Source organism: Morchella importuna (genome assembly GCF_003444635.1).
Source record: "Morchella importuna strain M04M26 chromosome Unknown Morimp01GS012, whole genome shotgun sequence".
Taxonomy (NCBI): Eukaryota; Fungi; Ascomycota; class Pezizomycetes; order Pezizales; family Morchellaceae; genus Morchella; species Morchella importuna.
In genome coordinates this window covers 274,922-392,636 of record NW_025763409.1, presented here as the reverse complement: position 1 = coordinate 392,636, position 117,715 = coordinate 274,922, and the positions used below count along the sequence as shown (strand labels likewise).

Here is a 117,715-nt window from a genome sequence, read left to right as displayed (position 1 = left end):
ATCGCACATGTACCTTAGGCCGAGTAAGCTGCTGGGGAATCGTAAATGCTCTTCACCTTCCTTCTCCTATTCTCTTCATCATTTGATTGTCAGACGAGTATCCACAGTTCGGTCTAAAGAAACACGGTCCCAGTCATTTCAATTCCCTACTGGCTAACATTCCGTCCAATCATACGGTCCGTGCACCCGTCTAAAGCACCCTGGTGGGGAGTTACCCTCTTGTGCGCCTTGGATAGGACGTCGTTATCTGATCAAACCCTTTCCTCCAGTCTGACTTTATCTGATCCATCCATCGAAATATCCTGCATATCCTCATCGTTAACTACACATTTTCTTTGATCTCTTCTATTAGTTTAAGAAGCTCAGATCGGTCAGAAAGGCAATTGTATTTTTTTTTATTTAAAAAAAATGACGGTGACAGGCGCACGCAGTAAGTACAACGACGTGGCCTGTTTCAAGCCCGTTTCCCTCCCCCCCAAAAAATTGCTTGTTTAATTTATTATTTTTCTAATATTATGTCTCTAGATAGTGACCTCGAAAGTCAACTTCCAGATATCCGCCCAGTATCCAACAGCACCGAAAACAACACGGAGAAGAAAAGTGATGACGGCCTCACTTTGGTCACAGGGGTACAACATAGTATTTACTCATTCTCACCACATGATCGAAGACATAATAAAAGCTGATTTTTGTTATCAGATTCTTTGAAAGTTCCCTCTTCAAGATTCTCGTCGACAACAGCCTTGTACAAAGAAAGTAACGCTGTAGAAGACCTCCAACAACAGTTGCATGACCTCATTGTCGATGTGGGAACCGCCTTTATCTCCCACGGCGGTCCCTCTCATCGTGTCCAGCCTGTCATTGAAGCCCTCGGCCAAGTTTTTGACGTCCCGACAAATGTGCACACCATGAACAGTCAAACCGTGATTTCTTTCCCACCGAAAAACAAAAGAGGTCCGCCAGCAATGTACCCCATCATCAAAAGGGGGTCAATGAACTTTACAAAACTCCCTTGTGTTTTCGATTTGGTTAAGAGAATCGTCAGGGACCCCGCGGGATTGACTATGCCAAATATCTATGCTGAGTTGGAGAGGATAGAGGGTTTGGAAAGTGCATGGAACCAATATACGATTGCGGCATCTTATGTGCCAGCGGCAGCGACGAGTGCAATTATGTTCTTTGGTGGAGATTGGAAAGATGCAGCAATGTCAGGGGCGCTGGCATTGATTCCGGCGGCGTTACTTTTGGTTGCAAATAGATGGGAGAGGCTATGGGTATGTGTTGGCTCTTCTCACATGGCACTTTTGCTTGAAGTTAATGGGTTGGGAATAGTGGACATATGAATGCATTGCGTGCTTTTTTGTCTCGCTGGTTGCTACTATCCTTTCGAAGCATTTCTGCTACTCGACATTGATTCTCTCTGCCCCCGTCACGCTTCTTCCAGGATACACGGTTTCTATCTCTGTCGTTGAGATAATGACTAAGAATACAATTGCTGGATGTATTCGGCTAGTGTATACGGTTGTATACCTGTGCTGCATGGTGCTAGGTTTCACGCTTGCGCCCATTCTATACAACGCCCCGGGGAACATGAGTGGAGATGGGTTTCAGAGACTGCCGGTGGATCTGTTGTCCACTTGTAACACAAGCCAGGGAATTGTTGTCAATAAGTTTTGGTTGTTTCTTTGTGTGCCGGTTTATATTTGTGCATATAATATTTACCTGAAGGTACTGCATTGTTTATCTCTTTTAATTCCGACAGGATGTGATACTAACATATGGCTTCCTAGACACCATGGCGTCAGTGGCCTTCCATGATTGTTATCGGTAGTCTAGGCTACGGAGCTGGGTTCGCTTCGAAATATCGTATGCCTTCTGTACAAAGTTTTTTTTCGAGCAAAGTATTGACTCCCCGATCTAGTTTGGCACGCTCCTCCAGAATTCAATGCCTTCGCAGCTTCATTCACCCTAGGGGTTTTCTCAAACATGTATGCAAGAGTCACCGACGAATTTGCTTTCAATGCCATTGTGGCGGGTGTATTCATTCAGGTTCCTGGTAGTTGGGGAATCAGGGGATTGCTTTCTTTTGCCTACGGGGTATGTAATACAGTTCATATCCGTGTGCATAAATACTTACTGATATAATTGATTGGGTAGGATTACGAGAAGGGCATCTACTGGAACTATAGCATGCTCGCTATATGTGTTTCTATATCACTGGCACTGTTGGTCTTCCCTCTCTCTCCTGCCTCTGTCGTAATATAGTTTCTAATCGATGCGGTTAACAGTATAATTTCAAACCACATCTTCTTTGGATTCAAACTTTTGAACCGGGGAGCGCCTCACCTCGATTTTTGAAGTGTATTTCATAATGTCCACGTTAACGAGCGGCCACCTGCCCTTTTCATTTTTTTTTTCATTTGTCGGCGTCTATTCATATTCGGGTCTTTAGAACAATTTTTGTAATCTCTTCGCCTGCTAACCTGGGTTGGGTTTGGGTCGGATTAATTCCTAGCGATGCTGGGAATCTTATAGATCGTGGGGCCCGCCGTTTTGACGATTTTCACCATGTTCTCAGGTTTCATACCAATAAGATGGCCACATGATTCATAAACTTATCGGCATCGCTGGTAGGGGGGGTGATTGGAAGGTTTCAAAAGGTAAAGAAATATAGAGGATAAAAAAGTACAAGTAGCTAGATCATCAGTCTAGAAATACAAGAGCCGTCTTGTTCGTGTTAATAGAGGGTTCCGGAGTCAAATGAAATAGAAGGGCGATGGCCTGACACCACGGGTTTCTCTTAATGGTTAACTTCTTATTTCATACTTGTAAGTTCCAGTTTTAAAAGGAATGGATGGTTGAGAGACTCAAGAACAGCGAGAGTTTTGATTTTTTTGTAATGAGTCGGTTCATGATTTATCACTCGTTTTTCGTTTTTTTCTTTTTTTCTTTCCTGGTTGGCTAGTGAACTTACTTACTTCCTAACCGTACTAGTACGGAGAGCATTGTTCTGTAAAATTAACATGTTACAGGACAGTGAGATCTAGATATAACGCTCATCAATCTCGAACTCGAACAAGCCCCCGAGCTAGAATATCCCATGATAATCAGTGCACGGGAAACACCCGCCATAGTCTGGCAGGGCACACCAGCGCGCAGTGTACTATACGTATACTGTACCATCCTTATTACAGCGAACTCGAATCGATAATCCCAAAAGATATATACCGTAAACCTACATGTAGCTAAATGTAGCTAGCTACTAATCCACGGCCCCACGGGTTCGAAGCGGGCAAGAGTCTCGGGATCGGGAGCGTGAACGTGGGGCGTAGAAGTGGCATTGTACCATGGACACCAGCCCAGCTACTCCCGGCCCGGTAGGTATAAATACGGGTACAGCCCTCTCCTCTCCTCTCCCCTCCTCTCCCCATGCCCACCCTCAAGAAGATGGATTCATAGTTATAATTATAACTACACGTACTCTAGCTCTTCCATCTCAAACTTCAGGCAGGACCCGGGCTATAGTAGCTAGGCGGATTGCTAACCACCAAACCACAGCCAGAGTCTCATCCCACTATCGCTAGGTTTTGGACCACGCACATATTAGGCTAATACCCCCCCATCCCCCATCCCCCAAACCCCCGCGCTGAAGGGCAGCGACAGTCTTGGCAACCAAGCGAGCGAGTGATTCACCATGACCAAAACCCACCCTCCGTGCCTCCAAGGCCAACCTTTTTTTTCCACAAAACCACAGCGCTGATTGGGTTATGGTGGCGGTACGTTATGGAAGCTACAGGTTAAGAACCGAAAAGAAAGAAGAAAAAAAGAATCTCCGAGATCGAGACCTACCTACCCCAGGATAGCGTTTAGGCGTTGTGGTGTGTGGTGTGTGCTGGTCGCATTCATAGAGGCACATCAAAAATAAAACAGCAGGAGACTTCACCTTCACCGGAACTTTTTCGACCGATGTATTTAACCCAAAGAAAAAAAAATTCTGAATTCTGCGCATACAGTCGCAGTTGAACGCTATCATCATCATCGAGTAGCTACAGCAAAACCACCCTCCCCCCCCCGTCGCATCCATACCACATACCCAAGAACCCCACGTACCCATAAACCCATTCATTCCATTCGTAAACAAATTGACCATGACCCCCGTTTTACGCCATACAAAAAAACTCATCTCATTCCGACACAAAAGCCACACAACCAACTCTGTACACGCATTCATCATCAATACAAAATCGCCGTTCTTAAACCCTCACACCCTTAATCTCCCTCCTCGCCCACCACCGGTCCAGCCCGCCAGCCACCAACACGCCCAGCAACAACACCCTCATAACCATCGTAACCGCAGCACCGACATCATCCCCCGCCAAATCCCCCACCGTCCCGGCAGCTTCACCACCAAAATACCACATCGGGCACACTTCCACTACCCCACACCCCCACTGCCCTCCTGCCAGCCCCAACTTCGCGCGGAGCCCCTCCTCCCCCCACGCCCGCAACCCCTCGCCGGCATGTAGCAACAGTGCGTCTGGCCCTAACACGGGGCTCAGAGACGCGGTGAGGAGGTGCACAACCATGTACGCCACAAAGCCGGGCCTAAACAGCTGCGAGAACAGCGGGCTGTCGGCAAGGTGCTCGTGCAGCATAAGGTCCTCGTGCCGCAGGTAGCGGGCAAAGAGGAGTGCGTACGCGGAGAGCAGGACGTAGTAGAACTGGTGCGAGACGGGCCCGATGCTCGTCATGGGGAAGAGCAAGGCCGTCAGGAACTGGGTTGTGTCGATGCGGGTGAGCAGTGTTACGGCCGCGAGGATTGCTTTTGGGCCTGCGATGATGGCATGGATGATGGCGGCGAAGAAGCTGGCTACCGCGCGGAGAGGGTCAAGGAAGGTGTCGGCGTCGATGTCTTCGACGTAATCCACCACATCGTCGATAGCATCACCGACGCTCTCCACCACCGCCCCGGCAAAGAAATACACCACCACCGCCACCGCCAGACCCCAAACCGCCCATCTCCGATTCTCCACGCCCAACACATACCCGCCCCCAAACCCGCTCGCGATATTCTCACCCACATTCCTCTTCCTTCTACTGATCGCCGCGCCCTCAAATCTCCTCCTACTCCCCCCAACCTCCCCACCACTCTCCCACTCCGACGATGACAGCGCCGAATCCCCCGCCGCCAGCACCACCGCCGCGCCAGAGTCCCGCGCAACCTGCCGGTTATGTGCATCCACCTTCCACTTGACAAACTTCTTGATCTCGCCCATCGACGCGCCCAGGTCCGCCGCCTTCGCGATCTTCCACCCCAGGTGCACCTGCACGTCGCCGTACTTTACTGCGGCCGCCGGCGTGGCAGAGAGGTAGTTTGTGATGTCCTGGTGGATGGACGCCATTGCGCTCGTCGCTGCCGACATGGATGTCGGCAGCGGGTTGAGCGGTGGGAGCTCCTCCTCCTCGGAGGGGGGAGGCCGTCGTGCGGTTTTTCGGCGTCGGCGGCGGCGTCGGAGGCGACGAGCTGCAGGCAGTAGTTGACGAGGCGCCCTTGCGCGTCGAGGTCGTATTGGGGGCCCATGGAGAGCTGTTCTTCTTCGAGGTTGGAGAAGGTTTCTTGTTGGGTGGCCATTGGGGAGGAGCTGGCTGGCTGGCTGGGTGCGGGGTGGTCTGGTGGAGCTTCTGTAGTGGAGAGGACGAGTTAGCGTGTCTGTATATTTATTGTGGGGGAGCGAGGGGGAGAATTGGGGTTGGAATTGGAATTGGGGGTGGAATTTGCAAATACCTTTTTTTCTTCTTTGGCGGTAAGAATTGCTTTTATCACTGTCCCATTTAAGCTTTCTTCTTCAACAGCAGCCGGGATTGATTGATGAAGGGCTGCTCTGTAACGGTTGAAAGAAACAGAAGGTGAGTGAGTTGAGTAGAGTAGAGCGGGGGGGGGGGGGAGGAGGAAGAAGAACGGTTATCTATCTCTGTAGCTGCTGTCTCTCCGCAGCAGGCTTTTAGCCACGGGTCGCTAGCTACATGGAGAAGAAGAGCTTGCCACATCACCCTTGATCTGCATGCAACTGCAACAACATGCGAGGGTTAGGTGTGTGTGTGGTTCTGCCGCGGGGTAATGGGGGGACGTTTTGTGCGAGACGGGGGTTTTGTTTGACTGAAGTGTTATTTTTTGACGTGGAAGGGGCAGAAAGGAGTGCAGTTCAGCGCTTGGTTGTGGGACTGAACGTTTGCACGCGGCAACCGATGGGGAAGGGTATTTTTGTTTCATCAGACAGAATGGGGCATTGTTTCGTTTCGCGAGTTTGGGCTGGGAGTGATCGGCGATGGGATTGATTGAGCACGGGTCGGGATGCAGATTTTATTTAGATTCGCTATTTACAGTACAGTAGCTAACGGGGCAAATCTTGATTTTGTTCGTTTGGTAACTTGATTGCTGTTTTTGTCCGTTGACAATGTCGGGGGTGTTGATAATTGTGTTGCTAAAGGTACAATCCCTCTCCAGATGGATACAGATAGATACCGCAGTCTTGCCATAAGCTCTTCCACGTAGAATGCTCAGATCATCATACTAGCGTTGGTAACGAATGTAGCGCCGTCTTCGCCCCCACTTGAGAGTGGTCCTTTTTGAAAGCTCGAACCGCCAAAGAGGGGTAAAATGTTCTGAAAGCGACGAGAAAATATCGAATGAAGCTGAGGTTGGATAAAATGCCATCATATGATGTCTAGTTTCTGAGGTATTTTGAGGCCTCAATCTCCAACCAGCGACTCGTTGATACAGTACCTACATGTAGTTTATGTCACTGTGCCTCTAGCATTGCATGTTGTGCTGCGGTCTAATAATGCAACTCGCCATAAAAGGTTCTGTGCTTTCTCGTGATTCTAATCACAATTGGAAATATCGAAGTTTTAGTATTCCGGTAGGATTACCAGTAGAGTAGGCTATGAGTGCTTTCAACAGTATTTCTATCAGCCGCATGTTTGTATCTTTTGTAGGCATTGATAGAGAGACCTCGGGGATTTATTGGCTCTACATCTAGCTCTTCCTCATGGACCCTGCGATATATTCTCCGCACATGTTGGCGTCATCGTACATGAACATATTTTTTAATAAAGCGGGGACTTTCAGCGGTCAACCCCACATAAAAGATCTAGAAAATTAAAATAGAGTAGTTAAGGTATAGAGTGAACACTTCAAAACTAATTGATTGGGTTTTCAACCTCCTGGTGAGTCGCGGAAGCCAAATAATAAAGTGTTGAAAAGTCAAAAAACGGAGGACTTGGGAGGTCGGAACACTAGTTTTGTTCAAGTGGAATGAAGGAGGGAGGCACTTCAGAAGTGTTCTCATATAGCCTTAGAATGAAATCGACTAGGTGTGTTAGTTGTTAGTATGTAAGAGTATTCAAAAGTATTTATGATGGGGAGGGCGCTCTCAGTCGTGCTTTACCTTCCAGAATTGCATTGTAGTAAGCTACCAATAATTGGTCAGGATAGTCTAGTAGAGACCTCCGACATGTAGCTATTTGTAGATGGGAAGATGTTTTGGGAGGAGCGGGATAGTGATGCCATTGGGTAACTATATATGTACAATAATTAGTGTTAAGAGTAGAGTATAGGCTTGCCTTATCGTATCTCATAGGGGTGCTTTGGATATCCCGTCTCATAGGAAGTCTAGGCTTATGGAAGTGTCCATAAATACAGCCACAATTCTTAGATCCCGATATATATTCGTAGTTTGAAGAATGTTTGGAGAGGAGCGGCCGCGGGCCATTGATGGCTTGGTAACTGTATATTAAATGGTGATTAGTATGTCCTAGACGCAAGAGCGCAGGTTAGACATCTCATCGCATCTCATTGGGGTACTTCGCCTGTGTCGCTCCATGGGAGTCCGGCCCTGTGAAAGATGACTACATCTTCACCGAAGGTTCCGTCTTGTGGGTTCGAGCCTGTTATTTCGAGACGGGACTACCAGTCAGCTTATCAGCTCAGGTAGAAATCAATGCCGATGCCTAGGCTTTTATGCTGTGATGTACGTCCAGGGAGATGTGATAGGAATCGTAGTTACATTTAAAGTTCAAGGCCAGTCACCATAGCCCAAAAGACCGGTAAAGGCTGCTGAGATTCATTTTAGTCACTCAGCGCGGGGGTCTATGCCAATTCTTGATTTCGGGGTTGTTATTTAGATAGTTCAAAAGTAGAGGGATAGAGTTGTGCCTCCCCCGGGTTTGGGCCGATAAATGGAATAGAGTTCCCAATGTAGCAATGTGTCGTTGTTCATCCCAAGCAAGGTACCGCAGTCACTGACCAATGCTTCATTCCTGCTGAAAAACGGCAATGGTGTCATAATATATCATGGTAGAGACCTCCTATACCTAGTGAGAGAAATCGTTATAAAAGCTTTCACTAGAGGCAATCCATGTTACGGAAAACTCCAAACTGGATTTAGAGTTCTTGCCTTGGGAGGAGACCTTGGGGAAAACACCAAAAGGTGTCACATAGGTACAATTCGAGAGGCGGATCTGTACCAATGTAGAACTATTAGAAAGGTGCTTGACTGATATAGTACAGGGCTTTTTTAAATTAGGTATTTCAAACTTACCTACTACTACATGTAGAATTCGGGCTTTAATGTCGAGAGGTTGGATGTATGTCCAGTTCTCTTTGAAATTGGAAACAGGAAAAGTGCGTTTTCTCCTGTAGTCTGGGCGGGGGATAATACTTTGCCGTGCTGTTTATGTACTACTTCTACACAAGTTTTTTTTAGCTCCCCCAGATCATACAGTTCTGTGCTTGTGATAGGAGCGGGGGAAAAAAAACCATTTGCCTAGCCACGCATATCTTTATCTTTGTCATTCTTGATTAAAGAATAAGGAACACACTTTATCATCTTGGGGCTCAATTAGTCAAATTGGAAACGAGTAAGTAAATTCATAGCTCCTCCTTACCTCTGCTTTGCGAGAAATATTGTCAACTTAGATGCAATTGTTTCGTGCCTAGATCCGGAATAGGCCTGGGTTCACCAGGTGAACGTCTTGATATATTTGATTAAGAGCACGTTGTTTCCATGGTAAACCCGGAGCGCTGCTTATTTCTTTGACTTTTCTCCTTTCAACGGGAACCGTTGATGTCCCAGGCGGCGACTGTATAAGAAGTCGGGGACGGGAGAGCCGGAATCCCCTTCTCGAATGTTGTGTGAGGCTGCAGAGATTTTTGACTTCTCTAGTCCATGGATACATGAGGTAGTAGGTTTCTCGGAGACTGGATGGCAGCGGCGGTTGGTAAGTAAGAGGAAAGGTTTCTATTGTTATATTCGCACTGGCTCCTGGATGGGCTCCGACATTCCCATTCGGGGTGGGCAATAAGCACCTGAAAGTGCAAGCTATGGGCAGGGCTTAATTTGATGTATCTTTTCGCTAGCCGCAATTCGGACGTCGTTACCACCAAAAGACATTTTCAGGTTCTTCGCACCCGCCCTGAGTAAGATTGGATTACTTTGTCATTCGGAAAATCTATTTTCTCACGTCAGTATGTACTTATCTGCATCATAGAGCGCAAATACCAAAGGGGTACCTGTTTACATTTGAAAAGAATGAGACCCAGAAGCCGGCATTAGGGCGTTCTAAGATTTGGGCTCAACCAATTTTTATTCCAATCCAGTCCCTATAAGCGATAGGCCCCTCCTCTGCAGCTAGAGCTACTTGGTGATTACTATTGTAACGAGCAGTGAGGAATACATGTGTAGGGTGTTGGAGTTTGGGGGAGGTGGAGGGGAATTTTTCGAACGTGATATAGATAAATTGTTTATTCTCCTCCACCAGGAAGTCTTCTCTTCCAGTGCTGATCGCGCTCCATCAGAAACCTCTCATACCTGAATTGAGAATTGAAATTCCGAAATAGTCTGGATCCTGTTCTAGAAATCTTCGACTATGGTATCTGGTGAAGAGCCTTCTCAAGATTTGCAGCTTTACAGCGAGAGGTAGTAGGTGGTGGAACGCCTTGCGACACAGTCTTATCTGCAAACACTATATGTTGGTGGTGCACTGTTTTGCCCAAAACAGGTATGACCGTGCCTCACCAGCATTTATTACCTGTCGCTGTACTTTGCTAACATCCTTATCTTTGGAGCTCTGTGCCGGGAGAGGAAGTGACTATATATCTAGTATAAAGAAATCGGGGGTTTTTAGCTTGCTGTTCACCAGTGACGGAGGAACATACTCACTCTTGAATGTGTAGAGAATAATAGGTGAAATATAAGTTTAAAAGGCCCCTTCGATCTGAATGAATGAGTTGAGCCCGAAGAAACACAAGAACCGTGAGAGCAGCGATCTAGATTGGTGTAATCATAGACTTGTCCAATTGATACCCCAGCGTGAAACCTGGGAGGTTTTGAGCAATATTAAGTGTTTTTATATTATTCTCGGCCGGGAGTAAAGAATAGATCGATATTTCCATCTCTGGCTAAAACAGCAAGGGACTTGCTCGGCCATATGCCTTTTCCACTCTTTTTATTTTGAATTTTGGACCATCTCTTTCCTAATGTACACTTTTTGAAGTTAGACAGGTGCTATAGAGATTTTCATGTTATCAGACTTGCCCTGCAAGGCTTAATTCATTACCAAGGATGGAAGTGTTGAGACTCTGGTTAACGTACCGGTTGACGCAGTTATTTCACTCGACCTTTCAATTCTCAAATCGGGAGAGAAAACTAATCATGGCTTCCTGCTCAATCCACCCAGTGGCTGTAATCAATGCTGCTCTATGGCTAGTAGATTAGCGTGTCGATAGAGGAGGGGGGAAGAAGAGTCTGGCCGAGTAGAGGAACAGTCGCAGTAGATAGAGTAGTTGCTTGAGGCGGTGAAGATGATGGGACGGGGTGGGATGGGGGGCGGAGGCGGGAATGGCGGTGGTGGAGCTAATGAAGGTGACGGCGGACGAAGTGGTACACTAAAGGGCGAGCGAGCTGAATGAGGCTGAGAATGGTGAAAAAGGCTGAGAGGTTTGAGCGGAACAAGATGAAGAAAGACTAGCAGAAGTATATGGCTGATGATGGAACGGAACATTACTTCTTCTTTTTCATCTCGTAGCTTAACCTGGTGATGCTTCCGGTTTTTTGATGAATTAAAGGAGGGATTTGTCTAAAATTACTGATCCTTGGGAGAGGATAGATGGTGCTGTAAAGTTGTCGTCCCACGTTGCCACTGCCCCTCCATGGGGAAGGTTTCTGCAACTACCTCTCAACCTCGCCAAATGTCAACGAATGGAATCCCTCTCAAAGTAATAGCGACGATATTGGTATTACCACCCTCTATCCATTCCAAATATACGCGCGTGCAATTGCTAATACGATAAAACAGTAGATGACTCAGTGGCTGTCTGTCTCATGCATGCCTACACTCTCGGTGGTTCGCAGAGGTTACTTCGGAAAAGAAAGATAGGCACCAGCTGTAAAAGCTTCACCACAGCATTCGGTCGGAAACATACATGTTCATGACCAAGTCAAAGAATGAAATGGGCCGACCTAGGCTGGGAAATAGGCTCGACATCTCCCGCCCACTGTTAGGATTCTGTTTTCGGCTCCAGGAAAAAAGGCCTTGTTCATGCCTGGGCCACATAACATGCCGCGCCAGGGCCTTGTAGACGAAAGCTCGTTTTCGTTTCTTTTCACAACTGGAACAGGGATGCGAGGTCAACATCCCCGAGTAAATACAGGTACTGTAAGATCAATTACTCTTTGTGGTTTGTAACCCTCTTTACATGCGCTCTTTACCCTCATTCCTAACAAGTACTTGCAGGTACATATGAGAGCCCAACCAGGCTCACACTTTGAGCTGGACCTCGCCCGCCTCAACTTATGGCCCATTGTGACCCTTACTCAGAGCGCAAGAAAGAGTAGATATCGACGATTCTCGTACTCGAATCCCATCAATTCCAAGCCAATCAAGCGAAAATGCGGCAGGGTGATAAAACCCGAATGGCTTTCGGGCACCAAGTGGAACGAGGCGCGGTTTAGGCTGGCGACCGAACAAATACGAATCAAAACACCTTGGAGAAGATACTGTACAAAGTTTCTACGTGCAGAATATTTTTTGTTTAGCAAAGGTGGATTGCGGCAAACTTGAACAGAGTCGGACCTCTTATTTCCTTGGCCAGACTGGACTTCTTGGAGGATTCAACGTTTTGCATTCACCAAAAACTGATATCCAGAATTGTCCTGTATTCTTTTTCTTCCCGTTCTCATATGGGTGTCGCTTTAAGCTTTTAAAATATCGCAAAAAGGAGCTAGCCGATGGTCGTCATGGATAATCTAGTTTCAACGTCACTGACCATCCCCGTCTTCTTGGCGCGGCGACATTTAGCGCGGTGACGGGGTGCGGTCGACGTTGTAATGCACCTAGCCGACGTCGCTACGCTAATCATCTTATGGAAAATCAATGATCGCCGCGACAGGAAATATCTAGGTGGAGCATTCCGATGTAGATAATGAGGAAACTGTCGAGGCGTGTATCAGAGACTTTAAACGTAATGAAAGATCCTGTTTGCCACCCAGAAAAATAGTACCCGCAACTAGTAGTTTTGAGCGCATTTTGTATTGACAGATAATTGTAATCATTAGTTTTCCTACCCGAAAAAGCGATCTGTTTTGCGATTAATGGTTGACCGAGAGTATTCGTTGATACCCGATATCGTGGTGGAAGAGGTTGTGGGAATGGAGATGTTTTATTTCTAAGGCCAGCGCTCTGTGGATACAGAGACATGTAGCTCGGAAACGTAACTGGGTCTCCCTCGATAGAAGAAATGTGGAATATAGACCCGAACATATGGATATAGCAGATTCGCTCAACTGGTTTTTTCTGTAGTATAGGCATTAAGATAGCCCTCAATGATTGATCCACATATGTAGCCCAGACTGACATCTGCCCTGCCACTAGTAAAAATCCTCGGGTATCCTTCCAACTACTATCTGCCTCGAACAGTAAAAGAAAAAAAGAAAAAAGGAAAAAAAAAGAAAACGTAACAATACCAACGCAACCACGCTCACGTGTCTCCCCTCGCCTTCTTTTCTTTCGCTATGTATACTTCCATCGTAGCCTCTATTTACTACCTGTGGCCGTCTATAATTTCTAAGTTTTATACCCTTATTTCCCACTCGATGCCCCCACTTCGGGTCTCGCTCTGACTTTCTTTATAATTCACAATTCCCATTACCCAACTCTATATGGGAATGTCGTGTGCACCAATTATATATATTGTTCTCTGGAGTTTTTCACTTAATAAATTACTTCGGCTTTTAGTTGCCATAGGATGACACTTTGGTACTACAATAGCCGATATATTGAGGTGTTTGGTCTTGTAGCGTGAGCCGGAGGTGAGTCGGCTGTATTCACACGCCTCGTAAGGGGAGTTTGGTGGGAAGATGTTGAGGTTTATGTTCTGGTGACAAAGAAAGATGTCCTGATAGGGTTCGACATCGACATTTGGGGTAAAGTGATATTAAGGGAGGGAGATAAAAGTTAAGAGCGCATATTCAGTTTCACTGTTCAGCGAGTTCTTGATGAGCGAGATTAAGACGGTATCTACAAATGTTCCTTCTCTGCGATTTTCACGGCCGGTTTATACGTGGCCGTGATATAAAATCAGGTGGCTTGGTTAGTGGGTGTGTGGGTGGTGGGGCTGTAGCTGGGTGGGATGGAGTGCAGGGACGGATGAGGTGGGGGGAATTTCTCTGCAAGATGCTATGCGGTCGGTCTGGTGCCGGACACAGGATGTAATCACGTCAAGTTTTTTCTGATGCGCATGCAGACACTAGTGGCCTGGAGACCAAGTGATGGAGTTATCTGCAACATTTATGCTGATTGTCTTCGAATTACGTAAGGTGCTAGCCAAGGCTGTTGTCCAGTCACGAATTATGGCTCGATTTTCTTACAAATGTGGTCTCTACTGTTGGGAGCGTGTTTTGATTCATTTGGTCGTGGACCAACGTTACAACCTGGGCTAGAGAGGAGAGAAAAGAAAAAAACAGGAAAGAAAAAAAAAACGGGAAAAAAAAAACGGAAAAAAAAAAACGGAAAAAAAAAACCGGAAAAAAAAAAACGACCAAAATCTCGGGGCGCCTAAATGAGGGTACAGCTCTCCACAACACAACCACCAACCACCAACGGTCAGAGATCAGCGACAATCAGATGTAAACACACTCTCTGAGTTCTTGAATGTCTTAAGATTATAGTCGTAATACAAATTCCAAGCAAGGATGCGCGCTGGCACAAGGCATTGTCGGTCTTCTCCGTGTCTCACAGAAAAGTTTCAGTGATACCCCGTTATAGGAACAAACCGTCACACAAATCTAATCTTCCTGCCCATGCCCAAGCTGTAGAACTGACGAGGAGATTTACCCAATTCCAATTGCGTGGATCAGAACACCTCACAGGGCCTATCCATTGTTGTGGTGTGAGGTAGACTACATGTAGTCTCGTTCCTAGACTGTTTTGTTGCCGCACTGCTGCGCACTGGACTAAAGCAAACACAGGTGGGCACGAGACTAGACTACATGGATCACTACAGCTACATGGCTTTGTATTTTTTGGAGTTTGCGCAGACAGCTAGCTGACAATGAGGTTGAGACTCGAAGGGTCACGTGTGGGTTGCAGGGTTGGAGGGACAACTGTAGATGGAGTAGCAAGAACACAAATATCGTTGACTTCTTGGTGGGCTTTCAGCTTAGTGCTGAACTTGCTTTTGTGGAGACTGGGGTTTGTCTTTGTCATTTGAGGTAGGCGAGGTGTCAAGGGCTTCCCACTTTGAAAGCTGCATACATATATGAAGATGCGAATCTGTTTATACATTGTGTATACGTAGCTAGAGTAATTGTGGATCGATGCTTTTTTGAGAATGTTTATTTACGAGTGATAGCGGGGCACGCTATAGCAAAGAAAGGTATTGAACATGACAGAAGCAAGCCCTGCAGCTGCTGATCTCACACGCATAGGTTCCTGGCCACGTTTGAGCGCATTCTCTCAGAGATCTAGATATAAGTGGTTCTTAATCCTTATCTTAGTAGTCATGGCTATTAGAGTGTAAACCTGGTGAGACTAGATGTACACAATTCATTCTGCTCACCAGGGGACTTGGGTTTGGACGATTTTTACTTTCAGAGGTACATGGAGTCACTCTAGGTTTACTTTAAATCAATAGTTCACCATGTACCCCAACACCCCGCCCAGCGGTGCTCTCCCTAGTAAAACCTGGAGAGTCAAAATGCTTTGAACCACTATCAATCTCTACACGTAAAATCTCTTTTTTCCGCTAGTGCAAACAGAATGGAGAGCCATCGCTCTTCACTTTCTAAACTTGAAAGTGGGGATTATAAGTGGTACGATTAATTTGGCCTCCTCCCCCTCGAAGCGACGCACTACGTACATACAAGAGTCCTACTTTGCAATTGCACAAAATGAGGATTGACCGTTGTCATGCTGAGCTCCTGAATATCCATGATTCAACATACGTGTGAGACTAAGCCCTTACCCCTTAGCAGCCCCCTTGGAGAAGCTTTTCGTAAGTGATACTTGCGAAAAACAACATCTAGCTCCGTAGAATAGAGGGATGTGATCTACACCTAATGCGTACAATATAGCACAGCGATCGCATAACGCCAAGCCTATAGCTAGTCAAGTACGGGAATATTGCTTTCCTACCCACCAACGCAAAATCGTCGAAAACGCCCCCAAAAACCGTTAAACATATCTATAGATGCACCCAGAAACCGAACCCATAATTTAAAATCTCTCAAGACGTTGCCAATCCTTCTCCCTAGAATCTTGTGAATCTATCATTTCTCCGGCGGGCATGTTACCCTGCCGGCGGCGGTATCGCCGACCTCATCTCTACAGCGAACTTTGGTCGTTTGGGGCTGGTGTTGATAACAAGAATGGTTTCCAGAAATAAAGAGTGGTGGAGTGGGGTAGAGTGGGAGTCGAAGTGGGTCCCGCAAATTTTTTTTCGTTGTGTTCGCGCGTTTAGGAGTGTAGGATAGAATGGAGAGTGACCTCAGACCGACCACCAAAATCAAAGTACCTGGTTACGAAAGACCCACCAAGAATAGCAATGTATAACTGTAGAGCGTACTGTGAAGAGCTATCTCCCCATGATCTTCTCTCTCGTTTACAGTTTCAGCAAGGGAAGTAGTTGGTACCATGCCTATTGTACTTTAACCAGTACACGACGTCAAATTTACTTTAGTGCTTCATGTGTGCCCTGGGAGGAAAGAATCATGTAATTTAAATTAACACAGTGATGCACGTAGCCGCGGCCTTGCATAGACGCTTACTCGCGCATTTTATCGGGGTTGAGAATGGAGGTAAAAAGGTGGTACTCCATTTTGTACTGGTGGTTGCATCCAGCTTTAGTTGCAACACAGGTCCTCACTCGTTTTAGCAACCCTATTGCCAACGCTTTGTAGAGAGCCAACAGGCAAAATGAAAATGGAATGGAGACACAACGCTCAATTCTTGTAAATTAGAAGATTTTATTCGAGCTACATGAAGCCACAAGTCTATAGAACATGATGCCATATACCTTGATCTTGTAGACCCTGGATCTGGTCGATCATCGTCAATTTGTCGTGATTGTTGCCTCGTTGCAGCCCAGAGTCCACAAAATCTCGTAGTGGCCCAAGTCGAAGCAGTCGAAGAGGGGCAACAGGAAACGCAAAATGGAGAGAGAACACTCAATGCTTGCAAGTTGTGGACTTTTATTCGAGCTACAGGAAGCCGTCAGTCTATAGAACACAATCCCATAGACTCTCATCTCTCAGACATCGTCCCTGGTGAAATATGGTCGATTCATTGCGATTAAAGCCTTGTTGCAGCACAAAGTCCCCCAAAACCTCGTAGCAGCCCAAGTCCCCACCACGTGAAGAGAGGCAACAGGCAAAAAGAAAACGGGGACATAATGCTCAATTCTTGCAGATTAGACACTTTTATTAGACAATTAGAAAGCTACAAGTCTATAGAACACAATCCCGTAGACGTCTATTTCATAGTCCCTGGTTCTATAGAGATATGGTCGATTCATCGTGATCGTTGCCTTGTTGCAGCCCAATGTCCCGAAAACTTCATAGCAGCCTAAGTCCCCACTCTTCGAAGAGGGGCAACACAGAAAACGAAAATGCACATAGAACGCTCAATTGTTGTAAACTAGAGACTTTTAATAGATAATCAGATACCCACAGGCCTGTAGAACATGATGCCATGCCCTCTAATCCTCTAGGCCTTGATTATCGTGCTGTATCGTGGGGGAACCAATCTGCAGAGAGGGGCATTTTGCCCGTTGTAGTCACAGAACTGCACACACAACGCTCAATTCTTGGAAGTTAGAGAATTTTAATCTCTGTACAGAAGCCCACAAGTCTGGAGAACACAATCATCTATATCACTATCTTCTAGGCCCTGTTGTTGATGGACTATCGTGATAAAACCCATCGTGGGTGGCATTCTGCACGGCCTCCATTTTCCCCGTCGTAGCCCAATCCCCCCCCACAATTCCGCCCCACACTGCAAAAAGTGGGAAAAAGTGAGCAGAATCGGTGGTAGTTACCACCAAGTCACGGGGTTTGCTCGCCCATTTGCCATGAAATGTGTCACATACATATCTCCCCAAATCACCAATTCCCACCACGAGAATCGACGCCCTAGCACTTAATTCTTCGAAATCCGTGAATCCAAATGTATGAAAAGAAAGCTCTGAATCTCTAGAACCTGTTCCCTCTTGGATATACCCTGTAGGCCCTTTAGTGACAGACTTAAAGCCCAAATATAACATGCACCAGGCCTCTCTCGAGACTACAAGTTAACCCTAACTCTCGCCTTCGGCCCCTTAGGTACCGACGAATTCTACCCCCAACCCTGGCTCCCATAAGTACCCACCCATCCCCACCTCTTTCTCCCTTTCTTCCTTCTCTTCTCCATACCATCGATCGACTAGACGCGACTGCCAGCAACAAAATTTTGATATTTATATCAAAATTTTGACCCCAGCAATCCCGCCCTACTCCATCGATTCTCTCCCCCCCCTCTCTCTCTCCTCTCTCTCTCTCTCTCTCCCACAGGGCAAGGACCATGACAACGTAAGTTTTCTGTATCTTTTTCTTATGTTTTTTTGTCATTTTTGTCATTTTTGTCATTTTTGTCATTTTTGTCATTTTTTTCAGTTTTTTATTTTTTCATTTTTTTCCATTTTTCATTTTCGTTTCCCCCAATAAACCAATGAAAAGAAAAATAAAAGATTTTTTGTCTTTGATTTCCCTTTTTGGTCATGTTTTCGTTGTTGTTGTAGCTGCTGTAAAATTTCTTATTCCTTTAAGATCTTTTTTTTGCTGGCAACACAATAAAAACAATTGCATGTGTCGTCCCAACGCAACCGCAGGGGTGATAGAAAAGGACAAAAAAGCACATGAAACTCTTCCCCAAAAAGTCAAAAGTGTAATAATTAATAAGGTCTTCGTCTGTAAGACCTTATTATTATTATTAACCATGAAACTCAAACATGACTGTCTCTGCGAGATTGTAATATATTGGGAGTATTTAAAAACCTCTCGATATGTTATAAAAATATCAACGGACAAGATTTGCCAAACCCCCCAAAAAACATCAAACCTCTAAATTCTTGACACCCAAGATCGCAATTAACAAGATTCACAAACCCACACAAATATAACCCAACCCCACGCTAATATCCACACACACTCCCAATATCAAAAACTCCAAACCACAATCCCAACTCCACGATAACTGCGATTGCTTAATAAAAACTGCCAAACAAACCATAAATATGTATTCTAACATCCTCTCTAGGCCTAGCGTACCGCCGGTGCGCTCCGTGTCGCCATCCTCAGACTCAGAGGACTTCTACTCCGCCGAGGACCCGGCGTACCTTCCTGCCCCTGCCATCGTGGCACAGGAAGCGTCGACACGCTGTCGGTCCAACGCTCTGTCTCTGGGTCTGGGGTCGGTCCCCAACCTTCCTCCCGGCTTGGCTCCCCGACAACCCTCCGGTTCCCCCCCCGGACTCTCCCTCCTTGGGCCCCCCGCCCCTCCTGCTGCGGCGATAGTGCCGTCAGAGCGTGTCCGTGCGCTCACCGAGAAGGCCGCCTTCGCCTGTGCTGCGATCAGTCGGGGCAGAATGGCAGCCGCTGCCGGGCGTAGGCTCGCAGCGGTTTCAGCCGCTGCTGCCGTTGAGGCCAGGCGAATGGCGGCCGAAATCGCCGATAGCATGGACACCCCGCTCGCCGTAGCAGCAAGGGCCTCGCGGGAAAGGAAGCGCCGTGCCGTGTCTCCCCCGTCCGACTCGGACCCAACGATCCGCCAACGGGCGATCGCAAGGGCCAGGCGGACGACCCAGATCGCGGGCTTTAGTGCCGTCCTCGCCGCCGCCAATGCTCCTCCCTCCCCCTCCCCAGTGTTGCTCCGGCCAAGAGCTGGAACTCCCGTACGTCTGCCTTACCGGCCAACCGCCCAGCAAGTGGGTTTCGAGACGCCTGTGCCGCGCACGGTCTTGACTCCCCCGGTTGTGCCAAGGGGGGCCATATACGCGGAGAGCCAGCCGCACGCTGAGGAGGTCTCACGCCTGTTAGGGCTGCTCCCCGGGGGTGGTTCGACAGTGCGATGGGAATGGAGGTCGATGAGGAGCCGAGGGCGGCACTGCGCCCGGCGACGCTCCTGGAGCAAATGCAGACACGGCACGGTGTCATCAATGTCGTGCGGCCAGTAGAGATGGAGTGGAGCCCGGCTCCCCCAGCGTCTACAACAGCACCACAGCCCGCGCAAGGGGCTGTGGCTATGGAGATCGACCGAGAAGGTCTCTCCCAGGGGGCAGTCGGCCTGACGGAGGTCGAGATGGCTGAGTCAAGGGACGACAGCGATACGGAGTCGGAAATCTCCAGCATCATGGATGTTGAAATCCTGGAGGCCCGAACCTCTATGGATGGAGACATCCAGATGTCTGCCCCGTCCGTTGTCGCTGCGTCCGCCGATGCCGCTTCCCCTCCGTCTGTCCCTGCTGTTGTGGCGCCAATGGCCACACTCATCTCTGCTGTGCCGCCCACGACGCAGCTTCTGGCTCCTCGTGCTCGCCCGTTGGTGGTTCTGGCCCCACGGGTCCTGGTGGTCCCTGCGCCTCGTGCTGCGCCTGCTGCTGGCCAGCGGTCCCTCTTTGAGCCCTCCGTGGCTCCTAGAGTGGCACCGGCTGCAATCGTGCCTGCTCTGTTTGCGGCTCGTGACCGCAATGCCCCTGTCCCTGCTGCTGCTGCTCCCGTGCGTTCCTTTGGGGGGTCGGCCGCTGTCTCGCCGCTCTTCAGAAGAGTAGACAACGTTTCGGCGTTGTTCCAGCGCCCAGCCTCCCCGCCGTTCTTCTTCGGGCAGAAGAAGGACGGTCCCGCACCCGCAGCAGTAGCAGCTGCAACAGGAACAGAAGCAGGTGCGCTTCCAGTAGCAGCTACTGGGACTGCCCTGAGCACTCCTCGCCGCCCTGCCGCCTCTGCCTCTGCCACACCCAAGCCCTCTTTCCTGAGGACCTTGGGTGCTGGCGAAGAGTTCAACTTCGGTGTCGCCGCGGCCGCGGCAGCCCAGTCAACACCGACCCTGTCGGTCCTGACCGCTGCCCGGCCAGCACCGGTTTGGACTCTGTCTGCCCCCGCCGCTGCCCCTGCCGCACCACCTCCAGCACCTGTGGAGGTCAGAAGGCCGTTGGTTGTGTCCTCCGGTGTGTGTTTCGCGACACCGCCGCCTGTGGACTCCAGCGCGCTGTTCTTTGTGCCTGCGGTGCCTGCCCCCGTCGTCCCCTCTGTTGTCGTGCCCCCAGCTGTCCCGTCGCTCACGGAGGAGCTGGTCGGTCAGGAGAGAGTGCCCGTGGCTGTACAGCCAGCACCGCCTGCACCGGTCAGCTCTGAAGTACCAGAGCAGGCAGCAGCAGCACCTGCAACAGAGGCCGTCGCAGCAGCAGCAGCACCAGCAGTGGTAGTGGCTGCAGAGGCAGAAGCAGCAGAGGCGCCATCAGAGGAGCCAGAAGCTGTAGCAACAGCAACAGCAACACCAGAGGTCGCCGTGGTCCCCGTAGAGGCCGCGACCTCACCAGCCGTCCGAGCAGCATCGCCTGCCCGCATCAACACCCCGGTCCCCGTCAAGGCCACCGTGCAGGAGCTTCTGCCGGTCGAGGTCAAGGTCCCGGAGAGGAAGGCAAAGGCCAGAAAGGTGTCCAGCCCCTTCGCTTGGGAGGACAACCTTGGTCTGCCAGACTCTCCAGAGCCTCGCACCGAGAAGAAGCTGCCTGCCGTGGCAAAGACCGGTGGAAGGAAGGCGATGCAGCAGAAGGCTGCGCAAAAGGGACGTCGGGAGGAGCACCTCCGGCTGGCTGGTCCCTACGTTGTCTCTGACAGCGTAGTGGCCGGTCAGATGGCCATCAGGGCTGCCGGAGAGGAAGGGAGGTTGGCCATGGCCGCAGCTGTACGTCAGCGGGCCCAGGCAGATGCAACCCAGCGTGAGAACGCGGTCCGGCTCCGTGCCGCCCGTCAAAACCGCCGTGTTCTCGCGCTGGCACCAGCGCAGGTTTCCGTGGCCGTCGAGGCCCCTATCCCGATCCTGTGGAGTGCTCGAAAGGCTCCCAGGTCTGGACGGGCCCACACGTGGAACCCGCGCACGCTCGTGCGAATGCTGTCGGCATTCGCGGTGGCAATGGTTGCTGGCCTGTGGGTGTTTGGCATCAGTGGGCAGGCAACTGCTCTGGTGTCGGACTTGGTCCCAGAGTCCCTATCGGCCGTCATGGGCACGACCGTCTCCGCCACGCTGTACAGCGTGTGCGAAAAGGTGTCTGTGTGCGGTCGTGGGGGCGATGGTGATCTTGGACGTGCCAGCCACGCCATCCCCAATGGTCTTTCCTCCCCCTCCTCAGTTTGCTTCTCCTGCGTCCAGGAGCTGTTGCTGTTCCCTGCCTCCGCAGGGGAGATCACTGGAGATGACGTTCCCAGTGAAGAGTTCAGATCGGAGCCTAGCTCCGCACTCTTCCAGGATGTCTTCGGTGATCTCTCCTGTGGCTTGGCTGTCGAGGAGGTTCCCGTGCTGGTGGTGCCCAAGTTGGTTCCTCAGGAAGTCTGCTGGCTGTACGAGGCCGGCATGACGATTGGAACTGGCGAGGGCATCCCGGTCTGCGAGCTTCCAGCGGCGCTGGCCTGGGGATTTCCTGACTACCTCTTGGGACTTTTGTTCCATGGGGTTAGGATGGTATAAATCCTCAGTGTCGTTATATTGGAGCACGGGTGGGCTCCAATCAAAATATTAAAGCTACCCATGTAATTGATAATAGGTTGAGGGTATGTATTCTCCGCTTTCCATTTGACTCTATATCTTTTACCAATTCCAATACTAACTCAATTGTCTATTAGGTTGTCAATTCCACCATCAGCATCTGTCGTTGCGTGGCTGTCCTTTTTTTCCGGGCTCTCCTCGCGGAGGGTCTGTTAGAGAATTAGCATAGCTTCCGCACGCCCAGATGTCTGTTGGCCGGAATGGCCTCCCAAGAGGCCTGAGATATAAGTAACGAGGTGTTGGCAGTGGGTAAGTTTTTTCTTCTCTATTTCTTATCAACTTATTACTTTTCATCGAACAAAAAGACTAACTCATCTTCTTCTACTTAGGTTCGCCGATTCCACCCATCAGGACTGTTGTGCCCGGCCGCTACCCTTTTTTTCCGGGCTCTCCTCGCGGGGGGTCTGTAGAGAACTAGCATAGCTGGTCGGGCGAAGGAGTGGTCTCCCTCGCGGGGGGCCATGTCCAACAGCTTCAGTCCTGGATGGCAAGGAATGGCCAAGTCCTCCACCGATTCCAACCATCGGGACTGTTGTGCCCGGCCCTCTATCCTTTTTCTCCAGGCTCTCCTCGCGGGGGGTCTGTAGAGAACTAGCATAGCCGGTCGGGCAAAGGAGTGGTCTCCCTCGCGGGGGGCCATGTCCAACAACTTCAGTCCTTGATGGCACGGAAAGGTGGCTGGATTTGTCCCCAGTCCAGAAAACGAGAGGGCGACCGATCGGGATCGTGACGGGCTTGCTTCGCGGCAGCCTGGTCTCCTGGTCGGGCCGTGCCCCTCACCCCGCTTGGGGTCTGGATGAACACGTATTCGTACGTGTTATCCGCACGCCGAGTGGGGTGATGGAGTAGGGTCCGATTGCTCAAACTTGCTACTGCGAGGGCGATGCACGTTGTATCAGTCTATATACTTCGTCAGTGAACACACAATATCTAAAGATCTGGGTGCCTTAAGAGTCAAAGTCGAGTACATCGAGTACATCGAGTACAACATCGAACATCATCTTCATCATTCTCGATTTACGTCTACGAAATTCGAACATTATATCAATCACGGGTTTCAACTTTCAAACACACTTTACTTGACTCACATCATACCATCGATCACCGAACATCTATCAATTTCGACTATCGAACACAATCATGCATGCAGCATCTTCAATTGCATTGCAACTTCACCGTCAAATATCATCTACTTGACATCTCATACACCATACTATACCATGCTGATCATACATTTACACATCGATCACGCATCTGCCGCGAAAACCACCATCTACAAAACCAATTGCGATTACAACAATCGCCAGAAATCACCTGCTGAAACCATACCATCCAGCCATTTCGAAACCTGCATTCTCTTACCATTCCTTCAACGAGAATCAGGATCACCTTTTAGACAACAACCAATGCATCCAAGAGCACACCGCTTTGGACTGCCAGACAGCATCGCGACTTCGATACACTTCTTTCAATGAATTCATCATGAAGCATCGAGTCCAGCTGTCGCCTCAAAACGTACATCTATCTCAATACCTACACTTACTATCACGCAACATCGAGTCGGATGTACATCACCAGTCAACTTGACTAAAACACGAGCACGCATTCATATTCTACGAATTTTGCTCTACCGCGAACTTTACTACTAGACCATCTCTAGTATGTAACAAAACCAAAACCAACTATCTCGACTCGACTGCCGCAATCTCAATCATGCAACATCGAGTCGAACATGTATCTCGTACATACATGTATCATCCAGTCAACTTGACTACCCACTACACGAGCAAGCATTCACATCCTATGAATCTTGCTTTAAAGCGAACTTTACTACTAGACTATCCCTAGTATGTAACAAACCAAACCAACTATGTCGTCTGGAACACCGCTTCACCAAAGCAAACCAGATGACAAAAATCTCGGCTCCACTACCTCAATCTCAATCACGCAACGTCGAGTCGATCATGTATCTCGTACATACATGTATACATCATCCAGTAAACCCAAAACCAAACGAACTACACGATTACAATAAACATCGAAATAAAAATATGCCATCTGGAGCACCGCTTCACGCAATCCAGATAGCAACAATCTCGACTTGACTCTTGCAATCATGCAACATAGGTCACAACTTCTGCAGAAAAGATCTTTGCAACCACTCTGCCTCGATAACTACGCTGCACTCAAACTCTTATGTGCTATGTATCGACAAAAAGAAAACCTATCACGTCAACGCTACTTACTTGGCTGATACACAAAAAAAATCATACGGACTTACTACCGTCAATACGTACCCACCTATACGATTAAAACCAAGAAACCCATCTCTCCAATCTAATAAATCATCGACACTTGCAACCAATTATGCATCAGTCACACACCATGTCTACTCGGCATGTGCTATGGAAATTACTTATCACATCAAGTCTACTCGACTGATGCACAATCCATATAAACTTACTACCATCATGCATACCAACTATACGATTACTCGAATAATCCACCTGGCATACCACTTCACAATGGCCAGATGAAAAAAATCCCGACAATGCAATCAATCCCGCAACGTCCTGTCACAACATGTCTACCCGTCATGCAACGTTCCACAGCGAACACTCGATACTGCATTGAAAACCATCATGCATTTCGACCAGCTCATCTCGCGGCAGTAGAACCCAGATGACGCTAACAATCAAGTAAAGAGGAGGAATTAAGATGCAATTCACCTATTTCAGAGATATCTAGGTGGAGGAATGAAAGAGGAGGAAGTGGAAGAAAACCGCCTGCAGCAGAGACATGTAGGTGGTGGAATGAAAGAGGAGGATGTTGAATGGAAGCAAGCCACCTATTTCAGAGTTATCTAGGTGGTGGAATGAAAGAGGTGGAAGAAGAAAGACTCTGAGGACGTGGTATGTCTAGAGATCGGTGGTGACGAAAGGTCGGAGCGGAGGTTGTTTTTGATTTTGATTCTGATTTGTTTTCTTTTGTTTTGTTTGCTTTGCTTTTTTCTGTTGTCAGAATTACTGTTGTCAGAATTGTTTTCGGGATTGTTGGAGTTGTTTCTTTGGTTACGTTTCTTTGGTTACTCTTCCTTGGTTACTTTTCTTTGGCTACTTTTCTTTGGTTACGTTTCTTTGGTTAATGTTTCTGTAATGTTTGGCTACATGTAGTGGTGCAATAATATATAAATTGTACCGCCTACTTGATCGAGTGGTTTCTGGGAACTTGATATAATATAATTTCTTAATCGCTCTGGCTATACTCATTAATATATTGTATGCCGTGCTTGACAAGTGACTATAATCTTATTGAAAAGAGTCTATCTGTGTCCACGCCTTTTCAATTGCATGTAACTCATCACTCTTCTTGTTCCATGTAGTCGTTATCGTTAATCTATATAATTCATGAACAAAGTACTAAACTTCCCTCTACGGTTGCAGTGCCTGGGTCTATAATGCCCTCGACGATTTAAAATACCCCCGACAACAACCACAGAACAAACTGCGAAGAAGAAAAGAAAGAAATCGATGCATTTCAGAGTGAAATATTACCAAAAATACGAGTAGTGCAGTTTCCGGCAGGTTTTCCACATCGTAAACATTTATTTATAATGGGGATTGAAAAGAGAGCTCGATGATTTTTTTGAACTGTATTTTGTGATTACATACAGTTCCCTCTGGTCATCGGATGTATATATTATGTAGTCAAGTTTGTACTGTCGTTGAACCTCTCATACCGATCCGCTTTTCATAGTTTATTTTATAACGACCAAAGAAAATAGAAAATTAGAGATAAGCCCTTTTCTCTCTCATATTTATAGTTCGTTGCGTTACTATCGGAGGTACTACTATAACTCCTGAGGGTAGTACCCACAAATTCAGGCAAGCATAACGATAGAGGGTAGTTTCATTTATTTATTGTACTGAACCCGGGACTGTGGTGATTCGCCCTGCTCTCTTGCCTCGCATCATCCCCTCTAAATATCTGCGTCTACATAAAAATAATGAAATTAAAAAGAAAATAAGAAAAATACATGAATTTAGACCAGCTCTTCTACCTTAACATCAGAGATGGAGTGAAGCTATTCTGTCCCCTACATAGCTCAAGAGACTGTAAGATCACACAGATCTTAACAAACTTTGCTTCCCGAAAAGGCTTACTTACTTCCGGTCTTCATGATTCGGAGTTCGAGTTCAAGCTCTAGCTCATCTAACTGACAGGAAAGACATTGTAGTTTTCTACTCACTTCTTCTTACGGAAAACGTCAACCTGAGGCGAGATTTAGAGGTTTTTCACCATTTTCCTGCCCGACGTACTGCTGCAACATCCTCCTTCAATCTATACCAGCAATAGAGAAGTACCTCAAAAAACATTCAACCTTTATAACAATTCTTAACCAATCTACGATTAATTACAGCAGCTGGATACTCAGGAGCCCGCCCCCAATACCACAAGCTGAGGTCTTGAGTTGCGTAGTTGTAGTCTCTCTCCACTTACCACTTGCGATCACCTCCAGACGTTATATTTCACGACCTCTTCTACCTGGTCTTCTGGCCCCACCAACCGCACTAACCACCGCATCCTGCCTAGACACTCTCCACCTTCATCACAGAAGCTCACTTAAAAGCGCTCAAGGAGTGCCGTAATGCCAGGCAGCGCAGAGTGCGAAAGGAGGAACCACAAATCATTATTACCAACTCTCTTCCATACAAAATATACATCTACCTACAGAACATGCATCTACATACAGAACATAAATCTACCGATATAATATACCCCAACAACTCCCTCGTCTACACCTAGCCTCATAAGAAATACAGGCCCCAAACCCTCCCACCTCAACAGCCCCTCCCAGCGGCAAAGTTACCCCTCCCATTATGCCACGCGCCAGCAGAATTGAGAGGTGGCTTAGCTACCGGAAGAGACTACTGAGATACAAAGCTCTGGAATCTGTAAGCCATACAAAGCCATGTGGTACTGCCTCAACCACTAACAGGGGAGACAGGACTATGTAGGTGCCATGACGATATGAGTGATACCAAATCATCCATATCAGGTGTACGAATTTTAACTAGAGTCTTCCTCTTGCCGGGTTGCGGGGGTCTGCTGGGAGTGTGTGGTTAGTTGGCGGAGGATGATGAGAAAGAGGAGTACGAGAGTGAGAGAGCGACCGGGAGAGAAGGGAGATATAGACTTACATTGATTTCATGTCAATTGGAGTGACTGGGAGGGTTTTTGCCTCTGTAGAATCACCTGCATTACCTTCGTCATTGAGGCCGCGGGAGCAAAGAAGAGAGATTGTGTCTTCAGCACTGGGCAGTATCGCTCCGGCGGTGAGAGGTGGACAGACGTCTTTGACCCGGGGGGGTTCGTCCTTAGCAGCAAGTAGTTGAGAAGCCTCGCCACCGTGATGATGTTCTTCTCCATTTGCATGCTCAAATTCGGGAGCTATGCTTTGTAGCAGGAGCATTGATCTTTCGTTCTTTCCTTGAACCGCATGTTCATTGTCGATTTTGAGGTCATCGTCCTGGTGCTCAATGGTATCTTGAGGTACATCTTTCTCGCTTTCCAGTTCACACTTCTCCTTCTTTTCACTGACCGAAGGGACGCAACAGACGGCTGTGGGGCGATTTTCTTCGTCTGATATTGAGCTAGCAGTAGCGCTCTTGTCGCTCTCGGGAAGGTTTGGGGGTATTGGAGAAAGAAGGTGTTGATCCTTCGGCATTTCACGCTCCTCTTCGAACGAGATTTTGGGGCTATGCATGCAGCTTTCTATATTGACAGTGGAGCATGTCGATATGTCAATTCGCTCTCCACATACGTCTGGAGAACTAATCTCCCCGTCACTGATGTTGGAGAGTTGAGACCCTTCCGCAACTTGGCTTGTAACTAGGAAATCTTCTGTTATTGCGGAAAGAGGTTCATCCAGCTCGGGCGGGGGAATGGGATCTGTCCCCACCGCACCTACACTCTCGTTTGGTACCACAATCGCTCCAAAGTCAGCAGCATAGAGCTTCGCGGGCTTGAATTTCTCCTCTTCCATACCCCCATTCTCTCGGACCAATTTAGTGTGATACACAACTTGGACTCGTTGTGCGGCGTGAGGATTAAGCCGTCGAATCCATAACATCAACATCGCTATCAATTTCTGAAACGCCCGTATCACACTCCGTTGTTGGAGCATGTTTAGGAGAATAATAATAACAAGGATTATTCCAATAGTATAATTACTAGTAGCTTCGGGAGTGGTAGTTGGGTACTGCAGGGTGGCCTGATGTTGGGAATGGATTGATCGCTCCCATTGGTTTCGGGAAAGGATTGGCTCCTCCAAGTTATGGGGGTATTGGAGGTATATGTACTCTTGATAGCTTCAGGTTTGTGCGGATGTGGGGCGAATAGAACAGCGTCAATGGAGAAGTAGGTAATGAGTGCAGTGTTGCTGACTCTAGGTTTGGTTGCTAGTGGGGAGTCTATGCCGGGCTGCAGCGCTGGTGGTGCAGGGCATGTGACCATTAGAAAGAGAGATTGTGAGTTCGATTTGGTACATTTATCTTCCTCTGGGGCAGCCATAAACTTTGGAATAGATTTGCGAATGGGTGATAGGCGTTGTTAGGATACACGTCTGAGTGGTGCTCGCTATGCTTTCTCAGGGGTGCTTTTAATTGCGCTATTAACAATTCTGCAGGAAATTTTGAGTAGTGGAGGAAAACTTACGAAAGAGGAAAAGAAACAAAAAAAGAGTGTGACAAACTAGAAAAAACGGCAGAGAAAAAAGGAAAATAGCAAGACTTAGCAAGAAAAAGAGGAAAGAAACTAATGGCACTGCTATTAGATGCAAGGTTGGTGTGGCAAGTACAGATAATACGCCAATTGAAGTGCAAGTTGATTCCAATTTAAACCATCGATGGGTTTATTGGTATCTCATCCAATACCCTGGTATCTGGGCTCGGGCCGTTCCGCCCTCCACGATATATTTGGGACAAAGTTTCAGTCCGGTGGAGCCCTCCTAGCTACATCCGCATAACCACGTATGCATTGAGCGGCTGGATCACAAAGCATGGGGTTAAGTTGGGGGCTGTTTACTTTGCAATTGACATGGGCTCTGGAGAATATCAGTGAGTTTTCGTCATTGGTTTCGCTTCTGTCGGTATTTATGAGATGTGATCTCACATTGATTTTTTTTTCTAGTTGAATGCCAGTTACAACTCATTACGGCCAATTTTAGTTATTGAATGTCCAGTATAAACTTTTGAACGGCCAAAAATTGTGAAAATCTTACTGCGTGAGCATCCGCGTTAATCGGCTAACCGCCAGCACTCAATAAATGTAGGCGTCGGTACAACCACAAGCGAACCACATGGCATTCATTCCGGGCCAGGTATCCGGAACCCAGTGCTTGCCTCGATACTCTACACGTACCTACATATAGGAGTTGAATTGTCTAGTAGAGTTCGTTCATGCGCTCCGTGTCTTGTGGAGTTGTCTCAAATTAAGCGACCCAAGACTCGAGCTCGCGCGCGTTTGATGCGACAAGGGGCCGACCCCACAGGTAGGGATAAGCCTAATGCGGAAAGGACAAAGTTTTCATCTCTATATCATCGATAGCTCTGGGATACCATTACTACTGAGCTCCTGAGAAGTCTGTCCAGAAGCGAGGTGGTTTGGTTGGACCGATGGCGCTGCACGCGGAGTGGAGATAATAGTGGACGTTGATATAAGAATAGGTCTAAAACAATTGGCAGACTATTTTGTTTCTTCCCGGCGGTTAAGCCAGAGCCCCGGTCGTACTCCATTGGTAGATAGGATATCTGTGTAACGCGGTGAAGAGAACTAGCTACATACATTTTAGCATTTGCATGAAAAAATTTCGATTGTGGTATAGGCAATACTTTAGCGTCACCTATGAATTGATTTACCATTATAGAATAATAGGCTATTTTTGAAGTTTATCAGAGTACTTTCAGGCCAATGGCGGGGAAGATGAGATTGGAGAGGCCAGTCAGGACCAATGCGTCATTGAACCCAGGTTCGGTTTCGTATGGATAGCTTGGTGAGACCAATTGATCTCTAGATGTAGGGCTATGCTCTGTGCGTTGTATGCGGTGCTCTGTCCGATGAGAATCCATACGGGGCGTGTTCTGGTACTGTAGTCGGGGAAGGGGCTATTTCCTCTCAAGCTCTTCCACCCGCAACTGCTCCCCGCTATGTTTACGGGATCGTTGATAACTTTGTCTGCTGACTGAGACAAATAATTGAGCTCGAGAACCAGGGGATAAATTCTCCTCAACGAGACCAGAATGCTACACCGGTAAAGCAATTGGGAGGTGGAAGATGCCAAATGATTGTAGGAAAATGACTGGTCACTACTCTCAACTCTGTTGTACAGAGGGGCATTAGTACTACTAAAAATTGGACATGTATGGGTGAAGTTACTGGCGATCTTATCTTCACTTACAGCTTCAAATCCATTCGAAGATTTGACAACAAACGGGTATTGCGTCGGGTCGGGGGAGGCTAGGCTTCCTCTTTGTCGTGCTGCACGGTATCAGGATAAAAAATCCCGCAAGAAATTCCAGGCATACAGTGGTGGGGTCGATCCTTCCAACGACGTCGTTCGTGTCCTCTGAACTGTTTGCAACCCACCACACCAAACGTCCTTCATCCTCATCACAAACATGGCCTCACAAACATGACCTCAAAAGTACACCCACCAACACGCAAATATGCACTCTCTCTCACGCCGAGAAGCACACGGCGGGATATAAGTCCGAAAAATGCCGGGACACAAACCCCGAGGGATGACGGAGAACACCAAAGTAAGCTCACTGACAGTGTGGAACGATAATATTAAATCGCTATACCTCTCATGGAACAAAATTCTGTCCTTCTCGTAAAGACAAGATCATTAGTCATTGTATATTAGTAACTCTCGTCATCAGGATGATGAGAGACATACTGAATCATAATACCATTATACACCGTTCATCGGATAAGATAGAGTGACTTAGTGTCGTTTAGGACCAAGTTCAAATCTCTTCTATCACAATACCTCCAGTCGACAAGAAGCTCGCTAATAAATTAATCAGCAGGTATTAGTAGGAAAACAGTAGGGCCACATCACCACAGGTAACGGACTCGACATCCTTCGCAGTTTTAGATTTGTTCAAATCACTGATTCTTTCCTAGCCAATAACTTCATGACCTCAGAATCAAAATCGATATCCGATATATACCCAGAGAAATTTCAAATCACATGAGGATGCAACCCATTTGCGACTACCGGCGAGTCAAGTAGGCAAGGGGAGTTGCCAAGAATTAATTACGCACCCAAATCCGGATTAGTTGTCATGCTAGTATTTTACTTGCTGCGCCAAGAATTCCCGACGACCTCTGTCATCCAGATACAGCCGCAGAAGATCTTTTTGACATAGCGAAATGTAGGCCAGATATTGTTGGTTGTCAAAAATAATGGGACGCAACAGGCTTCATTGCAACGTAATAATCTCTCAACCACGACCGACCACAAAGAGACCACAAACAGGATAAGTGATAATAAGAACTACTGGAGACCCAAAATGTATTTTCGTTAGTATTGTCGTTCGTTGGTGGCGGGGTTGGGTTGTCGTTGCTGTATTCGTTGCCCCGTTGCGTCCCATTATTTTTGACAACCTGCAATACCTTCCGTAGATAGCGAGAGATATTGTCTCAATATCGTCGACCGGCAACGAGTGATCACTATTTCCGGCTACCAGGCTTCTCAAGGCGCAGAGACAAGTGCTTCGAGGCGTCTCTGCCTCATGTTATCCATGTGTTTTCTTACTCGTGAAAAATCGGCAGATAATCACAATGTTTGGGTTCCTCCGAATCGTATTGTATTTTAGCTAAGAGATATTATATACCATAGCCTTCGACGAAAATGGACTCGGATGCGATCTCATCCTCAACTTACTAGAGGGTTTGGAATAACCACGCGTTAAATCAAAGGGTCGAGGTGTTCTTTTTGGGGATTTATTACAACTACTTCCGATCTCTAAACTAACGAGCGAGTATGTAATAACATTGCGATAAATGACACGTACAGTAATAGTACTAGTTTAGAGCTCAGTGAGCTGTTAATGGCCGAGAGAAGGAGAGTTATTCCTTAGGGCCCGTTTGGGAGCAGGCCCAAACGGAGTTTTGTGGGCAAATTTGTATGGCAACGGGAAAACTCCGTTTCATTTTTTTCATAACTCCGTTTTGCAAGAAACGTTTGTGTTTGGCATGCCAATTTTGAACCTCTGTTAGGGCTTTGAAACGGAGTTTTTGAAAAGTAGGTAGTGCCTACTTTTCAGCTCCGTTTCGTTGCAAACCCCCACCTTGACAACCAAACTACACTACTATTTGGGAAACCAAAACTCCGTTTTCAAAAATCTCTGTTTGCACCCACCTAACGCAGCCGTTGCATAACGGAGTTTCATAACCACGAAAACTGCCAAACGGGCCCTTAATTTTAATGGTTTAGGTATGCAAGGTATTTTTATACTCGAGAAGTTCAAATTTTATACGCTGAGACAACCTGGGCACAAAAACTACTTGCGTCAAAAAAAGATTTGGCCACAATTTTCGATAGCCGTGATGTAGAGTAACACATGATGCAAAATAACACACTTCTATTAAATGACACATCTTACTATCAGTCTAGTAGGATCTGTACTTCCTCCGTATTAAGTCACCCGTCGCTGGGTGGGCAAAAAAACCACCTCCCCCAGTTTTGCCTTGGCTTGGCACCGCGCTCAACTATCATTTCCCGCCAAGAAACCCCCACGAACGGGGTCCTCTACACAACTCACACATCAAGATGGTTGTACTTGATCTACTCTCCCTACGGCAGGTCCTGAGGTAGGTAGAAGTATTGAAGTAGGTCTCAGTCTCAGTCTTCCGTAGTATATTTTGCTATTCCTGCATATAAAAGCCCCCCCCCTTCCCACTCCTCCTCCTCCTCCTCCTCCTCCTCCTCATCTTCGAATTCCTACATAGCCAGGATCCTGCCTAGCTAAGTAGCTCTCTGGAAACCCATATATATATACAAGTATCGATTCCTGAAAGTTCCCAGTACTAACTCACCCCCCAACACTTGCAGACGCTTCCTAGCTCTACACAGCAGCTATACCCACACCAATACCCACATTCGCCACACCGATATATTCGTATCTCTCTTACCCGTTCATTCCAAATATCAACTTTTATACAACCGCCCCCCGCCCCCCACCGCCCCTACCACTACAGCTTCAAAACCAGAAGAGAAAAAAAAGGTCCACTACATTATTACCCCCAGCCCCACCGCAGAGCACAGCACAGCACACCCTTATAACGCCCCATCAAAAAAAAAAAAAAAACGACAAAACACAAATATGATAATACACACCCACATCCATTACTGTCCTCCCTCTCACCCCCGGCTTTACCGACCCCCATCCACATCGGCAGTCCTTCGTTGCCGGAGCCCGCCAGTCTCCGTCTCCACATCTGCATCAGCCACCCTCTCCACCCCCTCCCCACCATCAATATCCATCTTCTCCCCATCCTCACCCTCACTCGGGCACTCGCCCTCACTCTCTCCCTCGCCAAAGCCCTCATCTTCTTCCTCCTCCTGCTGCTGCTGCTCATACCCCTCCTGCTCATATCCTTGTTTCTCGCAATACACATCGTCGTCCACAACGCGCTCATAGAACAGCATGAACGCATTCCTGATCCCGAGGGCCTGTTCCTCATCGCACGCACTGTAGCCAGTTAGTATCGCACCATACATACATATATACTTATGAGAGTGGGGGGGAGTACTAGACGTCGTGGTCACTAATCTTGAACCACTGCCCATGCTGCTTCCTGTAGCACACATAGTGTCCATTATGGTGGCCGCCGTAGTGCGCCACAACACTCTTAAGATCGTAACTCAGCCTTTCACCGTTCACGCTTAACGTTGTGGTAGCGGCAACGGGCTGATGTACATCCTCCTTCTCCTTCTCATTCTCCGTCTCTGCCTCGGTCTCCTCGGTATCTGTCGCGCCGTCCGTATCCGCGCCCTCATCTGTCGGCGTCTGCACCAGCGTCTCCCCCGACCCCGACCCCTGCAAGAACCACGCCGGTACACGACCACTCATGCTGCGCGCCGGGTCCACCGCCAGCCCCCAGCTGCCCTCCGCTACATCGTGTCGCGTCACAACCCCCAGCCGCCCCAGGTCCATCCGCGCCGGGAAGCTCACCGCCGCATGATTCTTCCCTGTCATGCCAGTGACAACGTCATACTGGCTCCTGTTGAGGTGCAGGACAAGCACCTGGGGTGCGCGCGCAATCATGGTCTGCTTGGTTTTTGTGGTCGACACTTTCTGGCGCGGGGAGATCTTGACGCCGGGGATCTTGGGGTCGAAGTTGTCGTCGTCGATTGCGGCCGCGAGGGCGGCGATGCGCGCTTGGATCTGCGACTGCACGTCGGCGGAGAGGGGCTTGGAGGCAAGGGACAGCAGCTGCTTGTGCAGGGATTTCAGCGTGCATTTGTCGCAGTCGACTTCTTGGATCTGTTCGATTGCTGTAAACTCTTCGAGGCATTCCTCGAGGGTACAGGTCCACTGAGGGGCGATGGTGTTAACATGCACGGAATTTTCCTAGGGCGGTAGTGGACTTACTGTGGGTGGTAACGAGAGCGAGAGGCTCGTGAAGCGCTGCAGGCTGATGGACTCGACATACCCGCACTGGAGACATCCAACTCTCTGTGCAAACAGCCCCTCAAAAGGGCTTCTATACTCCTTCTCCAGGGTTGCTATCGACTCTGGATCCTGCACCCTTTCACCGCGCACAATCTCGGCAATAGCCTCTAGGCCCCTTGTTGCGCTGCGTTTTTTTCTTTCCAGGAATCGCGATACCTCCTTCTCTAGCGCGCCTGTCAGCTTCTGGAAGTACTCCTGTGCGTCCTGCTGCTCGTTGTAGATCCAGCCCGAGTTGTCGGTGCCTCTGACTATTATTGGTGATGGTGTGAATGCGCGCGGGCTCGGAGAGAGCGCATTAAGAGTTGCGATAAGGGACGCAAGAGCGCCGGAGGGGTTCATATAATCTTCTTCTTCGGAGATCGACAGCGACATCAAATGCGGCTTCAAATGCGACAGCGACGCCATGGCCTACACCACATCATCAGTACTCACCCCCCACCACCGCAACCACGACGCCACAAAAAAAGGCAGCACAGCAGAACTCACCTGCAAGACCGAGTTCTGATAGCACGTATTCCCCATGTTCCACAGGCCGCCGACAAACGTCCCGCCGTCGCCGTAGCCCACCAGGCTCGCCGCCCTCGTCCTCACGCTCCTGGCGGCGCCGTGCGAAAACACACTCTGCAGCATCTCGCGCGTGCCCTGCCCCATCACCGTGCCGACAATCGTAAACAGAAGCTCCAGCAGCGGCGGCCACCGCAGCAGCCCATGCAGGATATGGTAGATGATCAGCAGGCTCCCCAGCACAAACGAAAAGAGAAACTGCGGCGACACCTCCGGGCTCTGGTAGTGCACGTCGCCCCCGCGGTACCCTGGCGGCGGTGGTGGTCGGAAGTTGTCGTTGTAAGTGTATGTGGATTGGCGCGAGGAGCGGGGCATCCCTTCAGCAGAGGGGGTGCGCAGAGGGGGTGCGCAGAGGAGAGGAGGGGGAGGAGGGCGAGAGAGGGGCGAGAGGGCGAGAGGTTCAGGGTAAGTCTGGGGGCGCCGTCTGTCTGCCGATGCTTGCTGTCTGTGGGGGCTGGCTGGAGCGCTTTCGGGGAAACGGAGCTGTATGTAGTCGTTTTTATTTATTTTTTTCTTCCGGGTTCTGCAGGTACTGGTATTTGTTTGGGCGCTAGCAGATATCGAGTGTAGCGGAGCGTTTTGAGGGCGTGTGGTGCGGTGCTCGGGAGTGATGAAAGCTGTCGTCTACAGGTCTTTCGCGGGAACGCTGCACGTGAGTGAGTACGGGTCACGTGACGGGAACAAGACACTTACAGGGTTAGGGTTTGGCCCGATGGACGAACGAGAAGAGAAATGGGGTTTCCAGCAGCGAATGTTGGTGGTAATAGAGAGATGATGTCTGGCTGATTTCATAATGAGATTGATGATGATTGTTGGCGGGATTCTGCAGACCAGTTGATCACAGGTAGCAGACGGAAGATAGCTTTTCTATGTGGATTCTGGAGTAGAACGGATGGATGGATGGATGGATGGATGGACGGATGGGAAGAAGTTCAGATGAGATCAGTTCAAAGTTAGGAAGCTGATAGCTGTCTTGTCGGGTGTAGGAGCATGTGTACACGTCTCTTGATGTGTAAAGAACAGCTGACCAAAAAGAGTGCATGGCCCTTTCCCCACACCACGTGGCTTACTTAAGAGAGAGAGAGGAATCTTTAAGATCTAATTGCTTTCTTCCTATGCGACTACATGTAGTCATGCGTGTGGACGCTAAAACTTCCTCTCTTCGATCTATGAAACTCGAGGAACCTAAAGGGCTATTATTCTGTGGATCCTGAATGGGACACGACGGCGCAAACGCTGCGGGGGGTGCTAATCGGGGTGCCATAAACAAGCCCTAAAGCTCACATACCCCCCACCTTTTCCCTCTCCTTTCTACCACCTTTATACACGACCCTAAGCTAGCAGGCTCCACTAAAATGAATTAAACAAAAACAAAACAAAAAGGCCCCACTGAGGATTATCAAATCGCGAGTGACAGCTCATGATGCAACGAAGTCGGAACTCGGGCAGGGTCGGGCGTGCGCGAAGATCACCCCCGCACATATCGATGAGAAAAAGCATTCTGGCCCACGTTGATGCGGTGTTTGTTTCAACAGCTGGCTACGCTAACATTTATAGACCCCCAGATATTGTGACTGGGGGGGGGTTAGTCTCGTACAAGGACAGAAAGGGATTTTTTTTTTTTAATTCATTAATTGCATGCAACCTTACAGCTATGGCAATATCACATTTCCCCAGACTACCCTACTGCCTCCGCCATCTCACATCGTAACAAAGGAAATACTAGAGAATAGAAAGTGGAAACTCGTCCCTTGCGTCGTTCAGCGTGCCCCATCCGTAGCCCAATTCCCTTCTCTCTTTTTCCGTTTCCTCACTGCGTCCTTCCTTTCCGTGCCTCCATTTTGCAAGCTGTTTCCATATCTTTGTCGCTGCTTCAATCCCGCTGGCCGTCCAGAGGAGCTTGACAATCGTGTCGTGTTCTTTATAGCTTGCCCGAGATTCCGCTGTTGCGTCGCATTCCGTAAGAAGGAGTGATGCCAGATTATTCATATTCTGGGGATCCGTTCATGCCGTGAGCAGTATTCCACAGCAGCGAAACTGGCAAGAGCATAAGACACCAGATCTACTGGGATTAGCCTCAACGACTGTGAATACTAGGCCGAACTCTTGTGCAACATACGGGGCGTTTCATGTCGACTAATTTGACTGGTATTCGTCGAGTCACCCTAGCCATTGGGATCCCTAACTTAATGTGTTGCTCGAGTCTTCTTTCTAGACTGTTTTGATATTCCTGTAAAATTCGACCAAGTTGGGCTGATGCCGGGTATCAAGGTATGACCACAAGGAAACCCATCACCTGGTTGTGTCCGGACACTTCAAAAACAGTCGATAACCCCGGGCGCGCTATGCACCTTCTATCTTTGTGCTCTTTCTCTCGCCTGGCGAGTCCCCGGTAGTTGTTGTGTATGGAAGGGGTAAAGACTAAATACCCTCTAGAAGGATTATCTGTCCCCCGCGCCCATCACATCACAGCTCCTGGACTATGTCAGCCCGAGTTTGATCTATGGGGGAGGAGCTGTGTAGGTTTCGATTGTGATGGAATTGTCAGGGGCTGGAGAGGCCTATAAACTTGTTTGCATTAGACGTGCTGCTCAGCGGTAGAAGAGATACATACATGTAGTGCACACCCTTCTGTACTGGTGGGCCCAATATGGCATGCATGCTATTGGTGAGAGGTACCGGTTGAGAGAATGGGATGTTTCATGGCGAGTGTGTAGTCCCATTTTACCACCCCACCACCCCACCACCTACACGGAGCGGAGCGTACTCTGACGGTACTCAGAGGAGGGGAGGGGGGTGAATTTCGTTTCTTTTTCTTTTAGAGAGAAAATTTGAAACTAGAGAGAAGAGTGGCGTGAGGGAGTCGCTGTTGTGCCTGCTGGTATTTTTTTAAGACCGAGTTTGTGGTGAGAATGAAGGATGAAGTTTAATGTTGGTGGGGGTACGTTGTTTAGAGCACATGAACGTACGACGTCGTTGGAAAGTTGCCTCCACCACCCACCTACATACAGCTAGCATCGTCATCAACACGGACGAACTCATCACCACCAACTATCTACGCGCCTGCGTAGCTATGAGGCATACAATTTGGGTAGGAGGATAGATGATGCCGCCATCTCCAACACGCAACAAGAGCCAAGACAAACGAGTGATAGCATATGATTGGCACACCCAGTTAGCTATTATTTCACGCGTGCCTTCAATTACCCGTTTTCATTTATAAAGTAAGCTTTATGAATATTCTAGGCGCTTTTATCGCTGTGACCAGCACATAGCTGGCTGAATTAAGTATGTACTGGCCGTTGATTAATCCGCTGAAATACTGAGCAGCTAGGATAGTTGGTGCATGTATCTAGCTATTCAATCTCCGACACTTCTAATGAGAACACCACTCCCTCTAGATCTACACCAAAAGCAACATCCACACACCCTTCCTCCTCCCCCTGGCTGTTGGCACGCCTAGTATATGGTGTGCTCGGAGGCCATATAAAAGTGAGTTACCTGTCCGAAGACCGCGGTACGCTAGACTCGAGTTTTAGCGGAAAATATAAAGGGGCTGGAAGATCAGAATGAACCCGAAAATCTTTTTTGTGATTACATTTCCCACTGATATGAGAAGGTCGGCAATATCTCATGGTGGTCGGCTACATGTACTCCATTAATTATATCTTCATATGCATCCACCGTTGAAATATGGCAAAGATCCAAAATGAGAGATCTCGGTAGACGTGCTGTAAAGTGACATAAATGATAGATTTCGCTACGGTCAAAAGTTAAATGGTGCTTTGGGATAAAGCCATACGACCTATCAGTCTCCACATTTGCAGAGCACCAAAGCCTCCCACGAACTATTCGTCGAGTAATAATGTCTCTCGAGATCTCAGGGTTTTATTAGATAGAAGCCCACCTTATCGTAATCAGTTGCTTTTTCTCAGCGGAACTATTCGAAGCCGGATGACGCGTCCCAGAATTATTGGGACATAAAACATCAGTGATAAACTCACACCTGGGATCTATCGTTCTGGGATGAAGCGATTTTTACTCTCTGTCCCGCTCGGCGTTGGCATTCTTGGTGCGAGTTGGACATCCCTTGATCACAAGATACATTTACGAAGGGTCAAAGGTATTGATATGCAGTAATAGGCACAGGTGCAGTTCGCAGGTATTTTAAGTAAGGAACTGAGCATGAGAATCATAAAGACAGGACTCTTAGAACGAATGTGATATGTTTATTTGCGACAGTTATCATATGATAGCTAGGTGGTAAGGAGCATTTTTGATCTTCCACGGGCCTTTACCCTCTACTAACATAGGCCTACTCCGCACCTTCATCTTCCATCATAAGCAACGAGAGTAGAGGATCCCGAAAAATGCCCGTTAGGCCGAGGATTTAACGGAATGACGCTGGAGATACCATGCACATGTTGTGCCTCAGGAAGGCGACAGTTCGATAGCGGAAGGCTTCAGGGGTTTCCTGGGGGTAATCCATTCTGTGCTTACCAGTGCGGTGAGCTGTCCTGTCTTTCCTCTCCGATTCTCTCTCTTCCCACCAATTGCGCCCCTCGTCCTTAAGGTTCAACCACCATTTCCTACTGCCTTCACTTTTCTTCCACAGGTCGCTGGCGGCCTGACAAACTCTTATATGGGCTGCCCACCCCGCGAAGTCATAGGCGACATCCCTTATCCGCCAGGCCCGTCCCCATCTCCGGAAATGGTATTCGCATAATTCCTATAACCTGGGAATATGTGCTTCAACTGACAACCGCGACAGTAAAGTCCGTCAGCGGTTTCCCCCTCTTAATGTACAGCAACGGGAATTGGACAGTAACCCTCTGCCTTGTCTGCCCATTTTCTTCAAATTTAATATGAATGCGGCGGCTTTCTGTGTTCTTTTTGCGTTTCTCAACGAAGCTCTCCATATTGGGCCGACTTCCGTGAAAGCGAATTGCGGCAGCCTCCACCATGGCTCTAGAAACAAGGGTGGGTGTACTCTTAACAGAGCTGAACGCAGTGTAGTCGTGATACCACCCGGCAATCCCATTAACGACACTAGTCATCTCTTTGATCTGGTTATTGGTGAGGCCAAAGAGATCTTTAGCATAGAAAATCTTTATTGTTTCCATCTCCGGAGAGAGCTCAAGGCAGTTGGTGCAGACCCGAGAAAGTGATGGAAGGTATAGTTGGGCGGCAAATTCTCCGCAGATGTGACAGCCCGGGGCAACAAGGACGTTGAAAAGATCCTGTATGGTGAATATGCCACAGGCACCTGTCAGGAGGATGGCCTTGAAAGCGTGAGGAGCGTACTTTCGTGTGTTGTTGAAGGCTGGGACTATCTCCACGACGGACTTTGCATAGGAGTTGACCTGGCGCATGGCACAGATGGTGGGCACATTGAGACGCTTGAAGATTGCAATATGAAGATCCATGGGAAGGCGGTCAAGCACACCTAGGCTAGGGCAAGGACGTGGAGGTATGTCGATTGTCGGCTTGAAGTCTTTATGGGCAGGAAATCTTGTGGTGATGGGAATGATGCGTCGGAAGATATCGATACGCTTGGATGCCATCACCGCGAGGTGAAGGTCACAGGCTCGAGGATTTGAAAAATCGAGGTCGGCCATTGATTTGATGTGTTTGTGGGTTGACATTTGGAAGAGTTGACTTGCAGTTTTAAACCAATTCATATATCAACAGAAGTGCCGAGACGTTAGATATGTTTGGAAAAAGGCCAAGAAGGAGGTTAAGAGAGGGAAAACCGTGCCTGTTTGGCAAGCCATGCACTTTTTAGACAGAATTTGGGGGAAGTTCCAACACAAGGATCCTATCAGCTTGGTCCTTCAACTCCAACAACTTATATTTAACAACCAGAGGGCGGTTTTTAAGTTGGTAGTCGCAGTTTGCACTCACATAACTGAGCCGTTGCGGATAGAAATCACCAAAGGGACGAACTCTCAGCCATAATACAAAAGTCGAACTAGATACATCTAGAAGACTTGAAAGAGGTTTTAGGGTAACAAAGCAGTGTTGATATCATATAGGACACTATTTTCAGTCCAGTGTCTAGAATCCAGGTAAGATCTGTTACACAAAGCCCGAAACCTGGAAAAATGACAAGTTATGTCACGTGATCTTACGAGTGATTGTTTGTGATGAAATACATGTATTGATCCTTACTCTAGTTCATTGTGGCGCTTGCCGCTTAGATAGAAGACTCCACCACTAAGAGGCATAATACATGTTACAGGCGCTGAATGCAGGAGACTATAATCAATCTCGAGGGTCTAGATGGAGGGATTCCCCCCATAGCTTTTGAAATCAAAGCTGCTAATTTGTAGGCATGTTTTTTTTTTTAGACCAGAGGTTAATGTGTGACACTTGCAAACAAAAAGATTATTTCGACCAAGGTCAACCGGCTACAAATTTGGATTACTATTCACGAATTTAGCAAATACTATCTAAGATATAGATCAAAATAGCTACAAACAATACAGCACTTTTTTTCGCAACAGAAGAGTATATACCCGCTCACCCTCTCTCTCCCCTCCCTGCCCCATGCAACAAACATTTAAGCCCACATAAGCTTGAACTTCTCGTCAAAGGTGGACCTCAATACCTTAAAGGCTTTGAGCACCTTCCCGAACCCTTCACTCTTCTTGATCATTTCTTCCTCCTCACCCTCCACCTCCTCGCTCACAACCTCCACCTCTTCCAGATCACCCTTCTCATCGCCACTACCCGCGCTCAAGTCATAATACGCGCCAGGCCCATCCTTCAGAACTGCTATTATTCCCGGTACGACAGTCTCGAGCACGACCGAAAAATCCTTCAATACAAACCAGACCTTGTTTGGACGAATGCCATTCTCAGCTTGAAGCTTATTTACATCGCTGTGCTTGTAGAAGTCGACGAGGTATCCGTTCAAGTCCATGTCTTCGGTCGGGATATGGGGTATCGATGCGCCTTCGGGAAGAACTCCGAGGCGGACAGAGGAAACCAGGTCCTCGATGGATGAAAATTGATCAGTATATCCAGAGAGCGCTACGAATGCCGAACGAGCTGTGGGGCCAGTGGTGGACTTCTCCTCTGTATTTCCGCACTGAACTTGCGAGAATGGTAAAGTGTTGTCCGGAGAATCCAGGTATCCCTTCGCGAATGTCTCGACATAGGTGGTGTATGTCTTGAGCGTATCATCATTCTGTTGTTTGAGAACCTGCTTCATGCGAGCCGGCATTGGGGGAAGAGTTTTGATCCCTGGGCGGCATTTCCTACGTCCAAAAATATGGGCCATCACGAGCAAGAGGTCTTGACAGGTTTGCTCTGGCTTCTCGTAAATATCTCTACAAACCTCCTGCAGATAACCGCTGATCAATAGCGCATGAAGCGCAAAAGCCGAATCCTCAATATAATAAAGATGGCTCGTTAACCCTGCGAAGTTCAACGGTGTCCCAGTGGAGCCGATAAGCTTCTGCTTCCGGAGGTATTCGATAGAAAACCGGAGGTGATGGAGGACTTGTTCCTTGGGCGCTTGTCCACCGAGAACCAGCTGGTTCTGAGTGAGTAAACTATTGATCATTTTCTTCGCATGTGCAGATTCCTTCGAGGAATGAAGCAAAATGAATAGGCGAAGCACTAATGACGCACTAATTGGAAAGTGACCAAGAAGAGGAGGTAGCTTCGATGATATAAGACGGTTAATTCGGTCTTCTGAGAAACCATGGAAGACAACATTTCCGATGTTGTCAAAACCACGACGACCAGCACGACCAGAAGCTTGACGATAGTTCAGGGCAGTGAGATCGGGAGAGTCCCCAGCAAAAACCGTTGTACGTGTTGGCATGTTAACACCGAGAGAAAGCGAACCGGTAGCGATTACTACTCTAAGATACCCTTTCCGGAACAGCATCTCAACAGCTTGTCGGTATTTTCTAAAAGAGGTAAGTAATGTGTATGTCTCCAAGATAAGAATCAACCTTACCTGTTCAAACCACTGTGATGAACACCAATTCCCCTCTTAAAAGCATTCACCAGCATCGGAGGAGTTCCCCACTTAATCAAGTCACTAATATCATTTTCCAACTCTGCGTTTCCCTGCTTCCTGGTGTCTGCAAACGAAAACTCGGCACTCGGATACTTCGGGTCGAACCGATCCAAATAGCTCCCCTCGAGTTCGCCTGCATCCCTCATCATATCATTCTTAGACTGACCAGCCTCAGGTTTCGCAATCTTTTGAACCTTGGATCCACGCGCGTTCTTGTTGGCCATATATACTTCCCAAGCTTTGACGGTGCTGGTCCACTTTGGATTGGTTTCCCTCCACTTAGTCTCAGCGGCCTCGAGCTGTTCACAGAGAACCTCACAGATTGTCTCACACTTCTGACGACTATAGTTGAAGAGAATTGCTGGCAAAGCGTTCGCGTTATGGAGAGATTGTAGAAGATTAAGTGTATTCTGATACAAGTAGGCATTTTTCTCGATAACCGAACCTGTAGTAGTAGCTTTAGTCTCTGCTTTACCTTCTGCGCTGGGCGCAGCCTTGGCCTCAACAGCTTTCTTTTCTTCGATCTGTTCGTTGGATAATATTTCAACCACTTTAGTAAAAGGCGATGTTTTATCCTGCATCCAGACCTTCACAACCTCTTTCAATTTCTCCTCCCACAGTACCACATCCTTCTTTACGATCACCCCGCCTTTCGTTCCGAAAACCTTCTTGTAATCGAGATCGTCCGAGATAGGGAATTTCTCGTTCTGGGCTTTCGAAAGTGCCCAGTAAAGTTGGAGGCAGTCTTTAGGTTCAAGCGACAAATCATCCTGCATCTCAATTCTAGTATTCACTAAGGCAGCAATCGGATGTATCCTAGTCATCCCGTCGCCAAGCTCTAAAGTTTGGAAACGGGAGGTCCTTGGGAGCCCATTAAACATAGTCTCTTGAGTTCTCTTTGGCCGGTATACAAACTTGCGAAGATCAGAGTACCTATGTGGGTGCTGAACCATGCTGAGATTGACACCCTGCGCACTTTGTGTTGCTCTGAGCCACGAGGCGAATTCCTCTGCATTCCCAACAGTGGCAGACAAGGCGACAATTGGACAGGGAGATAGCAGCAAAAGTTGCTCCCATATGGCACCGTCTTCGGCGTTTCCAATAGAATGAACTTCGTCGAAGATGATACGTTTGATGCGAGGAGTCCAGGATGTGGCATTTGTGGGCGACATCAACATGCTTTGGAGGACATGAGGGACCGTAATCAGAATTTGACATTCTTTAGGCTTGTTGATAGTCCATTCCCGTGTTCCGATTGCCCAAACGAACTTTCCGGCATAACGGTAATTCTTTTTAAATCGAGAGATAACTTCGGCCGCAATTTGATTCACCTAGGTTAAATGTCAGCTACGAGTGATAACTCATGATCAAAACCACTAAGTCAACGTACCAAAGCTTTCGTTGGAGCAACGTAAACGAGGATGCCATCATCATTCTCTTTAAGAACCTTCTCCATTGCATAAAACGCAATGAAAGTTTTACCCGCAGAAGTTGGAGCAACCACAAGTGCAGAGTTATCACCATCAAGCTCATCCAATACTTTTCTCTGCCAACCATCAGGCTCAAAGGGAACACGTGGATCCGGGGCGGAATCCATATTTCGATCCATCCAAGGTCCGCAATGCAGTAACTGAAACTCCTCACTAGACATGCCAAGTTTAATATCGTGAGACTCTATTTTTCCATTCCAGGTTGCATCGAAGTGAATAGAAAGCTTGCGGTCGGGAAGTGTCTTGATTGACTTTCCCGGAGGCATAGCAATTCCGAGCGAGAGAAAGATGTTTTGGATATAAGTTTGAATTTTCTGCGTCAAGCCTGCCGAATCGAGAATCGTGCGAGCTTCGTCGAATAGGACTGCGGTAACCATGTACCCCAACTTCTGCTCACCACGGCGACAATACCCAGTCCACAGACGTTGCAGGAGCTGCAATTTATACAGGCGTCCTTCAGCTTGGATAAATGGCCATTCCGAATTATCCTTAACTGTCTTTTTCGTCTCCTTCAGCCATGTATCCAACCTAGCCATCGCATCCTCGTCATCTGTGATCTTTTTTACGTCTCGGAAAAAATTGTTCCAAAGATCTTGCAGTTTAGCTTCTTTACCAGCCTTCTTTGCAGAATTATTTTGGCGGATGATCTCGGCAGCTGAAATCTTTCCGGTCGCCTTGCCCTTGGGTGCGGTTTCCTTAACGGTGGTCTTTCCTTTCGCAAGAACAGTTTCTTTTTTCCCAATGACTTTCTTCCCACCCTTTACAGTCTTATCCGCAGCCTCGGGTGCGTTCTCCGGCCCCTTTACCTCCTTCTTCTTTCCCTTTTCCTCCACGACGATGAGTTTTGGGTCGATACCGCCGTTTGTAGAATCCGTAAGTGAAGCCGCATATCGGTTCATCTGGTTGCAATACTGCTGTTCCGACCTTCTGACCTTTCCGGCGGCTCTCTTTTCAAACTTATCACCTTGCTGTCCCTTTGTCGGTGCTTGAGTGACCTTTCCAAGTCTGCCAACCCAAGAGAGGGCTTCTTAGCCGCCTTTACAGGCGCAGGAACAACCGTCTTTTTCGCATATTGCCAGTTCTGGGTCTCGCGGACAACTTGAATATCCGCATCAGTTTCAGTATTTTCCTCATCTTGCGCGGACACCTCAATCGGTAGCTTGACCTGCGACAGATAGGGGTCAAGCACAGGGTTGGTGAAACGGAGGATAGTCGTTTGACGGGGCGTCAAAGTTGCGGTGGATGATTCGGAGTAGGTTGTGGATGCAACCTCTGTTGCTGATCCTTCAGTCCCGGAATCGTCTACCGATGACACGTCTTCGGCGTGTTCTACCTCTGGTGCTACATCTGGGATAGGGGCGGTTTCGGTGCCTGTAAGCTCGGGGAAGGTGAGAGTTACGTCGCTAAGACGATGCACCTCGGAGGATAGCTTCGAGAAGGTTTCTTTAACAGCATCTGAAACTGGATCTGGGGTGAGCAGGATGAGCTTTAATAGAAGCCGCCCATCAAGGAAATCGTGGACATCATTCTTGGCATCTTCGAACGAAACCTCATTATTTTGTAGAAGCTCTTTGGATATTGCGGTAATGCGTTGCAAGAAGTTGTGGAGTTCTGTGCCCGACTTTGCATTTCCGGGAAGAGGGAAGCACCGCTGTAAAAGTGAAAGGTTCGACAATAATGCAGTGTGAAGCAGAAATACACTATGAAGGTACTCTTGTTGTCCTTCGGGGTGTTCCTGCTTGAGAGACCGGGCAACAGCTGCTACAGACAAGCGCTCTCTGGCCGAGCTAAGCTCGGGCAGCGAAAGCTTTTCCTTTGGCTCCTCTGGTGTCTCATCATCTTGTCCTCCTTGAAGAAATACCGGCTCGCGGGTGAACTTTGTTTTAAGGACGGTGGAGAAAATCTAGAAAGACGAAGAATGAATCAGCACAAAGGGCAGTGAGTATTGCGGGGACGGTAAATACCTTGCTGTCAACGAACTCACAGTCATTTATTAACGCAACATTCTGACCAATGTCGATAAACTTCTTTAGTAGTTCTAATAAGAGTCCTCGTGTAGCTTTGGAATCACCTCCATCGTGTGACATGACGAAGTATGGTCTTTTATCATCTAGATACCGCTGGAATCCCATATCCTCGACACTGTTGAACTTGGACACCAGCCCCTCCACACCCATCAGATGTTCCACGATAGCCGACCTCGCAAACCGATATTTCCACTCGTTCTTCACCCCTATGGGTGTTGGCGGTACGCATATTTTTTCGTAAGCTATTTCACCGGGAATTTGTTTTAGCCAATGACTTCTTCAGTTCCTCGACTACAGTTGGTTGAAGAATTCCAACAGAGGGTAGTTATTACAGACCGTCGAAAAAAACAAGCGCAAAGTTACACCTCCTCCTCCTCAGCCGTTGCAGAAACTCTTCCACGACAAACACTGCATGCAGCAGCTGGAACCCTTCATCGAAATCGATGCGGGTGTCCGAGAACACCCACCGTAGCAGAGAGTCACCTTCGACGATGAAGAACTCTGCTCCCGCGTAGCCATCGATTAAGTCGATATGTTGACGGTGCTTAACGGTCGCGAACCATGTCTCAAGGCCCATATCCGTCGATTCAATTGATTGTCCCTCCATGGTAGGGAGTTCACAGAGCTGGTGATTGGGGGGTTAGTGATAAGCGATAAGAAGGCTATCGTTGTTTCATCTCCGGAGTGTTTGCTAACTTACAGATTTGTTTGCAGCACAAGGTATGCTTACTCAATGGATAATTTTGTAACTTGTTCGCTTCAATTTTGCGGAAAAGTCGACTGCGGGGTAGATAGATGATTTGTGGTGGAGGTTGGAAATCACTTTGCTGTTGATGCGAGGTATGTGCGGCGGTTTAGGCAGCAGCAGCCAGCAGGAGCAGTCCACTGAAAGCCGACCACTGGAATTGGGCTGAATGAGCCACAGCTAGCTCCTAAGAGTGGCGTTCATAAAATGTTTGTCGAAAAATACGGAAGCTACGATATTAAGATCAATATCCTGGAATTTTCTGTGGAACATTCTCACCACCTGGAGCTACAATAGTACTACGAGTCGCCCTTCTGAATCGCCATGGGTGAATTATTATGGCTGTTCGGAAGAGGCTAGGTATGGCTTAGATTGTTACCGGAGTAGATCAGATAAGATAACAATGCGGGGCATTTTAATGCCAAGAAAAAGAAAGCATGCACAAACTTCCCCTACCGCTGAGCTTTTGGAAGTGTGCAGGATAAGGAAATAAATCGCAACAGACGAAGAATAAATACCAAGTAATAAAAATATCTAGCTGTGCCGCAAGAAGGAAAACGGAAAATTAATTCCAAACGGATCAGAAAGCTTAGGTAGCATTTTAGAAATATATTACGATAGCTACGTGTTGTATTCAGTTTAAGATGTGTGTTAGCTTCGAGACCTATAAGTTAAGCTGCGACAGCCCGTTTAATCTCAATCATCATTCTTCTCATCATCATCTGAGCGATAGAGCAAAAAGAGCCAGCCGGAGCAATCTTTTCGAGAGTAATCCAGACCTCAGATAGAAATAACTCGTTCATTCAACAGCCTGAATCACTTGTTGAGACATTGAGTATCATTTATAGATACTGTTTTGGTGAGGGCACAGGCTTAAAGCATCTCTATTACCGAGAAGAGCTCAGAGGTATATATATGTTATATTATCCAATCACCTCCATACATGTTTCCTGGAATTTGCTTACGGTAGTGTCTACAATGGGATCGAGGTGTATGAATCTTGTCTTTCTAGTATTCGCTAAGCAATATGAAGTATATGTGATCACTGATTTAACTATAGTCAGTCAATTGCAGTCAAGCATCGAATTTATCATGATCACCGTATCATCCTCGCCCTCACATCGACAAGGTAGGGTTTACCCTCCTGCCAAGCCACCCCACGAAAAAACCAAATCCCAAAAGAAACTTTGGTCCGTTGCAGCCAGCAGCGTCCGCTCCAACGACCAAGCTGCCCCGCGCCATCGATAACCCACCCCTCTAGAGTAAACAACCCGCTCTCACAGGAAATACCAACCCACATCAGATCGCGGCGGAAAGTCCCCAGTCATCACCCATCATGACCGACCAAGATTCATACATCCACCTTGCCAGGCCTCTGCCGACTCTCAACGTCTCGCCCGCCCACGCAACAACCGGCCCGTTGAACGTCCAGATTCATGCGCAAGTCAGTTTTTTGTCCTCCTAGTTGGGGTGGTGGGTGGGACTGTGTTGCTGATATAGTCGGTGATGGTATAGGCGCTCTTCTCGATCCTCGATCACTCATTAAGACGGAACGCCGACCAGGAGAGAGTTATTGGAACACTACTGGGTGTCAGGAGCGAGGATGGAAGCGAGGTGGAGATCAGGAATTGCTTCGCGGTTGGCCATAATGAGAGCCAGGAACAGGTACGTTGTGCCCGTGAGGAGTCAAGGATTGCATAGGATGGGATGGGATGGGATGAATGGGATAGGATGAATGGGATAGGATGAATGGGATGGGATGAGTAGAGGACTTACGGAGAAGCACCTGGGATATAGGTCGAAGTAGATATGGACTACCACAAGACCATGCTTAGTCTCCACCTAAAGGCAAACCCCAAGGAGGTTCTGGTCGGCTGGTAGCCTCTCCCCCGAAGCCCCCCTCACCCGTTCTCCTCCTGCTAACTCAACCCTAGGTACGCTACCTCCCCCGAGCTCAACACCTTCTCCGCCCTCATCCAGAACTTCTACGCCTCCAACGGCGAGGGTACCTTCCCCCACCCTGCCGTGCACCTCACCATGTCCACCGCTCCGGGTAAGGACATTGCCATCAGGACCTACATCTCCTCTGCCGTCGGCGTCAACCCCGACCGCATCGCCGACTCATGCCTCTTTGTCCCCGTGCCCTACGAGATCCGCTACAATGACAGCGACCGCAGCGGCCTCGAGCTCATCGCCGGCGCAAAGAACACCGAGGACCGCACCGTCAGCGTCATGACAGACATCCACGCGCTCGAGCGGGCTATCGAGGAGGTGCTCGGCATGCTCGACCGTGTCAGCGACTACGTCGCAAAAGTCATTGTGAGTCCCCCCCAAAAAAAAAAAAAAAAAAAAAAAAAACCCGCTCTCCTACCACCCCAGCGCTAACCACGATGCGGTAAAAGGACGGCGAAGCCGAGGGCTCCACTGCGATCGGAAAGTTCCTTATGAACACCCTTGCCTTGGCGCCAAAGGTGTCGGGATCAGACGTCGAGCGCATGTTCAACACACACATCCAGGACGTCCTCTTGATCTCGTACCTGGCGAACACGATCCGTACCCAGATCGACCTCTCAAACAAGCTCGCGAACCTCACTTCTGCGGCCGCGCCCCCGATTGCGGCTACCGTAACTGCTGGTGGTAAATAGAGTGGAGGATTTGGGCAGTAGGTGGAGTAGAGTGGAGTGGGGAAAGAGGGCTAAAAATCTATCCGCGGAGTAATTTTCTGTTTTTTGCTGAATAAAAAAAATTCAAAATAATTATCCTTGAGAGGAATTCGCCGTGGGGTTGGTAGCGTTAGATTGGGTTTGGGTGACTTTCCGGAGCAAAGCGATGCATAGGATAGAAACTCTGCTCTCTATGACTCGGGGTGGATGCTTTATTTATGGAGTGGAGTGTCAATGAGGATATAGATCAGTGTTGACTAGAGATGGCACACTCAAATACCAAATCACAGAACCAAGTCATCATATGTTTTTGACACGACCCTCCCCCCCCCCCCCTCTTCTGACTACGAGCTAGGAAGCACCGGATGCGGAAGTAAGAGAACCTTTAAATTGAAAAAGAAATAATATTTGGGCTATGGGACCTCCTCTGAGACGGATGTACGGCTGTTCCACAGTTTGTTCGGTTTGGTTGGGAGAGATTGTCTAGATATGGAAACTTGCACTGCCAACCATCGTGCTTGACCGGCGAAGGTGATACAGAACCCAATGCGCGCATCATGCCAATCTCGATTCCAATCTTTGTTTTCCATGTCACTGCTTGGAGAAATAAGTTTAAGAGATAAGGCTTATCAGACCCTGAGCTTACAACTCTGCGTGTCACGTGAAACAGGGATCTCAATCATGAACCGTGACTCGTGTCTCGGCACGTTCCGCTAATCCGCACTACCTACATACATTTACAGCTACATTCCTCTCTCCTCCTAAAGAAAACCCATTCCCTCAAACCAAACCCAAAAATCTTCCCCCAAGAAAACACCATCGCTCTTCACTCCCCACCAGTGCCAGGTCCGCCCCCATTCCACTCCTGCGTAATACTCAGCGGCGTCCTCGACCGTGGTGTGTGCGACGACCTTGGTGTCTTCCCCCGATCCGCCTGCAACAGCTCTTTCGCAAAGTTTGCGCCATTCTCCTGCGTCGTCAGGTCCAGCAGCGCCTCACGGAACTTCTCCGCAGTCCAACTGATGGTGGCCTCCGTGCTCACGCCGCCAAAAGGACGGTCAGAGATCTCGACCATGAGCGAGAGTATCATGAGCGATGACAGACTGTATAGGGTGGTTTGTTAACCAATACAGTCTCCAATTAAATAGCGGATGTATTAGTGGCATGATGAGACTTACAGTCCAACAGCGGAGAACGCAACACCCACGCGGTGCAGCCGGCACGTCATCCCCGCGCTCCACAACATGGCATCTTTGGCCGCGCCGGGTCGGCAGGTTAGTTGTTCGACGGCCACCGCGCCGCCAGTCCATAGCGAGGCGAGCCAGAAGGTGGTGCTGAGCAGGCTGAAGAGGAAGGTTACTTTTTTGCCCGTGGAGGGGGGCCGTATAGGCCCGTTGCTGCGCGCGAAGCTCCAGCAGAAGAGGAACAGGAGTGACAGTACTGACTGCAAGTTTGTTAGTTAGGATGGTGAATTTGAGGCATATGGTATGGGAGATGTACTGTTGTGAGCAGGAGGATGCTGTTGGACTTTGTCATGGCGTCGAGCTTGTGGGTGGCGAGGAGGTAGATGGGCACCGCAAGGGAATAGAGGGCGGGTGGGATGAGGAAGGCGACGCAGACCTTGACGATGAGGAGGATGCGGTGTCGGCTCATTGCTGCTGTGGATTTTTGGGTTAGTATCGTAGTGTTGCAGGGACTGTGGGGTTAGTCTTTCGTTCGTCCTTGGTTTTGACTAATTCTTGAGAACAGACAGACCCCGGGGGGCAACTGGGATATTTAATTCCTATTCCAAAAACTAGTTCTACGCTCTAACTAAACTGGTGGCTGAATCACGCATGCTGGAGGTTGGGCGGTTGAGGTATTCAGCATTCCATTCGCCAATATATCTGGAATGCCAGGAACAATACAAAGAAAAAGATCCAACCCTACCAATGCACCCCACCAATTCCCCCACCTCCAGTTTAGACAGAGTGTGGACACAATACTACTTAAGTAGCCACCCCCGCCTATGGTGCAGAATGTTTACCTCCCCATTATTCGGGTGGCTAAATGTTTGTTTCTTCAGTATTTCGGGTGGCTTGCATATCTCCCGCAAGCGGAGGCTTGGGGAATTCGGAATGGTGCCAAGACATAGCGAGTCACTTCCTCTGATAACGCATATGGACGGTTGGTGATCGGTGTCTTGCTATCTAAAATCTAGCTCTTAATATTGAGTGAAGGAAGATGAGTGTGATGGTTATAACGATTAAGTCGACGCCGCAACTTAACTTTATAGGATCTCAAAACTAACACATATACTTAACTGGTTACAACTACGTAATCGTCGCAATGTGTCTAACACCTATTCCACTAGATATGAACAACAGGCCCAGGAAAGAAGGGTCCAGCTCGCTTAAACAACTTTAAGGATTGGGTTGGGGATAACGTGGCTGGAATATGGTATCGGTGGGCATGTGGAATGTCTGGAATGTTGACATGGACATGCAGGTCCGATGTTAAATACCGTTTCTGCCCGAAATACGTTGCACAATATCGTGGAATTTTTAGGAATCGGCTGCTTTGAGATGGAGGCCTAGGGCAGGGCGTATCGTAGGGGAAGGCACATAAAGAAAAGCTAAGTTCCATGCGGTGGAATACCTAATAATTAGTAGGTTAATCTGTAGTCGCACGAATTTATATCCCACTATTATTGATACTGCCCTGACTTCTACCCGGTCCCCTGTCTTTCTCGCGTTTCTGCGTACACCGCTAGCCCATTATAGTAGTTACCATAGACAAGCTATAGCTAGTAAATCCACAAATCCCATATAGCTCAACGCAATCCCAAACACAGAGTTCGTTTCCGTGTATTGGCTTGAGCAAGTTTACCCAGCCCGCAACAGTGAAAATGATGCCCCAATGAGCTGCCTCGCCGCGTAAAAAAGTGGGTCCGTATGAGCTCCATGTAAGCTGTCTACATGGTTCGGCCAGCCACACTTAACACTCTCTTTTAGAATTCCCCTCTCCCTCAGAACATACGAAGCTGTGGGCGGCAGAAGATCAGTATGGTATGTATTTAAATACACTTCTCATGCAGCGACCCACTGCTGCGCGCGGGCCACCCGCTTTGTGTATGCGGGGCGCATAGGAGATCAGCTATGTATGTGCTCTCTTCCTCTCGTGTCAAATAGTTGAGAACCGATAAAAGTCGGGGGTTTCGTGACCGGTGTGATGTCGTTATGCACTTTAGGAACTCGAGATAAATCCTGGCTGAGAAATTTGCGTTGTGCGCATAGGGGATTATCCAAAGAGAGTATTTGAGGGTTTTTTCGTTGTCTTCTTGCGATGGTGGTGGTGGCGGTGGTGGTGGTGTCTGTCGTTGTTGATGGGGTTGGTGGGGTTGTCTTCACAAAATGATGCGATCATGATATATCACTCGTTTCTCGTAATCCTATAATTTCGGGAACGCCACGAGGACACAACCAAGATGAATCGACGAGGGGATGTCTGAAACCGTGGCTACATGCGAACCATTCCAGGAATAAGGGCCAATCGTCGTCTTGCTTCTTCCGAATCCCCTACTAGTACCCAGAGTCACCCCACCGCGTCGACCCAAGAGCTCAAGCAGAACGCCCAGATTTTATCTCGCAGAGATAGAGTGTGGGGTAAAAACCCCCACCAAGAGGTCATCTCCCATCTCTCGCCGCAAAAGTCACAAATACACATCCAGTGCAGCCCAATCAACCGATGCTCTCTCCATCACCCTGTTCCCACGGTTCATTCGAGCCCGCCTGTAACCCCACGAGTCCCGTAACCGAAAGCGTCGCTGGACTCTCTCCCTCATAAGTGTATAGATCACAGTCGTAGAAACAGAAAACGATTACCAGAGTGCTAGGCTATAGATCAAGTAGACGGCTACATTCTATTCGGGGGGTCATGATGACAGATGGAGGAGGGGAAAGGAACCACTCTACCGATGCACTAGCGGCAAGGGTTTTTGGGAGAATTAGAAAAATAATGTGCAACAACCACTTCCAATGGCCTAATCAGCTGAAGTGTCGCCCAGAGGGGCCGAGGTCGATAGTTCGAACCTCCCAGACTTGGTGGGAAAACATACACTGTGTGACTGGGTAAAGGAGCAGACCGGGTCGGCTCTCCTTTTTTGCTGCCCTGGACTTTAGAATGGGATTTTTTTTTGACCTCCTTTTCCTGAACTTTGTATCATGTGTGTCTACGAGTATATTTTTCTTTTCTTTGTATGCAACATCCGGAGGGTCATGGAGGCAAGTTGTCGGATTTCTTCGGGAAAAAATGGTTGATGCCTGATGATTCTCATCGAGGGAAAAGCAGATCTAGAATGAAAGGTAGAGGTTAAAGGGAAATGTCGTTTAAGATAAGAGGGATTGATTCCTCAAACACAAGTGGCCGAGAGTTAAGTCAATTAACGAATATATGGTCGACATCTTGAGTCCCCGCCGATAGAAAGATATAGCAGAAGCCTTAAATACAAAGGTGAAGCGCAACCCGAGCTCCTTATATATGTTTTTTATTAATGTGTAGAGATATATGGAAGGTATATTAACTCGAAAATACGTCTCAAGGATTGAAGTAGACAGGAATAGCAGGGTTTTACTTCTTTGGACACGATGATTCAGAATCCAACCAAAGCCTCATCTCACCTTAACCTTGTGTTTCCAATCATGACCACCTGAGTTATGGTTCAGGATACTTGGGCAAATCCTCTCAGGTACTTTGGGGTCGGTACGTAACAACAGTAAAATCCGTGCACACAAACGTACTTCTACTCCCTGGGTCCCCGTCTCTTCCGCAGAGGGTTTATTCCAAAAACGGTTAAAAAAACATAATGTAACATGAAGCGTTACTAAAGCTAAAACCTTAACCCATTATAACATTTTTATAATCTTTTTGCCATATAACGCTTTGCCCGATGTCTTCAAGTTTGTGCTCTGGCGTGAGGCCGAGTAGACTTTCTGTTTTGGACCATATGTAGAGAACTGTGTCATCTTACGTCGTGTGTTTCAGAGCACAGCTGTGCTCTGCGGCTATCTGCGATAGAGGGACAGAAAACACGAACTAGAGTTTTCCTAGCCTGGGCTTGAATCTAGAGTTATCGATCATAGTCACTCTAGAGTTATGCCGAATCCCGCATTACTTCTTCGGGGTCAGAGACAGAGGAGGTAGGGACGAAATACCTGCTGAGCGGGGGAGGGGTGGGGCCTATCAATATCTACAGATCCTTTTATACAGACCACCCTAACCCCGCTAAGCTCTGCAAAATATGTGTGGTCCACTCGGACGTTCGAACAAAGTTTGAACACCTCCTCGATGTTTCTTACTACATAATCTATGCTCGACATTCTTTCAGATCTGTTATCCTCACCACCCCACCCCACAATCAGCACCACACCCCATCCTCGGACAAAAGCTACACCTACCTGTTTGGGGTTTGTAAGTAAAGGAAAATGCATCAGTGTACTAGAGTTTTTTAGTGTGTACTAAGTACATGTAGGTACATATGTACCTACATGTACTCGGGGCAGGCAAAAAGTACCGGACAATGCAAGTTTTGTCTCTGGGCTTTTTTTGCAGTAGTTCACGCCTAGCACGCGCGCCCATTGGTGAACCAAAAATCTGCATTGTCCGGTACTTTTTTACCTGCCCCAAGTATGTACTCGGGGCAGGCAATAAGAACCTGAAAATGCAAGCTGCAAGCAGGTGCTCAATTTAGTGTAGCTTTTCGCCAGCCGCGAATCAGAGGTTCTTCTTACCTGCCCCGAGTAGGTCCTACGCCACCGTCGCTAGTTCCTTGGCAGCGAATCGAGTGATATCGTATGATTACAAACTATGTGCTCTTCTTCGCACTTTCTTCACACAAATACACCGCGGCATACAGTCCAGCCCAACTAAAGCTATCTATCACTTTTAGCCATGATGCGCCTACCGGTAGTTACAAAAAAAAGAATAAGAAACACCCCTACACAAAACAGTCGCCACGAAGAGCGCGCTTTATATATCAGCCTATAGTTCTTCTACACGGGCTAGAAGCCGGGAGGTGTGTAGACGAAATTCAAAGAACAGTAAACGAAAGAAGAAAAAGAAAAGGAAATAAAAAAGTCCCGCTCCAAAGGCTTAACCTAGAAGGCAGCAAAAAGGAGAGCCGACCCGGTCTGCTCCTTTACCCAGTCACACAGTGTATGTTTTCCCACCAAGTCTGGGAGGTTCGAACTATCGACCTCGGCCCCTCTGGGCGACACTTCAGCTGATTAGGCCATAGGAAGTGGTTGTTGCACATTATTTTTCTAATTCTGTTATAAACCCTTAGTGTACTAGCGCCAGTAGTGTGCTTCCCTCTACCATGACCCGGCCCTCGAATACTTACTATGACATGCGTGCACAACGACAAAAAAATACGACCTTACTTGACACACTAGAAAGCAAATTTTTAAAATAAGTCAGCTCTTTCCTCGGATCCTTCGTGATGGTCGCGCTACGATGCGACTACCAGTCGACGCTACTTGTCCTTGTGTTATCCTAAGTCCCACATCGCCACAACCACGAGAGATACAAGTAAATACATACTTCCATCTATTGTAGAAAATGGGCGCGATGGATGTCTAAAAATAAATATTTCTTGCGACCTTTGGCTACTTCGGACCGAGCCTCGACAAAACAAACTGGAGACGACTACACAACCTGCACCTCAACCACCCAGGCTAGGACACAACGTTCTCCCCGAAATTTCATCTAGCATTGTAGAGGCAAATCGCTTTCGCCGTCCCTACTCTACTACTGCACACCCGCTCATCCCAGCGAATACTACCAGGTTTGCAGTCACAAATTACAAACTATTACTCGATATGAGGCTTGACAGAACCGCCCCTCCCCCCCTGTCCGTTGGTTCCATTTTTGTAGATCTCTTAAAGACCCCTCCACCGTCCCCACAATGACTTGGCAAAAGCCTATGCATAACCTTCTAAGGCTTTTGAGGTCTCCCCGTCCATAGCAGAGTAAACATCCGCCCCCTCAATCTTAATTGGACTCCATAGTTCAGAGTAGCTGTACTGTAGTTAGCTGCGGGAGATACACGGTCGGCTGTACTTTCATCTACAGGCCAACCCGACGTACCAGCTGTTAGGCGCGTGTGCGCTGGCTAGAAGAGGGGGATAGAGGCTTCTCTCCACGGGAATATTAGTAATCTCTGCAGCGGGTCACAGATTATCACTCGCTACTAAAATCCGCAAGAACCTCCCCAGGTTCTGTTAGTAATTGTTTTGAAATAGTCTTTTTTCGACGGTAGAAGCTCCTTCTACTATCTTCCTCTTCCTCTGCTCCCGTCATGTCCTATCGGCCCGTCACTAGCATCCTGCCCTTTCAACTTTTGCTTCCTGGCCACTTGTGGCAATGCTGGCCAATGGCCTATCTACTCGGTTTCTAGGGGTCGGCCATGACTTTATTCTGCAACATGGAGTCGCCCGGGTTGCTCGGGTTAGGCGCAGTATAGCAGTGGTGGGGAGGGTGGTCGTCTGCGCGTTCCTCCGAGTGCGCGATCGGACGGCGGGGTGAGGCGGCGAGTAGGAGGGGGAGACGAGTTTGCGTTGGTAGGGTCAGCTTGGGGGAGGTCGGCTGTGATTGTGAAAGAGGCTCTTTCTGTTGGTGAGTGAGTTAGTGTGTGTGTGGTTGTGATTGTAGTGGGGTGGTAGTTGTGGGGATTAGCGCCGGAAAGTTGACGCTAGAGGGGGGGGAACTTGGTGTTTTTGTTTAATTCATTGATTGCATGCAGACCTGAAGGGACTTGGTGTTTAGTAGGTGTCAAGACGAAGCCTATTTCAACACCACATTTCATAAGAACCTTCAAAACATAAATAATTTGCGTATAAAACATTCTTCGCCTGCTACAGTTGTGTTTGCTGTCAATCACCGATCGCCACTCGATACAAGCGATCGGCAGAGCCTCCCTAGTTTTTTGTCAGCGAGGGTTTGTGTATGTGAAAGGCCTCTAAGGTGGTAAGCGGCTCCCCGACGTCGACCCCAACCCTCCCTTTCTCAGTTGACTACAGGTCCTCCTAGGAAATATTGGAGGAAGGCTGCTATCATTAGGGTTCAAGACTATTAAAAAAACAGTTCCGCTGACAGGCAACTATAAAACCGTATCAATTTTACCCTCGAGTGATAGCCTATGACTCGAATGCGCTGGCGCCATTGGAAATGTCTTCCTCGCGCAGATCTCACGCGAATTTTCGGAGCGCTTTTGATTTCGTCCTCTATCGCCCTTTGCAAAGCTCCAACCAGCCTCGGTGGTGTTTACTGTTTAGATCTACCCGCATCGAGGAGCGAAAGTATGCTATCCCTCCTCTTGGCACTAACTATATACAGATACCGCAGGCGCAAGTCTTTGTCATTGGATTCTTTAAAAGGGATGGGGCGGTGGAAACTATTGCAAAATTTCAGCTGACAAGTAAATAGGGAAATTCTGTCAATAATTTACATCGAGTGATAACTGATGATTCGATGGGATGGCGCAGACTGGAGGCATCACTTTCGCGCATGTTTGGGGTAGACAATCGATACTCCATCCCTCCGAAAAGACACATGTCAAACATCAAACCCATGCAGACCAGCCTACATCACACCGGCACATGAAACATTCGCCTACAGTCACTAGTCAATTTGCCACCAAGCGCTAGTCATTGACTCGAAGAAACCCGCGAACTAGGAGTATCACCGAGATGTTTCGTAGCCCGCCTCCTCTCACGCCTAGCAGAGGCGAATTGACCTATGTGCCCTCAGAGGAAGTCGACGGCGTTTACCGCGCCTACGCATATGCTAGGGTCCGGCGCTAGATAGGAACCACTGGTGATTTAGTAGCGAGTGATAATACATGATTATGCACTGTTGGCTTGAGCAAGTAGTTTAGTGTGGGCAACTGGTATCACTGTGTCATTCCGTGTAAGGACTGTATGTTTCACAATTAAAGATAAGGCAGGATTGGGAATTAATTATGTAAATTTGTAGCCCGAAATTACTAGTTTGAGGTTACTTGGAAGGAGAAATTTTGCATCATCTAGCAGGCCAGCTCTCCATCATTCCCCAGTCATGTTGTACTACACGGGAAAAAGACCTTCCCAAATATGTTATCGCCACCACACAAACTATGACAAACACGTCACAGGGAAAACGATAGGATTGCTCCCGATAACTTGCTTGGCTTTTGGAGTTCGATGTAGGTCTCGGAATTAAGCTCAACATCCGGCCGACGAGAAGTGCCAATCAACACAGAGCCCCCTCCTCTCCGCCTAGCAGTGCTAGGACGGGTGGTATGTATTTTTTCTTCTTCGCCTGCCTAGTTGTAGAGAGTACCTTCCCTTTGCGTGGACACTTTCTTCTCCCTACCCGGAAGAGTCATATCTCCGCCAATCCGCAGTCGTTTCCATAAATAATTGTGAGCAGGACCACACATCTACCACAGTGACCACTAGAGAAAGAGAGGGACATTCCCAGAGAAGTGTGAGCTACTAGTTCAGTCTCCATCCTCTTGTACCCTGGCAATCTTAGCTGTGCTGCGGAACCTTATGCCGACCATCACCGGAAGACATTTTCAATCGTGTCATGACTCTATCGTTGATTGAGCTTTGGGTTTTTGTTGACTAGGACCACTGGCATCTCCATCCATGAGATACAAAGCTTATGCCGCCCCCAAAACGACTTTCCAGACCCATTCCATAAGTCTGCGCAATCCAACCAACGGCCTTGAAAAATCTCTCACATTCCACCACTCCTCGATATGACAGAACCGCTGGCCCTCCCCTATTCTAATTTTTTACGCAGAGACGCTGATGCCGGAGTTTTCACCGCCCTCGGGACAACCATGTATACACTCCCTCTCCTTCGCCCCCATGCTACAGCCTAAAAGAGAAAGAAAAAGCGCACATGCAGTGTTCTCGGCCAGGTTTGAAAACGTCCGAGTGGTGGTGCTGTATATAGGAGTACCAAATGGTCCCTCCATCTTCTCTCCCAAAACTCATCTTGTCCTCATTTTCTAGTGTCCAACATGTTGACCCTGTCCTTTTACGGTTGCTCCTGCACTTCCGCTTTGCACTCCACTTATCCACTTCTGGTTCCATCCCCAGCCCAGGACTGCAGGACTCCGTTGTCGTTTAGTCGATATTTATAAAGGCCCCCAAAGCTGGCGGAGAAGCTCTTGCAGCGCTGTTTATTCCCTCCATAAGAGCCTATTCGTAGATCTTAGGTGTAGAAATGCAGGGCGGACAACTAGACTATAAATCTCTCCTTAGAAATCTGAATCTTTATAATAAATATATTTTCGCAACGAGTCTGTTGTACAAGTAGATGAGAAGCTATTGAAAAAAATCCCAAGCCCATGCAAACTCAAAGCCCTGAAGCCAACGGAATAAAATCCCTCTGCCCATTGGTGCTACAAAGATTGTTTTTCAAATCATAGCTATAGCATTCATGTGGAATGATGAAAATGAACAACGATGCTCAACTCACCACCACTCCATGCTCTCCTTTTACCTGATTCTAGCATGTTAGCAGGGGCTCTACAGCGAGAGGTAAAATTATTGTAGGGGCAAGGGTCTAAAAACAGGGTTTCTGTGGCTGGGCAAGCCAATAGGACTCCTCCCATATTTCTACAATAATCTTACCGCAAGCCGTATACGCGCGATAGGGGCTGAAACCTCACCTCATCTCATTACGTTAAAGAAAAACCCAACCTATCGGCGCCTAGGACGTCTGCAAGCACCAATAACAGAACCAAGCAGACCAACATGGATCATCACCCCCATCACCCCCGGAGGCGGAGTTTCATCTATGCTCGGACTCAGGGTGCAGAAGCGCCGGTTAGTAGCCCCTATAGGGAGAGAGGGGGGGGGGGGGGTAAGAACATACACACGCGAAGACGAACAACACCACACGAGCAATACGACATTAAGTCCCGGTCCCAGCGCTGGCTAGCAGGAAGTTACCTGAACACTAGGGAAAACTTATTCAACCCAGGTTCTAGCGCTGGCTATGCGGGAAGTTACCCGAACACGGCGAAAAATTATTCGGTAAAGCTCTGGTGTTGTTGCCTACGCGTGCTCAGGGGGGCGATGACGATGCCTTAAGAGGCGTGGGGATAGCAAACTTACGCGAGTTGAGCGACTGAGGGCCCATAAGATCAAGAGTATGAGCGGTGATGGGTTTGGTGGGCTTGTATGACGATGGGGATAGAGAGGGAGGCAGGGTGTTGACATCGGGGATGAGATCTGGTAATCATGGTGAGATGGTGTGGGTGGGTTGAAAGTGATGAGGAGCTGCGACATCTGTTACCCGGCTGTCTTGGCATGGTATGTATTGTCGGGTATCAAAATAACCGATCACCTCACGACAACATCGAAATCACTTCAGGTCAGAATAACTCAACAACCAGGAGAGCAATTGAGTAATTTAAAGTCTCCTAAACGGAGTTAGGTGCTTGGGGGGAATGGAATTACCCTTCTGACCTCGAAAGTCTCGATGTGAGGTTTCTTCGCAGGTCGGTTTTGGTTGCTATGAGTCTCACGAGGGTGCTAGTGATCGGTTATTTTTGATACCCGACATATGTAAACACACTCCGCCAAGACTAGATGAGGTTAGCAAGCTCTGGAAGCTCAAGCCAATCGTTTCTCACCTTTTCGTTGTGCAATGAAGATGAGCACTGGTATAAAACGAGGTTGGGCGAGAAAAAGCCACATCTCCTCGTCAAGCACTCATTTTCTACATCGCAAACCGCAGAATTCCCTAACCCTACCTTCACCATGACCGTACTAGAGCTTACAGTTTTTTTTTAAGTTGTTGGGGGGTTTTCCCCGCCTCAAGCCCGCAGATTCAGTTGCTCCACAAGTTAAACCTCTAAAGATGGATCAAGACGCAGATAAAACTTCACTTCGCAAAGAGTTTCGTCAAGGCTTGGCTCATGACTACTCACTCGCTGTATTATAATGAGCGAGACGAGACTAGTTGCTACGCAGAACTGTAGGAAGGAAACTGTTCGCGATCTCATGCATCTTAAAGGTCCACACGAGATCACCGCAGAGATCAGCTCCGAAGGAATGAAGAGTTGTAAATCTGTTCAATTAATGTGGTGTTTGCATCCCTAAGTCCAGGTGGAAATCATCACGTTATGCGATGGGCTATTAAAAAAATATCGTATTGGTTTAATTAACCACCAGAGTGAGATGACTCAGAAGTAAATAAAAGAGCTGATGTCCTGGCGCCGCTCCCGAGAGTGGCTCTTAATCTGACAACGAAATGATGCCCCTCCTTACTCGTTCACGTGGTGGATAATGTGAACAACTCCTTATTAATTATTCAATCTGAATCAATCTTGGCCAATATCATACTTGGATTTTCTGCGGCTTTTGGAATCGCATGAGAGGACCAGGGGATCATGAGGAAAAACGTTATCGACAGACCAAAGGATAGCTTATTAGAGAATCGTTACCTTTCAAAGTTTCTCTCTTTGTCCCTATGCCGCTATGAGTTTTACGAGGTTCGAATTGAGGCCTTCCTGGCTTGGTTTGCTTTCTCCCCCTGTCTTCCACGAAGGTGGCTGCTGGACTATCGGTACTTGTCCCCTCATCTGTTTGGACTTACACAATTAGTCAGTGGTGAAAGAGAGCCCTGATAAATGCATGTGTGTGTGTGGTTAGATAAGATCGGGGTAATTTAGATGCGTTAGCGTCATGAGCTGGTTGCATCAGTATGCCTCGTGGCACTAACAAAGTCTGCCTCGTGGCCTTGAGCGGGGCAGAACAAACACCACCACCATCACTGCCACCATCACCATCAACTTCATGGACCATCATCATGATAATTCATCCATAACTGCTGTTCATCACTGTCTAGTGTGCACCATTATTTGATCGAACCCAATTTCTGACATCAAACACAATCCGATCAGGTTTCCTGGGCGGTAATCATCTCATGATTTATGAGGCTTGCCAATCAAGCCTGGGCATAAAGTGGTATGCCTTAATTCTTTCTGAAAGGTACGGTTTTAATAGTACTAAGGTTTCTCATGCAGCTAAATACGATATTGATTGTGGGTCAGTTCTTCGGAACGAATAGCCAAAAGCATGATTTCATTAGAGAGCCAAAATTTTCTAATAATGGTTCAAAATCAATCGTACTATCACCACCCCCGACTGGTATCGTCCGCCACCAGAGATGCCTTGCCTAGACGCTGCTCCATCGTCACGAGTACCAAAAATGGTGCTATGTGTGCTATGATAGTGAAGGTGCACCTCGCTCCAGCCCCTTTCCTCCAACTACTCTACTCTAGACTCTCCCAATGTCCTTTCCTTGTAGTTGTTCTCCCATAGCCTCCTCTTAGCCCACTCTGATTTCCACAATTGTCTCGTTTTGACAATTCAATAATCGTCTAACTATAAGTGTAGATCTTCCTTCAGCAAGCCTAAATTGTGGAAGTTTCATTAAATGCGTCAGTTACTATTAGTAGAACCATTGACGCAGACACTTACTTACCGAAAGCTGATATCCCTCATGTCTGTTTGTGATAGGTCTGGAACCTTTCGAGATACGGCTGCAGCCGCTCATTCTGAGATTTTCGTCAGGTGCTGATTTCTTGGTAGTCGAACGGCGGAGTAGCCGTCAAACGAAACCTTCTTTCACGCTAGATTAAATCTCACGAAAAGATTCTATAGATCTCGGTACTTCCATGTCCCGTAGTGCCGCAATTGAAAACACTAAAATGGGAGTACACAAGCCTACTGCACATCAGTCAATTAGAATACAGTTGAATGTATGGGACACAGCCAATGATGGCTCTGAGGGCGGCCTCTTGGCCTGGAACATTAGCACCATAAAGCTATATTAGCTGTTATAAGGCCTATAATACTTGCTACAAAAAGACTAGTCTTAGGTTGAAACCTATCTGTCGGGCCTGAAGACTTCTTAGGGTTACTGCAAGGGCTGAGATATGATGATAATTCCCGCTTCATCTATAAATCATAGTGTCTCTCATAAGGTTAGAGATCCAGGTCCAGCCAAGATAGAGCGAAGTCTTGACACTACTGACAACCAGGTCAATAAAAGATTCTTCGACCAATAATGATAGCAACCGAATCGTGCTCTAAAAATAAAGAGTTACTTACCCGCTCGCAGCGAATGATAAGGCTTGCAAATGCGTCATCAAAACCAATATCTCGCCAATATCAATATCATGTCAATCACAAACCTTCCAGAGGCCCTGCTGTATGACTTGGAATGTTCGACGGGTGGCATCAAGTTCTCCACTGGATCATGAAACGAGGAGTGAGTGCGGAGGCTCACCTCAGGATACACTAGGAAAGTGGAGATGTTTGCAATTGTGGAAGTTTGCCAGTTAAGTAAGGTGTTTTGATAAGCGCGGAGAGACCGTTTTAATCGAAACAGATCTAGATATATGTGGGAAATCAGGCAAACTAAATGTGCACACGATCTTATAACACATCCTCACGTTTAAATACATACAGAATAGGACATGGCTTGTCCGCTCGGCGCTACGGTACCTGCCTCGCCTACCCCAAACCCTAACTATCGCGCATTTACAAAATGGGAATAGCTAGCGCCTCGCTTAGTGCACCGCCCCACGGCCCGTTCCGCAGCACCTAAAATCCCCACGACGTCGATAGAGCATAGGGTCCTGAAGCTTGTAGACACTGCTTTGAGCTAAGATGCTTAATTTTAAGTCTACAGATTGCAGTTTGGGAATTACTTAATACCTTTGGTACCTGCCTCGCTGCTCGCAGGACATGACTTTGCCGGCCTTGTGTAAGGCATTATCCTGTCCCTTTACCTAAATTATCGGATTGTCATGTCACGCTGGTAACCCGGCAATCAAAACCGTTACATTTTATGGGCCAGTAAAGAGCTTTAGTCGGGAGAGGTCACAGGATACAGTTGTTCGTCTAAGGTGCTATGCGCTTACATCAACCAGGTGCATGCCCAGAAGAATTCATAACAAGGATACATACCCACCACACAGCTGCGATCGTCTTTTTATATCTCAAAACCCATGCGTCTGTGCCGCATGTTGGCACACGTCTCGGCTCATTTCTATTGGGCAAAGAAGAATCTACTCCGGTTATCTTTTCAGTACCCATTAGTTATTAACAATGCCAAAAGCAATGTATGTCTGAAGGGGCACTGCCTTCATCGTTTGGTCACTTGGCCCCTCCTTCCCTTCTTCATGGATGCCTAGAAAATCTTGGGACTTGAGTTGGTAGGTAAGTCACCTATGCTGAATACCTCTCCATTGGGAAGATAAATAGATACATATAGGTGCATACTGGGAACGTTCGGCAGAAAGCAAGTAGGTACTTGGCTAACCGTGTGTTTAATAATCTAATCTTTCTAAGTTCTTGTCACGTATGTGACAAGAAATGAATTGCCAGCTGGGATTGGTGTAATACTGGTTAAATTACCTGGTTTCATACATGAGTCGTTCCAGCCCAAAGAAACAGCCCCGATGGGTGACCCAGAACATTTGATAGTGTATGGACGGGGCTGAGACAGGAACGACGTAAATGAGGCAGTGTTCCGCCAAACACTCAAAAAATAATAATACTTAAAGACGGCGCAACCCTCTACTACTGCTACTACTGCTACTACTACAACATTCACGACCATCTCAGAAAGAACAAACTCCTTCGAAAAGAGTCACCATAATACACTAACTAACCAATAGATATACCTAACTGGCACAACTCAGGCGAAACCATGGCCAAGAATCTAAGCCGAATCGTGTCCAAAGCCATCACAGATGAAACTGCGGAGGACACCTCCAGTCATGGCAAGCACGGTCATGTCAAGAGCATTCCCGGGGATTATAATGGCCATACAAGAAAATCTATCAACGCTGACTTTAGGGCCTCCTACAAACATCTTGGTGAGAAGCGTTTTTCCCCATTTTTTTCTTTCCTTTCTACTTCTTTCTGGCTCTATAAAAGTCATAAACTAACATATTAATAGCCAAATCCAATAATGATGATAAACAAAGCCCGAAGGCCGAACAGACGATGACTGAGACCCGTGTTCGCTCTGTCTCTCCAAAGATTCTTCTCCTGCCGGCGGCCAAGAAGGAAGAGGAGGAAGAGGAAGATGAGGAGGAAGAGGAAGAGGGAGATGAGCAAGAGGAAGGAGAAGAGCAAGTGGAGCAAGTGGAAGAACCCAATAATCGTGCCTTGATCCGTGCTCCCCCGCCCAGCCGAGCCCAATATTACACTCCAGTACTAAGACCATCATCTCGAAAATCATCAGCTACGCCCGCTAAGGCCCATGCCTTAATATCAAGGGCGATGTCTGTATCTACAGTATCCCGCGAACCTTCACCCACAGCCAGTATCGGATATCGTCGCCGATGTCTTGAAGTCGAGACTACCGAAGAGATATCAACGCCTAGTGATAGCTCTGAGGAGGGCTCCATCATTGTCAGAAGAATCTGCACCACACTGACCGAAGAGATGTTTACTACCCGTGGTGGTGATGTGCCCTACCCCTCTCTCTCCAACTACGACTCCTCCGAGGCCAGTTCAGACTTTGAGTCTGACTCTGGCTCAGATTCTGAGCGAGCATCAATCTTCTCCGAAGACACATGCTACACCGACGAGGACACTCCTAGTGAAACGGACTCGGACGAGTTGTCCGATGAGGAGGAAGAGGAAGAGGAAGAACAAGAATACGAAGCCAAGTCATACTCCAGGGCCGATAGCAGCGGCGAGGAACCCCTCATTCCCGACTGCAACACCCCAAAGTAACTGGGAAATGCGACGCCAGCGTACCTTGGGGTGGTGGTAAGAGGATAATTGTGTCCATCGGTCCTGCAAAACACTGCAAATGGCGCGTCCAGCCATCCAAGGGCTGTACCTACTCGATTCCCCAGGATCTCCCCGAGATCAAGCCCAGAGGAAGCAAATCTAAGTGGAAGGCGACAAAGGTGTACGGAGTGGCGTTTAGAGATGATGACAGGGGACCAGAGGTGCTCAGGGGTAAAAACTCGCTAAGAATTTATGTGAAGATTGGGTGGAATGACGGTGAAGAGACTTGGGAGAGGGGCGCAGACGCTAAAATGTTGATTGCGAAACATATTACAACGGACATAAGCGCTGAGGATTATCTGTATAAGGCGGCAGTAGCGTTTGAGAAAAGGGCGGATAGGTTCTTGGAGGCCAATAAGCATTGGAGGTATAATAGGTGATTTTAGACGCAGTTTCACTGACGTATTCATTCTTTACCTTTCGTTAATTCTCTAGTTTTCGATTTCTATTAACGTTTGTGGTTATTAAAAATTTGTATTTATGGTGTTTGTGAGTTGGGGGGCCGGAGTGGGGTTTTGTCACATCTTTTTTCTTTCTTTTTCTTTCTAACTATTTAACTACTTGCACACATGACAAATTATTTCTTTCCTTTGTTAAGATTTTTAGCTTTTCATTGCGCGTAAAATTGGTGAAATCTCACGTACGATGTAGTAAGTTTGATATACGATGTAAACATCAATGATCAAAATGATATTATAAATAACCTTAATTATCCGGCTTTATTATGGTCCATTTGTGCACTGCTGCCTACAAATAAGTTTGAAAGGACTGCATAGGTACAGCCTTCATTGTCCTTCTATGGGAAAATGGTTTCTTACCAGTTTGGAAGATATATCTTCTTCAGTATGAATACTCGCATTAAGTCACCCCACTTCGCCAAACTCTCATCCAGTTTCTGCCAGACGTCGCTAAAAGGCTCAAAAGATACTGAGAATTGTCAGGGCATGACATGAAGCTCTCCAGTTTACTGGACAACGAGGAATTCCATTACTGTAGCAATAATTTCGCGAATTGCCCAAAAGTGACCATAAAATCATTTCCACATGCGGACTTTGGCCATGGTTTAAACAAGAGGGAGGGCAAACAGCTGTATTTAGATAAAACTCCGCGGAGTTTAAAATAGAGGAGCGTATAGGCAGAAGCCACGACTTGACTCGGTTAGTCACAAAAAACATCTTGCGCGGGTAGACGTTAATGTAGTTGAGTGGTTCTAGGCAATAACTAACGGGGCGAGGCTGATCGATTAGTTTGAAATCTTTTTTCACCAGATCTTGAACAAGGCCCAGCGATCCCGCCCGTTGGATCATCGTGAGGAGGAGAGTAACTTCTTCTTTCTAGGCACTCGTCACAACGGAGCGTGATGGGACCTATAGAGTAATGAGTACCATTGGCTTGCTCGAGACATACATGAGAATACGTACGAGAGATATCCGCCTTCAGTAGTCGGGCCTGGCTCGTGTTCAGCAAAGAGCTAAGATACCACATTATTCTTCTCATTTGTGTCTCAGTTTCCGGTGAAGTCGAAACTAGTTCCTGACACTCCCACACCCACATGCCCACCATCCATGTTTGGTTGAAAATTTCTTTTCGACGGTGGGAGATCTTGGACTGTGTATTTGGGCTCCTTTGTTCTCCTTCCTTGCCTTAACCGGTCCATGGGCTCTAGAAGCACAGCACAGGGTTGCCAACTTGTACCTCCCTATCTCTGGTATCGAATATGGGTGGTGGGTCCCTTGGGAAGGTGATAACTGTGGGTTTACCAGCTGAGCCCACTCCGAGACGGGTATCCTATCTACGGCCTGTAGAGTTAATGTCGGACGATAACCAGGATGCTTAGCTCTTGATACTTGTGCTGGGGTGCTCGGATAACAGTAAAGTACTTTATGAAGACCCGCCGGGGGAGATAACGAGACAATAGCCGCTCTACCCGCATCGCATATTTCCTACCATGTTCATATTTCTCTCTCCCTCTTTTGCACGCAGGTATGTATGTATGTACCTACATGTGCGTAGGATATACTTGTACCCCTTGAGTATGCGGGCCACCTTCCGGTTTGGTGTACCTACATAGGATATATTTGTTTTCAGTGCCAGTAGTATAGATGTGGTGGTGGTGTTCGAAAGTTTGTACCTACATGTACCTATGGTTAAAAATAGGTAAAGAAAAAGTATTGTGATATAGTACCTCTAGATCTTGGCCATAGTCCAACGGTCAAGCACAACTACATCACTGCCATCCCCAAGTCTCCTAAAACATGCGGAGGCACCCGATCAGCTCCTCGTTCGTAACACTGACAGTGGGTACCAAACCCTTAGACACGGAAACCCAAGGAGCGGGCCGCGCGAAAGACATGAGGCACTGCAGATAAACCCGGCCCATAGTGACAATGGACGTCGCGGTCTAATTGAACAAATTAAAAGTGCTGGGTTGTGCGAAGCGTGCAGTTCTACTGGGGATGTTAATATAATCCGAGACTGTGGACTGCTGCGCGCATATGTCGGTTATGCATGTATGTATCACTCACTGATGTGGTTCAGTGTGACAAGAGGGAGGGTTGTCACGGTGGTCGCTAAAATAAGGTGTGGCTCGGATGTTCGCCACTCGCTAACCATTCCTTTATGGCACTAAAGTCGTACTGGTACACAGTGTCGATTCTTATTGAACAAGAATGACGTGACGTACAAGATCGGAGTAGCCGATGATCAGAAATGCATTAAGTTAATACAGTAGAGGGTGAAAATGGTTTTTTTATTTCAGTCGTTAGAATGTTGTCTGATCTCGTCAAATGATTGATATGATGACCAGTTGACTGGTCTTGTGCTCTTGAGAAAAGGACTGAATGAGTCGTACACATAAAACAACACTGTAAATCTTTACGTTGGCAGATAGGACAATGTGTCATTTGTTGTTTGTTTGTTTAGTCAAGCACCCAACGCCCATGCATGTGTCGAGTGATAAATAATGATTACAATTCAGATTTATGTACAATACAATCTTTCTTAACTTATTAGGTCAATGGGATCACAGTTCATTGGTATTAGAGGTTATATTTCATAGTATAGTGGGAGCTGCGCCCATGCACCTTTTGGTATTCATAAAGAACAACTCCCTCAGATGGCTAATGGATTGAATTGTCGATTAGTTCTTCTATCGAATACATAAATATCCTCAAGACTTCTTTCAAGAGATACGTCTGTTAGTATCGATCGTCATTTCATTATCAAATTCATCGTCAAAAGTATCTACCTCACCACCACGATTATTACAAAACTCACCAAAACCAACAAAATGCACAACCTCTACTTCCTCGTCCTCCCCATCCTCATAATCACCCTCTTCTTCCATATACCCCCCGCTAACGCCTTCCCACATGTACAGGGAAATAGCAAACGCAACGCCCTCACCTGCGGCCTAACCGCCGCAGACATCGCCTTCAAATCCGCCGCCGAAATCCCCAACGTCCAAACGACACTATCCACCTGGGCCGAGTCCGCCCGCGCAGATCCCTCTCTACTTCCTTATGTCCTGGCAAACCATAAGCCAAACGGCTGCATCAAACCCTTCATCACTTATGGTACGGTGACACTCGGTATGTGTGTAGGTGATCACGGAGGAGGCCATGCTGGTATTGTCTGGGAGGTCGACGAAATCGTGGATGCTGTGAATAGGATGATTGAGGCGTGTCAGATGGCGGGGCAAGTGAGGGTGAAGGGGATGGCAGAGATTGGAGGGACTAGGGGAGGTGTGTGGATTGGGTACAGGGATGTGGGGAGGGGGTGAAGAGGATACATGTTTGCTTTAAGGTGTAGCTAGTAGTACTTTTGTTATCTTGTGTGAAGGTCCTTTAGTTGAGCTGCTGGTAGTAGCTACTGAAATATATATTTCCAATGTATCTTATATATGTTGGCAAGTTACATGTATATAGCGTCAAATAATTTTGTTTTCTTCACAGCTCTGGCGTAAGACGTTGATTAATGTAAGGGTTAAAATAAACCAAAAGTATAGCAGGTAAGTACATGTAGTTACATAGTATCTAATTATAAGAAAACCGACATTTTCATGACACAGCACAGAAAAAAAGGGGACCAGCAAGTCCGGCCCAGTAATTGTAATATGAATTGGCCCCAAACAGACATACTCTTTACTTTAGAGCTTGTAATATATAAGACTAGGCTTTCAATTCTAGTAGAGCGGTACTATTTAATAAATGATGGAACGCTCGCGCTCTAGATCTGAGAGCCAGTTATAACTACATGTACCTGCAAACACGCTCTACTACGGCAGGAAATACGAAAGCGGCTCGCAAATGCATCAGTTGATGCATAAGCTTGTCGAGGCCTCAATAAATGCATCAGGCTACACATTTGCTGAAGATTTTACCTACACATTTACCTACTGTCGACGATTTTACCTACACCTTTCCCTACTGTCGACGGTTTTACCTACACCTTTCGAGCCTACCAAGTACTGTCGACGATTTTACCAGCACCTTTCCCAACCAAGTACTGTCGACGATTTTACCTACACCTTTGCCTACTAAATGCTGTCGAAGATTTTACCTACACCGTTCCCTACTGATTGACAATGTTCCCCAGAAAAGTCGTAGGGAAAGGTGTAGGTAAAATCGTCGACAGTAGGTAAAGGTGTAGGGAAAATCGTCGGACCGCGAATACTACTGTCGTTGGTATTTCTTGTCCCTACTGATTATTGACAGATATTTTTTGATCTCCAGCTCGGCTACATATACCTATTGAGTCAGCTTATACGTATCGCTTGTAAAGGCTATATATTGAAAAGATATAATGGTACAGGTGGTAAGCTCTAAGCTAGATCATCGGAATGATTCAGGTTCAATCCCTCCACATTCATTTGTTTTGCATCGGGGCAGGAGTGTTCTTCGGTATGATGCATTTACTAATCCCTTTACCGATGCCTTTACCGATGCCTTTACTGATGCCTTTACTGATGCATTTCATACCGTGATTCAGAAATTCGGCACTGTTTGCATTTCTATTTTCCTGATATAATTATAAGTATTTCCCGAGCTCTTGGCGAAACGAGACTGTGATGCATTAAGGATGCATTAGTTGATGCATTAATTGATGCATTATCCACACGTTTTAGGAACAAGGCTTGATACATTGACTGACGACTTTCACTGATGCATTTATGATGCATTTACTGATGCATTTCGTACCGTGGTAGAGACGGTATGTTTCTAAAACAGGCGTACCTGTGTCTCAGGCCGCCGTTACATTACTTATTATAATTATCTACCGGCGCAGTATGTGAGCATGCCATGAAGATATGGCGGAAACCGCCTGTAAGGGTACTGAAAAGATCTCATAGGTAGAGAAACAACTAGTAGCCCTACAGGTCACGTTACTCGACCTCAACCACACTTAAATTGGCCTCAACCAGACCTAAACTTGCCCCGCAACGAGAGTACCATTACAGGCGGTTCCCGCCATTATATGGTTTCCGTTCCATCTTTCTACATCACTATAAAAGCTCGACTCGGCTTGTGATATTGGCGGTTGAGTGATTTGATTTTATAAGTATGTAGTTACGTGTTATTAGGGTTAGGGTTTGATCCCATGATATTATAAATGTTGGCCGCCAAATACTAACATGATTAAGCCTCCACGCTAATACGCGGTTAAATGGCCAATTATCTCCACACAAATAAGGGCGTGTGTGCATGCAGAGAAGTAACCCCTAAAAGCTCGCTTTTAGCGCGTCTACTATACTCTTCTCGCCGACCACGCCTAACTAGACCATCAGCAACAATCATAGTGGATACACGTGCACGCGTACGTGTACCGATTTATTTAATCTTCTTAATTGCCTGATAATATTTATAGTTACTTCCTTTGTTTTCCCTATTTATAGTTTTGGGAAGGATTAATGGGTGGCTGTTAAGCTATTCATATATAGCGAGTGATAGTTCATGATTAACGGTGAAAATATCCAACTTTTTATCTACTTATACCAAGTCGATAACTCTTCTAGTTATCTATATCAAACAGAGATATTAAAGATTGTTAGCTGTAGTATCGAAATAGACTACTAAAAAGACCCCAATCTAATTGTAAATCCCCGTTAAGCACAAAATTCATTCAAAAGCTGTCATTCGATTACTAAGCTATTTTCGATCAAACGCGTAAAATTCAAGAATTCGGTAATAGGATGTGAGAGTATAAATTTCTATCATAGTAAGTATACGGGAAGGCCATAAGCTGTAGCTAGATAGCGAGGATATAGCCACCTCTACGAGTCTGCTCAAGTTGACTATCAGAAAACTTCGAATAACATTAGGGACAATTACGTGCAAGTTCTTGCGTTTTAGCGTTTTTCAACACGTTCAAGAGGGAAGTCTTATGTACTCAGCCCACGTATGTACCTACAAGCCTAAAATTTGTGAAGCTCATACTCATCGACAATGCTCAGCCCAACAAAAATACCCCAGCTCATTTGGGTGCGTACTTCGGAGGAGGCTTAGCAATTTGAACATGCATATCAGAGGGAGAAGCGAGTCTTATAATCGGTATTGAACCAGGCTCGCTCGGTTCAGTAGATGTTCATTTCAGCCTTAAACAACTTAGAACTCGATTATTGGCCATATTCTCTGATTGGTCCGGCCATCCCAGGTCACATATGGATTCGCTAGATCTCCCACTTGAGAAGTGACAAAGGTATATAATTGGACAATAAAGCTCGTGTCTGTTTCGATAAATATAGCTGGTGCCAGTAGAGTAGTAATAATTCTTAACACCACGTTTGCTATAAAGTACCTACACGAATTAGATATATATGTGAGATCTGATTGAATACATCATAGGGTATACCAATATATGTATCTACTACATGCAGATAAAGGCAGCCTGAGACCAGCAGTGTCTAGTTGCGTGTAAGTTAGCCTTGTTCTCAGTCAAAATAGCCGATGGGGATTGAAGAACGCAATTGATTGTTTTTTAGATAGCCGGATTTTATTCGCCCCGGATCCAAGTCACATGTAGTTCTAGGTAGCTCCCAAGGTACCCTCGCTTGATATGTACGAGTTTATACCATATGAAAACTCTAAGAAAACCGTTGCCCGAGCTCACAGAGAGACATGCAATCTGGAGCCTTTCTCTCTACCATGCATGTACGTACCAGCCTCCCTCATAATTGTGGGCTGGAGTTAGCCCATGAGATAATTACTCATCTCTAATTAAGCTATGTCCTCTTTATAGATATACGATAAAGGAAGAGTCATTGATATGCTCATTATCATACCTCTTGTAAACAACAGTCTTGGAGGGTTTTCGGAGATATGTATATATCGCTGTAGGAACTGGTGGGAAATTCTTTCAAGGCTCAAGGTAGAGCTATGAGGCAGACAGACCCAAGTAGTGATAGGCACTATAGTAGTCGGTTGTGAGCGGGCTCGCGTCTTTACCTCTAGGGTCTGAGGTAGCTCAAAATCCAAGCCAGGCCGCTCATACCCGTACCCGTATCATCATCGCCATCTGAGTCCACCGGCCGGGAATTCGAAACACACTCACCATATAAACGTATTTACCCCAGAAGGAACCAGTACTATTCGGCAATTACAAGGGGGGTCAATTAAACCCGTTATCATTAAAGAGAGAACCTTTTGGGCACGGATATATGGGGTTACCAAACTTCAAGAATGAAGAGCCTTTGTGTAACTGGAATATATCTGGGGACCTGTCGATGATGACAAAGATTAGACATATAGGGTAAGCTAAGTGCGTGCGCTATGTCGGACCCTTGCGTTGATCATGTTAATTGATTATGACGTATATGGACTTTAAAACAACGACCGTTGACGTTTCCCGTCGTGAACGTGGTAGTAAACTAGTCCCCCACAAGCCTAGGAGCCTGGTCACAAGTCTCACAATAGAAGGCTTAAACTTATGATGCTAGACCTATGAGCAAAAAAAAAACTGCCTGAAACTGCCTTTATCAGGCTCGAGGCCTAGTGGGGTAAGTCCATGTGATTTGAGCTAATTCGTTCGCTACCGGTATACCTCAATCGATATAAAACGTGAGGACCTCATTCAGTTGATCATGAGGGGTAAGGTATAGTGGAGAAGGAAAGGATTGATGGTGAGATAGGATGTACCATGGCTCGATTACTTGTATGTATATGCCATTACTTCACCTAGACACAAGAATTAGACGGCTTCCCTAGCCACCAGAACACCCCCTCACCCGAACAGTCGACGCCAAAGAGAAAGGATCTTCGTCGCAACCGGTTTCTGTACCAATCATATTCAACTATTCAGGCAAGGGGGATGCAACAAACACCCATACTTACTACATACTTAGGGGTACATCTTATATAGGTACATGTACATATACAGCTTACAAGTATACATACAAACAAATATCTATTAAAATTACCGTTTGTGAGCTTTGGGGTTTGCCTTAAACCTCCTCGCACTCATTTTTATAAAATGCCCATTGGATCGAAGGCTCATGCTCAAACAGGCTCGATGAGTTTGATCTTAAGCTAACCAATGAAACGAACCAATTGCAAGCTTATGCGCCCTTTAGACCGATCACGGACCGGACAGGTTCATAACGTTATGAAACACTACTGTGATAGTTGCCCTTACAACCCAAAATAAGAAGCATACCAGAGTCCTAGCTAGGATGTTCTGTGCTGAAATTGAGGATCTGGTGTGAACATGTTATACGTACTTGTAGCTACATGTACTTTTTGAACTACTTACATGTATGTACAAGCATGAATTCGTGCCAATTGCAGGCTCCACCATCATAGCGTATTCGAAATGTAACAAACGAACCGTAAACGTACTTTACCAATTGAGATTGTTTAAATGTCGAATAAACATCATAGGACAGCAGAATAAACTCCCAAAATGTGTGGTTTGGTTTTTGCCCGGTGGTGGGCATTCAGTGGTCGTAATTGGCAAACAGACCCGGTGCCTTGGCGATTTTCATTGGGGAATATATAACTCCGTCAAAAATCCTGGGACAAGCCCCGTAGCAACTCGCGGTTGCGTTGTCCCATGATTTTTGAACGAGAACTGTTCATCTATCATAGTGGGGTTACTGTAAGAGCAACTAACTCCTCACGACTCGACTTTACCCATGCCCAGTATCGATGAAGCCGCCATGCGCCATGAAAAAGCACCCCATCCCCGGCCGGGCTTGGTATCTTTACTCCCGTCTTTTCACGCCGATGCAATTAACATATACCTTCCTTCATAATATTAGGCGTCCACCACGGGCGATGGCCATCCAAAATCCATCACTTAACTTCGTTAACTTACAAATTGACGATGGAGAGCTATATTAAAGTTTCTAATAGGTCTCATCTAGATAGAAGCAGATTTAAGCAGAAACCCGGCAAGAGATACCGCTATTCGGGTATCCGGGAGTCATTCAAGAAAGAAAATGATTAGAGATTGATTCTGTCCCATCAGTTGGTCTCTAGTAGATTGATGTTTCTGAGTATAGATTTCATTGAATTCGAAGTCATAAGTTCTCCGTACCAAAGTAACAGAAAATCTAAACAAATATTTCAATCGATACTGCCTATCTTTGGACCCCTCCACCCAAGGCCGAGAAACGAGAGCGGTTAAAGTAGCGGAAACAAACAACACTACTTCTAGAAACGTATACCCCTAATACCCTACATTTGCTCTAGTCCACGAACCCCGATCCGTTCTGTCTCGCTAGTATTTACAAACACAATATGAAAATTCCTACTATAATTTGCATAGTAAAACGCTTGATGATTGGCATGACCGGATTTCTCACAGTCAATATTGCCCTGAAAACTACTATCAACCCCAATTCCTTATATTACACTCGGGGGGAAACCTACAACTTTATTCTTATTCCTCCATCCTTTCCAGATTTTCCAAGTCTTGGAGAGGGCTAGAAGGGCGACTATAACGGTGGCTATTGCAATGACCATGTTTGCGATCTCGAAGTTCTGGCTGTTGTCGCAGATGTAGCTGGTTACCAAGGTTTGAATTTGATGCACCGGCGGCTGCTGATCTTCGGGGGACGACGACTTAGACATGTCCATAATGCGGTATGTAGGTAGGTGTTATTTGAATGTATTTAGAGGAATTCGTTTGCAGCCACAGAACATGGTATGGGGGAGAGAGCGAGTGATAGAGTTGGAGGTTATTGAGATGGAGCTACAACGACGCGTACATCCACATATATAGCTATAGCTAGTGTGGAGTCTGGGTTCTATCTGTGCGAACCTCAGGATGCTGGACTATATATATACATATACAGGAGCGTGGATTATAAAGCTAGTTACCTATATTCTTTAAAAAGATTAAGCTGCGATAACAAAGTGCATATGAGGTCCAAGCGTATAATTTAGTTTGTGCACTTCACAATCAATCAGAATGTATGTACACGTAAATAAAGCACATTCAAGGTAAAATTCTATGAATTAAACGAAACCTAGAGTAGCAGAAGAAAAAAAAAATCCAGTCTCTTTAGACCTTTCCATTCGTGCAAGAAGGTGGGAGGGTCATGATAGCTAGTCGATTAGCTACACATTCCCCTCCATGGCTAACTACAGAGCTCCCGCCTCAGCAAAAAATAAACTAAAGAGGGAACGTATCGTGTAGCTAGCCTCCTTGAAAGCGTCTTTTTAACTAAACATCAATCAACCCAGTAGAGAGACGTTCCGGTGGAGTGAGAAGGCGTTTAGCATGTAGTCATAACATAACTAGGTGTAGATGATTATTATACCACAACACAACATCCGCAAAAAGGAATTACCTTCTTCGAAAGATAAGCGGAATGATCTGTAACGTGGATTTTCCCCACCACTAAAACAATTGACTGACTTACCGGCATCAGTTGATAAGATGATGAGCACGCGTTGAGTATCTAAAATAACGTTGTTACGAGCTCGAGCCTGAAGCCTAGTGAATTAATCGCGAATATGCTGCTTGTAACTCTAGCTCCATCTTCGCAGGGAGAAGAAAGAGATTCAGAAAAGCCGGGATATGCAGTTAGGGGTTCGCTGTGTCCTCGGTGACCGTTGCGGCTTGTACAGTTATTGGATGTTGAGGTAGAAAAGTTCTATAGAATTGTCAGTAGTTAATGTGTGAAACATAGAGTAGGTTAGCGGAAGGGTCCGCTAAAGGAATGCTGATCGTTCTTTATTTGGGAGGCTGGGACGTGGGGAGGGCGAAGAATTAAGGTCGGGGGATGAGCCCGAAGGTGCGTAGATGCTTCTAGTACTAACTAACTCCAAGTAGACTAGATCTAGAATCGCTCCTGTACTTAAGTAGGGCCTTAGACGGTACTAGAGTGGTATATACCTGACTCCCAAACTGATATACCCCGCACAAGACTTGAAATAAGCCTCGGTCTCGATTCTGCTTCGAAGAAGACCCTCCTGGGGATCTCGTCCTCTGGGAAGTGCCTCCCACCCGATAGTGGCCGATCTCTAGAAGCGTAGGGCTTTCTCGAGAGGCGTTCCCGAAAATTAGGATGAGGCTTTCCCGATAATTAGTATAAGGCTTTCTAGATTATCGACTTGTGCCCGTCGGGATCGTGAGGCTTTTTTTTTTTGAGCTTAGGGTCGTATGAATTTATGAAGACTGCGAACACATTTGAGCATCCCTTAGAACTTCCCTTTATAACGCTTCATATGCAAGGGGTTGATTAGCTGTCCTCTCGATCGTGGCAAAAAACATGACCCACCTGATATGTTGTTCGGACACAAACCCACTGTCACAGCAGTCATCCCAGGCTGCTAATCACGTCCCCTGGGGAGTTTCAGACGCCTGAACCCCTGGAAATCCTTGGTCGAGCCTGGTATGTATGTAATATTTCTTTGTATCAACGTCATTGCATGTTTCGTAGATCGAGAAAGCATTGGTCTAGCAGGGTGTGAAGGATTAATTGTTGCTCCGGTGTGCACTCGATGGTAATCCGCTGGCTACATGCAGATTTACGATTAGTTGGATTTTGACGGCACATATGCTGTAGTTAAATGTAGTCATGAAACCTATCATAGGAACTTCAAAGGTTGTTAATTACCAAACCTACATGTACTTTGGTATATTCTCTTCCTCGTTTGTATGGTGCGGCGTTTCCCGTTCAATTTCGTACTCGTAGAGACGAGGTGCGCTATAGGATGCTAAAATGCATGTATGAGTTTAAAATGCGCGTAATACCTCAGAGTTGTGGCAGAACGCGCAGAGGCAAACGCCTGCCTGCGCGTGTGTGTGCGACCCTAAACACAGATGAAGATTAGATTAGATTGTTGTTGCTCAGCCCCCCTAGGAATAGTTGCCAAGCTACCTCTGGTTAACCAGCGTAAGGGGATAATACGCTTCAATCAAAATCCTTTCCGCAGCCGCGAGTATTGGCTCGGTTTAAACGCGAGCTCGGGCGTTTGGGGACCGAACCATAACCATCTCATCAGACCACCAGGTCTCCCAAGTCTTGCTGTACCTTTTTCTTATATTGATTTTTGTTTCTATTTGTTTCAAGAATCACACGCCGATTCAAATCCGGCTTTGGTTGCGTAAACGGCGTTAAGGTGGTGATTTAAGTGTTTGGGGTCGGCGCGATGTCTGAACTGATGGAGAAAAGTCGATTATTCTAGAGATACTACCTTTATGGATGATCTAGCCATGATTACCGAGTATTTATATTCCATGCACAGGTGTACGAGTGATTTCCTGTGACACATCCACAATAAGGTGCGAATGCGCAGGCGCGCACCAGGCCTAGGTATGTACATGTGGTTTCCTTTGCAATGAACAAACCCTTTCCAACTGACACATTATCTTTAGCTCATTGGGTCAGCTATTTCGAAATAGAATACCCTGAGTTCACATGCTATCTAACCTCCTTCTCATTTTAATTACATGTAGTTGTGCACCTATAGCCACTAGATCAGTTATCTCGACCAATTAGACCAGTGTGGTCCACGAGGACGAGCGTCCTTGTGTCCTTGCCTCCTCGATAACAAGCAAGGACAGTGGTCCAAAAGGACAAGCAACTGCGAGGACGATATCTGTCCTCGCCTCGAGGACCTCCAAGGATAATTCTTGACTATAATACACACTTAATATACCCTAATCGGATAAGGTCATGAATAAAGTATATATACCTTCATTTTGAGAAATATCACCTTTTTCGTTTGCCGGGTTATCGCTTTATCGTCCTCGGGGACCACAGTGCCGGACTTCAAGGACAGACAAGGAGAGAGGTCAACGAGCCTCGAGCGTCATCGTGGACCACACTAAATCAGACTGTTGTTTGTAGAAGTTTATAAACTACAGGTGGTCACTCTTGGAAAACAAACTTTTCACTCCCTCCATTATAGGGTGGGGGCCCATCCTCCGTCTACGCTCTTTTCGCTACAAAGAGTCATCCCATTCTCCCTCCCTTACCTCTCAAACAGAGGGTAAGAAGGTTCATCTGCTCTTTTTAGCTTCATGAGAGCTCAGGGCTTAAAATCACCCCCAGGCGGTTCGCATCTTGCAATAGTTGTTTAAGATTTGGGCTCGTCTTTCCCAGGAGCCAAGGTCAGCTCGCGAGTGTTAGAAAATCCCGAGCTTTATAAATTACCAGTAACAGAGTTGATGATAGTAGATTAGGGTAATATAACAAAGCTGATAACTCTCTAGAGTTCATCTTATATAAAATGAAAACGTTGAGATAACTATGTTAGGGTGGGATGAAAGATCGAACATGTGTCCGAGCCCTGCTCTAGAGCTCGAAAACCTCGAGCCTCCAACCCCACGATCCGAGTCAGCTCGATCGCGAGCTTCACGTCATGCTCATCTCGAGCTATGTAGCTAGCTCGTGCCTAAAACTTGTTCAACTTGTTTATGCTATTGCAGGAACACCACTTTGTATAACTGTCTAACGAGCTACATAGATACCAAAGCCCCATTATCCAGGCAAGGATTACTCAATCTCGAGGAGTAGGAGTGGCATGCATGACGTCTGTGCTTTTACAACGAAGAGCTGTGCGCAGGGTACTTGGCATGTGAACTAAGTCCCGAGTGACGATTCATGATTGATCTACAATATACTAACCGTGTCAGGTATGCATACATTTACCGGGCGTTGTTGGCCGGCTGTTGTGTTCACTCTCTTTTGTGTTTAGATTCACGACAATCCGAACAATGAAAAATAAATAATTTCTTAGTTCTATAGACAGAGGGAGAATTTCATTTGCGCTATCGACGACGACAAAATGAATGATGATAGATGAGAGAAGAAGAAGAGGAAGTTACAAATCTAACTATGAGGTAGTCCTGCTGTGGACACCTTACAAAAGCATTGTCTGTGTCGTCACGTGAACGCTGACTAATCCGTGACACCTAATGTGCCCAACAGCGTTGAGGGTAAATACGAAGAATCTGATAATTCACGCTAACTAATTATAGGATGGTTCACGATATATCCTGACAACCAAATTAGGCTAAAAGCCAGCATTACACTCCGACCTCGTTGCCACAGAAAGATCACCAAAGTCTTATTTCACTTAACTAACTATAGTTACAATTTTATCAACAATAGCACGCTCCGACACCCAACTAAACGGTCAATGTGTAGTTGACAGAGTTTCCTGGCACACGTGGGAAGAACTGCGTGATATATTAGTATCAAGCTATCAAGAAAGAAAAAGAGGAATGCAACGAAAAAACTAACCTCGAACATGAAGGTCGTTGCCTGTCCTGCGGAAACGACTGCTGTCTGGACTGCTGCCCAAAGGATAGCATTGCTACTATCCCATCCGTACTGCCCGTACGTCTATCCATAACAGCCTCCGTTAGTGCTTGCCAATAACCTCACAAATCATGTACCACAGGTAGACTTACAATACGGGCCTGTTGCAATGCCGGCAAGTAGACTGTCCAGTCATCAAACAAGTAGGTTCCATCGGCCTTCAACGCCCTCACAGCCGCGATGTGGTTGTACCCTTTCCATGTAATGGGGATATATAGATCTGTCCCCGTCACTGCCTTTGATGTGGTGGTGCTAAGAGTTGGTACATCCCACTGCACAACCTGGATCTGCGAACCCGCACCCGCAGAGAAGGTCACGTTCAGCGTATCCAAAATACCAGCAGCGGTGGTCGCCGAGTATAAAGTTGAAAGGTAGCTGGTGGCGAAAACAATGTTTGCACCCGAGACGGAGTAGTCCGTTCCGGCAACAAGAGTCTTTGCGGACGACTTTATGGAGCTAACGGTGTTGCCATTAAGCTGGAAAGGGAGAGTCTGGGCGGAGACAGCATCGCCGACCTTGTGGAAGATGAAGGCAGAAGAGGATTGTGTGGTGGCAGAGGTGTCTGTAGTGCTGTCTGGGAGGGAGTTGGCAATGCCCTTAGTACCGGAGATGACGATATTGACGTCGACTTCGTTGCGCCAGACATGAGTACTACGGTTGAGATCATCTATACAGACGCATGAATGAGTTAGTACAATACTATTTAAAACTATTCGGAGAAGAGGGAGGGTCGTACCCCATCCAGTGACCCAAAGTACAGTAGCGGTGTTGTATTTAACCCCCAACTTCATGAGGTGATCGTAGTACTTCCATCTGGCCGCGTTCTCGGTGTTTGCCGCAAAGGCATTCCATTCTCCAATGATCAATGGGACATCGGTGAAGTTGGCTCGCATGCCGGCGATGTCTGCCTCCATGGTTGTCTTATCCGCATCAGAGCCCCAGGTGGTAGCTCCCCATGCTCCGAAAGTGAACATATCTATTTCCTCTAGTCAGTATATTATATAGTTCAAATTATCAGAAGATCTCTTACAAGGTGAGTAGTAGTGGTACTGCAGAGCCCAAGGCTGGGATTCGTATCCGCTAGGGAATTCAAACCACTGCGAAGTCTTGATACTGTCTTCACCAAGCCCAACAAGCGTAACAACACGTTGAGCGTTGTATCCACCGACGGCTCTGATGGTCTTCAAGAACAACATGTTCATCCTGTTCATTTGTGCACCGTGCTCTGCTGTAGTCCCAACTGGCTCGTTCAATGGCTCGAACGCAAGAAGAGAAGACTTGCATTTGAATCTTGTGCCAATCTGAGTCCAGAGACTGACGAATTTCTCTTCGATCATGGTAATGTTCGCACCAGAGGCTGAGAAGTCAGCCCATTCCCAGGAGTCGTGGTGGACATTGAGAATGACATAGAGGCCGCGTGCGAGAGCGTAGTCGACGACAGTTTCAACGCGGTCCATCCAGGCCGGGGTGACTGTCCATGACGGAGAGCTTGTGGAGAAATGATCGGCCCAGGTAACTGGTTCGGGTGCTATTAGCAGGAATTTTTGTATATAGAATATAAGAACTAACCTGGAAGGCGGACTCCCTTGAACCCCTTAGCCTTTACGTCGTCGAACACTGAAGCGGGGGTAAGGATGTTTCCCCAACTGGTTTCGTCTGGCACAGCGTCGAGGGTGTTTCCCAGATTCCATCCAGGGTTCATGTTGGTGATGAAGCTCTGGGCTGAAATTGATGTGAATGCTGTGGGACATGCTGATGCTGATACGGTGGCAGATGTTGTTGTTGATGAGGTTACCAGTGTTGTTGAAGAAGAGCTGCGGCTGGTAGTAGTACTACTAGTCACGGCAGCGGTGGTAGAAGTGGTTGTTGAGGCAGTTCCAGGAACGCATTGAGAGTAATCTGCTCAATAGTTAGAATGGGGCATATGGTTGTAGGTTATTCATGATGGATCTTCACTTACAAGCATTACCATAGCTGCAATAGTAGCCACTAACACAGGTAGTCGCTCCAGTCCAGGTTACACCACCACCTAAATCGCATAAGTATCATGAACTAGTATTACCAAACAACAAGCTTTGATCGACTTACATTGTCCATATGCTGTCTGCTGGGCGAAGGCAGCAGGCAGAGCTGCGAGCAAGGCAAGCGAGAGTACGTTCTTCATTCTGTGCCTTTCTGAAGATCAAATCCGCAATTAGCTGGTGGAGATGCCGAGAAAGAAACCGAGGAGCGTCCTTGGCTTTTTATATATAATAGAACATGAGTCTCATCGGTCGAACGATTCGATCACAAGCTCCGGAGTACTAATCGTTCATAATTGGGCGTTATTCGAGATTGCTTGCACGGCTGAATAATCCCTGTACCAAACAATCTATTTAATCAGCTTAGCGGTAATAATTCTTCAAACTTTTGCGGATTGCCACGATTTCTTTCCGGTTAGGGGGGCGCAGAGCAGTAGGGAAACGAAGGATATCAGAGATATCGATAGTGCAACTATAGCGGGGGAAGGTTGTTAACATCACGAAATGAAAGTGTACCTGCATGGATCAAGATTATTAGGCTAAGCAGGATTTCCCGGGAATTGGGATTCATGCCCAATAAAATCTCGGGATTTCGGAGTTGATGCGGGGCACGGCCGCGCTCCACCCCGGTACCAACTGCATCCGCCCCGGATTTTCAGGGCGAGCATTCCGGGACATGTTAGGAGTTATGGTGGTGTTTTGTGCAGAGATGAGCATCGGAGAAATGTTGCGGAACCCGCAAAGTGCAGAATGCTTATAATCGTGTGGTTACATCGTATGATCCAGATATTGTTTGCAGGGAGGTCTAGCTCAGGAGTGTAGGGCCGTTCCCCCGCAAAGTCTTCTGAGTCCTAGGATTGCTTGATTAGAGCTAATCAACAGATGAACCGTCTTATACATCTGGCACGGGGTTCTCACCAGAGAACAGCGCCTCCCAACTGATTGTCCATCGGCGCTCCCACCCGAATTGTCCATACAGTCTGCCAAGCATATGCAAGGTACCGAATGCACTTCTCAAAGCTCGCTAAATTAACCCGCATGTTCTTCCGTTATACCCCTGCTCAACGGTTCTGGCGTCAGGTGGACCTTTCCCCTCACATATCGAGGTGTTAATTTCGTTCGACGAACAGAAACCATACATAATTTTCTCAAACCAACGCCACCAGGATACATCAACTTCCGAGACGGATTGTACTCATCATCTAATCCAGGAGGCATATTCTGCAAGTCCCGTAATGGTCCTCAGGATTTGTATTTAAGACCCTCATATCCCGTCTCTAAACCTCCAACATCAATCGAATTCGGTTATCCTCTCGTATGGCCTTTCTACACTTTCTAGTTGGAGACACCTGATTAGCACTAGAATATCTAGCTAGAGCAACCCTTAGTAGCTATCTCTATAACTATAGCTGGCTATTGTAAACACATGATCACTGACCGTAGAGTGTATGTATTTGATTGCATATACCCACAATACCTACATATAGTTAGAGCGATCTCAGAAATTTATTGGTGGCGAGCAAACGGACGAGTCGCCATACTTGCTCAAACTAGAACCCAGGGGCATCGATCGAACGTTAATATAGCAATCAACGACTAGTCTTTAGGCGGTTCTGTTTTTGTTTGTGTGGTGAAGACCGGAATATTAATTGGGGGATGAGTTACAACGAATTCAAGGGAGTGGATACGTAGATATAAACACATCTTAATATCAGAGCAGGTAACCGAGGGCAAACAGTGCACAAGCAAACATACTTTAGCTTACGTGGGACAACGAAATCGCTATATAACTGAGATGTAACGAGGCTGTCAAATTATTTCAGCTCATATAAGCTGAAGGCCAGGGCCAATTGGGGAAGTTTTTCATTCCTTGATGTTTTAATGTTTTATAGCTGGTAAATATTAAATATATATATAATTGCTCCATATACGGCTTCCGAATTTATGATCCTTGTTACACGATTGAGTGCGAGCTGATGTAACGTGGCTGTCGGCCAGGACATGTACATGTACGACAAGTACCTAAATCGTATGCATGTATATCATGGTGGTCGCTTTTGATGGCGTATGGTACTTTACTTAGCGATATATACATGTATGAGTACCGCCGCTGTGAGGGAAGTCGACAACGTGCGCAATGTTAATTACACATATGCATGGCATATGGGAAAAAGATCTAAGACAGGATGCGAGACTAAGTTTACACGCATCTCAAAGGCGTACCACACATGACCAAAATCTTTAATAAGAATTAACTTTTCATCTACATCATCCAACCATCCAACCACTTAAAACTCTTCTAGGTAGAAGAGGTTTTTCCCCCTCGTCCACTCCCCCGGTACCTCTGGCTTTGGCCCGTGTTGGGTTTCAGAGAGAGAGATCCTGCGGGTCCTGTTCAACTATATTTGTGTATTTCTCTCCAAAACACATCGCGTATCTCTTCAAGTTTGCCGTCTAGGTGCACCTGGAGTGGTGATGGAGTGATACTTGGTGCACAAAGTATCACTCGCGGGCGCTGGGAACCCATTCCGGGGAGGTGTAGAGATATCTCGACGGTGCAGTACACTGAGCACAGGACCAAGAAGGGGAAACACAGTTGAAATTGCATATACGTGTCACTTGTGACTTGTCGGGTGGAAGAGGAATGCGCCGTTTGTGTGGCTGTGGCTGCCACGATAACTATCGAGAGAAAAGATCATAGGTTTGTTTTCATCAAAGACACGTCTACTCCCGTGGTAAGCTAGGGAATCGATCGATCCCTAGTTACATGCGTATATTGGCTTATTTTAATATTATTCCAGGTCATGGGAGAGCGGTCTTTTTGGTCTAAACCCCCGGGCTGCCCACCTATATCCTTTATTCTTACTTGCCTCAGCAATCCATCTAAGGCCGAGAGCACAATGTCCAATACCACCACATCGCGCCGCTCTCCATGCCCGCAATTGCCTTTGCCTTTCAAAGCCTCCAGTCTCCAGAAAGACTGTATCGATCCCTACGTCCCATCATTTTCACTAACTGGAAGTTCTGATCTTATAATTCAGCCCTCTCCACGTCTCTGCCGTAGCGATCTTACAGCTCCCACTTTCAAGGACCTTTCCGAACTCTCTCTATTACGCATCCTTGACCTCGCCCATCCAGAAAAGGAGAACCCGCCACCCCGCCTGTTCCCCACCTCAGAGCGAGTGCAAGATCAGTTCTTCTTTACTTGCGAGTGGAACGAATTCGGGAATCTTGAGACCGAGCACGCACGCTTGCTGTACACTCTTACCCGCTACCCCGAACGCGGACTTCCATCTGTCTCTCGACCGCTCGTCGAGGCGTTGCTCTACTGTGAGAGTGTTCTTGATGGCTGGCCAAGGGTTTCAGGCAGTGTTAAGCTAGGTGCAGAGAAGGTGCTGAGTGATGTGCTGGGCCAGATGGTTTTTGCCCAGCGAGGAACTAGAGACCGAAAGGAGGACTTTCTAACAGCACCGGTAGAGTATGTGACTGGCGGAGGACCGCCGTATCTTCAGGTGTCGTTGTGGAAGCGGGCACTCGCAGAGATCACAAACGACCTGCAAGGCGGAAATTCTAGTCGGGTAGAGCAGTTCCTACAGATACATGCATGTCTAAAAGACCCAATCGGTGGGCTTAAGTGCTGCTTTCGGAGACAGCTTGACAGCTTCATGGGTTTATTAGCGTCATTGCGGAGCTCTCTATCTAGAGAAACCACTGCGATACCCCCAGAAACATGGAAAGATATTGCGGCGCAGCTGGCAGCTGAGTCTTCGTTTTTGAGCATACCAAGGCTACTTAAGGTTGTGTATATCCACTTTGTGGGCCACCAAATGCTTCCATATGTCTATGTCTCCCTCGACAAACTACCACGCGCCGAATTCTCAATTCCGAAGCGCGTGCTGGAAATTATGCGTGAGATGGTTTCCGGCACTCCCAGCTCTGGCAGCTCCATGTGTTGCGTTGCACCCATCACCATCGCATATTGCCCTTCACTGACGCGTGGAAGGAAGGCGGGGAAGGTCATTCTTGACGGTAACAACAGAGTCGCTGCTATCGCGGTGCTAAGGTTCCTGGCTACACTGACCGTTGGCGGAACCAATGACATGGTCATGGGAAGCCTAGAACGCTACTGCACTTACCACGGATTCGATAGCAAGTGGCATGTTGACCTTCGGGATGTCATCTCTGAGCTATGGGGCTCTCCCGAGACTCTAAAGTATCTCCGTGAGGAATCCAGGGGCCTTGTTGCAAAGTTTAGGACGGTAGTGCGCGTTCCGGCACTTGTGGTCCAGGAACCAAGTTTTCATACGGTGTGGGTCCCGAAAACAGGGGCTGAGAGAACGGCATTACTTCAGCCTATGCATCAGTCTATATACAACGATAGGTCCCTTTGCCTCGCAATTCCAGCGAAGCAGCAGTCCCATGGTAGGCCACTTGGGTTTTGGCCATTGCCGTTGAAGTAGAAAGCGAGCTCTCCCGGCGCTGGCAGCCGGTGAACTACATGTATTCATCCTGTAAGAAAACTACATGCGAGACGTTCAGGCTTCTACGAAGCGGCTCCAGCTAGCCTGGAGTCTATCTGTTTATGCCAAGACCCTCGTTGTTTGTTAAACTATGACTGTAGTTTTTTAAATACTGCTCCCGCAATATGATGTCGGAGCTCGTTTTAACTTTCATGGTAGATGTGACAACTTTGTCTACTCTTTGATACGAGCTATGATTGGATGCGGGCGTTATACGAGTCCTACTTCTATCCAACTCCTTATTTGCTGCATCGGTGATAATTATTAGTAAACCGATTAATTACTTGATTACTCTACTACCAATCCCACGCTAAACTAAATTAGTCGACGAGTGACACCCCATGTCCGCCCACAACAACCACCTTTCCAATCTCAGCACAAATTATTAGAAGTAGACCACTCCCAACTAATCAAAAACTCCGGGGTGACATTCCCACCCGACCACGTAGATCCTACGTCACACCCGCTGTCACTCACTTTCTCTCTCCCCAGTGTAAGATTTACGTCATCACGCCAGCCAGCCATGGCAACAAGGGGCAATGATACAAAACCCCAGAAAATCCACCCACTACAAAATTAAACCCACCCCCCCCCGAAACACGCTCGCCATGACCACCACCACACTGCGTCTCCGCCTCCTCTCATCACTGCCATCACTAACACCGCGCCTCACCACCATCACCACCGCCCTAAAACCCCACATCACCCCCATCTACATACAGCAGCGCAACATGTCATCCCCCAAGTCCACACCACGCACCCACGAAAACTCACACGACACATCGAACCTGAGCCACGACGAGAAGCGCCAGGTGCACGAGAACCGCATGGACCGGCCGCCCTACACGGTCGACGAAGGCGAGCATGGGGCGTTCAAGCCGATTTACAAGGGCGCGTGTTTCTGCGAGAAGGTGACGTTCGAGATCTCGCGCGAGCGGCCGCTAGAGGCGAAGTTCTGCCATTGCGAGGGGTGTCAGAGATTGCATGGGGCGCCGTTTCAATGGGTTTGTTCCCCGCCCCCTCCTATGTTGTGTTGGTTGCGGATTGGGGGCTGACTGTGTATATGTACCCCAGGCGGCGATATTCCACAAAACCGACGTGCGCTTCACGTCCGGCTCCTCCGAGCTGATCTACTGGCACTCTGGGACCAAATCGCAGGACTACATCCTGCCGTGCAAGGTGTCGTGCAAGAACTGCCGCACGCCGATCATGGATGAGGGGCGCAAGATGCTGCTGCTGTTCCCGACGCTGGTCAAGTTTGGGAGCGCGGCGGAGAAGCGGCGGTTTCACCCGAGCTGCCATATTTTCTATGAGCGGAGGGCGATCGATGTGCCGGATGGGCTGCCGAAGTGGAGGGGGCATAAGGGGGAGAGTGAGGAGATGGTGGAAACGATGAGGGAGGAGCATGGGGGGGCGAATATCTGAGGCGGTTGTAATAAATAAATAAGGGCTTGTATCGTTGTAATTATTGGATGTCGGTTATATATTGGTTGAAAACATTGGTGGAGTGTTGGCGGGCGTGGTGATTTGATCGCTTGTTCAAGATGCGTACTTGGTGCAGGTGGAAGTGCGGTTCGGTGTAACGGTAAGATCAACGTTTAATTGGAACTGGTCCGCAGATCATCCAGAAGTGCAATAACGTTTTATGTGGGCCCTGGGAGAATGCTCCGAGACACTCGCCTAGCTTAATTCAAGATGACGGTGATACGGAATTGAGCTTAATCAAACAGCGGGGGAGCTGAGCTAGAGTGAGACCTTATGACAGGGCAGCTGTAGCACCCATGTTAGTGAATTGAGGGGAGGATTGGAAGCAAGATGATGTATCCAACAAGAGCTTAGACGCTTACAACAAATCGAGTCTTTATTCGCCCCGACTCTCATAGCCCCGGTGTTTCGGTGTTTCGGTGTTTCGGTGTTTACCACGCAGCGTGAGGTCGGCCAGTCGATAAGATAAGATAAGATAACCGCACCAAGCCCCTGGGGCTTAACAACGAGTAAAAACACACTACAGCGTGTGTTTAAAGCGGTTTAACTGGAGCAGTACATTGTAATCTCAATAGTTACCGTCACCGGCTCCAACGGCCCGGGTTCGAACCCCGGGGCGGGCGGTTAACGTACGGGATGGCGCTGGCCATAACGGCCTAACTTGCTGTAGTTTTTGCTGCTGGACTTGGAACTTCTGTTTTTTTTTTTTTTTTTGCTGGGCATGTACCGTTTTAATTATTTCTCGCTATTGGTTGATTTAACGGAAAAGGTCTAAAAAGGCTAAAAAGAGACAGTTCGCTGTCTACTCGGCCTCACGAGTCACTCCAAGAGCACAAAGACATCAGGAAAAGCCAGTAATAAAGGTCCATTCCCGGCCTCATTCATTTCCTCCTCTAGAGAAACCAAACGTCGAAATAGCGTTCCTAATTGATTCCACTACAGCACAACCCGAATCCCCCCACAGGGGCATAAATTAGGTTCCACTCCGGCCCAGGAAGGTACAATGAGCAAATCCAAATCTACAGTAATTAGCAAATGGCGCATCAGTAGTGGCCAAAGACACCAAGCCGTTTCCCCTCCGGCTCCTTATCACCGCGGGAGGCCGGCAAGCGCTCTTCATATACCCGAGTCACGAGTGATATCTCATGATCCCACCCCACCAAATTTCAATCACAATCCATCACTCGTGCCCCACACCCATCCTCTCCATCTTCCAAATCCCGGATGTTTTTTGTTTTTGTTTAATTCATTAATTGCATGCAACTTTACAGTTATGGCAATACCTCAAATCCCGGATGCAAGTTTAAAGTTTCAAAAGATAATTAAATTTTAATAAAGACTCTATAATTTTTTAAACCCCCCCCCCCCCCCCTTCCCTCTTCTCGTTCTCTGATATCTCTTTCCCAGGCCAATGCAGGCACAACACAACAGTAAAAGAAAATAAGGACAGAAAACAGAAAAAACAAATCCCGATATATCATCACATTCATTAATCCATCACGCACAGCCTCCCACCCCCCTTCTCTCTACCACCATGTATATTAATCGCACCCAATAAACATGCAGAACCGCAGTCAACGACAAACATGCAATAAATAAAAATAAAAAAAGCGAGAAAAATAAAAAACAAGAAAAGAAAAAAGAGAAAAGTAGATCCCGTAGTAATCTCATTTATGTACTCGCACCCCTCTCATGTCCACTCCCCACTCCCCACTCTCCCCTCACCCTTCACCTCTCACCTCAACTCACTCCCCGCCGCCGCCGAAGCCCACCGCTCACGGCTCCGCCTCCTCTCCTCACCCTCTATACCAAAAAAGAAGCCCACATAAACACAGAAGCAACCCCATTAAGTCCCTAAGTAGTAAGGCAAAAGAAGAAACAAGAAAGGGAAGAAAAAAAAACCAACACGATCGCTCCACACAGACAAGACAGACTAAGATAACAATAAGAAGCCAATAAGCAGTAGGTATACTAAAGAAGTGATTTACTCCAACTCCCCCCAATGTATAAGACAAGGTGACCGATTCGTAAGAAGAAAAAACAACACTCCACGAGAGACATGACAACAGACAGTAGTAGTGTAAGCTAGGGAAAAGACAAAAGAAAGAAAGAAGAAGAAGAAGAAGATCACGCCGAACTTAACCTACAGTCCCGCCTGTAGACTCTCCACGGCACTGACCATGCCCTTCTGTGTCTCTATACTTCGCTGTGCATCTTCAATTTGGTAGCCTAACACGTTGACTAGAAAGTCCATCCTACACTGCTTGTTAGCAATCACGCCCCATCGTTAAACACATAGGGAAAAAAAACTTACTTAGCCTCCCACACATGCCTCTCCCTCACCGCCTCATACCCTTGACAACACATATCCCACACACGCCCTCTCCTGGCTTTATCCACTGTCTTCAGCCTAACCGCAAACACACCCGACACCGGCCGATGGTCACTTGTCCTGACCTCCCATCTCCGATAATCCGTCTGCTTGATCTTCCCGAGCCCTCTATACAGCAATCGATCACACCACGCCGGCGACCGCTTCTTCTCACTGCTATCGTATGTGTCCGTCCCTACGTCGTATTTATATGTCGGCCTAAACGTGATGGGCGACTCATTGAACGCGCGTAGTCTGAAGCCGGGATTCCGCTTCCGCTCCATGAGAAGCTGGTCACGCTCAAGCAATGCAGGGAGTTCGAGGTTCTTGGCTCTCGAGATGACCGAGTCGCGGTGCATGTCGATTCTGTAGTTCAAGTCTCCGTTAAGGATACAGATTTCATGATCAAGAATCATGCTACCGTCGCCTCCACCGACAAAAATATCTTGTGCTGGATCAGCAGGAAGGCTAGAAGACTCAAGAATTGCGGCAATATCGTTGTTTCGGGAGACGGTGTGTGACTGGCCAGCGGCAAGATGGCAGTTGATGAAACAAAGTGACGAGTCATCGAGAAGGAAACGGATGATGAGGGCGCCCTTGTTTCCGTGGAGACCACCGAGACCACGTTTGACGGTTGCAGCGCTGACGTTTCGGATTGAGTGGCGTTCGGCGGACTTGACAAAGATACAGGTGAAGAGACCCACGAGATTTGCTGAGTGTAGGAGAGTATAGGGTTCGTCTCGTGGGAGGTGGGTTTCGATTGACTTTGTGAGCTGTTGTTGCCAAAGACGATATTGGTGCGACATATGAGCTTGGTGATCAGCGGCCTTCTTCTTCTTCCCGCCCTTGAGAAGGGTTTTCGCCGTAAGCTTCTTGTTCTCGAGATCGACAAGCTCTTGGAAGCCAAAGACAATGACATCTGGTGACTCGACGCTAGTGAGCACGTTTTCGAGGAAAACGCGGTCATCGGCGTCTTTAAGCAGGTCCTGCGGCTTGCAGGCGCCGGCGTTCCAGGTGCAAATCAGAGCTTTGATCTCGCGGAAGCTGCAAAACTCGGCATCGCGCTTTTGCATCTCGCCTTCGAGCCAGTCGTCTTCAAGCATACCGTCCCAGAGACGGATGATATTGTCCACGCCAAGAGAGACGACTTGCAGGCGGCCGGTCTTCCAGATGCTGGTTCGGTCGGCGATTAATTGGACTACAGGTCCGTTTGAGCATTGCCAGTCCTTCAGTACCCGCCATGGCTTCGAGCGGACATCGTAAACGTAAATCATCCCAGTCTTGAACCCGGCCCACAAATAATCCCCAACACCACTCATGGAGTTGATTTTATACAGCGAGATACTAATGACGTCGATGCACGTAAGCTGCGTCCTCGAGTAGGTCGAAACCTTGCCATCCGAGTGCCCAAAATATATCTTCCCTGGCTCACTATTCACCACCGCACCACAAGTGATCTCACCTGTCGGCTTACTTGGTGCCAACGGTCGTTGTGTCAGGTTAAAAGGTATACTTGGATCTGTACTGGGTTGATAGACATGCACCGACTTCCCCGCGCCTATCCATAACAGCCCATCAACAACGAGTGAGAATGTGTGCTTATTCGGGATTCTAAAGGTCGTCGGCGAGTTCTTTAGATTTGGCACGCCGTTCACATCCGGACCCCACACTTGTAACTTCCCACCCTCATCGAGCGTCCACAGCTCATACCCGCAGCGGTGGATCTGGACAATCTCCTTCTTAACATGTGCGCTTGACCTTGAGTCGATCACCCGCTGCCCCGCAATATCCACCTCCAGCAGCTCACCGTGTGAGGTACCCAGCCACAGCTGTCGGCCCTCATCCTGAACCTTGATTGAGGGCTTGAAGGCAATTGCAGTTATCCGCGTGCCCTCAGAGTGGGGGAGCGACATTATACACTGACCGGTCTCTATGTTCCACACGTTCGTTGAGTGGCTTGTAGTACAGACATACTTCCCGCAGACAGCGAACAATCGGACATCATATTTACATGGGATTTCTCGTACGCCGGTCTTGAAGCATGGGAGCCTTCTGTTTGCCTGTGACGAATCCGGATACTCGCTCAGCGACGACTGATCATCAGCACCCTCATCCGAGTCATCACCATAGCCAGTATTCCGGTCGCCTCCTGAGCTCCCAATAAAAGTGTTACTCCTAGCAAGTGATGGTTGCCGTGACGGCGAATTGCTCTTTGTTCCAGGCCTTTTTGGCGGCGGAAGAAATGCTGAGGGATTAGGTACAGGCCTTTCAGGAACAGCAGGTTCAGCATGTCTAGGAGGCGAATAACTCCGTCCCCTCATGCTCGGAACCCTAGCCTTGATCCCTCCAATTATACCCCCTCCAATTGGCCTCGGCGGCAAATCCGGCCTCAACCCAGCGTCATCCAACGATGTCCGCTGCCCACGAACCGAATCTTCAAATTTCATCCTTGGCCTAACCTCCTCCCTTGACATCCTCGGCGGTGGCGGTGGTGCCGGCTTATTCGCCCTCACATCAATAACGTTCCCATTCCTCTCTCGTGGCGGTGGTGCCGGCTTATTCGCCCTCACATCAATAACATTCCCATTCCTCTCTCGTGTTGCGTTCGCATTCGGGGGTATCGGTGGGGGTGGGGGTGGGTTGTAGCTCAACGGCGGGGGAGCATAATAGGCCGAGTTGTTTGTAATCTTGCCCTGAATTTTCGGCCTTGGCCCTGCCTCATTATCCGACCTACTCGGCGAGTTATTTGCACTCGACGGTGGCGTGCTAAACGGCGATACCCGTTCCTCCGAGGACGTCGTCGGCGCTGCCAGCGCAATCCCTGCAAAATCCGGTCTTGTGTTTTTCGGGGGTATCATGGGCGGCTTACTTGTGATCTTCGGTTTCGAAGTCCTTGCCGGGATCGGCGGTGCGCAATTATGCTCGTCATGCACCACCTGCAACGCCGGACTCAGCGGCGCCCGTCTCACCGCAATACTATTGTTTGGCAGGCTCGGTCTACGATCAAAATTTGGCGGGTCATCAAAGCATGAAACTGGCGCGGGCGCCGGCGGCGCGGGTGGTCTCACGGCAGCCCTTACCGAAGCAGACACCGGAGGTGGTGGGGGAGGTGGGGGCGCAGCGCGCTTCTCTGTACCAGGCGATGGCGTGCTTCCACGGCTCGGAACCTTATTATTACTGTAGGGCCTGGCTGGTGCATTAGTGCTATTCAACGGCGCGTTGAGAACCGCGGGTGCGGGTGTTGGTCTTTCCGGCGATTTATCCCGGGCATCTATGTTTAGCGGCGGCGGCGGACACGGGGGAGATCTTGGCGACTCAACGCGAAACGTCGGAGGTGACAGCGGCGGAGAGAATGTGCTGTACATTGAGAGCGGTCGCTGGCGGGGGCCCTGACCGCCGAGTCGCCCAGGAACGGTCGCCGAAAGGTATTCGCGGTACGACTTCTTGGCGGGGGGCGCTGCAGGGCTACAGGAGTAGGCTTCTCGGGGAATGTCCAGAGAGGCTCGCGTGTAGCTCTCATGTGATTCTCTGAACGGGTCGACGCCTGTATGTGCTGGTCTGAGGGGCTTTGGTACTTCGGGTGCTGCTTGATGCGATCTCGAGGATGTCATTTGCTCAAAGCGTGAGCGCAGTGACGAAACGGAGGCCTGAACGGGGGGGGGGGGGGGAGGGTTAGCTGGCGGGTAAACAAACGGGGGGTAAATTGGAGCCAGAGGATCGTGAACTCCTCGAGGGGCCTCTCACGGGTGGTGTATCATCTTCGACATTTTCTTGTTGCATGGCTGTAGCGATCAAACAGAGCGAACGGTGGATTCTCGACTAGCTAGAACAGAGCCCAACAGCTTGCGATGAAGGGTGGATTCCAACCAAGGGGGGAAAGGGGACCGATCCAGCGGGAGCCAACTAAAATGATTGACAATGGATAGCACGATAGTCGATAAATGTTTAAATTTTTTTTTATCTATCTCGGTTGTGATATTGAGGGGTTGAATTTAGATGGAGGTATCTCTCGGCAAGCTTTCGACGTGAGCAAGGGGTGTGGGTGTGGAGGGGAGGGGGTTGGTTGGTTGGTTGGTTGGTGGATCCACAGGGGGTTGTTGAGTCGAGAAGAGAGAGAGAGAGAGAGGGAGGGAGAGGGAGGGAGAGGAAAAGAACAGGAAGAAGAGGAAGAAAAGTGGAGTCGATTCCCCTATTCCATTCACGCAGCAACAGACAGAGGAGGCCAGAGTGTTCTCGATGATGATTGAATAATAGTATTATTTTTTTTTAAAAAAAAGGTACTGTGGTGTTGTTGAAGCTTGACGAGGATGGACGAAGGGGAAGGAGAGACAGCCAGACAGGCAGGCAGAGTAGAAGATGATGATGATGATGATGGTATCTGACAGCTTGTTTCTGCCCTGGGATAGGAAAGATAGATAGTTGTGCTGTAGGTAAGTGCAAGTAAGCTCTCTGTTTGGGGGGGGCAACAACCAGCCAGAGTCCGTCAGTCAGTGGTTGTGGCTTTTTTTCGGTTTCATCAATAATAAACGTTCCTGACAGAGAACGAACGGCGGCTCTTGAAAGTTTTCTGGAAGGTGTGTGTGTGATGGGGCCTTCCTTGGCAGTAACGTTCTAACCCATACCCAATTGTACCCCGATACACCCTTCCATACTCTTCTCTACACCCATGGTGCCCCCCCCAGTAACACTGTAGTAAACAAACGATCGAACCCCTCCCCAGCCACAAAAACAACGCACAAACACACACCGCAACGGCCAGCCACGAAAGGGGATGGAGATCTCACGCAACAGGCGTAGCGCTGGACCGATACGTCAGGGAGGACGCGTCCTGATGATCATCCGAAAACTCAAAAGCGGGCAACTCCACTCGACTCCACAACGCGACAGTCTTCCAGTCGCTCGCTCTAGAGTACCTACAGCAGATCTCTCCCCACAGCTGTCAAACCCAAGAAAAAAAAATAGATGTCGGTCATCACCTCCATCATCCTGCCTATCGGTAAACCGACTGCCCGGTCAGCTAGTAAGAGCGTTCCTCTAAAAAAAGAAAAAATAACCTACTGTGCCTTATGTACCAGACATACCGCGTCCCTGACCCCAAAAAAAGACCCTTATGCTTCCACGTGTTTGTGCAGAACCCTTGCCACCACAGCCGCGCACTGCCAGCGAAAGAAATTCTACTGTTTTCATTTCTACTGTCACTGGACTGGGAGCATGTGCGTGTGTGCCGGAAACACCTGTCATCTGGTCTCGCGATTGAATGCCGCATGTGGGAGTGCGCGACAGGGTAAATTTTGGCTTGGCTAGCCATGGGGAGAGACATGGATGGTCACTCGGTGGTGTCATACACAGCAAATGACAACGTGATCTAGATCTAGATCTCTCCACACGAATTTTGAACTGATGGGGGAAAACCGCTAGTTTATCTTGATCAAAGATACAACGTGATACATAATACTCGCAGTGTAGTGAGCCAGAGTTAGGAAAGTGATTCAACCGATCAAAGGTGTGTCAAACAAGTACGTACACCTAGCTAGGCCTCATATCATTTTGACTCATCTTCTGTTATCAACAATTTTATACTCAAGCTGGGGAGCCTACGTATACTCTGTGTATCAACACTAATATTGTGAAGCCCCGATCCTGTGGGTTGTCATATCCTAGGAAATCAACCTATAACTAGCCTATATGAGCAGTTACGTAGGTGTTTATTCAATGTATCCCATTCTCGATCATACATGCTTCCTGCTATGTCCAGAAACGAACCAAAAAATCTGCATCCGACGATGTATATGATTAACCCAAGCGCCGCAACAGCGTTTGGTACCCCATAGCCCAAGTCTAACCACAGGTGAAAGACAGGATGTACCCGAGTCCCTGCCAAAGAAAACTCTCTAGCTTATTTTATCATGAACTGAGGGCCAGTTCTTATATGTAAACTTATAATAGCCGAACCCACGGCCGTCAGGGAGTAGAGAAGCAAGCAAATGAAGACACCCAAAGCACCCATACCAGCCATGACAAATAGAAGCTAGACGACCGAATGCATTGTCCAAAGCAGAATTGTCTTGAAGGAGTTATGCAGATGATTGAAAGTTGGGGTTGACGTCAAGAAGACGGGTACATATTCCCCCCTCGCAGACTCGAGGCTTCAAAGACAGCATGGGCGAGATGAGATGAGAGAACACGTATTGAACCGGACCCTATCATACAGTCAGTACACCTAGTCATAGACAAGTATTCACGGTGGCATAATCATCACCTCTACATCCACCACACTCATTCTAGCCCGTTGATCATCTCTCGCTCGCCACCAGACCCCACGCTCGCCATGTCACTGTCTTAACCTTTCACCCAATCTTCACCTCACCAGCCTCACTCGCTAGAGCGCGAGCTTAATCTCCAAATGATACCTCCCAATGTTCGACGGAGCCTAGTCACACTAGGCTGCGGCATGACTCGCTCTGGCTCTTGGTAGGACCATATGCATGAGAATGCCAGCGTTATCGGGAGTGATGGGAATGCAGCTTCCTGTTGTTGTGTCTTGTGGAGCCGGAGGGAATTCTAGTCGTAGAAATGGGTAATTTAGTAGGCACTGCTGCTGTGTATAGACCTTCTATGGACGTGTGAAGTGTGCGGTGGTGATAGTAGTGGTGATGGCGTCGCGTGTTCTAACTCGTCATGGGATGTCACTCGGGCTACAACCACCTTATGCGAAACTGTAACGCCCCACTACGGGTGCCGATAGTGCGTATTTTTTTTCTTCGTTGGCGCCACGTTTTGTATCGGAACCACGCGCACCGCGTCTTGTCTAAACCGATCGAGAACGTTCTCGTTGATCACACTTCCCGCTTCGATTGGGATCTGTAGTGTAGTGCCGGCTGGACTCAGGCCATGATAAGGATAAGATGAGATAGATAAGCCCACCAAGCCCCCTTTCACTCGGCGGTGGGGTTTAAAAATGAGCAAAGACACATTACAGCGTGTGTTTAAAGCGGTTTAACTGGAGAAGTACATTGTAATCTCAATAGTTACCGTCACCGGCTCCAACGGCCCGGGTTCGAACCCCGGGGCGGGCGGTTAACGTACGGGATGGCGCTGGCCATAACGGCCTAACTTGCTGCAGTTTTTGCTGCAGAATTTTTTGGAGCTAACGCTTACCACATCAGGCCGTTCGTTTCTTTTTGGGGGGAGTGGTAGGGCGACATGTGGTTTATACTATCAGGACACTGAAAATCGACTGTTTTCATCTTATCCCCACTTCAACATCGACCCCAATACCCCGCCATCACCGACACAACGGCGTTCGAACATCACTTCAACAGAACTCATCATCTTCCATTAACCTCGCCAATGAAAAAAACGAAAACCTGCCATCCCCAGGTCGAACTGCGCTGAGGTACGTAAGTGAACAGCCCCAGTCTCTTATAGCCCATGATCCCCAACTTTCCGCTACTTCTTCTTTGCCATTTTCCCCGTTACATAACCTCACAGCTATGCGCACTTGTATCCCTTTTCTTTGCTTATTCCTTATCCCCTCGTTTCACCACCCCTCACCAGCCTCACCTTATCGTTTGTCGCCTCTCTCCCTTCTTTTACTACTCTTCATCCTCTAACATGAGCACCCCATAGTACGGCCGCCTATTACCACCAAGAGTCTATACCCGTATTAGGGTCCAAGCCTCCTACCAACCAGTAGACCTCTACTCAAGCACGCGAACAAGTGCCACCCCTCCGGCCCTGGCTCAGTCGGCACCGATCACACAGAACACAAGGCAGAGAAAGGAGGTACTGAACACCAAATTCTGTTGAATATGAGCATATGTCGCTCTTAAGGCTATTCGGCCCTATCCTGGTAGGACACTACTAGCACGTCGAGACACAGGTATTTCTATATTGTTCAAAATATACCGTCATCCCAGCTCCATGATGATGAAATATTAGGAAAATCGTAGCTAATGAACCCACTTAGACCAAGCCTCTGGTTGTAAGAGGGTATCCTGTAATTGTCATACTCTCGTATCTATCTACTGAGTGCATACTCACTTCACCAAAAGATCCCAACCATTTCAAGATGACTGGATAGACCCCTGCGCTACGGTCTCGCCGAATTCCCCGACGAACATACAAACTCACAAACATGCCCCCTTACTGACAACTATGCGTTACGGCCCACATCTACCATATACAACAACTCCCTAATCAGAGAACAGGCACCAATGACGATCGATGAAGGGTGTTTTGTAAGTCTCAACCTATGTGAACAGGATCTTACCTCGGCTAGTACAACAGAAACACGGTCTTAATCACAGATTGTCACTCGATCACGTGCAGGACCAAATTTGCAAATAGAGAATGCAGTAGCCAATAAGAGAAAAAAAACAGCTGGGAAGAAGAAAACTGCGCAGAGAATAAATATTCTAAATAAACCACTGCCTCTCTGAATATTGCAATTAGTGCCTGCTGCTAAGACTCTCGGAGACGGTTCCGGCCAGCCGCTGTTAGAGTAGCGACGGATTACTAGGGCGGAGCAATGTAGCCAAGGTGAGAATTACCTCGGGCGATATTAATTTGTTATATTTAAGATTAGCATACGTCTTGCACCAATAATATGTGGGAGTCATACGACTAATCAAGCTGCAAGACCTTTTCTAGACCTACATGCAGTTACCGCCACGCCTTCCCAGCAGCTGAAGGGGACAAAACTTCTTAACCCTTCTCCCGCTCTCTAGTAGCCATCAGTTGAAATAAACTTTGTATAGAATATTACTAGATATTAATACCAATAAGCTTTTTTTTTTTACTCTTCTCTTACGGGGCCTTTTTTTATCTTCTCCACAGGAGATGGCTAATATATGCTTCTAGTGATCTTTGGCCGCACAGAGCAAATGTTCCCCGTAGGTGATAGCAGGCCTCGTTCGCAGTGTCATACTACATTTCCCGTATGGCCTTTTATTCGGCACAACGCTTAATACAGCGGAGTTAGACAGTCTAGACCGAAGAAAGCCTACCTCTTTGGCCTAAAGGTTCCTGCCCAAAAGCCGGGCCGACTCAGACACTGTATTGTTCTGGTTCTAGTTCCTATCCCGGTTGGATATATGTATCCAATCTGATTACTACCAAGCTAGAACCACGGCCGCGAAACATTGTTTCTGCCGACAATACAAGGCCAAAGCTCCCTAATTCTGGAAAGCTCTCTAATTGACTCTTACCATAACCCTTAGGGTCGGTGGTAGATCACAAATTTCTACTCCAAGTTCTCAACATGTCTGTATATAAATGGTCACAAATCGCCATAAGCGCGTCTATTTGGGCCGGGTAGATAAAACAGACCCTTCGAGTATGTTCCATCCTTATCACGTCTATGACGTATTAGAACCCAGTTTAACTAATCATATTTATCTGCGACTGTTTCCTGTCAGCTTGACTTACCAACTCTCCGACAAAGCTCCCATTGGTGATATCCAACGCCAATTTCCTTACCCATTGGTAGCGTGGGGTCCGTAATTCTCCGACGTCCCATCAAGATGTGATCCACAGGGGGGCGTAACCTTCTTCACTGTAAATCTCCGAATGTCTTACACAGACCTCCTGACCACAACCCTGCATGGGAACGCCGATCATTGGCCACAAATTGTGGAGTGCATCTCGTCCTTAGCGACGTAACACAACACGACTACTATACCTCGGCCTCAGCACAAGCTATCGACAGCTCCCCAACATAACCCCGACATCGCCGCCATATTGTACTTTAGATTGTAGATATATAAACCCCCACCGAACCTAAACACCTCCTCACAATTCGCCAGCAATGAGTACCCAGCCCCCACCTCTCGCCGGCCTCCGCGTAATCGAATTCGCCGGCCTCGCCCCCGGCCCCTTCTGCGGCAAGCTCCTGACCGACTACGGCGCCTCCGTACTCCGGATCGACCGCCACGACGGGCCCCAAACCCCCACGCCAGACCTCCTCGCATCCAGCAAGCGCTCCCTAACACTCAACGTCAAGTCCCCCGCCGGAAACCAGCTCCTGCGGAAGCTCCTCCTCACAGCCGATGTCCTGATCGACCCATTCCGGCCCCAGACGCTGGAGCGCCTGCAGCTCGGCCCAGAGACGCTGTGTAGAGCGAACCCGAGGCTCATATATACGCGCCTCACCGGCTTCCGGCGCGACGGGAAGTATGCGGCCATGGCGGGGCATGATATCAACTACCTTGCCGTCTCAGGCGCGCTCTCGCTCCTGGGCGCGGCGGGGGCGCCGCCGTCACCGCCGGCGAACATACTAGGCGACTTTGCGGGCGGCGGGGCGATGGCGTTTATGGGCGTATTGTTGGCGCTTGTTTCGAGGGGTGTGAGTGGGAGGGGGCAGGTCGTGGAGGCGAATATGGTGGATGGGTCGGCGTATTTGACGATGTTTCCGAGGTTTTTGGTGAAGACGCCGACGTGGAATAGAGGGAGGGGGGGGAATCTGTTGGATGGGGGTGCGCCGTTTTATCGGTGTTATAGGTGTGCGGATGGGGGGTATATGGCGGTTGGGGCGTTGGAGGAGAGGTTTTACCAGGTGTTTGTGAAGGGGCTGTTTGGCGGAGAGGCGGAGAGCTTACCAAATAGAGGGAATAGACGTAATTGGGAAGCGTTGAGAACGTTGTTTGAAAAGAGGTTTGCGGAGAGGTCGAGAGCGGAGTGGGAGAGAGTATTTGATGGGACGGATGCGTGTGTAACGCCGGTTCTGTCACATGGCGAATTGGAACAAAGTGGATTTGAACAGAGGCCGGCTGTGACGTTGATGGGATCGGAGGCGTTTAAAGAGAGAGAAGGTGAAGAGTGGTCAGGGAGAGCACTGAGTCCAGGAGAAGGGGGTAAAGAGGCCTTAGAGGAGTGGTGGGGATTGAAAGAGGGAATAGAATGGACGGTTGGTGAGGAGGGGTTCGAGAATCTCGAAAAGAAAGTTGAATCGAAGCTATAACTGTTATCTACATTTAGCTGTAGAGTACTTGTAGATACATAGCCAAGCACCTGAATCGCAGTCTTGGTTGGGAGTGAAGACGTTGGCTATAATGGTTTACCTCTAGAGAATTAAGAAATCCGTGACTGAGCACATGTAGCCAGCCTGGGCAATGTATCTATCACTCTAGTCTCTTTAGCAGCAGGCTGCCCCCGCCAGCAGGCCCGGAACACTATCCCCCCGACGAGTGTCGGCCGGCACTCTCGTCGGCCTCTGAAATGTGATATCGGGGCCAGAATAAACCTTAATTTTGATGTCGGAAGCCAAAAGACCTTATTTTTGTATGTAAATTGAGCCCGACAACCGCCTCGGCAGCCCGATACCCCATACAAAAAGACCTCACCCAAATCAGAAAGATAAAGCACTAGCCCGTCCGCTGGAAGCATGAAAGCAGACGGGCTAGGACGAGCATAGCCCTTCAGTACCTCTAATAGCACTGGGGAAATACCATACCATCTACCGCGGTAGCCTAGTTGCTATCGTGTCGCCCAGAGGGGCCGAGGTCGTTCGTTCGAACCACCTCCCAGGCTTGGTTGAAAAACTGTGTGACTGGGTACAAAGGGGTTGTAGCTAGTTTCCTCCTTTTGCTATTCTGGGGATCGGTTTTTTTTTATGCGCTTCATCTATTGATTACATTGCCTGTGTGGAGCAGAGAAGGCGCGGTGCATCATACTCGATCACTCGCTATGGTACTTCGTAACAATACCCTAGTCCCGTGCCCAAATTGTGCTAGAATCACATCACTTGATCAATCGCTTGTTCTGATCTTGTTGATTGTATCGCCTTTCGCCTACACACATGTAAATACATGCACGGGGCAAATTAGTCTCGTACCCAGCCCGTTACTTGCAGCAAGCTCGTCCGCTGGAAGCATGAGAGCAGGCGGGTTGGGGACGAGCCTAGCATCTCTCCATCAAAAACTGCAATGCCGGGTGACAACATGCGACAACTCAAATGCCCATCTCTACCCCTCTACTAGGGTACGAGACTACCCCTCTGCGCCGCACTCTCGCACCGCACTACAATCAACAAACTGGCATCAAACTAACCCCCATCTACTAACCCCACAATATGCATCGCTTAGGAAGAGCACAAATGCATCACTATTCTTCCCTAACAAACTTTAGCGAGTATTCCACTTCTGCACAGGCGAGACGTATCGTCTTCCATTTCCCCAGGTCGCAGGAGTTAAGTCTGTTCTAACTAGCCAGATCTTACAGAGTCCCTCAGAGGATATGAGCTGCTACACGGTGAGTGAGATGTTTGCAAAGTAAAGTAAAGTGTGTGGCTAGAGGAGATACGCACCTATATAGTCACTTTTTTTGTAGAGAGCGCCTACGATACACGGTTTTCTCTTCTAGTTAGCCTATTCTCTCAAGCTCTGTCAGGGCAGTGTGGTCTTCCCATCTGCCCTCAGTCTCCACTACACAATGACGGCTGAATAAACGCACAAACACATGTCAAATCGTCACAACTCTCGTAGGAACAGCTGGGCTCAAGGATGTCTTCAGCTCTTTTCGGGTCATTAGGTCGCTGAAAGCTCAAGAATAGGGTGGGCAGGAGGGAAGGAGGAATATAGTGAGTTACCATATTTCGCCGTGAAGGTACAATATGGCCATCTCTCTAATTTGAAACCATCTCCAGAGCCTACACTGCGCTGCAAAAGCCCACAACCCACAGTACCGAGCCCATAGCCGCTGAGATGATGGCCATTAGCGTCCTGCGAATTAGAAGGAAGTATCGAAGGAGACTTACTGTGACTGCTCTATTTCCTTACAAACACACACAAACCTTCTTATAATGTTTTATTTCATTATCATATGTTAACCACTATACTTCCATCCAATCAATTCTTTTCATCATGAAACTAGATCTCTCGAGAGCAGTGTCAGGCGTAAGACAAATCTAAATCTAGTAGTGAAGAAAGGAAGTACTGGAACAGAAAAGGGGATACGGTCAACTAGACCTAACGACAAGTTTTCTCTAAGAGATAACTCTCTGTCCTTAGTGCTTAGTGTCAGCGATCATCACAGCATATCACTCACACACAAAGAGCAGCAGATAAGCACCGCCTGCGTCTCGACCTAACACTAGTCAGCCTGCCAATAGGCAATAAATAGTGCCTTCACCAAAACTCTAGAAACGCCCGCCCAAAGACACCACCCAGCCTACCGAATGTCCCAGCTTAACCCCAGAAGTTTTAGAACACTGACCAGCAGGCTATAGTGTAAAGTGTATTCAATCTCTCCTAGATATAGAGCTCTTCTTCGGCTCCGGAAAATCGAAGGATGCAGTGCTTCTACCAGAATCCCTTTTTAATTTTGTTGGTAAATATCAATATTTTATCACCCCGTCCAGGGGTTACATATATATAGTTACACAGTTTATTCTTATTTCCCTTTACCGGACTTTCTCCCAGGCGGTACCAATTTCTATTTTCTTGTCATATGCGCTGCTGAAAGGAGAATCTTTTGCGTTGAGTTAAAACCCTACTGACACGATATTATGTAGCTTAGTGCTTTTAGTAAGTCTATTTGAGATGAGCTGAGGTATAATAGGTTTGACTCGTCTCACTTTATAAGTCCAAGCTTCGCAATGGTCGGATTTTCCGAGTGACACCATGTGATCCCGCATAGAAGTAGTTAATCTCAAGAAGATGAACCGGCTCGTGTCGTGCGAAGCACTGCTGTAGCTTTTCTTATAACTGTTGAAAGAAAAAGGCCGTTGCGGGACAGGATATGAAGGAATCAAAATGGCGGAGGTAGCTTAATCTATTGATTCATAAACGTGGAGGTCCTCGACAAGTGATGTATGCGAACACGATTCTACAATAATTTCAAAAGCCAATCTAACGCATTCAGTAGTAAAATATTTTCATATATATAGTCTTAGGGCTGCATACTAAAAAAATTGTTAATACCAGCAAGCGACTAGACCCGAGTGATATTTCGTGACTAGCGGACTCCAAACATACTTGAATTGAGAAAATAAGGAAACATCTCTACTAAAACCCCTCTGCTACTTACTTGTTAAATTCACCAAACTCAGATATGTGCGCATATCCTCAGCTCTGAACCAGGGAGTAATTGATTTGAAAGATCACATATGATAAAGCGGGCCGCTCTCCGAATTCGGAGGAGACAATTTCTCCCTGGAGAAAGCTACAAACATTGTAGCATAATTAAACGATTGGTAAGAAGTATGTCTGAGTAAGAAATAACCGGTTATGAAATGGGGACTCGAAATCAGGGTAAGGTAGGTAGGTCCAAGAAGTCTCCAAAAGAAATTTAAAAATGAACCCCGTAGTGCATGTAGTGATAGGGAACTTTCCGGTAGAATCGCGCGGGGTGGCGACATAAAGTGTTTAAGAGCTTTACCATGGCAGTAGTAGAGTATGTAAACCGCGGGAAGAATACCCCTGCGAACTTTGTGGGGAAATTTTAACTCTTACCAGGGCTCCGAATCGCTTAGCGCGCCTCGGATGGTAGATCTACCCATCGAGGGTGATTAGACTACTACTACATGAGCAGAAGGAGTATAGTTTCTACACGGCCTAACAATATAGTACCAAAAAGGGATATGCAATAGATATTGTGGCAATGTGCAGTTATGGTGAAAGTGCAGAAACAAGATGCCACCCCGGTCAGTACAACATCAGCTCTACAATTCTCCAGATACGGTAGTTGTCTCACATACGCTTCTTTGGTACTGTATCTATGGATACACTAGCACTATCCTGGCTCTATCTCGAAGGTTTCACTATAGATTTAGGTGATAAAACTATATGTAGATCTGATTATATAATCGACTTCTATCAGTAGTATTATGTAGATCAAGTATTAGTCTTTTCATCGTCACAGAACCTATCAAAAGGAAAAAAAGTAAACTTTTGATGTTAGCAATACCAGGTTTCGATCGTGAGACCTCCGGGTTATAAGCCCAGCGCGCTTCCGCTGCGCCATGTTGCCATGGTTATATCCTCGGGTATTGAATTATGGAACCCAAATCAAGTCACTTCCCGTGTGTAACAAGACTAGCAGCATCCTACCAGTTCACTCAATCACAACTTATCACTCGGATATCCAACACTCACTCACCCAGCGATCCACCCCAACAATGCAACATGGATCACCAGAACCTCACATCGCACTAATAACAGGAACCCCCGGATCCACTAACGCAATCCAACATGGATCCCCAACTCCGGGCCAAGGAGCCGATCGAGTGGCCAAAAAGATCCATAACAAAGAGCTGAAAAGAAAGAAATGTGGCGACAATAAGATTGATCGTCGCCTCGTAGAAGCACGTAGAGGGCAAGAGGGGGTCACACACGAGGGGAAATGTTTGAAATCACCCTTTTTTTATTTATTTTTTCCTTCTCCCTGCAGAGGAGCCGCGTCTGTTCCAGATGAAACTCGAATAATTATAACCCTAACCCTAGACACTGAGTGAAAGGTAACGTGGCTTGGCAGAATCTAATAATTCGCAACGCAACTGAAGATTGTCTCAATGATTGAAAATCCCGGTATCGAGGTTTCCTGGCACTAGGTTTTTGCAAACAAGCCGTTATACATGCTGTATGTTTAACACATGTAGATAGATAGGGATACATTATGGCCACCAGCTGAACATTATGCGGCCCTTAATTATCGGGCGGACGGACCCTCCGTATCCTGCCTTTATCCTTCCCGCCCGCGGTCACTTCTTGCAATTGAATAGGTGTCTATTTATGTTTCAAAAGAGGACATAGATTTCTTGCCGTGACAAAGAAGGTTTGTGGCAATAATGTGAATTTTCTTTTAAATTTCCTTTGGTATACAGACTCTAGAAGGCACACGAGAGAAGTTAAAGGTTCCGACTGTTGTACACACTTGTGTTTGTAGTCTATTGCGATACTAACATGAGTGTCTATCTATTTTTAAAGTCCAATTATCATCCACAAAGGCTATCAAATCGCACGCAGTGTTTTATCTTTCTATTAAAAAGCCAATTAGAGTACGGCCACCATCCCATCTTCGGCCCCCACACTGCAGCCCCATGTTTCAACACCATCGTACGTAGCCGCAAAATTTTTTTGTCCCGCACATCAGAGGTGATGAGAGGTAAAATAAGTCATCTAACTAATAACATTTGGTACCCACAGACGACCTGAAAGAACTCAGGGTCACAAAACACGCAACTAAACGAGATGGGGAGAAAATAAAAACAAATAGTTTTCATAACAACAATAATCTTGTGAAGCAATTCAAAAATAAAAGATAAAATCGCGATAAAACTCTAAAAGGTGAGAGAAAATTAAACCGCGCGCCATTGCCAGTCCCATCACCCCCCAAAAAAATTCCTGCACAGTCTATTCCGGTGATACCAGAGGAAGGGGAATAATCATATTTGGCCATTAGTTGCGACCTAAGTAAAGGGCTACTGTAGCTCAGCCATCTCGAGAAAGCTGGGTCCCATCGTCCAAATCCCTGTGGAGTATGTAGAGAACGCGTGTTGGTTCTGGACACGGCCTTTGACATTGTCCCACTCTTTTTCCAAGGCAGAATTCAGTTCATCCGATAAGTGGCTACTAGGCGGAAAAGGAACCGCAATCGTCAGCGCATGAATCTGGGCGACTCTAGTTACAAATGGCAAGTACTCACGCAATTGTCTTCATCCCATAGTCGACAGCGCATTCCACGTCACTATCAAAATCGATGGTGAGACGAGGAGACCCCACTGGTGACGGCCCACGGGATAGCCCAGGAACCTCATCGGTCGGGAGCAAGGATTCGTAGCTGCAAGCAAATCGTGCATCAGTACAATGGAAGGTAAAAAGGAAAGAAAAATACGCGAATTCAAGAGGCAATAATCAAAAAGCAAATATGCGGATATGCGCATGTATATCCGTTCAACGGGTACACTCCAGATCATCTTATGCGTACAACATACCTTTTGTTGTCACAATCATTGAGAAGAGGCTGTTCAGATAGTTGAATTTCTCGGTACTTGCGCCTGCATACGTCGCCATCTTTTCCGTGAAACAAGCCGGCAATTTGATACCATCCCTGTAAGAAAAAGCTTCTGGTAAGCGCTAGACCCAAAGCCGAACGTCAAATGAACCCAGATCTTGGGAAGTGGGAAGCTATGAAATTCAACAACGAACGCGATGGACTCACTAATTCAACACCGCTCCGACAAACAGAAATCAACAGAGCCGTCTCTTCTGGGGTCCAAGCATCGTATTTACTCGAGCGTCTTCGCGGGGTTGGTGGAGGACCAGGAGGAGGGGAGGGTGGGGAACTTCGAGATAAGTCACTGTAGTGCCCATCATCACAATCTCTTGGGGAAGGAGGCGGCCCCCTAGGTGGAGTTGGTGGATCGCACCGAGAGAGCTCATTGAAAATATCTCTGCGGCATGGGGATGGCGGAGGACCTCTGGGAGGAGTTGGGGGATCTCTCCGGGATAATGAATTGAAAAGATCATAGTCCTCGCGATGACCCGGAGTTGGTGGCGGCCCACCAGGAGGAGTGGGAGGATCACGTCGGGATAGGGAATCAAAAATATCAGCCTTGTGTTTCTGGGGAGTTGGTGGCGGTCCATTTGGTGGACTAGGGGGTTCACAGAGAGACAGCGAGTTGAAGATATCCCCATCTCCAGGAGTTGGCGGAGGGCCACGAGGGGGTGTTGGAGGGTAAGCTCTTGACAGTTCATTATGCGCTCTACGGCGCGGGGTCGGCGGGGGCCCTCGCGGAGGAGTTGGTGGATCAGATTTCGAGAGCGAGTGGATGCCAGTTGGTGTCACCAATGGTTGTAAACACTGCGTCATTGAACCAGCTTCAAAAGATTTTAAAAACGAACACGAAGTCAAATTCTCAGCTTTGTCCGTAATGACTGGAGTAGCTGCTGCCTGGCGCATAGGAGCTGATACGAAAGTGATTGGCTCAAGTAGAGGCATTGCGGAGGGTGTGTATTATACCGACCAGTTGGGAGAGCAGATGATGATTTTATGCAGAAATTACCCAGGCTAGAGCTTGCAGCGAATGATCGTGGAATTTTTGCCTTGGATAATAGCAACTAGAGTTACTTATGGTGCTCCTTGATGCCAGTACGTATGCAGAAGTAGCGACAGTCTTGAACAGAATGTAAAACTTGAGGGTGAAAACCTTATGAGGTAGACGCTGTATACCAACCTGAAGAAAACAAGTATGAGATGCAAGAAAGAGAAGATAGGTGGAAACTCTAGGGTTATAAGTACTGAAGGGAGGATGAGTGTGAAGGATTCACAGACTGATTATCGCTTTTGCACTGACCTCCAGTGATAGATAATTAAGATAGGGACGATAAATAATTGGGTTTGACGGAACATTGCAGATAATTGGTAGAGGTAGATCGAGTGAGTCTGAAGGAAAAGAAAGACGAAGAAAGAAAAGAAAAAAAAGTGCCGAAGTCTTAGAGTAAAAAGATATTGGCCAAAGTGGGGAGAAAAATGTTTCGTGCGTCGAACGCCCAACCAGGTTACATGCTTTACTTGGTAACATCTACCTTGCTGCACCTCTGTGTGATGCCTGCCTGCCTGTCTTCCTAGTTCCGGGAGAGCGATTCGCTGTCCTGGGTCTGGCTGCGATGTTTGTGGATGTATGTACATATGTACATATGGATCATACTATCCATGACATGGATCGGACATTTTCCCACCTCGTCTCTGGATTTCTCGCTAGTCCTCCGAGTCTCAGCGGTTTTTAGGTGCTCTGACTGACAGTTTACCCACAAATCAAAGCTAGGGCTACAGAACGAAACACCATGCCGCCGCCACGTACTAGTAGTGGAAGTGGCTGTAGGCAGGTAAGATGAAGCCTACATAGGGTTATTATCGTTAGATTCTGTGAGGTAGAGAGAGATTGGGCTATACCCACATGTAAACTGATAGCTAGGCCCTTTAGAACCGAAAAAGAAAATGGCGTGGGATGAATCTCAATCAGACAGTAGATTGGTTTTACAAGGGTTTTCCCCTGGGATTCCAACATGTGCTGGGTAGGTAGGTAGGGGGAGAGCCAACCGTTCCCGGTGACTCGGACTGCATTCAATTCTTTTTTTTCCTTTCATTTTCCTCTTCTAACTTGCTTCTCTCTGTCTTCATAGATCGTCAGTTAAAGATCGTCAGGCAACTTGGGATCTTCAATGGAGGGCAGCTAGCTAGCTAGACTTGCTGATCACACAAGTTGTTATGGAGGCCTAGAAGAAAGTCGTGGTGGTAGTGAAAGTGGAGAAGGAGTTGGATTTAGGCGTCGATAAGTCATCATCTGTATATACGGTTAGACGTGATACGGAAATATAGTTGCCCACTCCGGTCCAAAAGTACAATAGGTACATGTGTTCTGGACAGTCACTGGGGTCGAGATATCTGAAGTTAGCCATGGATAAGATTTATCCGGCCATTTTAGACCAACAAACTAACCCCGGTCTAGTTCGAAAACAAAGACATGAGTTCCGACCACTGCTACCTCCCAAGATGGGGCACTCCCGCCTCCCGCATGTTTCTTTTTTTGCGCCTGTCGTTTGTAAGACAACTTAAAAATCGGGCAGAAAAAACATTCCTTTCCCATGCCGTCAGTCAGGTCAAGCCATCGCATTCCCAGTCCCATGTTCTTATTCTGTTTGCGTCCAATGCCAAGCTCGTGTTTAAGGTCTGTGTGGAGCGATTAAACGTGGGTCGCGGTGGTGGCTTAAGGGAGTCCCCGAGACTGGGTATCCCCAGATTGGCGGGGGTGCATCGCCCATTACTTAAGAGGATTTACCTACACCAGACAGCTCCTTGCTGATTTTAGAAAAGAGGAGACGAGATTGAGACTCTGAATACGTACTGTTGATCAAAGAGTTTTACATCAGGCCCGATGTCGCTGTTCAGGTCTCATTCTGCGCATTTGATGACCTTTCCAGTAAAAGCTTAGCGTGGAACTCTGCTTCGGGCCCACGTCGAAACCCAAACGGGATCTCACCTTCAAAGGACTAGGTACTGCGATAGCCAGGTACTACAGCGTGTATATAGGTGGCTACATGTAATTAAGACACTTAATCCATTCACTCCACTCTGCCATCCCATGCATCTCCCTTTCTGGCACTTACACACCTAAATCCAAATCAATGGTTATTCCTTCATGTAGTAGTTCACACTGATGGCGTTTATACCCCGGGGAAATCTTTTTGCTCCACATGTATGTACCATACGGCACTTCTTCTCATGCGCTCACGGTCCTTTCTTTCAGGATCGACGGGAAATAATGGCTTCTGTTCCCTTTTATGTCAAGGGGTCTCAATTATGAGTGAGAGTCAACCCGAGATACTCGTCAGCCCAGCAAAAGTATTTCTCCGAACCCACTTTTCTTACTGTATATCTACACACATACATAGAGTAGGTACATAGGTCGGATTCACAGATCCTCCGTCAGATACGGTTCTTACCCGAATAGCCTCAACCCATGCAAGTTTTGGTGGAGAGATACCGCAAAATCTCAGGAATAGCAAATCGAACTGGACTGGAATATTGTGCTTCAAATGCTTGTTGAGCCTCAATCCGACAGACCTAAAGCGTAACTTTTGGTCGTCTTGACCAATGGGTAAGTGGTATTCCAGCCCAGTTCGATTCGTTATTCCTGAGATTCTGCGGTAGTGTGGATAAAAGACTACCAGACGTGCATTTTCAAGACAATCGGCCACTTGAGGAGGCGGAGGATGTGGAAGTTCTGGAACTGTGATCCAGAAAGAGGGCTCAACGGCCATCCCGAGCTGCTGGTGAAGCCATATCCTTGCGGATTGTGGCTGCTGCAGGCAAGGATCAGTACTTCGTCCCTCTTGCTTCATGGGGAAACTCACCCACCCAGCATCTTTCGTCGTTATTCACCGCAGTTAGCTATTCAGAATGTTTACACAAAGTGAGTTCTCTAGGTAGTAGTATTCGGCCCATCAAACTTTATTGTCGGAAGCTATCATCACTTACTCCAACATTCGCAGGCAGTTCCCGGCCAGAAAGACTTTATTCAACACCCCTTGAGCAAAACTAGAGGCCCAACCCGGCAACCAGGCCAAAGATCTGGAACATACATACATACTTTAGGGCAAACAATCAGAATGAGAGACAGAACCGGGTCTATAAACCTTCGCCTAATAAAACAGCCTGGAAATATGGGGTACTTATCCCCCCCTTTCAGCTGGCCGTTGTTCGTTTTTTCTTCTTGTAAACTGGTGCTCAACACGTGTCTGTTAGGAATTCGGTTAGGATCCGACAAAAAGCGGTAGTTATATCCGAAAGGAAAAAAGCTATTATACCGGAGTCCGATGCGAGTAATCGCTAATGTCGGGGGTATGTAGGTACTGGGTGGGCTTAAAAACCTACCTGCTCTACCTACGAGAAGTTCATCACTCATATGCACGCCACCACCCACTACGTCTTCGCCGCATCAAATTTCCCGAGGAAGCATTCCATTCTTAATGGCTAAATTCAGTAATGCAATAGTGCTTGGTTTCCACGTTGTCGGCAGGCCGGAGAATTCTTTGTGCACTGGATTAGAGTCGGTGTTTGTACTACAGCGTAGAAATACCACATTCAGCGCTACTCCAGATCCCTTCGAAGGTTGAGTCAACACTTCTAGTTAGTCGCTGCAAAAGTGTCTTTATAAAATGTTAATAATTACACTTTCCGGGCATAGGCAATTGTATCAAATAGAGTAGACAGCGCGACATAATGATACGCCTGCGCATAGCCTAAAAGAAGCATTGATTAAGGCCCTCGTGGAAACCAAAACCGCGGGAAAGTGGATCGATATCCGTGTTGACAGCGATTATGGTGAACGTGCAAAAAACATCGCAGTAACACGAGAAGGAGTGCCTACAGGCTATCTACCAGACCAAACTTGTGCTCTGTGGATGGATTGGTGAATAGTTATTGGAAATCAAAGCCCTCAGCCTCAAACTTCTGTCCTCTATGTCGTGGGGAACCGAAGATATTACTGACTCGATCGGATTTACACCTCAGGATCACAGTAAGGTCCCAATGAAATCATGGGTTAGGGTTTCTTGTTACTAATTGTATTCTGGTTGGGGCTAGAACACTGCATATAATACTCAGTAATAACGGCTTTGAGATGCAGGAACAACGAATAGTAAGACTCCCAATCCATCGATCCGAAAATGTGGGGTATGTATCGCAGGTATGCCTTCTCCCCTCCCTTCCCCTCACAAATAGACCTACATCCAGGCATCGACGTTTACTATCCTTCTTTCTTTCCTTCCTTTGGGTGGAGTTGTGCTCTCCCGTGATTCTAGAATCTCGCGATCTCCCGTTGCCGTCTACGGGACCGGGGAAACAAACGCACATCGAGCAAACGTTTGTTACACAACGGACTGGCTGCTAGCATGATGACGGTTATAGAGTAGTTACTCTACTTCACATCACTACAAAGCATTATGTGGAATAGATATTCCTACTATTTCTCTCACTACTCTTACAAGCGCGGTTTGCCGAGTGGAACGCAATCGCTGCGGGCGGGTTTCCTTCTAGAATATTTCTGGTTTGGGCTTGAGGCGTGGGGGCGAGGTGGGGTCGGGAGGAGGTATTTTCCTATCATGGAATATCTCTCCCCGTAATATGTTCTTCTGGCCCTTTTTCTTTTGAGTGGCCGTTGTTAATTTGAAACAACTTCCACAAACATGGACTATTACGGCCACGGCTGAAACAAAACGTTCCACGGAAAATTCTCCTATGATCATCTTCCTTATCTGGGGACACTGTTTGTAAACACGGACATAACGTATCAAAGCTAACAACACATGTAGTTATTAACATTCGGCGACACGAAATTGAATCTAGTGGTTTATTTATAGATTGCCCTATAGCAATCCGTGATACCTAATTACGCCATAGTTTTCTCCGTTGAGGGTTTTTCCTGGTAAGCAGGCGTGGGACAGCATATAATTCAGGTCATGTGCTTTATTTGTCTCCTGCAGAGTTTAGAGCCGATATCTTTTCATTGTAGTACAGCTGAGGGATAAGCAACATCCATCAGGCTCAGACACATCTTGATCACCGAAATGGATGAATCAATATAATGAGACAGTGTCGTCTATGCTTTAAGAAACCATTTACTCACGGGAGACCGCATACATAGTAGCCTGAGGGGTAGCAGGAAGATTATTGGCCAAGAGACGTGTAGAAAGAGGTGTAGAAAAAGGGGTCAGGGGAGCAGGAGGAGGAGGAGGAGGAGGAGGAGGAAAGGGTTTAATTGATGGGCACGTGGCTGACTTTCAATCACCACATGGGTTAGCTATCGTGGAGAAGCGAGCTTTAGCGAAAGCTGAAATCGATGTGTTTATTATCCAGTAATAACTACGGAAGAAGCAACTTTCTATCCAATATTAGGCCACAGGGAATGAGTGGCCATCAATGCATGATGACGAGTGACTATCCATGATTCCGTGCTCAATCGGAGAGCACCAAGACACAACGCCATCGACTATGTATACATATGATAGGTACGGAGGGAGAAGTGTAATGTTACAATGATCTACACGCAATTAAGTCGGGGGGTGTAAGTGCCAATATCTTGTGGGTGTCGATGAGGCGACGTAGATGCGTCGTAGTGGTACCAGTTGATGGGCGAATCAGAACCCTGTTGGTATTTCGTCCAACATCCGATGGACCCATATGCAAGACTACGATGGACCGCATCTCATTGGATGCAGATCTCATCGCTTGGTACGAATGGTTTATTGACCTGAAGAAGTTCTCCTTTTTTGACCCTTTCACTTTTCCAACACGGGCGGAGCGAGTGATACATCTTGCTTGGTTGGAAGATAACGTGATTTAAAATTTGTAGTCATGAAAATGTGACTGTGACTGACTGTACCCATCACAGATCCCTTTCCTTGCATTCCAATGGCTGTCGTCTGAGACCCAGCTGGAAAGCTGTTGGACATGGACGCTGTTTTTTTATTTTTATTCATCATCGGATATGGTAGCGCTCACCGAGGCATTTATTTATACCGTATGTTCGAAATGTAACCAGTAAAGACCCTTCTTCTAATGCTAATCCAAGCAGGCGTCGTCCAAAGGGAAATACAACGTGATTCAATTGTAAGTACTCAAAGTGCAAACACCATTGGTGGGACAATCAGTAATGCACGGGCATCACACACAGAGCACTTCAATGCCTGCAGCGAGAGAGAGAGACATTGAAACCCGTTACCAATCATACGCCCGAGTGCCAGGGTATGATGGCAACGCCTTAATTCCAGTTCCTTCTGTGCGTCCGCCGAGTTCCCCCCATGCCTTTTCGTCAGCACTACGACCAACCTTGGAGGCCCAGTCCTTCCTGGAATAAGTGATCGCCATGTCGAGCATCGAGCATCGTGGGAAAAGAAACCTGAATGGAGGTAAAAAGGCTTGTGCTCTGCATAATATCCGGCGCTTTCCCCCAACCCAAAGGCACATGCTCTTTCTCGAGTCCTCAGCCACCCCCTCCTTATCCAGCAGGGCTGGCCAACTATCGTCAAGCTTTCGGATATGAGGTGATAGTGGCAAGCCGGTCGCAATCAGATCCCCGTGAACAGACTGCCATTCCCCCCCACCCATCACCATAACTGTACGTATTCTACCGGGGGGGTTATCGACCGACGGAAAATCGATATCGTCTGTGTGTTCGGCCTCCTAGCCGCGTTTTCCCACCGAGATTCCCCTGCTGGTGCTGCCTAATTTGATGCGTCTGTATCCTCTTTGGCTTCCGGGCATCATTCAAAAAGTGGTCTGGCTTCCAGGTCTGATTCAAAAGAATCATTTCCCCCACTCGAATACCCAAGCGCCGCCTCTAAATCATAGATTGAAAGGCGCTTGCTTGATAGCCGTGAGCAATTTTCTTGCTGCGGGGGAGAGAGAGAGGGTGATGCTTGCTAATATCACGGAAAAAGCGGTGGTTGGCGCTTGCATTCCTAATTCAAACCAATCAGTAACTTATTCTCAAGTGTAAATAAGTGAACGGTGGAATGATATACCCTGTCTGGAAGAAAAAATGCACCTGAGCAGATCATTTATTTTT

The 117,715-nt window shown here is 47.5% G+C and overlaps 24 protein-coding genes across 24 annotated transcripts in view; 11 read left to right on the top strand and 13 right to left on the bottom strand.

Annotated features, from left to right (window-relative positions):
- Window positions 1-284, top strand: part of LAJ45_04780 (uncharacterized protein) — a gene marked incomplete at both ends in the record, with an annotated part of 418 nt that extends 134 nt beyond the window's left edge. Inside the window, 3 exons of the mRNA XM_046114356.1 lie at window positions 1-41; window positions 94-176; window positions 270-284. The exon at window positions 1-41 is cut by the window's left edge and continues 134 nt beyond it. Of these exons, the coding sequence (XP_045972382.1) occupies window positions 1-41; window positions 94-176; window positions 270-284 (139 nt within the window). The remainder of the gene's footprint in view (window positions 42-93; window positions 177-269) is intronic.
- A 124-nt stretch (window positions 285-408) lies between these two features.
- Window positions 409-2,358, top strand: LAJ45_04779 (uncharacterized protein; the record flags this gene model as incomplete). The annotated part of the gene is made up of 9 exons (XM_046114355.1): window positions 409-430; window positions 526-639; window positions 700-1,274; window positions 1,333-1,728; window positions 1,791-1,866; window positions 1,922-1,988; window positions 2,061-2,097; window positions 2,158-2,225; window positions 2,289-2,358. The coding sequence occupies 9 exons, from the start codon at window positions 409-411 to the stop codon at window positions 2,356-2,358; spliced, it is 1,425 nt and encodes a 474-aa protein (XP_045972381.1).
- A 1,895-nt stretch (window positions 2,359-4,253) lies between these two features.
- Window positions 4,254-5,423, bottom strand: LAJ45_04778 (uncharacterized protein; the record flags this gene model as incomplete). The annotated part of the gene is made up of 1 exon (XM_046114354.1): window positions 4,254-5,423. The coding sequence occupies one exon, from the start codon at window positions 5,421-5,423 to the stop codon at window positions 4,254-4,256; it is 1,170 nt and encodes a 389-aa protein (XP_045972380.1).
- Window positions 5,424-18,823: 13,400 nt separating this feature from the next.
- LAJ45_04777 (uncharacterized protein) lies at window positions 18,824-22,272 on the top strand (the record flags this gene model as incomplete). Its single annotated transcript, XM_046114353.1, has 2 exons — window positions 18,824-19,480; window positions 19,669-22,272. 2 exons carry the CDS (start codon window positions 18,824-18,826, stop codon window positions 22,270-22,272), a joined length of 3,261 nt encoding a protein of 1,086 aa, XP_045972379.1.
- Window positions 22,273-27,335: 5,063 nt separating this feature from the next.
- Window positions 27,336-28,537, bottom strand: LAJ45_04776 (uncharacterized protein; the record flags this gene model as incomplete). The annotated part of the gene is made up of 2 exons (XM_046114352.1): window positions 27,336-27,459; window positions 27,552-28,537. 2 exons carry the CDS (start codon window positions 28,535-28,537, stop codon window positions 27,336-27,338), a joined length of 1,110 nt encoding a protein of 369 aa, XP_045972378.1.
- A 5,256-nt stretch (window positions 28,538-33,793) lies between these two features.
- Window positions 33,794-35,975, bottom strand: LAJ45_04775 (uncharacterized protein; the record flags this gene model as incomplete). Its single annotated transcript, XM_046114351.1, has 4 exons — window positions 33,794-34,112; window positions 34,174-34,958; window positions 35,016-35,504; window positions 35,583-35,975. 4 exons carry the CDS (start codon window positions 35,973-35,975, stop codon window positions 33,794-33,796), a joined length of 1,986 nt encoding a protein of 661 aa, XP_045972377.1.
- A 1,407-nt stretch (window positions 35,976-37,382) lies between these two features.
- On the bottom strand, window positions 37,383-37,649 carry LAJ45_04774 (uncharacterized protein; the record flags this gene model as incomplete). The annotated part of the gene is made up of 1 exon (XM_046114350.1): window positions 37,383-37,649. One exon carries the CDS (start codon window positions 37,647-37,649, stop codon window positions 37,383-37,385), a length of 267 nt encoding a protein of 88 aa, XP_045972376.1.
- Window positions 37,650-40,411: 2,762 nt separating this feature from the next.
- LAJ45_04773 (uncharacterized protein) lies at window positions 40,412-41,278 on the bottom strand (the record flags this gene model as incomplete). The annotated part of the gene is made up of 1 exon (XM_046114349.1): window positions 40,412-41,278. The coding sequence occupies one exon, from the start codon at window positions 41,276-41,278 to the stop codon at window positions 40,412-40,414; it is 867 nt and encodes a 288-aa protein (XP_045972375.1).
- Window positions 41,279-42,222: 944 nt separating this feature from the next.
- On the bottom strand, window positions 42,223-48,371 carry LAJ45_04772 (uncharacterized protein; the record flags this gene model as incomplete). The annotated part of the gene is made up of 8 exons (XM_046114348.1): window positions 42,223-43,582; window positions 43,633-45,026; window positions 45,086-46,159; window positions 46,228-47,088; window positions 47,150-47,454; window positions 47,549-47,837; window positions 47,913-47,937; window positions 48,337-48,371. 8 exons carry the CDS (start codon window positions 48,369-48,371, stop codon window positions 42,223-42,225), a joined length of 5,343 nt encoding a protein of 1,780 aa, XP_045972374.1.
- Window positions 48,372-49,293: 922 nt separating this feature from the next.
- Window positions 49,294-50,602, top strand: LAJ45_04771 (uncharacterized protein; the record flags this gene model as incomplete). Its single annotated transcript, XM_046114347.1, has 5 exons — window positions 49,294-49,401; window positions 49,473-49,622; window positions 49,755-49,834; window positions 49,892-50,276; window positions 50,360-50,602. The coding sequence occupies 5 exons, from the start codon at window positions 49,294-49,296 to the stop codon at window positions 50,600-50,602; spliced, it is 966 nt and encodes a 321-aa protein (XP_045972373.1).
- Window positions 50,603-51,446: 844 nt separating this feature from the next.
- On the bottom strand, window positions 51,447-52,273 carry LAJ45_04770 (uncharacterized protein; the record flags this gene model as incomplete). Its single annotated transcript, XM_046114346.1, has 3 exons — window positions 51,447-51,723; window positions 51,799-52,064; window positions 52,121-52,273. 3 exons carry the CDS (start codon window positions 52,271-52,273, stop codon window positions 51,447-51,449), a joined length of 696 nt encoding a protein of 231 aa, XP_045972372.1.
- An 11,313-nt stretch (window positions 52,274-63,586) lies between these two features.
- LAJ45_04769 (uncharacterized protein) lies at window positions 63,587-64,270 on the top strand (the record flags this gene model as incomplete). Its single annotated transcript, XM_046114345.1, has 6 exons — window positions 63,587-63,651; window positions 63,714-63,774; window positions 63,843-63,900; window positions 64,060-64,103; window positions 64,154-64,182; window positions 64,255-64,270. The coding sequence occupies 6 exons, from the start codon at window positions 63,587-63,589 to the stop codon at window positions 64,268-64,270; spliced, it is 273 nt and encodes a 90-aa protein (XP_045972371.1).
- A 133-nt stretch (window positions 64,271-64,403) lies between these two features.
- LAJ45_04768 (uncharacterized protein) lies at window positions 64,404-65,417 on the bottom strand (the record flags this gene model as incomplete). The annotated part of the gene is made up of 7 exons (XM_046114344.1): window positions 64,404-64,462; window positions 64,521-64,623; window positions 64,860-64,874; window positions 64,955-65,058; window positions 65,135-65,181; window positions 65,247-65,312; window positions 65,386-65,417. The coding sequence occupies 7 exons, from the start codon at window positions 65,415-65,417 to the stop codon at window positions 64,404-64,406; spliced, it is 426 nt and encodes a 141-aa protein (XP_045972370.1).
- Window positions 65,418-66,382: 965 nt separating this feature from the next.
- LAJ45_04767 (uncharacterized protein) lies at window positions 66,383-67,859 on the top strand (the record flags this gene model as incomplete). The annotated part of the gene is made up of 3 exons (XM_046114343.1): window positions 66,383-66,551; window positions 66,635-67,415; window positions 67,463-67,859. The coding sequence occupies 3 exons, from the start codon at window positions 66,383-66,385 to the stop codon at window positions 67,857-67,859; spliced, it is 1,347 nt and encodes a 448-aa protein (XP_045972369.1).
- Window positions 67,860-68,700: 841 nt separating this feature from the next.
- Window positions 68,701-69,435, bottom strand: LAJ45_04766 (uncharacterized protein; the record flags this gene model as incomplete). The annotated part of the gene is made up of 4 exons (XM_046114342.1): window positions 68,701-68,846; window positions 68,901-68,928; window positions 69,240-69,278; window positions 69,427-69,435. 4 exons carry the CDS (start codon window positions 69,433-69,435, stop codon window positions 68,701-68,703), a joined length of 222 nt encoding a protein of 73 aa, XP_045972368.1.
- Window positions 69,436-70,768: 1,333 nt separating this feature from the next.
- On the top strand, window positions 70,769-71,260 carry LAJ45_04765 (uncharacterized protein; the record flags this gene model as incomplete). The annotated part of the gene is made up of 1 exon (XM_046114341.1): window positions 70,769-71,260. The coding sequence occupies one exon, from the start codon at window positions 70,769-70,771 to the stop codon at window positions 71,258-71,260; it is 492 nt and encodes a 163-aa protein (XP_045972367.1).
- Window positions 71,261-82,059: 10,799 nt separating this feature from the next.
- LAJ45_04764 (uncharacterized protein) lies at window positions 82,060-84,416 on the bottom strand (the record flags this gene model as incomplete). The annotated part of the gene is made up of 8 exons (XM_046114340.1): window positions 82,060-82,110; window positions 82,175-82,276; window positions 82,345-82,919; window positions 82,989-83,228; window positions 83,283-83,768; window positions 83,822-84,151; window positions 84,213-84,281; window positions 84,341-84,416. 8 exons carry the CDS (start codon window positions 84,414-84,416, stop codon window positions 82,060-82,062), a joined length of 1,929 nt encoding a protein of 642 aa, XP_045972366.1.
- A 2,757-nt stretch (window positions 84,417-87,173) lies between these two features.
- Window positions 87,174-88,733, top strand: LAJ45_04763 (uncharacterized protein; the record flags this gene model as incomplete). Its single annotated transcript, XM_046114339.1, has 1 exon — window positions 87,174-88,733. The coding sequence occupies one exon, from the start codon at window positions 87,174-87,176 to the stop codon at window positions 88,731-88,733; it is 1,560 nt and encodes a 519-aa protein (XP_045972365.1).
- A 668-nt stretch (window positions 88,734-89,401) lies between these two features.
- LAJ45_04762 (uncharacterized protein) lies at window positions 89,402-90,218 on the top strand (the record flags this gene model as incomplete). Its single annotated transcript, XM_046114338.1, has 2 exons — window positions 89,402-89,797; window positions 89,868-90,218. The coding sequence occupies 2 exons, from the start codon at window positions 89,402-89,404 to the stop codon at window positions 90,216-90,218; spliced, it is 747 nt and encodes a 248-aa protein (XP_045972364.1).
- A 2,203-nt stretch (window positions 90,219-92,421) lies between these two features.
- On the bottom strand, window positions 92,422-96,429 carry LAJ45_04761 (uncharacterized protein; the record flags this gene model as incomplete). Its single annotated transcript, XM_046114337.1, has 3 exons — window positions 92,422-92,533; window positions 92,593-96,296; window positions 96,394-96,429. The coding sequence occupies 3 exons, from the start codon at window positions 96,427-96,429 to the stop codon at window positions 92,422-92,424; spliced, it is 3,852 nt and encodes a 1,283-aa protein (XP_045972363.1).
- Window positions 96,430-102,457: 6,028 nt separating this feature from the next.
- Window positions 102,458-103,609, top strand: LAJ45_04760 (uncharacterized protein; the record flags this gene model as incomplete). The annotated part of the gene is made up of 1 exon (XM_046114336.1): window positions 102,458-103,609. The coding sequence occupies one exon, from the start codon at window positions 102,458-102,460 to the stop codon at window positions 103,607-103,609; it is 1,152 nt and encodes a 383-aa protein (XP_045972362.1).
- Window positions 103,610-109,066: 5,457 nt separating this feature from the next.
- LAJ45_04759 (uncharacterized protein) lies at window positions 109,067-110,586 on the bottom strand (the record flags this gene model as incomplete). The annotated part of the gene is made up of 4 exons (XM_046114335.1): window positions 109,067-109,214; window positions 109,291-109,425; window positions 109,580-109,695; window positions 109,807-110,586. The coding sequence occupies 4 exons, from the start codon at window positions 110,584-110,586 to the stop codon at window positions 109,067-109,069; spliced, it is 1,179 nt and encodes a 392-aa protein (XP_045972361.1).
- A 1,277-nt stretch (window positions 110,587-111,863) lies between these two features.
- Window positions 111,864-112,273, bottom strand: LAJ45_04758 (uncharacterized protein; the record flags this gene model as incomplete). Its single annotated transcript, XM_046114334.1, has 3 exons — window positions 111,864-111,931; window positions 111,991-112,017; window positions 112,087-112,273. The coding sequence occupies 3 exons, from the start codon at window positions 112,271-112,273 to the stop codon at window positions 111,864-111,866; spliced, it is 282 nt and encodes a 93-aa protein (XP_045972360.1).
- A 1,483-nt stretch (window positions 112,274-113,756) lies between these two features.
- Window positions 113,757-114,351, top strand: LAJ45_04757 (uncharacterized protein; the record flags this gene model as incomplete). Its single annotated transcript, XM_046114333.1, has 4 exons — window positions 113,757-113,815; window positions 113,893-113,920; window positions 113,997-114,258; window positions 114,335-114,351. 4 exons carry the CDS (start codon window positions 113,757-113,759, stop codon window positions 114,349-114,351), a joined length of 366 nt encoding a protein of 121 aa, XP_045972359.1.
- Between the last annotated feature and the right edge of the window lie 3,364 nt (window positions 114,352-117,715).